The sequence below is a fragment of the Lissotriton helveticus genome, chromosome 2_1 (genome assembly GCF_964261635.1).
Source record: "Lissotriton helveticus chromosome 2_1, aLisHel1.1, whole genome shotgun sequence".
Taxonomy (NCBI): Eukaryota; Metazoa; Chordata; class Amphibia; order Caudata; family Salamandridae; genus Lissotriton; species Lissotriton helveticus.
Genome location: NC_136059.1, coordinates 1,846,297,197 through 1,846,441,375, shown reverse-complemented (window position 1 = coordinate 1,846,441,375; position 144,179 = coordinate 1,846,297,197).

Here is a 144,179-nt window from a genome sequence, read left to right as displayed (position 1 = left end):
GATCACAGTTGTTCCCTAGAAATACACTATACACGGGAGCTGAGTTTAGCAAGTTTTCGGTAGGGTGTGTATGTGTTGATGATGTTGTCGACGTTTCGACCCCCAAGTTAAGGGCGGGTGGGTCCTCAGTTTGGGGTCTTCCTCAGGACAATTAAAAACAGTGACATTGAGCACATGAGCAGGCGTTCGAGTGGTGTCCCTTCTGAGTTAGGACTCGCGCCTGTAGAGTTGTTTGGGTTCGCCAGTCTTTGAAGAGCATTAGTCTCTTACAGGCGTCATAGATGACGAAACTGGGACAGTATATCCGTGGGTGTGGCGTGCGTCCTACATCCACCGGGCGATAGAATTCAAAGTGTAGATAAGTTACACCATCTGTGTTACTGCTGACGGATCGTTCACAGTGACGATCCGTCAGCAGTAACACAGATGGTGTAACTTATCTACACTTTGAATTCTATCGCCCGGTGGATGTAGGACGCACGCCACACCCACGGATATACTGTCCCAGTTTCGTCATCTATGACGCCTGTAAGAGACTAATGCTCTTCAAAGACTGGCGAACCCAAACAACTCTACAGGCGCGAGTCCTAACTCAGAAGGGACACCACTCGAACGCCTGCTCATGTGCTCAATGTCACTGTTTTTAATTGTCCTGAGGAAGACCCCAAACTGAGGACCCACCCGCCCTTAACTTGGGGGTCGAAACGTCGACAACATCATCAACACATACACACCCTACCGAAAACTTGCTAAACTCAGCTCCCGTGTATAGTGTATTTCTAGGGAACAACTGTGATCTGTAACATGACTGGAAATGCTCTGTGAATAAGACAGAATTGTTTATAGGACACAATTCCTTTTCTTTGTCCCTTATTCTTTTCCAAACACACCCTACCCTCCTTTAAATTTCCTTTCTTCTCTGACAATCACCGAGCACTAATTGAAGAATTGTACGTAATTTACCATGTATTGTATGAATATGAAATATAATATATGTGAAACTGTAGGAAACCATTGCGAATAGTTGAAGTAAATGCAATCTAAATGATACTTACTTTGCGGGTGTATCTTTATGTTTAAGTAATGGAATGTTTAATTGTTGTGTAATCGACCACCCTTTTTATAACATTGTACTGACCCAGGTCGATGAGGTAAGGGTTTACCCCATTATTACCTACCACATAATGTATCAACAACACATTCAGAGGTGCAGAACACAGGGTGCGCAAAACATACTACACATTGTACATTTCCTAACACCCAAAAGCAATAGGACATAGATCATAACAGCATCTAAACCTCAGTTAGCGCATAAATCACCTTTAGCGCAGAACTCACAAAGTCCAGGTTGCGCCACTGCGCCAAGACCTAAACGTAGCAGCTGCCCACTACTTGCTGGGCAGCTGAGGGACAGGACAGGGGGGGCCTAAACGCTGCAGCTGGCACTAAGTGCTGCGCAGCTGGGGAAAGGCCAGGGATGAAGGAGTGCGTCTCACTCCTAAGTCCATAGAACACATGTCCCTAGGAAGGAAAACCTAAACGGTGCAGCTGCCCACTAATTGCTGGGCAGCTGGAAACAGAACTGCGACAGGGGCCCTCACTGGCCCCTCAGGACAAGGACTGTGCCCAACTGAGCCCTCTGGCTCTAAAAACAAATATGCAAAAGGTGGAGCCTCTCAGGGCTCTAAAACATCAAGGGGCGCAGGGAGCCTCTCTCAGGCTTTAAACACGGGGATGGCCCCAGAGCCTCTCGGGGCCCAAAACACAACTGCAGCGCTTGGTGGAGTCCCCCTCCTGGGGCTCTAACATCAAGGCTGCCCCTGGGGTCGCTGGAGCGGCCCTCTGCCATCTGGGGCCGCTCAGTGGGGGAAAGAGAAACTGCCCCCGGAGCCTTTCATTAGGCTCAAGAGCAGGTAAGGCCCCCACGAGCCTTTCACTTAGAGGGGAGGGGCGGGCAATGGGCCCCGAAGCCCCCCCTCCCTTCACGGGCACTCACCGGTCTCGCGGCGGCTGGGGGGAAGGAGAGCTCCCGCTCCTCGGGGCTCTCCTGTGCTGCGGGCTGGACTGCTTGGCCGGGGCTCCCTCCATTACATGGGAGCCCCGCAACACCGGCGCTGCACTTGGCTGGCTGTCCCGGGCTCTCCTCACCGCAAGGGAGCCCCGGGCGGCCATCGCTCCGCCTCAATCCTCTTCCGGTCGGCGGCAGCCAATCCCAGCGCGGCGGCGGGCGGGACTTCCTCCGGCAAACCGGAAGTCCCGCCTACAGTCAGGCGCGATGCCGCCTGACTTCCTGGTTTTGCCCGCGGCTGCGGCGGTGATTTCTCGGGGCCATAGCGAGGGGTGGGCACCCTCGAAATACACCGTAAATAGCGAGGTGGCACCCGCTAGGGCTCTGATATGCGGGGTGGCACCCGTGAATGCATATCATGAAAATCGGGCAAAAGTCAAAATAAAGCGCTCCGAGCGCTAGGGAACAACACAGCGCTTTCAAGCGCTATAAGGCAAATAAAGCGCTCGCCCAGCGCTAGGCACACAGAATAAAGCTCTCATGCACCAGGGGTCAAAGGAGAGCGCTCCCAAGCGCTAGGAAGGAAAATATAGCGCTCCCAGCGCTATGAAGGCACAAAAAGCCACAAAGTCCTTCAGGAGGTGGTCATCAGAAGTCCAGGGGCTGGGCAGGGCTCAGGGAGGCAAGCCATCCCTGAGCCCAAGCAGCAGCACGCCCCTGGCAAGATTCTAGTTGGGAACAAGAACATTTTCATGGGGTCACAGCCCCTCTTTTATACACCTTTTCCCTTTGTCTTTAGGTGCAGGGTGGGGGCAGAACCAGTCGCAGCTGGTTCTTGAGCACTCTTGATGGCCCAACCACCCATTCTATTCACTGGCAGGGCTTGGGTCATCAGTCACACCACAGGGGGGCAGAGCCAGCATTGTGTGGGGAAAACCCAGCCCATCCAGGACACAGGTACACTCCTCCCACACATCACTCATGCTAATCTCACACTCACCACCGGGCAGACCCATCCAGACTTCCTGGAGCCTGGCATGCCAGCCAGCTCCAGCCAATCACGCTCCAGCACCCTCACAGCACACATATCTCAATGTCCAGAAGTAGCACTTCCCTTCTAGACACATACATGCCGCATACACCATCTCGCAGCATTCACTCCCCCGAGTTCACACATACCAAACTTGACCATGCACACCTCACGCATCAGGAACTACCAGGGACACAGACATTCCCCATGCATTCCTATGGGAGGGCAGGCCAATCTCACACACGCACTCAGGGAGAGCACGCACTTTACACTGCGCCACAGTGCTAAAGTGCGCAAAGACCAGAAATCACTACCCTTCAAGGCAAAAAAAGTTCAGGGGTGAACCTGCCACAAGGCCCAAGTCCAACACTCAGCCTGTCTCCTGGCATTCCCCGGCCCTGTCACTCTCAAAACCAGACATAGGAATACACAACCTAGCAGAGGCAGGTTTGAATGGTTAGGCAAGCACATACCTACTTTCTAAAAGTGGTATTTGCAAACATAGAATATTAAAACAAACTTTACTAAAAGAAGTATTTTATTATTCTGAGTTCAGGCATACTAAACTTGAATTTCTACCACGTTCTCTGAGACAGTTTGGATTATAAAATGTAACAACTCTAACAGCCCATTCTGGCCTACGGAGAACAGGTAGCCTTGCAATAGTTAAAAACGAAAATGGCTGTAATTCACTATTAGGACATGCCACACACATCAGGGCTTGTCCTACCTTATACTAACAATGCACCCTGCCCTTGGGCCTACCAAAGGGTGACTTATATGAAGAAAAGGGAAGGATTAGGGACCGGCAAGTGGGTGCACTTGCCCAGTCAGCATGACAGTACCAGACTGCACGCAGGCTCTGCAATGGCAGACCTTAGACACATTTTCCAAGGCTGCTTCCGCTTCTGTGGGTGGCACAACCAGTGCTGTAGGCCCACCAGCAGCATTTGGATTACACGCCCTGGCACTCTCAGTGTACTAGACTAGGGTCTGACAAGTAAACCAAGAAGTCAAACATGGAACCACTGATTAGTACATCAATATACAATAGGGAGCACCTGCACGGTTGCACTGGATAGCAGTGGCACAGTGCCCAAAGCATACAACACCAGCAGAAATGCATGAGTCAACAGCAAAAATGGAAGGGAGACCCACGCCAATGGTGCCAGGTCTAACAGACATGGACATCTCACGAGATTTTTGGTGGCTTACACATCTGTAATGGCCAACTCTCCTCTTTTGCATGCTTGTGATTTGTGTGTTATGTCACTGCTACATGGGCAGGATCCAACCCCAGTCTACAAAAGGAGATCAGAGGGAGTCCAGAAGTCCAGATGGTATTGAAATGGGCCTGTGACAAAGAGTCTCTGCACTTTTACGTCTGGACAACCACAAATGCCAATTTGGAGGTCACACACTCATATAGTGTCAGGGCTATTAGGTTTGCTATGTTGTGAGTCTAACCTTTTGATATTCCCTCACAAAAGCTGACAAGCCAGTGCTGCATATTGGCTTCGGAAACTGATCAGGTAGTGCTGTGCACTGATGAACAGTAGTGACTCCTTGTTACAGCTACTTGTACATGAAAAATTGGCATACAAGACACTGGGACTAAGACAGGTGTCTGGGGACCCACTTGGCAAAATTGGAAACAAATAAGAGTGAGGCAAGGATCTCAAAGTCTGTCTTGCTCCATGGCACATGATGGTCTGACTCAATCAGAACCAAAACTCACTGAATGCAATGCAAGTACCAGCATCCAATAGCCTTTGGCCTCTCATACACACAGTGGACAGTGCCTGTACCATTCCTCATCTAATGCACACATCAGTGATTCCTTTTGTTCACTGTTAGTGGTGCTGACAGTGCAAATTTCTTTACAAAGGCACGTGGGTGGCTCAATTCCCCAGTTGTCATAATAAAACTACAACTCCTAGAATGCACTCTGCCCTGTACAGTCAATGTGCTACAGTGAGACTTTTGCTTCAATATGACTGCTGTATAGACACAGAATAGGTGAATGGCATGGGACACATGATGGTACAGCTCTGTCTTCATTCACATCATACTTCCAGACACAAATTACATATAATGCAGTTACCAGGTCTCTGCGGCTCATGCTCCTCCAGCTGAGCATGGAAGGTCAGCTAAGCTGCATGCAGGACCTTCGTGTACAGTGGTGAGAGGTGGGGTTGATGCACATGGTGTTGGGAAGACTGGCCCGGCAGTTCCACGCCCTTGTGCCCGGCCCAGCATTTTAGGTCCTCCCAGCACTTGTGGCATGCCCTCGCCTTCCTGGTGTAAATGCTAACTGCACTGCAGCACTCACCAATGTTGGCCCAGAGTGTGGCCCGCGCTGCATTACTCAGCTTGTCCTCTGGTTCCCCAAATAGCTGAGGATATTTGGTCAGCACCCCCTCAGCTAAAATGTCTAATTCCCTTTCAGTGAAAAGGGCTGCTTTCTCCTCATAACCCTCAGCTATTTTGATTGAGATTACGGCCGGAAAACGTAATTTCCGGTTGTGGAGCATCGTGTCCGCATGTGAGGCGCATGCTCCGCATCTGGAAATTACGTTTTCAGGGCTGCAATCTCTGAAATTGAACCGAACCCCATTATTTAATTTAAAAAATAATATACAGGAAGTGGGAGACAGGAAATACATCACAGGAAGTAGTTGACATCCATTTTGTGTTCATTCTGATTCAGCCACAATCACAGATTGAATCCACTGCCATCCTGTTGTTCTGTAGCGGAGAAACCTGAAATGACAGTGTAAGAGAAAATCATAGACATGAAACAAAAGGGAGAACTGACCATTTAATGAGATTTGGGCGGAGACAATGGGGGGTGGCTGACACAAAATCAAACCCCAGTTTAGTGTTCTCTTCCTTTGCATTATGGTACATGTAGTTCATATTTAGTGCGCAAAACAAGAGTTGGGAACATTGGGGGGAAACAGTGCTGTGTATCCCAGACACATAGCACCCGATTCACCCATAACATCATCACTCACGTTGTGGGCCCATCATTTGTGGAGGAGTCAAATCTGCTGGGGGCAAATACTCTGACAATGCAATAGTTAGGCCCTTTTGTGATTCAAAAACCCATCCTCATAAGGTCCGGGAAGGTCTCTCAGAATATGTACATCTTTTCCTCTGAGTCAATAGATTTTTTAGGAACATCCACTACACTCATTGCTGACATGGGCACATGACCCGATGCACTGTCAATCTTTTGACTACTGTCAACAGCTGTGGTTTACATGCAGTAAGTGTGACTTGCAAAGTAGTCTCAGGATGGAATTTTTGGACAGAGTCATAATTATCCAACTTTTAACATTGACAACAGAATGCAAACCACATTTTGTCCTTTACACAACAGGTTGCTCATGTGAAAAACTTGGCAACCAGCTGATCACAGACTAGCATACCCTGGCCTCTGTTATATGCAATGGCCAGGTTTCCTGGATTCAGAGCTATCTGAGGTACAAGAGGTATGTGTAAGCCATGTGTTAAAGCTATACTGTGGAAAACACAACAGGTTAACATGATCTTGCACATGACTTCAGGGGCGTACATCAGCACACCCACTGTATGGTCAAGACATTGGAATCATGACATCAACAGACCAAAAGTGTGCTCCATGATTGCTTGATTTCATATGTGTGCTCTATTGTACCTACGCTGAGGTACAGTGGTTGGATGTCTGTAAGGTGTGAGGAGTTGTGGGGAGAGTGCATCACCAGAATTGCCTGAGGAGGGAAGAAAGGGCAGTTGGTTACAATTTCCTCTTTAATTTACACAGAACATGATCTATACTTTGGTACACGCAGTGTCTGTTGAGACAGTGTATATTGCTGGATGATTCGTATTGTACAATGTAAGGTGGCATTCATGCATTTCATTTACACAAATCCCTCAATTTTAGTGCTTGGTACCTACCAAGTAACTGCATGTTGCCAAATTCTCCCGCAGCCATCCGCCAGCAAGAGGTGACATGCTGCATATAAAGCTGTCATGGTTACTGCCTGGAAACACTGCATGCACATCAATGAGTCTTCCACTGGCATTCCAGACAGCCTGCACATTGATAGAATGCCATCGGTGTCTGTTGAAGAAGATGTGTGCAATGCGGCGAGGTGGCTGAAGGGCCACATGGGTACAATCAATTGCACCCAGCACATGTGGGAAGCGAGAATTGAGATAGAAATATCTAGCTGCCCTTTGTCTCATATCCAGTGTATGGGGCATTTGTATGTGGTGGTAGGCTCTTGCATTGATGCAGCTCAGTACCTGATGCAAGCACTGAGACTGGCTTGCCTGAGAGATGCCCACAAGGTCACTGGAGACCCTTTGGAATGACCCAGTTGCAAAGAAATAGAGAGCAAAAAGTATCTTGAGATATGCAGGAATCACATTGGAGCTGCAGGTCACAGAGTCAAAATCCTGCTCCCACTCAGTAAAGTAAAGTAAAGTAAAGTCCACATTTGTAAAGCGCACAATCACCCGTAAGGGTCTCTAGGCGCTGGGGGCCGTCGGGAAGATTAAGCGAGCTATTGCCCAGAGTCACATGGTGCTGGGCTAACCTGCCGCCGGAGCCGGGGATTGAACCGTGGTCCCCAGATTCCAGCGTTAGTCGCCCTGGCCGAGGCGCCACACCTCTCCCATACCATCTCTCATACCATCTCCAAGATGACTTCTGGAGGGAAACAGTATCTGACCCTGACATCTTGGCTGGACATCCCAAATAGGTTGATCCTTTGCCTGAAGATCCTCTCTACTCTCCTCCTCCCCCTCCTCAAGTCTTCTTGCTGCATGGCAAGGGGCAGAGCAACCAACACATTTAGTGACATGTTGAAAGAGTGTGTGCGTGTGTCGACTCTGATTTCATATATGCTGCAGGGCAGAGATTGGCTGTTGGGATGCAGTGTCAGCTGATGCATGGGGGGATGGTAGGCAGCCACTTGAACAGGTGTTTAGCATTGAGGAAAATTTTCAACCCGCCAAAATGTGGGTATCCCGGCCCGGATGTGGAGATTCCAAGCCAGGAGCAGAAATTCCAGCCCGAATGCAGGATTTCTGCTCCTTGTGCGGAAATTCCGCTCCGGGTGTGGAACTTCCAACCGAAGTGCAGGCGTAAAGTTAGGAGTATTAAGTGATTTCCGTGAATACCAAAAATCGTGGGTGCCTTTTGTGAATACCAAAAGTCGTACGTTTAGGATTTTGTCTCAGATTAGTTCTGTGACTCGACCCCACAGTCTTATTGAGATTAGCACTATACAAAGCAGTGTAAGAGTACATTAAATATATAAATACATCAATTGCCTTGAAATTATTACAGATTTCATAACACTTTAATAGAAGAGAATAACTAATTGATCAGTCCATAAAACAAATTATTGCACATTTCAGACTAAGTGCTAGACTTGAGACTTTTAGACTTCTTTATTTCCTCCCCCACAACTAACCTTCACCGTCTGTTTTGCCTGTAGCATGATCTTTGCATAAATCTGTATACATATTTTATCTGAAACCAAGTTTTCCTCCAGTAACCTTTTGTTAACTGCTATCTGTGTTTATGAAATCAGCACAGATGGGAATGTACAATATGTACTATGTGATGCTCTCCATTACCATTCAATCGATGGTACACATTATATATAAAACTAGCTTACCCATCGCGCGTTGCTGCGATCTCCGAAGAAAGGAAATTCAAGGAAACTCGTTATGATAACATTCAATTTACATTGCGTCATTTTTATTGAAACTTATTCATTTTAATATGGAAAACATTTCAAAGCGTCGTTTTAATTCTATTTATTTATTCGAGTACTTGTGGATACACAATTTTTTGTTTTTCGGTCTGGTGCATACATCAGTATTCTAAAGATTATGAGGGCCCTGGGGGGGGGCTGATATTTTTAAAAAAATGTATTCCAGAAACCTTCCCGGGAGTGTACTCAACAACTTCCCAAACTTTCCTGGCGATCGGATGAGTGGTGTTTTAATTCTATTTATTTATTTGAGTGCTTGTGGATACACGATTTTTTGTTTTTCTGTCTTGTGCGTACATCAGTATTCGAAAGATTTTGAGGGCCCTGGGGGGGGGCTGATATTTAAAAAAAATTTATGCCAGAAACCTTCGCGGGAGTGTACTCAACAACTTCCCAAAGTTTGATGGCGATCGGATGAATGGTTTAGTAATGCATAAAGGACAAACAGACAGACAGACAGGCATACTTTCGTTTCTATATATATAGATAAACATTATATGAAAAACACGTAGATCAATTTAGTTAACAAAAATGATAATTCAATTGAATGCTTTGTGACAAATACAAAAGTTGTTACGTAAGAAGGTAGCTCAAGAATTGGTTTGAGTGTTCTTTGTTCATTTGGAACTGATGTGCCACTTCTACATATGGATTAATACAATTGACAGGGGAACCCTACTCACTGGGAGCCTCGGTAAAGTATTCAAACAAAAAACAATGGCTCCTGTGGGTAAATACTTCAACAAATTACAGTAATATGAATGCACAATGGCAATGTGAGTGATATACAAGAAGATGAAAGGCAAGTAGAGGGTATATGCACTAGAACAATATATTAAATACCAGCAACAGTAAATACACATGTAAACAATTCACACATTTACATACATTTGTACAATTTCAAAACAGTGTAATCGTGTCCCAAGTGAATACATTTTAACAAAAAACTAAACATATTCCAACCAATAATAATGAAAAAAGTGACATGAGATTCCTAACATGGATTCGTTTTTTGCAAAGGAAAAGAAGCGACCTGTATATTAATTTTCAAATAAATGCAAAAAGTTGCCCAATAGTGGCAACTTATTTTCAAGAACGGTCCGCTTCTTTTAAAAGTTGTCGACGACGTTTCGACCTTATGAGGATAAAAGGTCTCTTCAGGACTGAGTGAATGTGGGGCACCTGCTATATTCTACTGCGGATAGGGTTTGGTGAATGTGACACCGTGTAGAAAGTGAATAAAAGCAACTTACAGAGATCCCAGCCGGGACCCCTGTAATGACTGGCTGTGGCGTAAATGTAGCACACAGTCTCGCTGTCGTTTCTTCAACTAAGACTTGGGTTCAGAATAACCTCAAAGCACTCGATGGTGCTGCTGGTGAGGTGATTTTCTTTAATAACGATGTGGCCAACTCGTCTCGAGGCTCAGAAAATGCTGGCTCTTGAACTAGCCGTGTGACTTCGGACAGTCCCGAGGATACAACCGGCGTCCGCACAATGGCAGAGCTAGCCGAACGACTGTGTGATGCGCGTCCCTTGGGACACGATTACACTGTTTTGAAATTGTACAAATGTATGTAAATGTGTGAATTGTTTACATGTGTATTTACTGTTGCTGGTATTTCATATATTCTTCCAGTGCATATAGCACCTACTTGCCTTTCATCTTCTTGTATATCACTCACATTGCCATTGTGCATTCATATTACTGTAATTTGTTAAAGTACTTCTACATATGGAAGCAGAAAAAACATGTTTCCTTATTAATTGTGCTGAGGTAGCCAAAAGCGGTCTATTTTCATAGCTATTTGCTAATTTAAAAATTAAGCAAACAGATAAAGCAGAAACTACAGAATTACTGTGACAGGAGTGTAATTTTTAATGATTCCAACAATGTACATTAGTTCCAAAGATGATTCAATATGCCTGACTTGGGTCTCTCTTCAGTCAAAAAGAGAAATAGCACGGTTTATATGTGCACCTAACGAAATATTCGGCCACAATCAGTGTTCTGAAATCACTCATAAAATGAGAAGCATAGAAAGCTTCAGTAGCAGAGAGCAAAATGCTTTCTTTCAGAAACAAAGAGTTCAGTAAATAATACAATGGAAATTAACAACTTTTGTTACCTACTGTGGCTATGTCTGAATTTAAAATTGCAAAGTCTACAATGGCTCTTGGTGAGAGCTATCATAAAAATAACAAAATAACAAACACAATAATAATAACAACAAAATTAGCACCTGAAATATATAGGAGTAAAAGAGCCAGTTCCACTTTAAAATAAAATAAAAGGATAACCAAACAAAACTTGTTTTTGGTGGACCCAAATGTTAACAATGTAGGCTAACCAGAATGCCTTATCCCAATTGGGAAGCTCTGCTTGGGTATACATGGCTGAGTTGAAAAAAATAGCCAAATCTCTGTGACTGGAACACTGTGTTCCACAATCATGTTTTTTTGTTGATAAGGTCTTCAAAAGTCTTTACATGTAGCAAATCCTTGTCTAGAAGGATTGAGCCCCATTAAGCATCGACCTTTCGGAGATAAGTGAAACAGTGCATTTGAATTTCATTCTCTACAGGCACAATAAAGTTCCTGTATAAAAATGAATTCCTGTTAACGCTTTCGGTTTCTCACCCTAGATAAATTCATATATCCTCATTACGAGTTGCAAAGAATTCATGCGGGAATGCTTGGCCTAGAATCAGCTATTCAAATGGCAAATCATCTCCTGAATCTGGGCATTAGGAGTAGGAGGTATGAGATGGTGAATAATATGCACACACTGAAAAAACAGGTCCTTTACCACATGTGTATTGCCAAATGTGGATCCATTTCCATTGGTTGTTAGAAATGGGGTCTCTAGTTGGCAACGGTTTGCACCTTTGTCCGAGTAGGGACCCTTCTTTCTTTTCAGGCTAAGAGAGTTATGCCTTTGGGCAACCCCTGCTCACCACCTTGGTAGCTTGGCACGAACAGGCAGGCTTATCTTAGAGGCAGTGTGTAAAGCATGTGTGCACACGTACAGTAATACAGTGAAAACACTACAAATGGACAGCACACCAGTTTAGAAAAATAAGTAATCTTTATCTAAACCAAACAAGACCAAAACAACAAAAATCCACAATACATAGATCAAGATATTCTCAAAAATAGGTTCTTCACACAAATAAAGTTTGTAGCAACAAATAACTCCCCCGGAGCTATAGCGACGTTGTGACAGATACAAATCCCAGAGTACGGCGCCAACAGAGAGGTGTGCGTCATGGGGCCCGAAGTCACATGGACTCCCCAGAACAGTACCTTGGCAAATGATGAAAACAAAGCTGGTGCATGGCATCTGGGAGGTGATGCTTCAATGGCGCCTGTTCCTAATGAACACAGGGGTTCCTTACTGCGATGCAGGGCAGGTGAGGGGTCGGTTCCTTATTGTTGCTGGGGGAGGTGATGTCGACGTGGTGTCAAGGCATCAGTTCCTTACGGCCATGCAGGGTCGATGGATTCGGGAGGTCACCTCCGACAGGTATCGGCTCAGAGATAAAGAAGCACTGGCATCAGTTAAGTCGGGGCTGCGGTGTGAGTCAAGTTAGTACATCACGAGCGGTGCCCACAGCTCCAGTGCAGGCAGTGGCCTCACTGACAGCTTTGGAGTCGATACGGTGCAGCGTGGCCAGGCGTTGGAGCTTCAGTGCAAGTCGGGGCAGTACGTCATGCACTTAACGAGTGGTCCCCATGGCTTTGGTACAGGTCATGGCGTCGCTCGATGGCATCGGTGTTCCTATTTTAGTGGCATCTTAAACTTCAGTTCCAGGTGTAGAAGGACAGAGAGTATGAAGTCATTCTGTCCTTGAGACTACAGAACAAGATGCAAGCTCTACACCAAGCCATTGGAGATCTTCTTTGTGAGAACTGGGGTCTCTAGTTGTCTGAGGTAGGTACCTTAGTCCAAATAGGGACCCTTGCTTCTAGTCAGGAAAAGGGGGGACACACTCTTAGATTACCCCTGCTCACCCTCCTGTAGCTTGGCACGAGCAGCCAGGCTTATCTTCAAGGCAATGCGTAAAGTATTTTCAACCACACTCCGAGTAACACAGTGATACACCACAAATGGACACTACACTGATTTAGTAAAATAGCGGTATCTTGATCAAGAAAAAATACGATAAGACCAAACTATAAAAATATCCAGCATATGCGTATTCATAATATTTCACTGGGCCGGTTATTAGGCCAACAATCACTTGTAGGTTCTTGCAGTATTAATGAGCAGTTCACGATGATATAATGCAGTCCTCATGCAATGCAATGCAGTTCGTAATGCAGTTCGTAATGTAGAAATAAGACAATCCTTAATGCAAGTGCTAATGCAGTTCATAAAGCAAGTAATAATGCAGCCCGTAATGCAATTACTAATGCGGATCGTAAAAGCAAGTAATAATGCAGTTCATAGTGCAAGTACTAATGCGGATCGGAAAAGCAAGTAATAATGCAGTTCGTAGTGCATGTACTAATGCGAATCGTAAAAACAATTCGGCAACAATCACGGTGCTCGTGAAGATCTACATGCCACTCCTGTCTGACTCGCAGTCAGCGACTGCCAAAATATGCTCGCAACACTGTTACGAAGGAATCAAAGGCCAGCTCCACAATCCGACCCCGGTACTGCCACTCCTCGGTGAGTACAGGCTGCGATACTGACTTGAGCGGAGGATCGCGCTGCAAAGATGGGAAAGGCCGAGAGTGGTCTCTCATAGCATGCACTCTGCCCCAGGCGGTGACACAGGCACGCTCGCTGAGCGTTACTTCGGGGGTGCAGTCTCTCTCTCCCCTCCTCGCGGCTTGGTCATCACGCTATGTGGCTTCAGGTTGGCGGTGGCCTCTCCTCGCAGTGAGAGTCCGGCTACCAGGAGACGGCCTCGCAGCTGATCGGCTTCCGGTGCGACTCTGTTGATCTTGAGCAAAGGTCCTTGAACCCACAATGGTGAAGGTTCACAGGTCTCTCCTTGTCAAAAGCAGGCTTGGGCCGGCGGCTGTGATTTCTCACGGCTCCCCCTTGGGACAATGGTCCAGACATCTGGCCACGCTGTCAATCGAAGCAGAGTACAAGACTGCTCCGGGAAACACAGTCATGGGCCAATTCTCACGACGGTCCCAGGTTGCAAAAAGCACACGCACACAGCGTCGCTGAGACACACTTCCACATTTTTATGTTCCTCAGTTTTCACAAAAGGGCGCCAGGTCCTCTCGGGCCCTTGGAGACAAGTTATCTCAGGACACAGCACACAGCAAAGTCCTTTCAAGCGGGGGGACACAGCACACAGCAAAGACCCTTGTCCTCTCCTTAGTCAAATAAGCAAACTACAGGCTAGCCCCAGAACACACAGCAAAGGAAGTCCTTCTCTTCAGTCTCTTCAGCTATTCTTCCTTCACAGAGGTTCCTCTTGATCACAAAGTTCAGTCTTGAGTTATAGGGTTTCAGCTCCCACATTTATACCTCTAAATTCCTATGAAGTCTTTGAGTTCAGGGGGCTCTGAACCCGGTCCAAACCAGACCTAGATCTATTCCTGCCAGTGCGCACCCTCTTCCTTTTATGGTGAGGGTCTGGGCCCCAGACGCTCCGCTGGAGGTGGAGCCATCCTTTCGTGGCAGCAACACAGCCCACTTCACATCCAGGGGGCTACTTCTCCCCACAAACCCAATGGCAGGACACTCCCCAGACCCTGTCACATCCAAATCCAGGCAGTCAATCCACAACCAGGCAGAGACACACAGAATTGTTAGAACAAACAAAAACACCCACTTCTAAAAGCATGGGTTCTAATCACACAGTCAAAAACCACCTTCTTTTTGTGAACCACCTTCACAAAAAGATGTGTTATTAAATTGTGAGTTCAGGCACACTAAACTTCACCTCTCCATCTTAAGCCTATGGGAAGGTATGCTGGAAACATGTGACACAGCATTCCCGATTCTGTCCTATGGGCAAGATTGCCTTGCAAACAGTGAAAAACGAATTTGGCAGTATTTCACTGTCAGGACATGGTACACACCTCAGTACATGTCCTACCTTTCACATACACTGCACCCTGTCCAGGGGTACCTTGGGCCTTCTATAGGGGTGCCTGATGTGCATAAAAAGAAAAGGGTAAGGTGGCAAGTGGGTGCACTTGTCAGGACAACAAGGCAGTTAAAAACTGCACACAGGCACTGCAGTGGCAGTCCTGAGATCTCTTCTTAGGGCTACTTGTGTGGGTGGCACAATTAGTGCTGCAGGCCCACTAGTCGCATTTGCATTACCAACCCCGGCCCACATTGTGCACTTTACTAGGGACTTTACTAGTAAGACAACCATATCAATTATGGACAACCAATTACCATAACACTTTACACAGAGAGCATATGCATTTTAGCACTGATCAGCAGTAGTTAGGTTTCCAGAATCCTAAAACCAACAAAAACAGGTCAGAAACAATGCAGGAGGAACAAGGCAAAAAGTTCAGAGATGACCCTTCAAAAAGGGCCAAGTCCAACATTCTTCTTGAAAGATGCACAGCACAAAGGAAAGTTATTTTCCTCTCCTTGGCATAAACTGCCACTACAGGCCAACCACAGACAGCACACAGCAAAGGGGTACTACTTCTTCTTCAGCTTTCCCAGCTTTTCTCCTTGGCAGAGCTTCATCTTAAGTCCGGGACACTCCTTGGCTGACTTTGGATCCGGCGTTGCTGCTCCTACCAGGCTCTCCCACCCACGCCTCGCGGTACCCGCTCCGCGGGTCCCGCTTCGTTGCCCACCTGCCTGACGTTCCTGTTGCTCCTGTATTTCAGCTGCTCCTGTGGGGTGTGCGAGGCAGCAGGGCTGCGAGCGCGACCCGGGACTCGCTTTCCCAGGAGTCAAGGTGTCTCTGGCCGAGTCACCTGGCCCCGCTCTCCCTGACCGCCCCGCCCCAGCTGCAGCAGGTGAAAAGAGGCAAGGAACTTTTCTTCGTGGGACACTCCTTGGCTGACTTTGGATCCGGCGTTGCTGCTCCTACCAGGCTCTCCCACCCACGCCTCGCGGTACCCGCTCCGCGGGTCCCGCTTCGTTGCCCACCTGCCTGACGTTCCTGTTGCTCCTGTATTTCAGCTGCTCCTGTGGGGTGTGCGAGGCAGCAGGGCTGCGAGCGCGACCCGGGACTCGCTTTCCCAGGAGTCCCGGTGTCTCTGGCCGAGTCACCTGGCCCCGCTCTCCCTGATCGCCCCACCCCACCCCGCCCTATTGGTCCCAGGATTATAAATTTGGTAAGCCTTACGCTGCGCGGGAGCGCGCGGGAGCGCCCGGGGCTAAGCCCGGGAAAAGGGCGGGCCCTCTGTGGCCCTCCGTGGCCTGCAGTGCCTGGCCTGGGAATACCTCTATTCTCCCCTGCATCCTAGCTTCGTTTTTTGATTGCCCATTGACTCTATGCTTGAAGCCATCCGGACAATTTTTGTTGGGTATTTTATCTTCTGTGCAATTTTATTCACTCGTTTTGTGCTTATTGTCAATTTGGGGTCATTTGTTAGTAGTATTTTATTATCTTCTGCTGCTATTTGTCCTGCCAGATATGTCCACCCGTAAAACTCGGAGCCAGAGAGCTGGCAATGACAAAACTAAAAAAGTAATTGGCACCCTAGATAATTTCATCTCTCGGACAAACTCCCTGATAGACCAGGGTATTTCCCTAATGGAAAGGAGGGTGTCGCTGGATCTTGCTCAAGCGAAAAGGTCTTCGTTGGGCAACATAGCACTGATACATTCCCCGCCCCAAGGTCTAATTAACCTTGTTCCTCCTGCTGGGATGCCTATTAATGATTCCACTCCTGCCATCTGCTCATCATCAATACCCATCAATGCCCATGCTATGAGCACATTACCCTCTAACATCCCCCACCCACCCGTGATAGTTAATCATGGCGACACTGACCCTTCTCAGGCGGGCGGGTTAGACATTATTATGTCAGCTCCAAATGTCTCGAACTCAACAAACCCTCCAACTGATAACCCCGCCATAACTTCACAAGGGAGAATGGGCTCTAACTTTGGGGGGGATAATCTGGGTGTGGCGATGGCTGATGATGGGATCTCCCAGGCCCCCATTGATCATCCTGAGTCTGACCCTTTAGATTCTACTCCTCATTTATTATCTTTAGGGGTTCCGGACGATATAACACACGATAGCAGCCTGGCCAGCATTTTGGATATCAGCGGAAGCAATGACTCATCAATTAATTCAGGGGATGGGCTTGATTCTCTAATGGACTCTATGTCTACCTTGTTAAAATCATTGCTCTCGCCTCTGGAGACTAGGCTCTCTAACATAGAAAATCAACTTGCCACTATTCTTGCGTTGCAAGACCCTAGGTTGATTACCCCCGGCCCCTGTACTTCGGTGGTTTTACCGCCTGTTACTAATATTGGGACCGTCAACACAAACCCACCCATGGGGAGTATACCGGCTCCCACGATCAGCTCATCCACCACTTCCCAGCCGGCCACTAACATAGTGAATAACATCAAACCCTCCACCTCCACATGCCCGAGTGCAGCGAATAGAAATGTACCGAAAGCAGCGATTAGAAAGGCACCTAATAACCCAGCTTCTATTATTCCCCAGACACAGCCCAGAAAAACCACTACGCGACGTAACATCAATCTACCACCTGATGCATGTCCGTATGTGGTTGTTCTGACGGGGATCCCCGAGCTGCCTATGTCCACCTCCGAACCCTTCTGGGCGATTAAAAATAAAATATGCCACTGGCTCGACAAAAATTACCCTCCACCACCTGGCCTAAACAAAAACATACTTATGGTTGAACGAGCCCCTTGGGTAGGTGGGAAGAAGAAAAGTATAAAGGGCGATTGTGTCGTTATCACGTTTGAGGACCCACGACTGGTAGAATTTATCTGTTCCTCTCCTCCATGTGATAACAAGTCGGTGGTATCAGCCAAACCCCTGTCTTTTTTCTATGCACAAGAGGGCCACAAGGATGTTAGATGGAGTTGGTTAAGGCCGGCTAAGAAAGGTCTGGGGAGAGGTAGCAATGGGAACGCTTCATCCACCTATCAGAACCCCCAACAGTGGGGAATGGCTGCAGAAGAAGGATGGAACCTAGTTCATAGGAGGAGGGGGCATCAATGGAAGGGTGATTCCCAGTATAATGGAAAAGGATGGGGCCCACAGCTCAACTATCCCTTATTCCCTTGTTACAATCGTTTTAGTGGGCTGGAAGAGGTGGACTGACCATCACCTCAGTGTATTGAAGATCCCAATGGTAGTGGGGTACTTACTCCCGTAGATAGTGGTTCTATCGTTGTTACTAGGGAGGAAATACCTGATCAGGATAGCATTATTCCAGACCCCCTGACAAAGGATATTACTCCCGCAGATAGTGGTTCTACCGTTGTTACTAGGGAGGAAACACCCGATCAGGATAGCATTATTCCAGATCCCCTGACAGGGGACATTGATATTCAGGCCCACCAGGAAACACCCTCGCTGTCCCCTTCCCTTGTTAAAATCCTGTCCTGGAACATAGCGGGCTTAAAGAAAAACCTGCCCGATCCGGAATGGAACAAATTCTTAGAAGATTTCCATATCTGCATGTTCCAGGAAACCTGGTGTGTAGAGCCAGAACATAAGCATGGCTATTCTACATTCTTTGTTCCTGCAACACAGCTTGGGAGGGGGCGCCCATCGGGTGGATTACTCATTTGGATCAGGATAGATTTGAATTGTGAGGTCACTGTTAACTATATCCCCTCCAACGACATTCTTCACATAACTGTTAAAAGGCAGTCCGCCAGAAATGTTTTCGAACTTTTCTGTATTTATGCCAGGGGGCTCCCAGGGGGCCAATCTTCACCAATACTAGAGCTGCTAGACAATAGGCTTTCAGCCCTCCCCTCTAAATCCTCAGTACTAGTGGGAGGTGATTTTAATTGTACATTTGAGCCTCTTGATGAGGACGAATTTTTGGGCTCTCATAATAAACCAGGGAACCAGCTCATCCCATCCTTATCTCTGGCCCCAATTATGAAGTGGTCGGCTAGAGTTATTCAGTTAAATGCCCTGGTGTCTGCCCATGACCTATGGGCCCTAAACGGCCGTACCACATCTGACCGCATGGGCGCTATGACCTTCAATCGAATAGGCTGCCCGTCACGGATTGACTACATCCTTTTGGATGTATGGTCATGGGTCAAACTCGTTGATATGGAGGTCAGCCAAAGGATCGATAGTGACCACAATCCCCTCTGCATGGGTATGTTCTGGGGAGATAATATTGGTGAAGATGTCCCAAATGAGCTGATTACCAAAGAACTAGTCCCTTCTAACTGTAATCGCAGGATTAAATGGAATGTGGTTAGGTGTAACGAAGGGACACTCGAGAATATCAGGGTTTTAGTTTTGGCTGCTTCATCTGCCCTGGCATCTGTGAACAAAACCTCCCCCCAGTCTCAGGGGTCTGTGTCGGCAGCTAAGTATAAAGACCTAATAGGGGAGATCAGTATGTTTTTCTCCAAAAAAAACAAGGGATGCCCATCGACTAAACTTTTGCAAAAAAAAGGGGAATCCCTGGTATACTGTCGCCTGTAGAGGAAAAAGAAAAGCCATCTCCCTGGCTATAAAAAACAAGGATGCACCAGCAGCCAGATCAGCTAGAAACGATTATCGCACCAGTATTGCGAAAGCCAAAAAAGATTGGGAAGAGGAACACTGGCAGGCTTTAAAGGAAGCGGCTCATGGGAAAAACGCCACTGTTTTTTGGAAATTGATAAACGCCCTTGATAGACGAGGTGCTGAGCCCATTCCAAACCATATAACTGAGTCCCAATGGCACTCCCACTTCTCTAAAATATATGGCGTAAGCTCCACGGAAGTTGCGTTAGCACCTCCAATAATAGATACTGGTTGTTTGGCCCATCTAAACGGTGGCTTTACAGATGTTTTGTTTACGCCCCGCGAGGTACAGGAGGCCATCCTCAAAATAACACCGGGTAAGGCACCTGGCCCGGACGGAATTCCGGGTGATTTATTGCTGCATAATCCATTGGTTTGGGCTGATTTTATTGTAAAAATTATGAACCTTATTCAGTTGGGCCACCAAGTACCTGACTCATGGAAAGGTGCCGAAGTTGTCACCATTTTCAAAAAGGGCGAGAGAGAGGACCCTGCCAACTACAGACCAATTAGTTTAATTGATGTTACCCAAAAAGTAGTTGGTAGGGTCATTGTAAATAGGATCGAGGGCTGGCTCATGGAAGAAAACATCTTGTCCCACTTTCAGGCTGGATTCAGAAGCAATGTAGGAGCAATTGACCAAGTTTTTAGATTTTGTGCAGTTTTTTGGAAAACAGTGTCAATAGCCAGAGGGAGTCTCTACCTGGCGTTTATAGACTTAAAAACTGCTTTTGATGTAATACCCCGTGTTAAACTGTGGAATGTCCTATTGGATATGGGTTTCCCATCCTATTTGTTAAATTTTATTATCAAACTCCATAAGGGTACCTATGCTAGGATACGTTGGGGGACGCAGGGGCAACTCACTAAGAGTATACCTGTCAACAGAGAGGTGCGGCAGGGGTGCGTGATGGCTCCTACTTTGTTCTCCCTTTTTATAAACGGGGTGGTGAAACATCTGCAAGAGACACCGGCAGATGCCCCCATTATAGCTGGGGAGAAAACGCCATCACTCCTCTTTGCTGATGACACCCTCCTGTTATCAAAAACTCCCACAGGTCTCCAAACCCTTCTTGACCAGTTTAGTGTTTTTTGTCAGGAACGGGGACTTACAATAAACACAACTAAAACTAAATTAATGGTTATGACCGCCAAGAGAAAATATAGGAATATCCATTTGACTTTGAATGGATCTCCCCTCGAGGTGGTCGAAGAGTTTGATTACCTTGGTGTTAGGATTAACAACAACTTGAAATGGGAACCCCATATATGTAAAATGATTTTAAATCTTAAAAGAGTTTCCGGCACTATTTTAAAAAAACAACGTCTCTCTGTAAGCAGGCCAGTTGCCCCTGCCTTGTCAGTTTACAAGGGTAAAGCAATTGCCTCAGCTGTTTATGGCTCGGAATTATGGGGCACTGAGAATAGCAATGACCATGTCCTAACGGAGAACAAGTTTATGAGGGACTTGGTATCACTTCCAACCTCCACTCCACTCAAACCTTTGTTTTTAGATCTGGGTAGAAGATCAATCCGGGACATCCTTCAGCTTCGTCCCCTCTTATACTGGGTCCGTTTGAGGAGGACCCCCGAATTGGCTAACTATGCCTTAGTGTTAGATGAAATGTTAAAACTAAACACTTCAGGCAAAATCAAGTGGCTAAATGTCTTAAAACATCTTGCAGTCAGTGTGGGTTTAAGTGACGCATGGGTCTCCCAATCCCCTCCACCAAAACAAGTGGTGAAAAAATTATACTGGGACTGGATAGAGACCAGGGCGCTACAGAACCCAAATTGGGGACATTTGACTGAGATCTTTTTGACCCATAAGTGCACTTTAAAACTGGAATTGTTCCTGGATTTTATTCAGATTCCTCGGGAAAGGACTCTATATCTTAAATTTAGATATGGAACATTGCCCCTCAAAATGTTCACGTCTAGGTGGAATAAAAGGAGGGAAGAGGATATAAAGTGTCCAGGCTGTACAAATCCCGAAGAATCATTGGGCCACTTCTTTTTTGCCTGTAAGGCATACATCCTACCTAGGAACAAATGGTTAAAACCAGCACTAAAGAACCTTGGTGTTAGGGATCACAAATCAGCTTTGCGTATCCTTACCTCCAACACCTCTTCTATGGTTATTATCTGTGGGGTTGCAAAGTTTTTATCATGTGCCTGGATTATTAGGACAACGCTTTTAAAAAATGTCCATCAAGTCAATTTTTCTACATAACTTTTATATGTATTTTTGTAAATGATGAACTGTTTTTATAATTATGTGTGTATTATATGTGTGTACTTTTTATGATACATGTGTCGAATAAAAGTATAATGACTTGACTTGACTTAAGTCCAGATGTAATTTAAAGTTCTGGGGTCTAGGCCTCAATATTTATACTCAATTTATATTTGTTCTCTTATGGCAGAGAGGCTCTATGCTCAGTCCAAACCAGTTCTGTCCTCTCTGGCCCAGCTTTCTGGCAGAAGGTGGAGACAGCATTGTGTAAGACAGACCAGGCCTATCCATGTGCAAGGAATTCTCCTCCCCTACTCTAAATACAGCCCAGGTCTATTCAGCCCAGCCCTGACTCAGCCAGAAAAGGCTGGACACACCTCAGGCCCCTCAGTGGCTATCTAGAGTGAATACACATCCCCTGTTACTTTAAAGCCGGTCAATCCACAAACCAATAGTGGCACACAGGATGGCTAAGTAAGAAAACACCCACTTTCAAAAAGTTGTATTTTCAAACACACAATATAAAAATCATCTTTACTAAAAGATGCATTTTTATATTCTGAGTTTGGGCATACTAAACTCTATTTTGCAACCTTATCCCAGTGGGAAGCCATACTTATAAGCTGTTATAAATAAACTCCCATTCCATCCTATGGGACAGTTAGCCTTTCCATAGTGAAAAACAAAATACACTGTATTTCACTATCAGGACATGTCACACACACCAGTACATGTCATACCTTTCGCATACGCTGCACCCTGCCCACAGGGGTACCTTGGGCCTACCTTAGGGGTGAGTCACATGTAATGAAAGGGAAGGTAAGACCTGGCAAATGGGTGCATTTGCCAGTTTGACATGGGCATAGCGACTGCGCACAGACACTGCACGGGTCAGGTCTGAGACCCCTTTTGAAAGGCAGCTTGTGTGGATGGCACAATCAGTGCTGCAGGCCCACTAGCAGCATTTGACTTACAAGCCCTGGGCACACACAGCGCACTGTACTAGGAACTTAGAAGTAAGTCAAACTAGCCAATCAGGGAAACACCAACCCATATGCACAATTTACACAGAGAGCATATTCACTTTACCACTGATCAGCAGTAGTAAAGTGCCCGGAGTCATAAAACCAACAGAAACAGGGTCAACAACAGAAGGCCCAAAAGCAAAAAGTCTGGGGATAAACCCACTGAAAAAGCCAAATCTAACAGTTGTTTCCAGTTGTTCTCCGAAGGGACAAAGTATCAGCAGAACTGGATGTGTTTTTACTGGGTACAACAATGCATGTGGATAACCTGGCCTGGTATTTCCACAACTATTAAATTCAGACGTTGGGTCATCTGACTTTACACACAATCAGATCGGGTAGGATGCCCCTGGGATGCCCCTCCGATTGATTAAGAGACTCATGTCTTCTCAGCCCAGTGAGGGTAGGGTGGTGTGTCCTGGTCCACCAGAGATCTAGAAGTCTAAAAAAGTCCTCAGTTTTGTTTTCAGGAGTGGTAGCAGAAGTTAGGTTAGACAACCAAGGGTTCCATTATCGTATGAGTAAGATCTGGGGGCAAAGACTCACTCCAGAAGAGGTCATCAGCAGGGCCTAGGTCAGATGCAGGACAGGTCTCAAGCTATTCGCTCAGGGTCTGGAGTAAACTTTCCAGTAGATTTGCTCCACCTCTTCCCAAATTCAGAAAATAGCTAACAGCACATTCCATCCAGGAACATATTGTCTGCAATTGATACAAAGCAGGTCTAGTTACTTGCCACTGGGGTTGTTCATGTACAGAAGGCCCATTCCAACAATATACACAATTGAGAAGTCTCCTTCTACCCCACTACATACTGTTGTCTGTTCCTTCACTGCTAGGTTTGCACTATATTGTGCCTGTACATAAATATATGCATACCTACAAAAAAAACACAGACAATCCAACTCGCTAGATGTCATTGAAGCGCTTGTTCTGTCTCAACTGAGGGAATAGCCCTGTGCACCAGCATTCTAGATGCCACAATTTCCCTCGTTTCCACACTCGTGCTCCCCAAATAAAGCTGTCCACCACACAGTAGTACAATTCACCAAAGAGCAATGCAAGTTTGATTACTTCAGCCCAACACTAACCCTACTAAACATGTCTCCCCTACAAATGATAATTATCTTCTTTTCAAGCTTTATGAAATACTAAGGACCTGAATTAGATGTTGGCAGAACCGTGATGGAGTTGCCTTTTTTGGCGGTCTTCTAGCCCAGCTACCTGGTGGTCCGACCGCTCTATTGAAATGCTGGTTGTTAGACTGTTGTGGTCCCGCCGAGTCCGCCATGGATGTTCAGCTGCGTCAACGGCACAGTAATCTAAAGTGGCTGCAGAGGGTGGCCCACCATGTTAACTGCCATGACAATCACTATGAGCCTCCCTGCCAACGTGACTGTGGTGGTAAAGCCACCACAACTTAGTTGGCGGTTTGAGACAGATATAAGGCACAAACTCACCTTTACTCATGTTTGCTCTCCTTCACAACCAAGAGCCCGATCTACCAGTTAGTGCCCCATATCCTGTTGATTGAGGACAAATAAAATCAACACCGTCGTGGACAAAATCAGCAGTTAGCAACAACTTTCCCTGTTAACTTTATAATTGCCACAGAAATGATGTGCTGTAATCTTGTTTCAGAAAATCATACTGACAAGCAGTAGCATACCAAAGTGCAATCCATATGTCGGAAATTTTGATAGTGAAGAAACACGTAAATCAGCACATTGGATATAAATATTTGGTGCAAGCTGCCTTCAAGTAAATTTACACTTGCACAAAAAACTATAACACACCAAAATATTTAAAACATACATGCAGATGTGTTTAAAACAAAGTAAGAAAACTGTAACACCAAAATCATATGCAACACACATTAGGAAAAGTGCAATGCAACATGATGTACAAAGTTGGGACCTTTACCTTATTCATTAGCACTAAATCAATGTCAGTTTCAATTTGGAATTATCAAACATATACATCCATTAAACATTACCCTTTGACTACTGCAAGTCCTGTACCTTATCCAAATGCAGTAGTCACAATACTTGATAAGATGTATTACATATGTGCTCAGACTGAGCAGGAATCAAGGTCAAACAAGCACACCTACAGTAACACATTTTGAAAAACAAATGTTTAACATCAATTAGTTGGTACAAGAGGCCCTTACTAAGAAGAAAGCCTGCACCTACATCAAATGGCAATCACATATTATGTTAACCAGTGCATGCACTTAAGCAACCACACACTAACCAATCTATCAAAAGGACATGCCACTGGGGTAAAGAAAAACAAGTTCTTCCCATTTTATTTAGAAACATTGTTTGGAATCAAACAATTGTGAATTAACATTATTGACACAACAAACTTGGTGAAAATAAAACAACATTTTTAATAGCAAAAATAAGATGATTTTCTCAAAAAATATTTGGCAACCTGCCACTTCAAAGTAAATAATGTGTCGTTTGCACTCCTCTGCACTGGCACACCAACTTACCTCCTGAGGGACTGCCATGGGAAGCTCTTCAGGAAGAGGCATCTATGTTGCAGAGGGAGCACCTCCAGAACTTATATGAGAGGGGGTTGTGTGGGTTTGGTAGGGGGGTTTTGGCTTGGGAGGGGAGGGGGGGTTGGATTTTGGCAATTGAGGTTTTTGCCTTTTTTTTATTCAAACCCTTTGGCTTGGGAGGAGAAGGGGGTTTGGGTTTTGGTAGGGGAGCTATTTGTCTTTTTTATTTCAACGTTTGAGTTTGGGAGGGGAAGGGGTGGATTTGCTTTTCTGAAGGGAGTGTTTCTGTTTTTCAGGGACAGTCTCGGGTGGTGGGGGGCATTCTTTTTGATTTGGAAGGGGAGTTTGGGACATGGAGGGCTCTAGGGCAAAGGTAAGCAGGACATCCTCTTAGAGATACTGGGTGGGATGTTCTAGAGGGGTTGAGGTTTGGAAGGTAGAGGTAATGGATATGTCTGTTGTGTGTTTCTTGAGGGTGCAGGTGCCTGTGGGTCTTGTGTATGTGCTGAGTGTTTTGTAGTCAGTCATTTGCTAGGTGTGTGTTGTGAGGGTTAGTGTTGGATTCTTATTTTGTGGAGGTGAAGGGTGGTAGTGTGCTGCATATAAAGAGGATGGTGCATGTGTGAGTGGTGTTTGTTGCAGTGGCTGGCAGTGTGCTGGTGGTGGGTGTGAGTGATGTGTCTGTGGTGGTGTGTGCACTGTCAGCGGGTTTGTCACTGGAGGAGGTGTTGAGTTTGTCTGGTGGTGTGTGTGCTGTCAGTGGGTGTGTTAGTGGAGGTGGTGGTGAGTGTATCTGTAGAGTGGGTGTGGTGGGTGCATGTTTACCAGTGTGCCTCTCTTTCTTTTTGTTTTTCCTATGTATTTGTGTTCTGATTGGGTAGGTTGAATTGTCTGCATGCAAATGTTAGTGTGCTTTGGACAGGGCTGGGCACAAGGAATGAGGATGAGGCAGGGATGGGAGGTGGGGCAAGATGTTGGGCCTGTTGCAAGGCTGCAGTCTGGGAGGAGGTCAGACCCTGAAACGACTACTGTAGGGCAGACAAACCACTGGGAGTGACTTCCAGGAAAGCTGACATGTGCTGCATCTTGGAGCTAAGCCCCTGGATGGCATTTAGCAGACAGTCTGCTCTACAGCGGTTGTGCGTTGGAGGCCTCCTCCTCACTGAACACAGCCAACGCAACAGAGGTGGGGGTGAGGTGCCTGTGGAGAACGCACACTTTGTGCAGGGGTGGCCAGATGGGGAGCAGTGTGGAGGGTGGAGAGGGGACTAGGGTGGCGGACAAGGATGCAGGTGCAACACTTCCTGGTGGGTCCACCACCAGTAGGGACTGTTTACTGGCAGAGGCCTCCAAATAAGATGTACTAGAGATGGAGACCTCCACAGTACTCCTCTCATCCTCCGTGAGATTGGGTCCTAGCTACCTCTGGTGTTGCCAACATCAGATCAGCGTTAGCTAGCTGATTTCCTGCCTTGTTTGCCACGTTCTCCTTTGCCTTCTGCTGAAGGTACTGCAAATACATATTCAATATATCTTTGTATCTGTGTAAATGGAACTTATCATGAACATAGATCAGAATACATTTAACAAGATTTCAAATTGCACCTGCTTCTGGCTCTCCAATTTTGTTTAGACGCTATCATCATCACACCCATGTAGGCAACATTTCCTGAAACTATTTGGTCACAGGTCATAGTCATAGCTCCTATATCATAGATCCTCTTGTCTCTCACCTATCCATTACAATTCTACAGGAATCGTTTAACACCTCTGAATGTTTGGCCTTCGTTGCATTGAATAATGTATTGAGTTCAGCATAAGGATATCAACCCAAAATACTTTTGAAAAGATAATTTACAAGCCCCAAAATTCTGCATCTTTTGATTTCACAAAAAGGGTATGCATGAATCAATGTGTGTCAACAAATACTGCAATGTTGTACTAAAATTTGTACGCACTGAAAGTCTTTTGCTTTGTGGTGGCCTTTCAATATGCTAACCCTTACTCCAAGTAGATGTCAAATGTCTAAATGACTATACGCATTCTACACTGAAACAGCTAATCAATGTTTGACACATTATGTCAATGCATATATGCTGTAGAAGACATATTTGCAAAACTCTGTCGGCTGGATTGTCCTTTAACCTTCATCACAAGTAAATACTTGGCTTTCAAACTCTGCTAATACACTCCAGTACATAATATAAACATTTGCACATTTGACTCATGAATTGCTCTATTCATGAATAGAAAGACACACTAGTGTAAAAACTGTTGTCACAAAACTATGATGGCTTCCACTTTAGGTGGAAAGAGGTACAACAGCACAGTCAATAGTGCAGACACTGATGCATATATCATGATCACTTCTAAGAGACAAAGGTACCTCACAATATGTAGTATGTTACACCTTGATAGATGTCTGCTTTTGACTGGTGAGTCCTAACTTGGGCCTGATTCTGTGTTTCCAAGATGGCAAATCACTATATACATGTGATGGAACATTTCATTACCAAAATACCTTGTAAGTAGTCCCTTTGACTCCATCAGAGATTTATCTTCTGGACACAAGAAAGGACAACTATCAATGGCTTTGTTTATCTGTTATAGTGTCATCAATATGCGCACATTGCAGTCTGTGTTGTTCTTATATGTGTAAGCCTCTCACAGATTTCTGTGAGAAACCAGATTGGTTTACATCCACACTTGTGAAGGGGTAAGACATCTTGCAAGTCCATCACTTGTGATAAGAATGAATATGTATTTATGATTCACTGCACCTTTTGGATTTGTATAGAACCTAAAATCTACCCATTTAGTTTGATGGTATTACAAAATCTGGCTTACTTGCTCACTCTTGTGTGGTTATGAAACCAGCTTACCAATGTGACATCTTGAACATCCACTGTATCATGAATGCATTGTATGCTAAGTCACCTGTATTAGGGATGAGCCTAGTTCATGCACAATTGGAAAGGATCATCACACCTGACACATGAAGACCTAGTGGCCTTGTAAGTACAACTGTCCCTCTTACATCCAACCAAACACTCATGAGTAACTGCTGTTTAGGCAGGCATGTGTCTGCTGATACCATTCCATTGGTGATGAATCCAAAGCAGGTGGCCTCCTTTTCCACAAATCCATGTACTAAGCTTTTCATCATTCACCGTGTGCCAAACTTACACCTTCAAAAACTGTTCCGCTTTGGACACATGTCAACCTTTATGTAGATGTCAAAAATAGTTGCTGTAACTAAAAATAGTTAACATGTTCAACTCACACTACAACTTACCCTATGGCTGCTGCTGTTGGGCTCTCAACTGCCCATCAACAGCCGATTAAGCCACCGCAAGAATGCAGGCCATTAGGGGGTTAGTGCGCGGTGCATGTGCTTCCCACATTGGGAGGACTCACAGAGTAGAATTTCAGCTGACTTTCCGGTCCAGCGTCATAGGTCCTCCCACCTCTTAAAGCACTAAATGCTCATGTCCAGTTTCTGATAGGCGTTGACTTGTATGGATTAAGAAAAGAAGATAAAAAAATGGGTTTTTGATTTTTTGTTTGTCTAAAGAGATGTCACACAATTTCTCTACACTATCCCAAGTACGATTCACAAGTTAACATACCACATGAGCATATTCACATGCTGGCCACAACAAATATCTAAATGCACACTTTTAAAGTGACCTTTTGACTACCATCAAATCTTGTCTCTTCCTACTCCCACAAATCCAGCACAGTGACATCATGTAGACCAGAGTCACCTACATTTTCACTGGTGTGAGCTACTTCAGATCACTGTAAAACAATGGGGGATATCTACAAGGAAATGGAGCAGTGCGGTGCTGCAGCAAATGTTTCAGCACCACGCTGCATCATTTCATATATGCAGGGATGCACCATATTTGCAACATTACGTTGTCTTTTCCCTTGTGCTGGAACTAAAAATAGATGCCAAGCGCCAACACAGAGAACCTTGTGCCATAGCGCAAGGGTGACTGCATTGTAGGAAATGATTGTTTATGTGCAGGAAGGTGTCCCTTCCTGCACATTAACAATCAATAATGGCAATTTACTACATCTATGTGTGCAGCATGCTGCAGCACACATGGAAGAAGCAAATCTCCATTATTTAAGGATTGTTTCTGTGCACATAAACAATCATTAAAGGTGTTCCTCCCTTTCTATTTGTGCTGCAGAATGCATCACACATAGAAAAAGCAAAAACAAGGAGAAATAAAAGTATTTCTCCTCATTGCACCAATCTAACGCCTGCTTTTACATGGTGTTTGTTTTTGGTGCCACCTCAGATTTACCGATCTTTGGAACACTTACAGCATCACCAATTGCATGCCCCTTTCATTTAGAAAATTGTGAAAGGGTACCAAATTTACAAAGCGACATTAAGCCATGCAAAGTGGCTTCTTAAATGTGTACTCCTAAATTGCAGGTCAGCCAGAAAACACGCTACTGATATCTTCGACCTCATCCAACACAAGGACATAGACATTATCATCCTCACTGAAACTTGGCTAAATCCCCATGTGACTGGTCAGACCACCACTGCATACTTTTCTATATCCACAAGGAGGTACTGTTGAGGAAAGCTCAACCAACGAAATCAAATATATGGAAAAGGGACCTCAGATCAATAAACTCTGTTGAACTAGCTGCCCATTGTACATCTGCCCTCTCCTCCCAAACTGACCTAACTGAGGTGCAGCTACTCACTGACTCCTACATTTCAACCATATCCAACATCATGGATGACATTGCTCCAATCCAACATAAAAATGCTTCAACAAAAATTTCCAAACCTTGGTATAATGAAAACTTGAACGCGGAAAGTCGCAACCTTAGGGCAGTTGAACGTTCCTGGAGAGCAAATCCCTCCTCAGACCAACTTAAACTCCTAAAGGAGACTAGGAACCTCTACTACAAACAAATCAAGAGTGCCAAGGCTAACTACTTCAGATACCAATTAGATCAAGCGGCAAACTGTCCCAAGAAACTTTTCAAATTAGTCAAACAGTAATCAGTCGTAGGTCCAAACCTCTCTGAACCTTTAGGCAGCCCACCCTCTCGCAACAAATTTGCTTCCTTCTTCATTTAAAAATCAAAGCTCATCTCCGCTGTCCTCGCCTCTAAGAAGGCCTTACTGCTCTCATCCAGGGCAGCATCACCCTTTGACCTCCTAGTAAAGCTCAACTCTACCCCCCAGAATGCCAAGAACAATGCGTCTTGGGGCTCCTTTACCCTATTTAGTGAGCAAGACATCAAAAAGATCCTCCTGAATATTAACCCATGCAACCACTTCAGTGACCCGCTACCCCGGCCATCTTCAAGGAAATCAAGAATGCACTCATCCGCACCTGGTCAAGAATTGTAAATGCTTCTCTATCTCAAGGCACGATCCCCGACTGCCTAAAAGCAGCTCAGGTATCTCCTATACTAAAAAAACCTAACACTGACAAGACAGATCTCAATAATTTCCGACCTATCTCCAACATCCCGCCCTAGCGAAACTCCTTGAAAAATGCGTTCAATCCCAACTTTGTGCCCACATCGAGAACTACCAACTCCTAGACCAGCATCAATCCGGTTTTCGGAAGGGGAATAGCACCGAATCGGTTCTCACCCATGTTATGGATGACATTTTAAAAATGCTCGATCAAAATGAATCCTGCCTCCTGATCCTCCTTGACCTTTTTTCCGCTTTTGACACGTTAAATCATGAGAACCTCCTATCCATTCTGCAGAACAGGATGGGTTTTTGTGATCAGGTGCTACAATGGTTCTCGTCCTTCCTCCACCACAGATCTCAAAGAGTCAAGGCTAACCACTCTCTCTCCCAGCCATCCTCAGTTCTCATGAGGGTCCCCCAAGGATCTGCCTTATCTCCTATCCTCTTCAACCTTTTCCTAGAACTGTTAGCTAACTCACTAAACTCCACGGGTATTCTTTTCCACATGTATGCTGATGACACGCAACTCTATTTGAAAATTGCATCCCCGGAAAACATCATCTCCCTCAACACTACCCTAATGTCTACTCAAAACTGGTTAACTGAGAACCATCTCCTGCTTAACTCCTCAATTCCTGCTCATCTCCCCTCCGAATCACATCTCCAAGCTGGACCTCTGGCTGAGTCATATTACTGTTTTCAACTGCACTCCTCTCATCGTAGAATCAGCCTAATCCCTAGGAGTCACCATGGACAAGCACCTTAATATGAAAAATCATATCAGCACTATTTGTAATGGTGTAAACCACTTGATGAGGATACTCGGAAATATCAAACCTTTCCTTCCACTCAGGGATTTCAAGCAGGTGGTCCAAGGGATTGTCCTACCGAGGCTAGATTACGGAAGCGCTACCCTCTGTGGCCTTCCCAAATACACCCAGGCGCCACTAAGGGCATCTCTGAATGCTGCTGCTAGACTTTTTACAGGCTCCAAACGCAATGAGCACATATCGCTAGTCCTAAAGTCACTAAATTGGCTCCCCTAGGAAGCACGAATTCAGTTAAAGATTGCCGTTATGACGCACAAAGCCATCCACTTCAATACTCCCAGGTACCTGGTGCAAAAGCTCGAACTATCCTGTGGTGTAAGAGCCTCCAGAAGTGCCACTACTTTTCTCCTGAAACCACTCAGCCTGAGCAAAAAGAGAACTTGTCACAGAGCCTTCGCTGGTGCTGCCCCAAAGATATGGAACTCTCTACCACCGGAAGTACACTGAATCTCTGTCACAACAGTGTTCAAATTGGAAGTCAAAAGATTTCTTATGAATAAATTCCTTCCATAAGTGGGCTAGGCTCCCCTCCCCGATGATTTTGTTCCTACTCCCATTGTACCATCATTTTCTACTAGGTTTCTTTATGACATATTATGCCCCTCCTTCGCTACCCTTGTACAATGGTTTAATATGACCTCCTTGTGGCATTGGTCGTGTAATCTGTGATCATGTTTGTTTTATCTCTACCTGTTGATTTACTTGCATTATTGTCCTTCCTTCCCTTCCTAATGTAAAGCGCTCTAATATCCTATGGGATCTAGTTTGCGCTATATAAAACTTTATAAATAAATAAATAAAAATAGTACAGGGCATTGCAACACCGGAACATCATAAAAAGTGACGTTCCCGTGGTGCAATCCCCTTGTAAATATGCCCCATTGTGAGCTACTCACAGGCAAGTCACTTGCACTAGGAAAGGTCTGCCATGAGTTTCAGTGAGAGTGTGCTCTTTGGGGATGTATGAACATGTGTACCTATGGTTGGGAAAGCATTGTATGGATAACACAGTCTGTGTGGTAAAGTCTTGTGGGTTCAGTACACACTTTTTCCAATATGTGGTACAGTTACATGGATGACACAAACATACATTTGTATGTCTATTTGTTTTGGGGGGAACGTGAAGGTGCAGAAAATGTTTCATGTTAAGAAATGTTTGCCTTAATTTCCTCTGCACCATAACATGTCCCCCAATCAATTGGACCTGCCATTGTTTGTTTCTCTCAATCATATAACAGTACCACATAAAGGAAAAAGTATGTCCTGTGCCACAAGATTCTACCACACAGACTCACTGTCTGACTGCAGCCCACTCCCTTCCAATAGCCAGTTTTCACTGTGGCATCAGTACTAATACAAGACAAACCCTTTTTTAGATATGACATGTTTGAAAGTGCAGAAAAATATACCATAATAGGAAGTGTTTGGCAGAACATTTCTCTGCACTTAAAACATATCACATCTAACAAAGGGCAGTGGCTTGCTTTAGTACATATGGTACAGTGAATACTAGCCACTGGGAGTAAGGGGCCTGCAGATTGGAAAGAAAACACTTCTGAATGAGAGTTAACCAGAAATGAAGTGCTTCCTATAGAAGTGAGGTAACTCTTCATTTCAAATGTCCTCCATATCTTAGCATACAGGGGCTTTTTATTTGTACACACCACCAATACCTTTGTGCTTCAGTGCTTTGCGTTTGTGACTTAACACCCGCCTGGGCCATGATTCTGACTGAGCACTTGGCATTGTCTGCCCCTGATTTCTGCAATATGCTGATCATGATGTTACATGAATGCAGCCTCACTTAACCTTCATATGGAAAACTGACCTTGTGCCCATCAAATGACTTACATCAAGGCTGTGTGCCGCTCTTGAGGGGTTTGAGAGACACTGGTAGCTCCTAAACTGCTGTTCTGAGACCCCTGATCTAGGCTGAGGGCCTTGTGGCAGTATACACATAGCAAACATCAATTTAATTTGGCAGCTATAGAAAACATTTGCGTGTACAGTTGTAATTACATTAGAATGTATTTTCAGATGTACATGATGTAACATTAATGCATTTTACATGTATTTAAAAGCATACATCAATATATCTCTACATGTACAGCCACACATTTACCTTGGTCTTTGAACACACAACACATACTACTTAATGGGGCCTTTTGATTATTATGGGAAAGGGCTTACACATCCCTATGGGTCAGATGTCTCAACATTGTATTCTGCGAGTCCTTAATAGCAAATTTTACGGATTTGCTATTGTGGACTCGCAAAATGCAATGTATGTAGGTTTTGCAAATATAATTGTGATGGCTGCATTAACCCCTTGGCAGTGGCGCGAATTCCGCTGCGGCGCTGGGGGTGTGGGAGGTGAGCGTGGCGCTGCTATGCTCATGACGGAACCACGCCGTCATGAGCCATGGGTGTCGTGTGCTCATTACGGGTTGGTTCCGTCACAGCCCCGCCCGCACATTAATTCGCCAGCACAGACTGGCTGCCGCGTGGGCAGAGCGGCCGCAGCATGACAGAACCACGCCGTCATGTTCACACGCCGCCCGTGGCTCATGGGGGCATGGTTCCGTCATAAGTAGGCAAGCGGTTAGCAGCCAATTGCAAATTGTAATTAGCTATTGAGGATTGCCTTCCCATTCATTCCTATGGGCCTAGAGGACCATAGAAATTAATAGGATTGCTATTGTTAGTACCAAATAGGTACTCTCAGGGGGCGTGGCTTGCAAGGCTGCGAAATGGCTGCTTACTGAGCGAGCTCCGCCGGCCACGCTGATAATCCTTACAAAATCCTGCTTGTACCTACACCCAGAGTGACACATGCATCGAGGATGAAAGCGGAGGCATGGGCGCATACAATGTGCTAATTTTCGGCACACTTGAAATTGGTGACACCAAGATATAGGCGATATAGGAGAGAGCGGGACGGAGTTGCCGCGGACTACCGGAGACGCGATACTGAAACCGGGCATTGGGCTGCAATTGAGTTGGGGGCTGCGCAGGTCGCACATGGAGACAGATGCAGCAACCTGGCGGGCATGCAACGGAATATTCACGGAGTGTGCTACTGATCCCCACCCATGAGGTTGGTGCCGCTGGCTCAGAAAAGTGAAGGTATTCGAGCAAATATCTCACGCTCAACCCACGTTCACGGACGAGGGAGATAACTAGTAAGACCAGTTCTCCCGTAGACCTGTATGTGATGCTGCCCTGCTCCCTGAAGTCCTGAGAGCGAGAAGTATTATAAGGGGCGCCATATCTCCACCCTATATACCTCGGACTTGACTAAACTGCGACTCCAGTTGCCTTTGTGCCCCTAAGCGAACGTTATGTTATGCGCCAGAGGAGAGTAGCGCTAACGTACATTCCAAGCCTCGTGGCCAATACTAATTACTGCGTGGCAGCTGCTTGAGGCACGGATATGATTGGACTAGTGAGGCAGACGGCTCGCTGATCCCGTGGACCCGAGACCAAGGCGCTACATGCAGCTTTCCCAGATATTGTGCGCACTGGCGAGATGCCATTTGCTGAACTCTACCACACAAAGCCGCCATATTGTCTTCGGTGGAGGCGACGGCATGCCGGCGTGAAGGTGCCGCCCTTGTCATCGAACTGGCCTTGCACGCTGAGGGCATATGGGCACCGTAATGAGTATGCGCGCAAGTGCATGCAGCGTGTAAGGGGCTAATTAGATCCTGTGATGGTGCCTTTGACATGGATAGTGCTCTAATGCTGTTGTTAGAAGACTGACTAACACTAATATCGCAGGGGCGGCTGATGTGCGCTGGGACTTCTATTCTGGGGTGGAGTCCGGTAATGCTTTAATCCTCTGCCTGCCTGCGCCGATACCTGCGATAATCTCTACTAGCAAAGAAGGGCGCTGTTAACTCACGACCTAACTTGTCCATTGAACACTGTGAGGGCCCGAACTGTGTGCACAGGTACACACTGTGAGTGCAACATGGGCAGATCGGACGCCAGGCAGTCCAAAATCCCATTCCCGGCCGCAAAAGGGGGAAAGTACCTGAACAGGATCAAGGTGCATCAGGGAATGGTGAAGAGATAGAGGACCAAGGTGAGGACTTAAAATCCCTCATGCTGGAAATGAGATCCAGCCTGAAAAGTATCGACGCCAAATTGGACACCCTGACGTCGCAATTGGATTTGGTCAAATCTCAAGTCACGACACACGAAACAAGGCTGGACTGGCTTGAAAACAGGCAAACCAAATTCCACGAATTCAGACAGGAGACGAAAAAACAACTTTTGCATATGGACAAACTCTTCACGGTCATAAGGGCAAAGACTGATGACCTTGAAGCACGCTCTAGAAGAAACAACCTACGCCGCGTTGGAATTCCAGAAACTACAGCTATATCAAAGATGGAGACATATGTAGCTGATCTGCTACATGAACTGTTCGACCCTAAGTTATCACAGGTATTTGCGGTAGAAAGAGCACATCGAGCGTTAGGTCCTAAACCTCCAGTTGGTGGTACGCCCAGGCCTATACTTGCTAAACTTCTTAACTACCAGGATAGAGACACCATCCTTCGGCTATCCAGAGAGAGAGGCCCTATTACCCACAAAGGGAACAAAATTTCATTCTACCCTGATTTCACTCCTGCGGTGCAGGCTGCGCGTCGGGAGTTTCTTCCGGCAAAGCGTCTGCTACTACAAGCACAAATTCCGTACTCTTTATTGTATCCGGCTAAACTTAAAGTATCGCATGATGGCATGTCACATTTTTTTGTGGATGCAAAATCAGCACTCAAATTTGCTAAACATGTGTGCGGGCCAACTGCGAAGAGAAGAGAAGCCAGAGATGACCCTCTGGAACACCGGCTGAGCGACAGTGACTGATTGATATCCCGGAACACGTGAGAACTTGATGTGTTGCTTTAAATGTTTAAAATGTCGCTCTCTCACTCATTGAGTTGATGATAACTCTGTTTACAGGATACCGGAAGCTGAACTTGGCTCTGAGATTGCGGGGTTATTCCTCTCCTTTTCTTACATTGTGCTGTTTTTTCCTCTGCGATCTATGCCTTCCGCCAGTATATATGATTGTTCTCTTAGCGATTTATGCCTTTAGGCCACTATTTATGGTGCAATGTGTAACCTCTGGGAAGGGTTTACCAATAGTCAGCTTGGCCACCTTGTGTAAACAGAGGAGTATGCCCCTGTTACCTCGCCCACACGGGAAATTTCCCACCATTGGTTGGTTTTCACACTATGCGTGTTTCTAAGGGGATCCAGACACGACCTGATTGGGGGGTTGTTGTGGGTGGGGGGTGGGTGCAGTTGGGTGTTTAGTTGAATGTCAGTATGATAACACTATTTTTATAATGGTCATGCATTACAATGCCACGGGGGATGCACTGGAGTTGGACTAAAATCCTGACATGGAACATCCGTGGTCTAAATGGTGGCAGGAAAGCGAAGCTGATGCATGCATATCTACAGAGACATGAAATAGATGTTTGCTTTATACAAGAAACACACATTAACTCTATACCTTCAGTGAAACTCAAAAATGCTAGATGGGGACATACCTACTCTGCCATATATTCCAATTATGCACGAGGGGTGGCTATACTGATACGGAAGGGGTTGGACTGGAGGGAACGCACCACGTACATTGATCCAGACGGTAGATATGTGGTTGCAAATGGAGTGCTATGTGGCAAATGTGTGATTCTTGCAGCTGTGTATGGCCCAAATATAGATGACCCTGAATTTTTTAGACAGGTCTGGGCTCGAATTGCGGGGATGGACTGTGCTACCATAATCTGGGGGGGTGACTTTAATGTCGTTCTGGATGACTTCATGGACAGACAGGGGGCGCCTAGACCGCTACATCCGCACGCTAGCCAGGCCTTACATAACATCTTACTGGAGGGGGCCTTGACGGACATTTGGAGAGTCAGACACCCCAACGAGCAGGTGGGCACATGCATCTCAGGTCACCATGCCGCATGGTCGAGAATAGATTTCTTGCTGGTCTCCCTGGATGTGGCCATCTGGACTGCCCGTGTGGGTGGTTTGGCCCGCTCCTTGTCAGATCATGCGCCCTGCCTCTTAGAATTGAACATCCCTGATGCCCCAACCCGCGCATTCAGCTGGCGTCTGCCACCGCAGGCACTCCTTGATGAAGCCTTCAAGGAAGAAATCAGACAGGACATAAAGGATTACTTTGGCACTAATTCATGATCGGTGTCAACTGAATCAGTTCTTTGGGACGCCTTTAAGGTGGTCATAAGAGGTCAATGTATTGCGAGGCAAGCCGGTGTCCTTAAAGCAATCAGAGGTACCATCAGCACAATTAAGGGTCAAATACATGACATAGAGAAGCAATTCTGTGAGAAACCCATGCCAGAAACAGCTGCAAAGTTGAAGGCAAAGTTACTAGACTATACAGAAGAAACGCAGCGAGAATTAAAATTTCTAGGCAAACATGCTGAGGCCCGGCGTTATGGAGAGGGAGATAGACCAAGCTGTACACTGGCAAGAATGCTGAACACAACTGGCAGAACTGAATACATACACACAATTCGAGACACCACAGGAAACACAAGGGTAGGGCAAACTGACATTCTGCACGAATTCAAACAATTTTATGCTGACTTGTATACCACTAAACACACTACTACCCCGGAACACCTTGAGGCCTTTCTAGACTCCATTACGCTGGTCTGGTTCAACGATGCACATCGTAAGTATATGGACCTTCCAGTGACAGTTGCAGACATAGCGAAGGTAATCAAGGGGATGCCATTAAATAAGGCACCGGGCCCAGACGGTCTCACCACAGCATTTTATAAAACCTACGTGGAGGAATTGGCACCTAGGTTACATGAGGTCTTTGCGGAATCATTAGAGAGAAGCTTTGATTATAACATTGTTAAAACCAGACAAAGATAGCCAATTTCTAGATTCTTACAGGCCTCTTTCTCTCATCAATGTTGACGTCAAAATATTTGCGAAAATTATAGCGGACCGTTTGCAGCCTTTGCTTCCAATGGTGGCCCTACCTGACCAATCGGGGTTTATACCTGGTCGTTCCACATCCCATAATCTGCAAACCATATTCTCAGTATTGCATTACCTACACCCCACTGTCCATGCTGATGTGGTGTTCCTAGATGCCACAAAAGCCTTTGACTCCCTTGAGTGGCCCTATCTATTTCGCATATTTCAGCGTATGGGCTTCAGCACGTTGTTCCTTATTCAGATTTGCCTTCTATACACCAAACTAACTGTAGTGTGTTTTATCTAGGTACCTGAATCAATATTCCTATTCTTTGCCCTTGTCCGGTTATAAATCAATAATATCCCTGCAACGGCATAGAAACCCTTTTTCATAATTCGGTCATAGCGCATGCTGTCACATTAAGCAAGCCTATTCCTCCAGCCCCCTTGAAAGCACACCGAGTTCTTAAACAAATCCAAGCCTCCAGCAACCTGGGAAATCCCCGCTGCTATTGTTTTGATTTTGTCCGAGAACTCCTGTAAAGCACTGTAAGAACGACCAGTTCTTAGTGACATCTTTATTGACGTCTTATGTCCATCCTTACGTCAACCCCGGCACCTTTCAGGTATAAATATACCGACGCTGCCTTAAGCAAACACACAGTGGTAATCCTGGAGCAGAGCAGCTACTACTTCCGAAGAGCCCAGCTGATGCGAGAGCCCACGGACGCTGCCACTCCCTTTTGACACGCTGAGAAAGACGCTGTCTTTTCTCTTGCCGAGAAATCCAGCCTCCGGCGTTTCCAGCTTACCCTTGCGGGTGACTGGGATACCGAGTCCTGAGAGAGCGATACCAGCCCTCCTGCCTTCTAATACCCAGGTACTGAACTGACTAAACCCTTACAGAGAATTCTTGAGTCAGATTCTTGGCAAAACAAACTTAACTTAAACTGCTACTTACTTACTCCCTCCCATGTATTAGGCTTAGGTCAGGTACACCGGGGTAGGCATAGTTAGAAGCACCAGTTGAGTACGATTAGTCAATGTATATATGTATGTATCTATTTTATCCATTTTAAAGTATCATATGGCTAAGAAACCATATCCATGCTTTTACAGTATTATTTCATAATCCTGCTTTTACTGTATGCACTTTACTTAACTATAAGTATTGCAATTGTAGCAATTCATTTCTCTTGTATGAGAAAAAAAGAGACTGCTCAATAAATAACACCTTTTATTGAAAACGCCCGTCTCTCTTTTTCTCTGCAATCTGGTGAAACTAAGTACGCACCTTTGACTGAGTGAAATAGCTGTCTTTTGTTTTCACACGACTCTAGAGATATACTCTTAATCAGGGAGAGCAAAGTTGTCATGTTTTATGGTTGTCAGAAACTAAATCCCTTCTTGTCTATCCAGGGAGGTTAAACTCCTCCTCGCTTATTCGAGAAAGTTTCTAGTGAACTCTGAGCTAGCTGGCAAAAACTTAAGTCTAATATAGTCATAAAGACCTAGATAACCTCAGTCCTACGTCTACACTACTGAATATATTATTCCAATTCGCAGAGCCTATTGGGACTATAGGAACTACACTACATGGTGCCCAACGTTTGGTAAGGCGATAAATCTAACGCAAGATGTTAGAGTAACTCAGTCGTGCTTTTTCACATAGACCCTTTCTCCCGTAAATACTCCAAAGACGTCTGGAGTGGGTCAAAGGTTAAAATCCGCCTGAACTTAGTAGAAAGAGATTTCTATGTATAGTTTTTGGTTTATTCAACGTTGAAGGATACAGTGTTCCAAAATGTTGTGCACCTAATCTTTGTTTCCTTGAAAACCTGATCTGCAACAAAAAACCTTCTTGTCAGTAAAATGTTAGACAATGAAGAAGAAAGGGAGGCAGCTAGAAAAGCAGCCCAACTCCTAGCGGAAGACACAAGTCTCCTACAGCAAGACCCGGATGCAATACTCATCCCGGTCAGTATAAGAAAAACTATAACTCTTAAACTAATAGAAAATGGACTAACATCGAGAGGTGGTACAGTCATATTCGTAATTGAGGCACATGAATATCGGCAGACAGAGGTATTCTATTCATGGATAAACTTTTCAGCAGCAAACGCTGTCACACATGAATTCCACTATTACAAAATAGAGGAACCACCGGATATCTACACTCCTTTTCGAGGAGGTGGAAATCCCATTAAAATACCAAGAGCACCTGCTCTGGTTTAAAGGCGCCCTAAAACATAACAATCACATCACCAGGCTCGGTCCACTAGGTAGACCAGGAGCAACGTGGCCGGTTCTAGCCAGCTACACACCACATCCCGACATTGAAAAAATGTCAATACCAGAACTTTTGGTACAGTTAAAACAACTGATTAAAATGCATAGACAATTAGTCCAATATGTAATGCGGACTTCAACAGTCCAACCAGCTATTAACATTCCACAGCTGACCCCTCATCAGGGGAACACAAACAAAATTACACCACAGAACATACAGTCATGTCTGGGTAAAGTACCCGCAAAACGGGAACAAATTCCATTCTGGTTAGCACAAAAAATCACTCAAATAGAGGCAGTATTTCCGGATACTACCCCTACTGAGAAACACAGAATTCTGACTATCTGTCTTCCAATGGGGATCGCACCACATGTGGAAGACTGTGACACTTGGGGCACAGTCTTTGCTTCCATTTACACAAAAACACATGGTGTTCCGTCCATGGCGGTAATACCCGATGTGCTAAGACAGATTCAAAATGAATACGGTCCGGAATCTGCTTTAACTCTGGGTATGAAATTACTGAAAGACTTCAAGCAGGTCTCAGCTTTATTATTATCTAACATAAAAGGAGAAGCAGCATCTGAGGCGATCCGCCAGAAATTGAAAGAAACAGATATAGCAGAACAACCATTTGAACTTGCCAGAATCATAGAAAAATCCTATGAAGAACTAGGAAGAGATAGTTTGGGTGGGAAACCAGTAAAACCCCAACTAACTGAAAATCCTGAAAAATTATTTATTAAAAATAATTTAAACACTCCAAAAAAGAGCTGGGATGGAAATAAACAATCCACTCCCAAAGAAAAAAGATTCCTGTCCAGAGGAAAGTCTCCTCGGCGGAGAGAAAGATCTCCGGACCAAGGACACAGGTCTCCCCAGAGGGAGCCCTCTGAGAAAAGATACAACCTTAGAAATAGGAATAATTTGAAGAAACCTGATAGATATCAAGATATTGATACACGTCCCTCTCGATCTTTTCAGACTTCCTCGCAGAAATCGGAAAGAAGAGGACGGTCAGAACACAGGGAAGAGCACGTCAAGTCCAAAGACAAAGAACCTGCGCATCAAAGTAAAAAACTACAATTTCCAAAAAAGAAGGTAGCCAGCATTAAAATAGTCAAACATGCCGAGGATCCTGAGGACACAGCTGAAAAACGGAGAGTGGGCTCAGACAATGCTAGACAGCGCAGCAGAAGTGAGCATAGCTCGCAAGATCCTAATGAATCATCTGGAGACAGTGGACACGAATGAATACATTCAGGTGGAAACTGCAGATACCAGAGTTAGCAAACCTCATAAACAATACGAAATAACATTACGTATAGAGGGAGATAAGACTAGGAAAATAAGGGGTCTATTTTGGGATAACCTCTCCAAAGGCTATGACATCCTTTTAGGTGAAAAAGACTGGCCACCGGAGTTTGTCAGGGAGTGCCCTCATGGCGAAGAAATGATTATGCCTGCCTTCTCAAATCACATTCCAATACATAAAAAATATACACTTGCAAGAAAGTGGGCAGTAGCCCAAGCTCCTGCATTATATAAAAACCATGTTGGATGGGATGAGGACTCTCCTCCTCACAAAATCCAGTTAAAAAGTCAACCACCTGCACAGAGGCAGTACCCAATTAAGCAAGAAGCTAAAAAAACAGGTCAGGGAGATCTTAGATCAACTTGAATACCAAGGGGTGATTGAAACATGCACCTCACAAATGAATAACCCTTTGTTTCCTGTCTCCAAGCCAGACGATTCATATCGTCTAGTTTTGGACTACAGACACCTTAACTCATGTTGCAAAACGTTTGCAGTACAAAACTCACATAGTGCAGCACTAATGAATAACATCGTGCGCAAAAAATACAAAACAACATTAGACATCTCTAATGGATTCTTTTGTCAAAATATACCACCTGAAAGCAGGTATTTGACCGATTTCTCAATAATGGGCTCGCAGAAAAAATTCTGTCGACTTGCAGAGGGGTTCAAGAACAGCCCAGGATTATTCTCAGCAAGAGTAACAGAGTTACTAAAAAATGTATGATGATGAGGCATTATCTTATGTCGATGACATCTATTTAACAGATGATGACTTGGATACTCACTTGAAAAGACTGAACACCATAATACTTGGGTTCGCAGCAGAGGGTTACAAATTCAACTTTAAAAAGTCACGAATTGCCCATCTAACTGTCCTGTTTTTAGGATATGAATTATCAAGTGAAGGCAAAAGCCTGGCAGACAATTTCTTAGAGAAATGTGCTGTAATCCAAGCACCAAGAACGCTGAAAAACTTACAATCAATTCTAGGTTTCCTGAATTTTGGAAGAACCTACATTCTAAATTATGCAGAGAGGGTTAAACCTCTCTATGAACTAATAAAACCAGATTTTAAAACAATCAATTGGACTCAAAAACACACAGAAATTTTGAGATCATTGCAAACAGACATGTAAGCTAAAATAAAATTGCAAACACGCGATAACACACGCAACCTTTGTGATCCGGGTCATCCCAGGAAGATGCGGATTCACGTACCTAACCTCTAATGAGGGAGAAAAGGTACCAATAGCATACAAATCACATTTGTACACAGAAGCTGAAAAAACATTCAGTATTAAGGAAAACATTGTTCATGCGGTTCAAACAGCTGTAGCAAAAGAAAGAGACCAAGCCGAAGGCAGACGGATTACTGTTAGAACAGCAGAATCAGCCTTTGAGGCATTAACAAGCCCATGTAATTTACCTACTGTGGCATTAAATCCAAAATGGATACAATGGGAAAATTCTCTTGCTACAGACAAAGTGAAATACTATTTTGACCCGGAAATGAAAAAATTAAAAAATCTAGAATATGAAAGAGAATATCCTCTGCCTATCGACATTCTGCCCATACAACAGTACGCCTGTGTAATATATACAGACGGACATGCACAACCCTCAGTTTGGGGAAAACAAGCCTATAACGCCACATGCGAGATTGTTAAATACGTGTGGCGCGGAGGTAAATTGAGACCTCTGGTAACAAAATCACACTCTGTAGAAAATAATTCAGATAAACAAACTGAAGTAATAGCGTTAAAAATGGCGCTAGATAATGCCGATCGCGAATTCCCGACACTAATAGTGTGCGATTCATATTACTGCGTCAAATCATACAATAACGACTTGCAGAAATGGGTTCAAAACGGTTACAAAGATGACACAGGTGCCACAATAAAGCAAAAATCGCTTTGGGAACAAGTAGTTCTTTTACAGAAAGAACTACCAAAGACTCACGTGATACATTCATTGAGTCATGAACGTGATGGCGTTCACGTTTCAGGGAATTCATTGGCTAAGACAGCCACAGCGGAAGCAACTAAACCGGCTTCCGTAGCTATAAAAAAGCGTTCAGGAAAATACATAGACGGGGAAACAATGCTGGCAGTAAAAACGTCATCAAAAGGCGACTGTTCAGCGCTACCTGTCAACTATCCACTCAATTATACATACGTAATCGATGCAAACTCCGTTCCTTTTGCTCAAATCCCTGGAGTGGGGGATAGAGTGATTCCAAACACGAACAGGAGAAACTTATTAGTGGCAGACGCACATATGGGTGGGGGTCTAAGACACCTTAAGATTAAGGAGTCTCTGAAAGAATTACAATCAATATACTGGTGGCCGGGAATGAGCCTGCAAAACTACAAATTAGCATTTTACTGTCAAAACTGCAACAGAGACCGCAGTGGCGAAATGCCCGGAGTACTACCAATGCCCTTCTTTTAGAGATCACGAGAACATCAATACAAAATACCCAGAAAAAATGCGTCCTATTAATATTATTTAAGACTAGATTCACTTAAAATGTAGACCCCAGCTCTCGGCTGACGTCTGAACTGTTATAAAAGATTTGCGAGTCTATAGCGGCATAGACGCAATTGGCATGCTACATTCTGACCAGGGTCCTGCTTTTAGCTCTCAAGCAGACAAGGAGGATGTGACCAGCATGGGCATTGCATTGCGGGAATCTTATCACTTCCTTCCTGAGGGAAATGGGATGGTGGAAAGAAAAAACCGAGACATAAATCAATCTATAACAGCAAAGGTATTAGGTTTGGGTGTTGGGTGGGTCAAACATTTAACAAGTGTCCAATGTAGTCCTAACAATCTGCCAAGAAATTCTCTAAAAGGTTTGAGTCCGTACGATCTATTGTTCGGGACTAGAATGCATATCCAGGACCTCGATAGTCAAACTTCAGTGGTAGAAAGAAAATGCTTTGATATCAAAGATCGTTTGGCTATTTTACAGGACTTAAATGAAACAAGAAAAGACCTGAGAAACATAAAGTTGAAACAACAGCCAACAGCCACGGAAGAGAAACCACCTGTCCCAGCAAGGCCTGTCTGGATTCCAAAGATTGGGGATCTGGTCAGAGAGAAAATCGCGGTGAAGAAGGAATTTGGGCCTTCTTACAGAAAAGCAGTACCTGTTTTAGCTGTCAACGGAACAAGATCAGTTGTACTACCGCCCCTTGCTGGTAAAAAGGAGAACCGAGTTGTATCCATCGACCTGGTTAAACCACAATCATATGGCCAATAATAAGTAGTAGGCCAAGTGGACTCCCAAGAAGTAGCAGAACACCAAAGTTTGCTACAAATCAAGAGGTTCAAACTGAGAGACTAATCACATTTGATAAACCTACAGTGAATCAACAAGGACTATGCAACAAAGCCATGGAACTTATGCCTCTTGAAACCCAAATTACAACAATTCGTCAAGAAACACCTGTCTACAACGAGGTAGCCACAGACTATGCTAATAAAACAAGGAAAAATCCAGAAGCAATTCCAATAATTGACAGAACTGCGTCAGGCTACTTCATCAACTTCGATGACTTTTCTGAGGATCCGAGCGAACCTGAGGAACAGCCAACGACAACAACAACTTTTAAAGACAAGACTAAAGAACTCTTTCATCAACTAAAAGAAACCCATCTGATTTCTCCATGAATTGAATTTTGGGGGGTGCTAGGTGTACTTTTCCTCCTGCTTTGGCTCATCATGGTGCTATGCTTGGGACACTTCATTGAGGGAAAATATGTTAAAATGGACACAGCAAGCCAGAACATCAACCTGGTCCTAAAGCCACACAAGTCTTCACACATCGAGAAAAGAGAACTTTCTTCAGTAAACTTCACAGCCAATCCATTACCCGGTGGGGTAGCATGGGACAAAACAGAGTACGATATATATGGCCCGGTCGAGCTCTTGAAGTATCCTCATCAATTTAAGGTTTCATTAAGTGACTTTGTAAAACCGAGTACATTCTCTGATGATTGGGACTTTGAAAGTATTAATGATATGATGTCAGACTTAGTTATGTCAGCAAAATTTACAGAACATGATTATTTACAGGGTTCATCAAATTATGATCAGATGTACTGCTACAACCACTATGGTAACCATTATTTGCATAAATCTGCTCAGCCTAGAAATGTTTTAAATTATAATCAATGGGAACATTGTGCAACTCCACCAAAAGGTAGTTCAAAAACATTTTATGAGAAATTCCCATACCTCTCAGGGTTTAACACAAGTGACGCAGAAACATTTTATTTCAAACTGTTAAATAAGACAGGAATAAAAACCATGCTGACAAATACAAAATTAATCTATTCAGAATCATTTTTTGAAAAAATGAGTACATTTGGTTTTGATTTCTGGAATAATAACATTGAAACAAAAACGACTTGGGGTACTAAAGATTGGCAAGTACAAGGTCTAGAATCATTATTCAGAGCCTGCATGATCCCAGAACAAATTATATTTTTGAATGACACAATTCAACAAACAACCTGTCTTGGCCTAGCCAAAATAAAAGACTTAAACAAACCGTCTATTCCAAAACCATCACCTGATAGTAATAGCACTACAGATGTTGAGATAGACGTAGCTCATATTTTTAACCAAAACAGAACACATCCTGATTGGAAGAAATGGTTGATCTGGCCCACAGACACAAATAACTGTCAAGATAGATTCCTGAACAAAATACAGGAGTTCAAATTGACCAGGCCAGACCCTAGATACTCCCAGCGACAACGTCCAGGGTCACTTGCTGTGAGCAAGTATTGTATCCCAACGACACTCCAGACAGGGAGGGAAAAATTTGGCCCAGTCTGAAAATCTCTTCTATTCGAATTGATACTTTAAGCAGAATGAAGTCTGTTCTTCTACAGACGCCAGTGCACTTGACGTCATCAAAAGAAACGTATGATCTCCAAGTTGCAAGGACAACGGCAGAGATTCATAACCTTTTATCAACAAATTGCCCCCTACACTTCGCAGAAATGCTAAATGAAATCTTAAACATTTCTGATACCAATGGTATCGCGAGTGTATTTAAGACAATTTTTTCGGGACTGTTGACACCTTTCAAAGCAGTCCCGGGAATCTTTCCTAATTTTTTCCATTCACTCTTTGGCGGCCTTCCACTCCTGTTGGGACTCGTAGCAGGCATTTTACTTTTGACTCTCCTGCTTCGTTATGGCAAGCCATGTCACAGACAAGACTCCAGCAACAATGGAAGAAACGATCCTAGCTATACGCTATCGGGACCGCATAACTAAAGTCCTTGGATTAGCCCGGCTAAGAGATCTGAATATGACCAGGTTTCTTTCATTCAGACCCATCTGGCAAAACTGCATCTTACCTGTGTTAAGATGTATGCTGTGCGGAGAAGAATGCGTGTTAGACGTCTGTCTTACACTACAATCAGAAGTACCATTGGATACAGATACTTTGCTCAGTCCAGTAAAGACTCATGCATCGTGTTGTCCCCAGCGGTTACCAATCCTGATGACGGCATTCGCTGAGACTTCACCACTGCGATTGAAGGGTAGTGAAGTGCAAGATGAGAGCAGCATCAACCAGGTACGACCCTCTGTGAGCACTGCTGATCCTGTCATCGATGATAGCAATCATGCTCACGATTGCACAGTTGCGGCATTTTCCAACTTGGTCGAACTTTCACCTGAAGCGGTAAACTGCTTTTTTGAAAGTCTGTCTGAAATGATGTTCTCCCCCGAACAGAAAGAATAAACTCTTAAGCAAATGAGCACTCAGCGATCCCTGAACTCTGAATTTGACCTTCAGCGTTGAAAAACAAAAGCTTCTGAAAATATTTGGACCTGTTTTGACTTCTTCCCTTGAAAACAAAACTATTTTTCCCCGATTCCAAAATATTTAAGTTTTTTTTTGGCACTCATCATCTGCTTAAAGTAGAACTATTCTTAGAGAACAGAGCTTCTATTTTTAGGAACTCTAGAGACAATATATTAACTCAGCCTCTAGCATATTTACAAAAAACTGTATTTATATGTGATGGAATGGTCTCGCCTTTTTCTTTTCTGTATTAAGAGCCATTTCATGTGTAATTTTCGCAAATCATTCATGCTAAAATATATGTGCATCCTTTTTAATGAATGATTACACTGCTTGAAAGCATACAGTACCTATACTCATTTTCGTGTATTTCGCATATACCATTTCAGATGCAAAATAATGTATTTTGGGGTGGATCGGTATACACATGCACCGTTAGATATGTTTACTATTGCTTAGTTTAGTAATTATGGACATGAATTCGTGGAGTGGGTGTAGTGTGTTTTATCTAGGTACCTGAATCAATATTCCTATTCTTTGCCCTTGTCCAGTTATAAATCAATAATATCCCTGCAACGGCATAGAAACCCTTTTTCATAATTCGGTCATAGCGCATGCTGTCACATTAAGCAAGCCTATTCCTCCAGCCCCCTAGAAAGCACACCGAGTTCTTAAACAAATCCAAGCCTCCAGCAATCTGGGAAATCCCCGCTGCTATTGTTTTGATTTCGTCCGAGAACTCCTGTAAAGCACTGTAAGAACGACCAGTTCTTAGTGACATCTTTATTGACGTCTTATGTCCATCCTTACGTCAACCCCGGCACCTTTCAGGTATAAATATACCCACGCTGCCTTAAGCAAACACACGGTGGTAATCCTGGAGCAGAGCAGCTACTACTTCCGAAGAGCCCAGCTGATGCGAGAGCCCACGGACGCTGCCACTCCCTTTTGACGCGCTGAGAAAGACGCTGTCTTTTCTCTTGCCGAGAAATCCAGCCTCCGGCGTTTCAAGTTCAAGTTCAAGTTCAGAAATTTGTATAGAGCACTACTCACCCAGAGGGTCTTACGGCGGTTGGGGAGGTGGGTGCATTTACTTATCGAATATCCAAGTTTTTAGTTGCTTTCTGAAGGAGAGGTGGTTCTGAGTAAGGCGGAGGTGGGCGGGGAGAGAATTCCAGGTCTTGGCCGCTAAGTAGGAGAAGGATCTTCCTCCCATGGTGGATCTGTGGATGCGTGGAATTGCGGCGAGGGCTTGAGTGGAAGATCGAAGTTGGCGGGTGGGGGTTTAGAAGGACAGCCTCGTGTTGAGGCATTCGGGTCCTAGGTCATAGAGGGCTTTGTGTGCGTGGGTGAGGAGACGGAACGTTATTCTCTTGTTGACGGGGAGCCAGTGGAGATCTTTCAGGTGTCCGGAGATGTGGGCTTGACGAGGGATGTCTAGTATGAGTCTGGCTGATGCGTTTTGGATACGTTGGAGTTTTTTCTGTAGTTTGGCTGTGGTTCCGGCGTAGAGGGTGTTTCCGTAATCCAGTCGGCTGGTGACCAGGGCCTGGGTGACTGTCTTTCTTGTTTCAGTGGGGATCCAGCGGAAGACTTTTTTGAGCATGCGTAGAATGTTGAAGCAGGATGATGAGACGGGATTGACTTGTTTGGTCATCGAGAGGGAGGAGTCCAGGATGAAGCCCAGGTTGCGTGCGTGGTTCATTGGTGTGGGTGCGGTTCCCAGGGCTGGTGGCCACCAAGAGTCATCCCAGGCTGAGGGGGATGGGCCTAAGATGAGGACTTCCGTTTTGTCCGAGTTCAGTTTTAAACGGCTGTTCTTCATCCACACGGCTACTTCTTTCATCCCTTCGTGTAGGTTGGTTTTGGCGGTGTTTGGGTCTTTGGTGAGGGAGAGGATCAGCTGGGTGTCGTCTGCGTAGGAGATGATGTTGAGGTTGTGTTGGCGTGCGATGGATGCGAGGGGACTCATGTATACGTTGAAGAGGGTGGGACTGAGTGATGATCCTTGTGGTACGCCGCAGATGACTTCGGTGGCCTCCGATTTGAAGGGGGGGAGACGGACTCTCTGTGTTCTTCCGGCAAGGAACGATATGATCCATTCCAGTGCTTTTCCTTGTATTCCGACGTTGCTGAGTCGTTGTATAAGGGTGTTATGACAGACTGTGGCGAAGGCTGCGGAGGGGTCAAGTAGGATGAGGGCGACTGTTTCTCCATTGTCCAGTTGTGTTCGGATGTCGTCTGTTGCTGGGATGAGGGCGGTTTCGGTGCTGTGTTTGGCTCGGAAGCCGGACTGTGAAGGGTCGAGGGATTTGTTGGATTCGAGGAAGGCGGCTAGTTGACTATTGACGGCTTTCTCAATGACTTTAGCGGGGAATGGGAGGAGCGAGATGGGGCGGTAGTTCTTAAGTTCTGTGGGGTCTGCTGTGGGTTTCTTCAGAAGGGCGCTGAGTTCGGCATGTTTCCAGAATTCCGGGAAGTTAGCGGAGTTGAAGGAGCAATTGATGACATCGCGGAGATAGGGTGCGATGATGGAGCCTGCTTTGTTGAAAATGTGGTGGGGACATGGGTCGGTTGGCGATCCTGAGTGGATGGAGTTCATCAGGCGGATGGTGTCTTCGGTGGTGATTGGGTTCCAGGCGCGAAGGTTGTTAGAGGGTGGTGTTGGATCGGAGATGGGTGGAGTGGGCAGGTCTTCGGTCTGGTTTTCAAAGCTGTTGTGTATTTCGGCGATTTTGTTGTGGAAGAATGAGGATAGAGAGTCGCATAGGTCTTGGGAGGGAGAGATGTCGTTGGTGCTGGCGGTGGGGTTAGTGAATTCTTTGACGATGTTGAATAGCTCCTTGCTGTTTTGGGCATTGTTGTTAAGTCGTTCCTTGAAGGCTGATTTCTTGGTGGATCGGATAAGTTGGTGGTGATTGCGGGTGGCGTTCTTGAAGGTGGCTAGGTTGTCAGTGGTTGGGTTTTTCTCCAGGTTTTCTTGAGGGTACGACATAACCTCTTGGATTTCTTAAGATCATCGTTGAACCAGGGGGCTTTTTTGCTACTTTGCTTGGTAAGATGGTTTTTCACCCTTGCGGGTGACTGGGATACCGAGTCCTGAGAGAGAGATACCAGCCCTCCTGCCTTCTAATACCCAGGTACTGAACTGACTAAACCCTTACAGAGAATTCTTGAGTCAGATTCTTGGCAAAACAAACTTAACTTAAACTGCTACTTACTTACTCCCTCCCATGTATTAGGCTTAGGTCAGGTACACCGGGGTAGGCGTAGTTAGAAGCACCAGTTGAGTACGATTAGTCAATGTATATATGTATGTATCTATTTTATCCATTTTAAAGTATCATATGGCTAAGAAACCATATCCATGCTTTTACAGTATTATTTCATAATCCTGCTTTTACTGTATGCACTTTACTTAACTATAAGTATTTCAATTGTAGCAATTCATTTCTCTTGTATGAGGAAAGAGACTGCTCAATAAATAACACCTTTTATTGAAAACGCCCGTCTCTCTTTTTCTCTGCAATCTGGTGAAACTAAGTACGCACCCTTGACTGAGTGAAATAGCTGTCTTTTGTTTTCACACGACTCTAGAGATATACTCTTAATCAGGGAGAGCAAAGTTGTCATGTTTTATGGTTGTCAGAAACTAAATCCCTTCTTGTCTATCCAGGGAGGTTAAACTCCTCCTCGCTTATTCGAGAAAGTTTCTAGTGAACTCTGAGCTAGCTGGCAAAAACTTAAGTCTAATATAGTCAGTAAAGACCTAGATAACCTCAGTCCTACGTCTACACTACTGAATATATTATTCCAATGCGCAGAGCCTATTGTGACAATAGGAACTACACTACATAACGGCGCGCGTTAGAGTTAAGGGTATAATATCAGACCCCTTTGAGTTCTCCCGTGGTACTCGGCAGTGTTGCCCCCTATCTCCCCTGTTGTTTGCTATAGCAATGGAGCCACTCACAGCCCGCATAAGACAGCACCACACTTGTAGAGGTATTGGCTTTAGCTCACGCAGTTTACTGATATCTCTTTACGCAGATGATGTCACCCTCTACGTCCTAAACCCGGCTGAGAACCTGAACCCTTTATTACGAGAATTTGTAAAATTTGAAGGCTTGTCTGGTATATCCATTAACTGGACCAAATCGGTAATTTTTCCCCTAACAGACAATACATCGGAAGTACACTCGGAGTTCCCACTGCGATGGGAGGCCGACGAAGTAAAGTACTTGGGAGTATGGATTAGCCGCAATCTCCAAAACATCTGGTCCTTAAATTTTGAACGGGCAGTAGATTGGCTGGAGAGTAGAGTGGCCATCTGGTCAAAACTACCTCTCTCTATCGCTGGTAAAATTGCTCTGGCGAAGATGATCATCCTGCCCAAATTTTTATACTTATTTACGAACATCCCGATCCCACTCATGAAACACTTCTTCACATGCCTGAGATCCCATCTTTTATCTTTGTTGTGGGCTGGAACTCAGGCCAGAGTCTCGTGGGGCTTGTTGACCCTACCGCTGAGTCATGGAGGGTTGGTGGCTCCCGACATGCATCAGTATGCCCTATGTGCGCAGGCTCAATTTTTGCATTTCTGGCCGTACCCGACACCCTATCAGCCACATGTGGCAGTGGAGCTGGACTTGGTAACACCACTGCCCTTGAATGTGGCGCTCTATCATTAAACTCCGAGACCCACTAAAGACGTCGACTCGGCCGACACATTGCGATGGGTATGGCAAGAACTACAACGACGAGCGCTACAACGACGAGCGCAACTCCCATTGCTATATGCTCCGGCCATTCCACTGAAACAGAACCCGATGATGCCCTGTTTGGCAGTGAGTGGAGGTGAAATATCCCTGGCCAACACACCATTGCATACATTTGCTGATATATACCCTGAGGGGAAAGTTAGAGATCCACAGTATGGAGAGGAGGGCTCGCTCACAACGTTTCGGGACCTGTTTACATACCATAAGTTAAATTCTTCCTGCCAAGCACTTTGGGAGGGTTTTCCAGATGAACCCCCAGTACTGCTGGCACTCCAAGACATATTAACTCGAGCTTCCCCCAAAAAATTAGTCACCCGATTGTACACCACCATGCAGGACCAAGCTCCGATAATACATTCCACATCCATGCAACTCTGGAATGCAGATCTAGAGCCGCCATTGACTGACATACAATGGTCCTTTTGCTGTAGACAACTGCTAGAACTCACACCAAATTACAAGATACGCCTGATACATTTTAAATTCCTTCACAGATTCTATCGTACACCTATAGGCTTACGGCGTATGGGGCCAAGAGACGATGCTAACTGTTGGAGATGTGGCCGAGAGGACGCTGGATTCCTCCATGTGGCCTGAGACTGCCCATTTCTAACTACATATTGGACTGACATTTTTGATGCTATCAACCAGATAGTTGGTAGATCGGATGTTCGGACACCTCACATTGGTCTTCTGGGCTTGATCACTGACACGGTCCCCAAAAATCGAAAGCTGCATGCGCTGCTCCTATTGTATGCAAGACGACAAGTGGCTCTTAGATGGGGATGATAGGTTCCACCGACATTTGCAGCCTGGCTCTCTGACGTCACGTACGGGCACACACAACTAGGCACCTACTGGGAGTTGATGCCTGCAGCTTCTAGGCCCCGCGATATATGGGAACCATTTCTTAGCTGGGCACAGAACAGAGCGACATCCTCACCCTCTACACCACAGATGACTGAGATAGTCGATCCAATTAGTCAGAACACTGAATATGGTTCAGATTAGGAAAACTTGTGAACATTACACCGACTGTCTGTAGATGACTGAGATCTGTAAACTATGCACATGTCATAGATTTACTACCATGCCACTTAACCTGCCATGTTTAGCTACCTTGTCTGCACTGTTTCTCCTTATATGTATTTATTATGATGCGCTGTCTTGACCCTCCAATGTGTTCTCACAAGTTAAATTACATAAGCTACAAACGTAAACGTGACTGATACAAATGCTTAATTAGAAGATTGTTGGGAAGTATTGACAGTTACCTGTTGTTGTTTTTCTTTTTGATCCTGATACCTAATTAATATTCTTATGTATATCTCAGTACTATACAGTTTGAATATACCCTGGAAATGTACCATTTTCGATGAAATGTATGTATTGTGTTTCTCTGAAAATGAATAAACAAATATAAAAAAAAAAAATAAGTACTCTCAAATTGCGCATGCAATTTCAAAAGGTGCAAAAGGGGCCAAAAGGCCAACGTGAAGCACCCCCAAAAAAGGTAAGTATGCACATGTGGTGCACATACATGCCCTAAGGGCATGTGTGTGCACCACATGGCACTTAGAAAAGTACAAATATGTGCATTTTTCTAGGAATTTGCAAATTACCACCAACTTAAAGTTGGTGGTAATATGCAATTCCTAAATGCAAATTTGTAATTTGCGATTGAAACATGAATTGCAGTTAGAGAATCTCAAATTGCGATTCCCTAACTGCATTTGCAATTTAGGTAATCACAAAAAATTGAAATCACCCATATTGCGAATGGCAAGACTTTGATACATTGCAAAACACATTTTTGCGTTTGCAAACCCGCCGATTCTGCAAATTGGCCCATTTGCGAACGCAAAAAGCATTGATACATCTGGCTCTAAGATCCTTGTCCAATATAAGGATAACATAATTCAGTATACTTCAGTCAGGAACTCGAAGGGACATTGCTGCCTGTGTGAAAAAGTTAGACAGATTCACATACACATTTCAAACTGGTACCTGTTCCTCTGGTGGGTCATAGAGTTGGACATAAGCGGAAAGGTCCACAAATTCATGCCATCATAGCCCCAGAGGTCAGAAATAGCAGCAAAAGTAGAGGAGATCTTGAGGGCTGTAGTATTAGGAGGCAAGTAAATTTTCTCCAAACCACTGCGTACATGTACGTGACAGATGTGATGCAAGTGGCGATGGACAAAGCCATTGATTGCATTCGCAAGCGTTAGCCTAAGGCTGTGTCCTTCGTGGAGCATTACACTCACTAGGCACTAAAGTTCTGCCAGACGTGCACCTACAAATGTCCTGATGGCGAGGTCAGGCAGCAGTCATTTTAAGTCTTCAGATAATGCTTTGCTGACAAGTGCACCACCACCACTGAAAAAGGCGACTACTTTCTTTCCATATTAAAAAAATCAAAGGACAGCCATGTTTGTTTGAAAACAACATCTATGTGCAGTGCATTAGTGTTGTGACATGCAAGAGTAGTGCAGTGTTAACACCTCAGTTGAAACTATTTTATGCAAAAAAAATTGTTAAAAAAAGGATGTGTAAATAATACATTATTAATGTATTATTTTCAAAATTATATTTTAATAACATTTGAAATACACAATAGGACATTCAGATGTTAAAAAGTGACAGACATTTTTTACATTAACAATATATGTAGTGAAAGCATATATATGTTGTACACACCATGACATTTGTGTGATTTAGCATAAATGTATATGCGGAAAATGTTTTGAAAATGTCATTACTTCGTTCAGTTGAAGACATTTGACCCGCGGGAGAGTTAGGAGATGACAGCCTCAAGTATAACTCCCATTTACAGACCTGGCACTCATGGAGGAAAGGGATATTATAAAAAAGTACAGATGGAATAGGCAAAATATACTGGGCCTCATTTATGAAAAGTGACGCATCGCTGCGTGAAAACAGCGATGTGTCACTTTTCACTGCGCTCTCCCTGCGACATGATTGATGCGTCATATTTATAATATGACGCATCATGTCGCAAGGAGTTACAGATACATCAGTATTTCTGACGTATCTGTAGGCGCAAAAGTGACGCATTGCTGGAGTGTGTCACAAAAGTGACGCAACTCCAGCAATGCTTCCTTTCACATGGGGAAAGCCCCATGTGAAAGGGCTTGCGTCAGTCTTACGCCTGCTGTGAGGCAGGCGCAAGATTTTGACGCCACAGCATCCTAAAAGTGATGCAGTAAAATCTCATAGATTTCACTGCATCACTATTACGAGCCTTTTTGCGGGTGAACGCCCTCTCTGAATACATTATACCTGACGCAGGTATAATGTAGCGCAGAGGTTTACAAAGTGACGCATCTGCTTAGATGCGTCACTTTGTAAATAGTGCGCATCAGGAGGCATGTTTTACGCCGCCGATGCTTCACAAAAAGTGACGCATCGGAAGCGCAAAACTGACGCAAGGCCTCATAAATGAGGCCCACTGGATTTATGTCATCATCTTGAGCCTGATTTTCTGCCACGCAAGAGAAATAGCGTAGCTATAACACCAATTTTCAAAGTTATGGCAGAACAATGTTTTGTGGCCACAAGATCACTCCAATATACTGTGGCAGTATGTGGTGGGATGTCCCAACCAACTCTCATTGGTGTGCCACATGAAGTTCTTGCATCAATGATGAGACACATCAACAGGCCAATTGAGTGGGCTGTTGAGCTCCTGAATAGCAGATTTTGCTGTCTGGACAAGGGCGGTGGTGCCCTCCTCTACTCACCCGAGAAGGTGTGCCAAATCACTATGGCCTGCTACATGTTGCATAAAATAGCCTTGTGGCATAATATCCCATATATCGCAGAGGATGGAGAGCATGCAGAGGCACCGGGTGAGGATGTTGAAATGGAAAACGAAGATGATAGTGGTGAAGAGGAAGACGTGTACATATGTCAAGATGTTTGTGGCAATTTCTTCACCTGAGTGTAAGGATATATCTACATTTGATGACATTAAGCTTAAACCAACTTTTTATCTCATGAGGACAACAGTCCATGCTGGACATTGTTTCAGCGAGGGCATGTTTATAAAGTCCAGGCCCAAGATGTTTGTGTTGACGCATTGACTACTGGGTTCATTTCAAACATTCCTCTTTGATTGTTCTTAGAAAATGTGACCTCAAAAGTACTCATTTGTAATGTGTCTAAAGTGTTATGTAATAAAAAATAACATTTTTATTTGTTTTAGGATCCAACATGTCATCTGCTTTTGGACTTTTAAATGTTGGGACATTTGCAGTTATATATTGCTGTTACAAAGCACAAAGGGAACATGGGTTGATCCTGTGGAAGACACCCAAAGACCTTGGGTGTACATATCTTGTACTGAGACAACTTGCACAGTGTTTAAATGAACGTTTTGAAGATTACATTTGTTGCAAAGTCATCCTGTGCCCTGGGCACCCCCCAACTTTTTGCTGACTGGAACTGGTAGTAACTGACTCTGGGCTCTGTTTAACCAGGCCCAGGGCCAGTGCCAAGCCAAAAGGAACACATTAGAACACAGTTAAGACACCCAACATACACTGGGGTACACTATAGTATGATGGGGTACCCCTGTAGTTGGCATGACCTACCACCTAAGCCCCTAGTATGTAATAGGGCAGGGGATTGAAACTACCTAGAAGTCTCCAGTATCCTGGGGCATGGCAGTTTAGGGGCCAGCAGATTCTCCGCACCAGCATGTGTGCAGTGCTGAAGCCTGAGGTCAGTTTAAAAGCTGCACTGGTGGCCAGGACAGCTTTTAAACCTTATATTGTGCCAAAACTCGGCTTTGGGGGTAGGGGCCCTTAGAAATGAAAAACCTACCATGTTTTAGCATATTAGGGACCCCCAGGGTCACCCCTAGGTATCCCAGGGGTGGGGGGTCAGTTATCTATAAGGAGCGCCCTTATAAAATGAGTTTTTAGAAGCCTGGGTAAAGTGAAATTTTATATTTCACTCCCCACATTGTCTTAAAGAGGTGCTTAAATTCGACTTTGATGCTGGAAGAATTGGGTAAGGGTGATCTGCAATATTTCTGCAGATTCAGAACCCCTGAAGTCTCCCCTAGTTGCACAGGGGGTGGGGGTCCGGTAGAAATTTGGGAAATACATATAAAATATGGTTTTATAAGCCCTGGTGCTACAAAAGTGGCGCAAGTCATTTTCTCCATTGCAACCACATGGCCCATAGGTTAACATGGTAGGCAGTGATTGATTAATAAATATTGATAGGAGAGGACTAGCCGGACCATTCAAAGACTTCCCAGAATGGTCGTAGTAAATCCAACAATATTATATTGTTGAATTTCTCCTAAAGTGTACATACAATAAGTTATGAGACTTTCTTGTTTGTAAGTCCAAATTCAGCCTTTCAGTGGTCTGCCCTGATTGGTCAGATTTAAGTGGATTAGCCAGGCTGCTGGGAGGGCAGTGAGCTGTTCTATAGGAATTCCAGGCCAGGAGGTGGCATCGTAAACTACGCTCTTCAAAGGCAAGAGGGGAGGCCTTGGTTTTAGTCCACAATGACAGTAGTGACCCAGAGTCAGGACTAGGTTTAAGAAAGGAATTTGGAGATGTTCCTGTGATAGTCCATGGAAATGAGATATCCCAGGGGGTGTGTTTAGCCAGCTCTTACCTCCTTGCTGGAAAATCAGCCATTATGGATTTGGAAGGATGATGCATTCTGGGACAAACTAATGCCACACTCCACAGGATGTGGTCATAACTAGGAGGAGTTGCCCTGCTCTCATTGGTCAGCAGTGACCTGGTGCTTGACCCAGAGAATTTTGAATAAGTATCTGAGAGGGGCAGAGCCCTCCAGATCTGCTGCTTGAAACTGAATGAAGCAAGAAGAGCCCTGCTGCGAAGTTTGCTGTGCAAAGATTTCTAAGGCCTGACCTCTGAAGACTGCACTAAGTAAAACTGCAGCCCTGTGGATTACCTTGCTGCCAAAGGACTAAGAGTTGACTCCCTGCTAGGTACAAGTTAACAGAGCACACCTGGACAGCCCCACAAAGAATTCCAAGCTTGGAGTACAGTGGATTTGTAAGGGTTTTGTTCAAGTGGATTGCGGCATTGAAGTTTCACACTTTCAAGGACCCTCTTGGAGATTCCAGAACCTTGGATTGCGTGTTGCATACTTTGGGACCTGCAAGCAGAACGCCAGGAAGGTGTTCTAACAGGACCCCGCTTGCTGAAGAAGGCGGCCCACTACAGTGGTGAGAATTCTTCAGAAAAATTTATAAAGGTGTGTCCCTGACAGAGAAAACAAAAAGACTTAAAGGGCGCTGTTGGTTTCTAAGCACTAGAAAGTGACTAATCGTTACAAATTCATATATCAGGTTCCCTACAGTGGATTATTTTCGTTTTGGTGTCATTTAAAATATAAAAATATTACCTATTTTTATAAATTGGTGTTAGATTTTTATTTTGTGTTGTGTCTTAATTATTTACTGAAATGGTGTTTTTAAATGCTTTACATACCTGTCTTTGAAGTTAAGCCTGTCTGCTCGCAGCCACGTTACCAAGGGTTGAGCAAAGGAATCATTTTCTAAGACCTATGCTGAGTCCTATCATGTGTTAGTGGCCTTATTGTCAGTGGCAGACCTACATTTGCCCTTATCAATAACCCACTTTCCAACAACATTGCACTTTTTTGTTGACTGGTGGCACCAAGCCAATATGTTCTGCTTGATTTGTTCTAAGGACATGTGGTAGTCAACTACAAGCATGGCCACCCCCCTTCACATTTGCAAAATGCTCTTTTTGTGTTAAGTGTTTCAATATGTTGATGGGCTTCATCATTGTAGAAATAACTTCTTGTAGCACAACAGTGTGTTGGACTGATCCTGTTGACAGAAAATTGAGTACTGCCAGGATTTAAGACTCTTGGTGTTATTGTTGTGCTAATCCTATTGTGAGGCAGATGATCTGGCTCCAGCTGATGGCATAATCCGAATACTATTTTGTCTATGGAATCAGATTTTTTTATTCTATTCCTTCTTTCATGGTGACAAGGTGTGGTACTATAAGAATTTAAAAATGGCACTGAGTATTTGTGTTAGGGATGGTTTCTGTGGCTGCGGCTGATGGAGTTGGGGCTGATGGAATTGACCCAAAGAAAGGTGAAGATGGTGCAGGAAAAGCCATGCACAGATGGGTATTAATGTCCTGGAGAACTCCAGTCAGGGAGCCCACATTGGAGCTCAGATTCTGCATCTCAGCATTGTGCTCCCTCTACAAATGTGTAATCTCCTGCACCCCTGAAAGGACCTGGCCCATCATTTCTTGGGATTGCTGTAATAATTCCAAGAGCTGGGTTTTGTTTGCCAGGGTGATACCTACCCCAGTGCCTCACTATGCTGGCCCACAGAGCCACTCCCACTATCCCTAACCCCACTAGCATGTTGCTTTGGCACAGTGTGCCCTATCCAATTGGTTCCTGCCTGGACTGAAGGTGATCGTAATGGTGGTGCTGTCTCACCACCAGGCAGGACTGGGGGGCGCACAAGATGGTGCACCTTGCGCTTTATCCACAGGAAGTGGAGGGATCAGTTGGCTGTGGTGTTGTTACTATTGAGGTTTGTAAGACCTGGAATCATTGGTGTGGGTTTCCCCTGTATTTTTGCCTTTGCCTCCTGTGTTTTTGCTGTGTGTTAGACTTCGTTTTTCTGTTCTAGATGCTTTGGGCACTTTGCCACTGCTGTTCAGTGCCAAAGTGCAAATGCTCCCTTTGTAAATTATTGTTATTGATTGGAGATTCCATGATTGGTGTACTTGTCAGTCCCTAGTGCAGTGCACTGTGTGTGCCCAGGGCCTGTAAATCAAATGCTGCTAGTGGGTTGCTATATAACAAAATAAGTGCCAGTACTGGTGATGTAGACTACTTTTTTTGTCTGAGTTAATGAAATTGAAATTAATATTTATTCAAAATACCACATTTTTCACTGCATTTTTTTATGCTTTTTTTCATTTTTCACATTATTGCAACATTAAAAACACATATAATGTACAAATTCAAAAACATACAATGCACTCTCACACATTCCACTGTCCGGATTTTTTCACCTTCACTCACGCCCACTCTACACATTCACCATGCACAACAACCAGTATATTTACAATGATTTGGTTTTTTCAGCAATTCTTTTTACAATGCCATAGAACATTATATTTCACCACTTTATATTTTTTCAGTTATTTTAAAGGCTGATGTTAATACACTCTTAAAGGCTCTTAAAGGCTCTTAAAGGCTGATGTTACTACATTTGTACTCTACAGAGTTTGGGAAGAGAACATTTTGGAAAAGGACCTTAGAACTACCTTCATCAACTTCCTCTAAGCAGACGATTACAACTATGTTCCAGTACTATTAAGTGCAAAGAAGGTAAAAAAGAATGAGAAAAAAGACAGATATTTCATTCACATGCGATGGGCTGAAAAGTACCTAACAGATCCTCTGTACAAGAAACTGACAGAAAGCTGCAAATTTGTGATGTGCTAACTCCCCTTCCCTAGGTGTGGAACTACTTACAAATGCTTACTCTTAAGGCGAAACAAGTAAACAAGCATTGGCATAGCCAATAGGTCTCGCTTTTGGGACCTTATAAGTAGTTATGCAACATAATATCCTTGTTGCAACAACATAAACTGTCGCATGGCTAAACACTTACATGGTCCCAAAAGCGAGACCTATTGGCTATTTGCAATGCAATAGGTCTCGCATTTACGCAAGTTTAAGCTATTGGCATTGTAAATGACAATGCCTTTTCTTTTTTTTTAAAACGAAAACATAACTAAAAGGCATTGTCATTTACAATGCCATTAGCTTACACTTAAGTAAATGCGAGACCTATAGCATTGCAAATGCTTGTTATTTATGATGTGTATCACCTATTGGGATGCAATGATGGAAAATGCAAAATACAAATAGGATGGCATAATGTTGTTGTGCTGAGTGTTGTTGTGTTGGTGTTTATTTGTGTTTTTGGTGTTTGAAGTTGTGGTGGTGCTGAGTGGTGTTGTGGTGGCGATGAGTGTATATGTGTTGCTGCTAAGTAAAATTTTGGTGTTGTTGAGTGATGCTGGGGTAGTGCACATTGATGATGTGTTGATGTTGCGTGGTGCATGTGATACTTATTATAGTTTTGTTGTTGTTGTGGTGAGTGTTGTTTTTGTGGTGCTAAGTGATGCTGGCCTTGCTTTTGTTGTTGATGTAGTGGTGGTGAGTTGTGCTGTGGTGGTGTTGTGTGATGATGTGTTGATGCTGAGTGGTGCTGTTGTGATGCATATTGATATTGGTGTTGCGCTGAGTGGTGTTGTGGTGGTGCAGATTGATGCTGTTGTTAGGCAGAGTGATGCATGTGTTGCGCTGAGTAATGCAGGCGTTGTGCGACTGAATGTTGGAGATGTGTTGACTGATGCAGAGTATGTTGTGAGTGATGCAGTGGCTGCGCTGAGTGATGCAGGTATTGTAGATAGTGATGCAGTTGTTCTTTAGAGTTATGTAGTAGTTGCATTAGTGTTGAGTGATGCATTGTTTTTGCTGAGTTGTGTTAGTGATGCGCAGAGTGGTGCAGAGTAGTGCTGAGTGAAGCTGTGAGTTGAGCTGAGTGATGTACTTATGTTTGCTGACTTATGCATTATTTTTGTAGAGTGTTGCAAGTGTTGCGTGTAGCGATGCAAGTGTTGTGCGTAGTTTTGCTGCGTTGCGGTGAGTGTTTTAGGTGTTTTCCGATGAGTGTTGCAGGTGTTGTGATGAATGATGTTGTCTTTCTGCTTAGTGCAGCATGTGTTGTGCTGTTTGATGCTGTGGTGTTGTAGAGTTATGTTGTGGTGGAGCGTTTCTGATGTATAGTGATGCTGCAGGGTTGTTGAGTGGTATTGTGGTGGTGTTGAGTTGTGTTGTGGTGTTTGTCATTGATGCTTTTGTGGTGACGTATAAAAGTATAGTAGTGTTGTTATTTGTAGTGTGTGATGTGTATTTGTATCAGAATTGATGGTGTGTAAATCTTTTATCATAGTATGCAATAAATGTAATGTTTATGTTTATTATTTTTTTTTGTGTGTTTTTGTTCTTTTATTTTGTGTGTGGCGCGTGTGTTAGTGTTGTGTTGTGTTCCGTAATACATTGGTTATTTATTTATTTTTTTTAATGGCGGACGCAATGCGTACCCTTGACGCTACTTACGTTTAGTAGGTCAGCAGTCTAGTTTTTTTTTTGTCTTTCTACTTCCGTGTTCTATATTTGATTAACATTTTTTTCAGCCAATCGTAGTGCTACGTTTTTGACGTAGTGTTGCGATTGGCGTGCGTCACCGGGGAATTTCCCAGAATATCGAGAATCGTGGTGTGCGGAAGGCGTGTTCTTGTTCCTGTGCTGTTTCTGCGTTGTTTGACAGGTAAGAGTTTATTTGAATGTTTATTTTAAAAGTTTATTGAATGTACTATTGATAGTGTGTATAAATTAAGTAATGTATATTACTGTTTTTCGATAATTTCTTTACTTTTGTGTTCGCGACTCTATTTGTAATAGCGTATTTACTTAATGTAAACGAAATGAAATGTTTGTAAAGTTGATATATTATGTATATGTTTCTGACAACTGATATTTTATTAATATATTGTTTGTATTCGAAGTATTACGTACCTTATTTTTATTTACCCGTCGAATGGGTATGTATTTTGAGTCTATGTATTTTTAGGATGTGAAATGTTGTAATTTTTTTTTATTTTGTGTATAACATAAATTTATGTTCTTGCATTGTATGTAATCCATATTGTGACATGTATTTATTGCGCGTATGTAAATATTGTATTATGGTGATGGTATAATCTGAAAAAGTAAATATTTTATTGGATGCACAGTGTTTATATGAACATCTCGAAATGTTTATTGAATGTTTTTTAATCTTATTTTCGTGTGAATTGAAATATGCGAATACTGTTAGGCAACATATTTTGAAAGTGCACATGTGGATGTTCCTTTGAGTTTGCAGTTCTGTTTTAGTTGTATGTTTATTTTTTTCCCATTTATCCTGCTATGTTCTTGTGTTGTTTTTTTAGGTAAGATTAAAAATGTTGGCGACTGTTACTTAAAGGTGATATTAATGAACGTATTAATCTATATTTTGTTGATTTTTTGCTAGTGTAGTTTTCATGTACGTTGTGAGTAAAAGATTATTTGGTGATGTAGCACATTTGATGTTGTGTGAGTGTTTATCCTGTGTTAATTATTTGTTAATATGATATGTGTGTTGTTAATGTTTTTAAACTGTTTATTTTATTTTTATTTCGTATTAAAAAATGGCGTACGCTATGTATCCCCTTTACGTCCGTTACGTAATTGAATTTAGCGTTTTAGTCTTTTTTTTGTTTTTATGTAATGTTTAGTGTGACGTAATTTCTAGCCAATCGCATCGCTACTTTTGGTGACGTAGCGTTGCGTTTGACGTGCGTCAACGGGGAACTTTCCAGATTGGTGTGAATGTTATTCCCGGAAAGGCGTGTTCTTCTTCTGTTCTTGTTCCTGCGTCGTTTGACCGGTAAGCTGAAAAATATTTAGTTACTACATGAATCTGAATGTATTATTTATTGTGTTTGTATTGTTATTAAATGTTTTTGGATGTATTATTGAATTTTTGCTATTGTGCCTTGTTTATTGGTTACCCTATCTACTTAGTATATATTATTTAACAGTTATTTACATATTGTGACATGTATTTATTGCGCGTATGTAAATATTGTATTATGGTGATGGTATAATCAGAAAATGAAAATATTTTATTGGATGCACAGTGTTTATATGAACATGTCGAAATGTTTATTGAATGTTTTTTATTCTTATTTTCGTGTGAAATGAAATATGCGAATACTGTTAGGCAACAAATATTTTGAAAGTGAACATGTGGATGTTCCTTTGAGTTTGCAGTTCTCTTTTAGTTGTATGTTTACTTTATTCCAATTTATCCTGCTATGTTCTTGTGTTGTTTGTTTAGCTAAGATTTAAAATTTTGCCGAGTGTTACTTAAAGGTGATATTAATGAACGTATTAATCTATATTTTGGTGATTTTTTGCTAGTGTCGTTTTCATGTACTTTGTGAGTAAAATATTATTTGGTGATGTAGCATATTTGATGTTGTGTGAGTGTGAGTGTTTATCCAGTGTTAAATATTTGTTTTTATGATATATGTATTGTTAATGTTTTTAAACTGTTATTGTTTTTTATTTATTTCGTATTTGAAAATGGCGGACGCTCTGTATTCCCTTTACGTCCGTTACGTAATTGAATTTTGCGTTCTAGTTTTTTATTTGTTTTTATGTAATGTTTAGTGTGACGTAATTTCTAGCCAATCGCATCGCTACTTTTGGTGACGTAGCGTTGCGTTTGACATGCGCCAACGGGGAACTTTCCAGATTGGTGTGAATGTTAGTGCGGGAAAGGCGTGTTCTTTTTCCGTTCTTGTTCCTGCGTCGTTTGACCGGTAAGATGCAAAATATTTAGTTACTACATGAATCTGAATGTATTATTGATTGTGTTTCTATTGTTATTAAATGTATTAATTTTTTGGATCTATTATTGACTTTTTGCTATTGTGCTTTGTTTATTGGTTACCATATCTACTTAGTATATAATATTTTACAGTTATTTACATATTGTGACATGTATTTATTGCGCGTATGTAAATATTGTATTATGGTGATGGTATAATCTGAAAATGTAAATATTTTATTGGATCCACAGTGTTTATATGAACATGTCGAAATGTTTATTGAATGTTTTTTTTATTCTTATTTTCGTGTGAAATGAAATATTTGAATCCTGTTAGGCAACATATTTTGAAAGTGCACATGTGGATTTTCCTTTGAGTTTGCAGTTCTGTTTTAGTTGTATGTTTACTTTATTCCCATTTATCCTGCTATGTTCTTGTGTTGTTTGTTTAGCTAAGATAAAAAATTTTGGCGAGTGTTACTTAAAGGTGATATTAATGAACGTATTAATCTATATGTTGGTGATTTTTTGCTAGTGTAGTTTTCATGTACTTTGTGATTAAAAGAATATTTGGTGATGTAGCATATTTGATGTTGTGTGAGCGTTTATCCTGTGTTAATCATTTGTTTTTATGAAATGTGTATTGTTGATGTTTTTAAACTGTTTTTATTTTTTTTATTTCGTATTTAAAAATGGCGGACGCTATGTATTCCCTTTACGTCCGTTACGTAATTTAATTTAGCGTTCTAGTCTTTTATTTATTTTTATGTAATGTTTAGTGTGACGTAATTTCTAGCCAATCGCATCGCTAGTTTTGGTGATGTAGCGTTGCGTTTGACGTGCGTCAACGGGGAACTTTCCAGATTGGTGTGAATGTTAGTGCGGGAAAGGCGTGTTCTTCTTCTGTTCTTGTTCCTGCGTAGTATGACCGGTAAGATGAAAAATATGTAGTTACTACATGAATCTGAATGTATTATTGAATGTGTTTCTATTGTTATTTTATGTAATAATTATTTGGATGTATTATTGATTTTTTGCTATTGTGCCTTGTTTATTGGTTACCCTATCTACTTAGTATATATTATTTTACAGTTATAAACTATAGATGTGCTATTAATTGCAATGTTTTTAATTGTAATATATACCAATCTATTTTTTTGTATGTGTTGTGTATCCGAAATTTTCGACCGTTGTTATCTTAGTTGTATGTACTTTCAGAATATCTCTCGAAATACCATAATTTCTTGAATTGCTATGTTTTTCTTATTTACTTATGCAGTATATCGTTATGTTTCTTCCGTTTATTATGTAATGTTCATATGTATGGGGATTATTTTCCTTCTCGTATGTGCGTGTTCCTGCAACATACCGTTAAATATTTGTTTAAATGCATTTTTATATTGATGTTGAATGTATTGTGTATTACTTTGTGTTTTCCTTTTTATATCTACGTTTAAATAATAATAATAATCATTTATGCATTTATTAATAGTTTGATTTGACGAAAGTGCAAATCCTATTTTTTTATCGGTGAGTATTTAAATGTAATACGTGACCGTTGTGGCACGTTTTTGACGTAAACGTTAGTTACGTATATCTTTTGTGAATTTCTGCAGGTAAGAACAATTTCTGTCTGTTGTTGTACTGATTTTAATGTTTTATTGTAATTAAATTTTTTGTATTGACAGCTCTTGACTTTCTGTGTCCTCTTCGGCTCCCGCTTGTGACATTTGTATACTTAGTGTTGCCTTATAGCTGTAAATGCATTTGATTTAATATTTGCGTGATCTTTCTTATTTATTTATTTTACGAAAGTGCGTTTTTTAATTGAAAAGGGTGAGTACTTGATTTTAATACGTCACGGGTGACGCACGTCTTTCGTGTAAATGTCAGCTATCGATATGTTGTGTGTAGTTCTGGAGGTAAGACCAAATGATGGCTGTTGATATAATTATTTTTCCTTTCTTTTGTATACGTTATTTTTAAATATTTATTATTTATTTACAGCTTTTGACTGTACCATTCCTGTCTGACTCCGTCAAAGTCACTTTCCGATGTCTTCGGTGAAATGCGACCGGTAAGTAAAAAAGATGTTTGTTGTAATTAAGGCAATAATGTTTGTGTTTCCGAAGTACTTATGTGTCTGTTTGTTATATTTGGGTACTGATTGTGATCTTTCTCCACTTTAATGGGCGACTTTCTGCAACATACCGGTAATTTTTTGTTTAAATACCTTTTAATATTGAGTTTGAAAGTATTGTGTATTAAATAGCAGTATATTGTTTTATAACAAATGATGTCACATTTTTATTTTCTTTTGATTTGACGAAAATTCCTAATCTTAATTGTTTTGGGGTAATATTTGAATGTAATACGTAACGGTCGGGTGACGTTTTTTACGTAAACGTCAGTGACGTATATCTTTTGCGAACTTCTGCAGGTAAGAACAACTTTTGTCTGTTGATGTAATGTATGTAATTATTTATTGTCGATCTTTTGAAATATATTGTGACATTTGTCTACTTAGTGTTGCCTTATAGCAGTAATTGCAAGTGATATAATATTAGCGTGATCTTTCATCTTTATTTATTTTACGAAAGTGCGATTTTTAATTGAATACGGGGAGTACTTTATTTTAATACGTCACGGGTGGGGCACGTGTTTCGGGTAAATGTCAGCTATCGATATGTTTTGTGTAATTCTGGAGGTAAGACCAAATGATGGCTGTTGATATAATGTTTTTGGCTTTATTTTGAATACGTTAATTTTATATAATATTTTTTTATTTACAGCTTTTGACTGTACCGTTCCTGTTTGACTCCGTCAAAGTCACTTACCGATGTTTTCGGTGAAATGTGAACGGTAAGCCAAAAATTGTTTTTTTGTAATTAAGTCAAAAATGTTTGTGTTTCCGAAGTACTTATGTGTCTGTTTTTTATGTTTGGGTACTGATTGTGATCTTTCTTCACTTCAATGTGCGACTTTCTGCAACATACCGCTATTTTTTTGTTTAAATACTTTTTAACGTCTATGTTCTCTTTGTGTGTTGTTTGTCTGATCTCTACACTTCACTGAGTGAGCTGCTCCGATCGACAGGTAATTGCCATTTTTGAAATTTTATTTAAAGAGTGCCTGTGAATGTTCACTTAAAAATCTATACATTTCCTTTTGTGTGAATTGAATGTAATTATGAACATTGCAATTATTTCGTTCGCACTTGGTTTGTGTCCGGCTCGTTTCTTCTTAGTGCCCTTTTTCATGCGATCATTGGCTCGTATTTAGGTCGTCTCTTCGCCATGCATTGACTCATGTTTGCTTGTCTCGTCCTGGTATGCAAGTCCTGTAGTCGAGTTTTGACTGAGCTCGCACCCAGTAAATTGTTTATTTCGCACCTGGCTCTTCTTTGGCTCGTTGTTGGCCCGTATCTGGCTTGTGTCGCCGCTATGCATTGCCGTGTTTGTTGTGATGTTTTATTTTTATTGTTAACCTTATTATGTATACACTCTCTATGTTCTCTTTGTGTTTTGTTTGTCTGATCTCTACCCTTCACTGACTGATCTGCTCCGATCGACAGGTAATTGCCATTTTTGAAATATTTTTTAAAGAGTGCCTTTGTGCATTTTCACGTAAAATTCTATACATTTCCTTTTGTGTGAATTGAATGTAATTATGAAGTTTGCAATTATTTCTTTCGCACTTGGCTTGTGTCCGGCTCGTTTCTTCTTAGTGCCCTTTTTCATGCGATCACTGGCTCGTATTTAGGTCGTCTCTTCGCCATGCATTGACTCATGTTTGCGCGTGTCATTCTGGTATGCGGGTCCTGTAGTGTTGTTTCGCCTGAGCTCGCACCCAGTAAATTGTTTATTTCGCACCTGGCTCTTCTTTGGCTCGTTGTTGGCCCGTATCTGGCTTGTGTTGCCGCTATGCATTGCCGTGTTTGTTGTGATGTTTTATTTTTATTGTTAACCTTATTATGTATGCACTGTGTATGTTCTCTTTGTGTGTTGTTTCTCTGATCTCTACACTTCACTGACTGAGCTGCTCCGATCGACAGGTAATTGCCATTTTTGAATTTTTATTTAAAGAGTGCCTTTGTGCATTTTCACTTAAAAATCTATACATTTCCTTTTGTGTGAATTGAAGGTAATTATGAACTTTGCAATTATTTCTTTCGCACTTGACTTGTGTCCGGCTCGTTTCTTCTTAGTGCCCTTTTTCATGCGATCACTGGCTCGTATTTAGGTCGTCTCTTCGCCATGCATTGACTCATGTTTGCACGTGTCGTTCTGGTATGCGGGTCCTGTAGTGTTGTTTTGCCTGAGCTCGCACCCTGTTTGTATTTATCTGGCACCTGGCTTGTGTTTGGCTCGTGTCTGGCCCGTATCTGGCTTGTATCGTGGCTATGCATTGGCTTATTATGTATGCACTGCCTCTGTTCTTTTTGTGTGACGTTTGTCTTATTAGTAGACTTCACTGACTGAGCTGCTACGATCGACCTGTAAATGCAAATTGTTGAAATATAATGAAAGAGTGCTTTTGTGATTTTTTACTGTAAATTGTATACATTCCTTTGTGTGATAATGTAATTATGGACTTGGCTCACACTTTGCTTGTGTCCGTGTCGCCATGCATTGACTCATGTTTGCCTGTGTCGTCCTGGGATGCGGGTCCTGTAGTGTAGTTTCGGCAGGTCTCTCTTTTTTTTTATCTCGCAGCTGGCTCTTTTGTCTTGTTTTGGGCCGTATATGTCTTGTATCGCCGCTTTGCATTGGCCTTTGTTTTTGTGTTTTTGTTTATGCCTAGTGAAAGCGTGCAATGACGGCTGTTGGTGTGTGTGCATGGTGAAAGCGTACATGTTCTGTTTGTGTGACGTTTGTCTGCTGAGTAATGCTGTTGTGGTGATGAGTGGTGCTGGGGTGGTGATAGTGCTGCTGTGTCGTTGTAGAGTGATATTGTGTTGTTGCTGAATGATGCTGTTGTGGTGGTGTGGAGTGATGCTGTTGTGTTGCCGAGTGATGTTCGTGTGGTGCTGAGTAATGCTGTTGTGGTGATGAGTGGTGCTGTGCTGGTGATGAGTGGTGCTGTGTTGGTGTTCACTGATTACCACCACAGCATAACTCAGCAGCACAACAGTAGCACTTCTCACAACAACTGCATCACTGAGCCCCACCAATGCACCACGCAGCGACACAACATTATCACTCAGCACCCCCACAGTACCATTGAGCAACCACACAGCATCACTCTGCACCACCACAGCCGTATTTAGCACAACAACAGTCTCATTTATGCACACTACTGCAGTATTCAGCAGAAAAAAAGCATGCTTTTATACCTGTAATTGTGTGTGTGTTATGTTAAAATATGTGGTGAAAGCGTGCACTTACGGCCGGTGGTGTGTATGCCTTTTGAAAGCGTCCACTAATGGCTGTTGGTGTGTGTGTATGCCTAGTGAAAGCGTGCAATGATGGCTGTTGGTGTGTGTTTTTATGCCTGGTGAAAGAGTGCAATGATGGCTGTTGGTGTGTGTGCCAGGTGTGGCTGTTGGTGTGTGTGCCTGGTGAAAGCGTACATGTTCTGTTTGTGTGACGTTTGTCTGCTGAGTAATGCTGTTGTGGTGATGAGTGGTGCTGGGGTGGTGATAGTGCTGCAGTGTAGTTGTAGAGTGATATTGTGTTGTTGCTGAATGATGCTGTTGTGGTGGTGTGGAGTGATGCTGTTGTGTTGCCGAGTGATGTTCGTGTGGTGCTGAGCAATGCTGTAGTGGTGATGAGTGGTGCTGTGCTGGTGAAGAGTGGTGCTGTGTTGGTGTTCACTGATTACCACCACAGCATAACTCAGCACCACAACAGGAGCACTTCTCACAACAACTGCATCACTGAGCCCCACCAATGCAACACGCAGCAACACAAAATTATCACTCCGCATCCCCCACAGTACCATTGAGCAACAACACAGCATCAGTCTGCACCACCACAGCCGTATTTAGCACAACAGTCTCATTTATCCACACCACTGCAGTACTCCACAGCAAAAAAGCATGCTTTTATACCTGTAATTGTGTGTGTTATGTTACAATATGTGGTGAAAGCGTGCACTTACGGCCGGTGGTGTGTATGCCTGTTGAAAGCGTGCCCTAATGGCTGTTGGTGTGTGTGTATGCCTGGTGAAAGGGTGCACTGATGGCTGTTCGTGTGTTGCTGAGTAATGCTGTTGTGGTGATGAGTGGTGCTGTGCTGGTGATGAGTGGTGCTGTGTTGGTGTTCACTGATTACCACCACAGCATAACTCAGCACCACAACAGTAGCACTTCTCACAACAACTGCATCACTGAGTCCCACCAATGCAACACGCAGCGACACAACATTATCACTCAGCACCCCCACAGTACCATTGAGCAACCACACAGCATCACTCTGCACCACCACAGCCGTATTTAGCACAACAACAGTCTCATTTATGCACACTACTGCAGTACTCAGCAGCAAAAAAGCATGCTTTTATACCTGTAATTGTGTGTGTGTTATGTTAAAATATGTGGTGAAAGCGTGCACTTACAGCCGGTGGTGTGTATGCCTTTTGAAAGCGTGCACTAATGGCTGTTGGTGTGTGTGTATGCCTAGTGAAAGCGTGCAATGATGGCTGTCGGTGTGTGTGCCTGGTGAAAGCGTACATGTTCTGTTTGTGTGACGTTTGTCTGCTGAGTAATGCTGTTGTGGTGATGAGTGGTGCTGGGGTGGTGATAGTGCTGCTGTGTCGTTGTGGAGTGATATTGTGTTGTTGATGAATGATGCTGTTGTGGTGGTGTGGAGTGATGCTGTTGTGTTGCCGAGTTATGTTCGTGTGGTGCTGAGCAATGCTGTAGTGGTGATGAGTGGTGCTGTGCTGGTGATGAGTGGTGCTGTGTTGGTGTTCACTGATTACCACCACAGCATAACTCAGCACCACAACAGGAGCACTTCTCACAACAACTGCATCCCTGAGCCCCACCAATGCAACACGCAGCAACACACAACTATCACTCCGCATCCCCCACAGTACCATTGAGCAACAACACAGCATCAGTCTGCACCACCAAAGCCGTATTTAGCACAACAGTCTCATTTATCCACACCACTGCAGTACTCCACAGCAAAAAAGCTTGCTTTTATACCTGTAATTGTGTGTGTTATGTTAAAATATGTGCTGAAAGTGTGCATTTACGGCCGGTGGTGTGTATGCCTGTTGAAAGCGTGCACTAATGGCTGTTGGTGTGTGTGTATGCCTGGTGAAAGGGTGCACTGATGGCTGTTGGTGTGTGTGCATTGATAGCTGTTGGTGTGTGTACTGTTGATGAGTGGTGCTGTGTTGGTGTTCACTGATTACCACCACAGCATAACTCAGCACCACAACAGTAGCACTTCTCACAACTGCATTACTGAGCCCCACCAATGCAACACGCCGCAAGACAACATAATCACTCTGCACTCCGACAGTACCACTGAGCACCAACACAGCATCACTCTGCATCACCACAGCCGTACTTGGCGCAACACACTCATAATTAAACACAACTGCACTACTGAACAGCAACAAAGCATGCTTTTATACCTGTTATTGTTGGTGCCACATTTAAACATGTAGTGATGTCAGACAACTATTGTATAGTTATTCTTTTGTTCGTGTGCTTTGTGAAATGTAGCTGCAACTCTAAAAAATATACCCACCCCCAACGAAAATGACCATGCAAGTGGATATGTTCAAATTAGTATATTTATTTTTTTAAAACACAAAACAATATTTATTTATTGAACTTTGTAAAAAAAATGTTTTTATGATTGTTCATTCTAAACTTAAATCTTCCTCAGACTTTTCTTTAACAATTTTAGTAATTTTGCGATTACAAAATATAACTTCACATATTTGAGGCAAATAGTGAATTAGGGCTTCACCAATGTCATCCACCTCTTCGTCCAACATAAACCACTGTATAAGTGTTTGATTTTGTACGTTCATTGATTGGTAAATTTCGGTGTTGGTTATTTTGGTTGTTATAGTGCTCCAATCTCCGTTTGTGCTTTCCACTCCATATATTTCAACATCAATAGTTTCTTGTGGTGGCGTTGTTACCTGTTGTAGTAAAGAAATACATAGTTAAATTTTTTTTCACCGAAATGTTACAGTGTGTGTTAGAGAGAGTGTTGTAGAGAGAGGCTGTTGTAGAGAGAGAGTGTTGTAGAGAGAGAGTGTTGTAGAGAGAGAGTGTTGTAGAGAGAGAGAGTGTTGTAGAGAGAGAGTGTTGTAGAGAGAGAGTGTTGTAGAGAGAGAGTGTTGTAGAGAGAGAGTGTTGTAGAGACAGTGTTGTACAGAGAGAGTGTTGTAGAGACAGTGTTGTACAGAGAGAGTGTTGTAGAGAGAGGCTGTTGTAGAGAGAGGGTGTTGTAGAGAGAGGGTGTTGTAGAGAGAGGGTGTTGTAGAGAGAGGGTGTTGTAGAGAGAGCGTGTTGTAGAGAGAGCGTGTTGTAGAGAGCGTGTTGTAGAGAGAGCGTGTTGTAGAGAGAGTGTGTTGTAAAGTCCACATTTGTAAAGCGCACAATCACCCGTAAGGGTCTCTAGGCGCAGGGGGGCTGTCGGGAAGATTAAGCGAGCTATTGCCCAGAGTCGCATGGTGCTGGGCTAACCTGCCGCCGGAGCCGGGGATCGAACCGTGGCCCCCAGATTCCAGCGTCAGTCACCCTGGCCGCTGCGCCACACCTCTCCCAGGGCGTGTTGTAGAGAGAGCGTGTTGTAGAGAGAGCGTGTTGTAGAGAGAGGCTGTTGTAGAGAGAGGCTGTTGTAGAGAGAGGCTGTTGTAGAGAGAGGCTGTTGTAGAGAGAGGCTGTTGTAGAGAGAGAGTGTTGTAGAGAGATAATGTGTGGGAGAGAGTTAGTGTCTTGAATAGTTAAAGAGTGTATACTTGAAAGGGAGAGAGTGTGTGTGTGTGGAAGTGATAGAGTAAGGGGTGCGTGAGAGAGCGTGTGTTCCTTACTTTCAATTTGCTGTGCCTTGTCGTGTTCAATATTTTCTGTCCATTAAATTCATGTACTGTGACATGAGTTAACATCACATATTCTCCAATGTTTATTGAGAATAGAGTAGCTTCTCTCCATAATGTGACTTTGATGTCATCAGTGGAGTCTTTTAAGGTAATACTTTTTATGTCTGTATTTTGTCCATTGATGAGCACCTGTTTACTTTCCTCTTCCTAAAAAAAAATATTATTGTTTAAAATTCAAAAGCACAGAAGTCAGACTTAATAATTGGTCAAGCATTGAAGACATAGTGATTAAGGGCTATTGCTATTTTCAAATTAACGGCGTTGTTCCCAATCATGTTAAAAAAAGAAGAACTTTGATGTCTGAGTACAGCGCTCATCTTTAATCACCTAACAAATTAACATTTATAAATGCTGAGTATTTTTTGCACACCTATTTACACGCATTGTTAATTCTTAATATTTGGCTGCTCTACAGATCATTTATGATTGATAGAAAGCCTCTGAAACATAACAGCATATCTAATGTGTTACAGAGACTATACACACAACTGCACCCACCCAAAAATAAATAACATCTAAGCACCAAATAGTGTACACACACACACACACACACACACACAGACACAAGCACACTGACAAAGCCAAAATAAATATTGGCAATGGCACTGACAATACCACACACACTAACTGACAACAGAAGCAGCGAGACACACAGTACAAAAGACCTCTACTTACTTCTGAAATGGTCCCACACACTGTCATAAGACTTCTCACAGTTGCACGCTTTATTTCTTTAATTGGCGAAGCGGATGGTGCAGGAGGCTGCAAAATGTTTTCAGCTTCTTGAATTAGGGATTGAGTTAGAGACATTGCCGGAAATTTTGTAACTTTGCTTTGCTTTGTTATCAGAATTGTTTTGTTTTTAATTATAAAATTGCGTATTAGTAGCCCACAGTTGTATTGTGTCTGCTGATATAAACTTTCTTGGTAACACGTTGCTTTAATTGTACCAGTTTTATCTGCTAGAGCCAAATGAAATAGAACTTTATTTTCTTGTTTGGCGTTCTTGTAATTTGTTTTACTTAAGCACTTGATCACATTAACTCTGATGGGTTTTTCATAAGGTTTGTTGTCATTGGAGGTAATGTTATTGATTTCTTCAATAGTCAACATCTGAAATAGAAATATATGTTACAAACAATGTTAAATAGAAATCCAGAGTGCTTTATGATCACTGTAATAGCATTCTAAAGTACCATAATTTCGAAGTATGTAATTGGTATATATATGATCTAAGATAGATTGGTAGTCTGTTGTGTAAGTGTCTATAAGTTGTGTACATTGCAATTTTGTCTCAAAGAACCCAATTAGTTTGTGAGTTTCTGAATTGCTTTGAGAGACATCCACATTGAAATCTCCCATAATGATGAATTTGTGTTCTGGGTAAAAATTAGTGATAATGGTAATAAATTCCAAAAGATCAGTAATAATTTTCTGTGGTGGTTTGTAGACTATAATAATAAGGTAATCTGTGGAATTAATCTGTAATGTAAAATGTAAAATGTCTATCCCTTGGTGTGTTTCATAAATAGGTAATATACAAAGATCTTTCTTGTAGTGCAGTATCATCCCCCGGTTAGTGTTGTATGTATTAAATTTATCAAATATAATATGATCATATTGTTCTACCTTAAAATCATTTCCAGTTGACTTCCTTGTCGTGTTGATTTCAGTTAAGCAAATAATGTCTGCTTGCATCATGTTACTATCGGCTATCATTGATGTGAAATGCTTCTGAAGTGATCGTATATTGTGTGTTATAATATTGAAATGTGCGGTGTATGTATCTAATTGTGGGATAGTTATTTCAAGTTGCATTTCGGTCCTTAATCTTTCCATTTCCTCATGAACTTTTGGGTGTATTATAATTTTAGTTTCATCAAAATTTCGAACGTATATGTTCTGTATACATTTAGCTCTAATTTCTAATTTAAAATATTTATAAAGCGCAGCGTGCACCGTACGGTTTCTTGGCGCTAATAGAGAGTTGGACAACTGAGGCAAAGTAAAACCTGTCGTGGACAAGAAGGGAATTTACACGGGAAAGGCCTGACCTTATGCTCTGCTTATGGCAACATAATGTAAATGATGAATTTTGGAGTTATTAAAGTGTATATAAAGTGGTTCTATAGTGTCCCCTTGTGTGCGATGTATAGTACGTGCTGATGCTTGTCGTAAAGGAAATTGTTTGCGTAGAACAGTGATAAATTTCCTAGTGTATTGGAAATGTCTAGCTATAGCATGTATTGGTGTCCATGACTTTTCTATTTGGGCATGATATAAATGCTTATATTCTTGCCTTGCTTTTTGCCCCACAATAATATTGTCAAATGATACCCAAACTATAAATGGTGTCTTGTTAATAATTTCAACAAATTGTACTATACCAGTAGCACCATTAGTTAAACCATCATTTACATCCACATTGCAAGTTAAATCATAACGGAGCTGTAAAGCAATGTGTAATGTATGTGCAAGTCCCATAGTTTTCGTTGGATCCTTAGGCAATTGGTTAAGTATAGTTTTTTTTACATTTTCTGATACATCTGAACTCATAGTATCGTTAGCTACTGTAATATACACTGGATATTCCTTGCTATGTTTATCCAAAACAAGTCTGGTAATTCCATTTACTTCAACATTAGTAGACATAATATATGGGATTGTTTCTAAGAGACTCTCATCAGGTTGCATTTCTCTTTGCTTAATTAGTAGAATATCTTCTTTAGTATGCTTTCCTTCTCTTAATCTGTTTAGTAGTTCTGCAAATTGGAGATCTTCTTTTTGACGCATAATCTTAGTTAATTCAAAGAGTTTAAAATGTTCTTTCCATAAGTTCATACTTAAAGGACCATACAAATTATTAGAGTCCTGAAAAATGTATCTGTCACAAACAGGTTTCAATTGGTAAAAGTCACCAATCGCTATAATAGAAATTCCTCCAAATGGTTCATTTGAACATTTTATTTCTTGTAGTCTGTTTTGTATAAAATTGAACATATTTTGACCCACCATAGAAATTTCATCTATAATAAGAACTTTAACATGCATCATTTGCATTTGCAGAGAAGTTCTATTTTCATGACTTAGTGGTTTATAATTTAAACTTTGTGAGACAGGTATTTTAAAAGTACTATGCAATGTTTGTCCATGAATAATATGTGCTGCTTTGCCTGTTGGAGCAGTAAGTAGGACATGTATATTATCTGGATTTTCACCTGCCTTTGTATTATAGTAGCGTAGTAATGTTTGATGTAGTGCAGTTATTAGAAAGCTTTTACCAACACCAGCCCCTCCAGTGCAAAAAGTATAGCATGGAGTACTTTTAGTTTTTAACAAATACAAGTGATGGTAAACAAAATGTAGTTGTTGACTAGTTAAGTTGTGCATTATATTTAGGTATTTATCATCAGGTAGAATGGAGTTAGTTAAGCTTTGTTCTTCAGTTATTGTTCTAATTCCTAAATCTAATGACAAATCATATAGATGATGATTTTCTTTATTGTTCCCTTCATCACATACATTGACTGTTGGTATTAATAGAGTTGATAGAGGAGGGGATATAAGATTTTCATTACACTCTTCATTCGTAATGTTCCTAACATCCCCGTGATTATGGTTATAGATTTTAACTTGTGAATCAACAACATTTCTAACTTGTAGATATCTTTTATAGTAAGTGTCATTGTTTACGATAATTTTATGTTCTTCTCTCCATGGATAGTGCAACATTAATAGTTCTCTATAATATTCTTCAGGCTCCTTGTCTTTGTTAAATCTGCAATAGCGTATAATTTTTCTCTGTTTCCGCTTACTTAAACCATACTTGCTATTTATATTCGGCATTCCTACATCCTCTTCAGTACATTCTATTTCTATTTCTTCCTCATCTGAACTGAAAAAGTTTCTTTCAGCAAGTAAATCTTCAGAATCATTTATTTCTCTGGTATACTTTTTTTGGATGGCAGAGTTAAAATTTTAAGCATAATCAGCTAAAGTACACATTTCTAATTTTTTGGGCCTCTTGCAGTACTTCGCAATAATATTTTCACATTGAATGTCAGTTGAATTTTCTGGCAACGAATTAATAGTTTCCATATCGCGCATTAAATAAGTTCTTTTTTCTGGACGGCTAGTATTAATAAAAACAAATGCCCGTGAACTTTTGCGTAATGGGATCTGAAGAATGAGATATGCTGCTTCTTGAGCACTAATTTCTGTGCAGTTGAGGAATTTGTTCCCTATGTGTTTAAGTTGGTCTTTGACATTACTATTGTTTTTCACTTCTTTAGCAGCTTGTGCAATAAGTTTGCTAATTCCTCTTTGCGAATTACTGATATATGAAATAATATAGACCGCACAAGCATAAGCATCTAGTATAAACTGCAAGTCTATGTTTGCTCGCCAAGCTTTCAAAACTGTACTATTGTAGTTATTAATAAAGCATTCATCTGGTGTTCTTTTAAAAAAAATTGTTGGCTTTTCTAAACTTGTTTGTATAGAAGTTATATATTCTTCATTATCCATCTTAATAACACCTAAAAAATCATCAAAAGAAAGTGTGCAAAAAGTTGCAGTATTCATTGCTTCATGGATACGTTTAAGATTATCTTCCCATTGCCTATCTGTCCCTTCAAGTGTCAATGGCTCTAATATGAGAGTATTTGACATAGGATATTTGGGGTATTGATATTTACATGTTCTTTTATCTTTTCTACGGCAATTTTTAGTGTGGCCATGCCTTTGTAAATTTATTAAAGGATGTAAAACAGTGTCATCTGACTTATTACATTGAATATATCGCTCAATAAAAACATTGACATCCTCCAATGGTGACACACCATAGACGGGCGCATTTTTTACCCATAGTAATGCATGTATATGTGGAGAACCTCTCTGTTGGAATTCGACTCTGTAAAAGTAGTCAAATATTTCACCAATTGGATTTGTCCCGTTCATCAAAACACAATTAAACAATTTCCTCACTTGATAGTCAAACTGTCTAGCACATGTAATAGGATCTTCTTGTATTAATCGACATTTTGTTTCCCGAGACATGTTATTGAATTCCTCTTCTGTGCATTCATTTAAGTTTTTAACTCTCAATAATATATTTATTAAATGGTGCCATTTTGTTTCAGCAGCAGATAAAGTTAAAAAAAATGTTGGGATTCCAAGTTGTCTTATCATCGCAAAAAGATCTCGTTTACAACTTTCCCAATATGGAGGTGAACTGCGTATAGTTTTCAAAACTTTATAACCTTCATTAAACTGGAACAAATTTTCTATATTATATTTAATGTCTTTAGCAGTAATATTTTTACCATCTGTATATTTTTTCCGTATAGAAATATGAATTTTTCCTTGAATTTGCTTAATATGTAATTTTTTAAGTTTAAAGAAAACATTAGTCATACTTTTTGCTACTCTTCTATCCTGACTTCTTAATTCCCATTGACAAATTGTACTATAATGTACCGGTATATGTCTTTCCTTATTGTTTGGCCTTCGTTCCCCACAATAAATTGTAGGAAAAGCCAAAAATTCAGAATCTTTATCCTCATATAAACCTCTTGGTGTATTATATTCAGCTGGAGCTAAACTTAATACATTTACCCTATTACTGGTAATTGTTTCATTATTTAACATAGTATCTAAATTCCCTGCTTCCATGTTGTCAGATGTATCTGAAGAATAGCTTGTCTCAGAATTATCAGTTACATTGTAGATTTCTGGAGGTATATACTCCCATTCGGGGTTAATTGTCACACCATATTCATTAAACATGACACTATTGGTTGCTAGCCATGTAGCTGCCTTTTTAACTGTGTTTGGTCGAATATTTTCATAATGCGTATGCGATTTATACATTAATTTTCTTTTTAATTTTACTGGGATGGTCATTGCATCATTCATTTGCCTTGGTAAAATGGTAACAGTTGTCATTACATCTGCAGGTACATTAACTACAGCACCTGATAATGATATTTGAAATCCACGAGGTAAACTACGAATTTGTAAAAAAGGTATCCGAGGAGAAACTAATCTTTCTTCTAAATCGTATAATTCTAATTCAATTGGTACATTTGGAAATGCTATGCCATTTAGAACGGAACATGGTGGTATTTTATCTTTTCTGATGTAAGCATAGCAAGTCATACAAATTAAATTTGTTTTCTTGCTACTAATGTCACACCTTTTAAAAATTTTAGTTTCACAAACCGTGCGAGTATTTTTAATTGTTTGTTTATGCCACAACTGGTTGCAAATAGTACAAACATACTCTGGCCCATGCAATATTTCATGATGGAATTTATTAATAATTAAATGGATTTGTTTATTTGCTTTGCGTTTTTGTACCAGCGTTAACCTTACAGTTGGTCTGTTTTTTTCAACGCCTTTATTTCCAATGGATCCTAGTGCAACATTAGTATTTTTCTTTTTTTTCACACTAGGTTCTGAAGGGCTAAAGTTATCTAAGTTGATTTGATAGTTTTTATTTGTCCCCATATTAGAAGTACTTGTTCCTGGCAAATGACTTTCCTTACTAGTATTGCTATTAGTCCCCTTACTTTGCGTCTGTAAAGCGTCTGAAGAAACAAAAGTTTCTTTATTTGCTTTGCGTTTTTGTACCATCGGTAAACTTTCAGTTGATTTTTTTCCTACAACACCTTCATTGCCAACATTGTCAAGGGTTCCTAGTGCAGCAGTAGTATTTTTCATTTTTTTCACACTATGTTCTGAAAGGCTAAAGTTGTCTGAGTTTATTTGAGACTGTTTATTTGTCCCCAAAATGGAAATACTTGTCCCTGCCAAAAGATTTTTCTTACTAGTATTGCTATTAGTCCCCTTACTTTGAAGACCTAAAGCGTACGAAGAAACAGAACTCCCTTCTAAAATAGAATTGACAGTCACTTGAGTAGTATGTACAAAGATTTTAGTAACTGGAGTTAAATGACTATTTTTCATGTGCACTGTAAGTGCTCTTTGGAATGTTTTTTTCAAAATTCTTTTTATATCTATTGGTGTTAATTCAAATGGTATGCAACCCTGAGAGGGATTTCCAATTTTTTTTGCTAGATTTACAACATATTCCAAAAGTCCTTCAAAAGAATTTATTTCTAACGTTATACATGTTCCATTTGAATCAGGCATGCCTTCATTGTCCCTGCTATGTGAATCAAATACATAGTATTTTTGCATATGTCTAAAAATTTAAATAACATATACACTCATACAAAGTAGTACCACACAGTACTTTGAAATCCCTAAATGTAATGCCGTGCTAATATCTGGATAGTTTTTATCAAAAGATTTAAGGACATTACCATAGTAAGGGTTGCGTAGCGTAAGTGAATAAAACATATTATTGTGCTCTATATATTTAGGCAAATCATCGGGATGCATAAGTGTTTCTTTGTTAATAGAATGCATTTGTAGATATAAAGCATCTCCAAGGTCCATTATATAATTTAGATCGTTGGACTTCCATGTATTAACTGGTTTGCATACATTGTGCAAAATAGCAAAAGTACTATTTGGTAAGCATTGCTTGCCATTTGATTTACTATTAAATCTTGTATTACCTTGAAGGTAACTGGCTTTTAAGCATATATGCATGTTATTTTTCTCCCTATACTTTATTACTCTAAAGTCTATTCACTTCAGTAAGGCAAATAAATAACTATTGATTTTTTTTATAAACAATAATATTAGTTACCTTGATTTGTGGGTGATTGAACCTCACTAGATTTATCTGAAATGAGAGTAACGTTAATTGTTAGAATATGCATTAAATTAAATAACACTTTAAATCCTAAAAAAAACAGGGAATGCAATAGTAGTTTCGAAATGTTGGATACTTATGTCTCAGAGTGTGACAGAGGTCATGATAATATATTGTGTGTGTGTGTGTCTGTTTGTGGTTTTACGATCAACTTTGTATTGAGAAAGTGTGTGATGTGTAGAGTGTATGCTTGTTGCCCTGCATAATAAGTAGAGTGCGTGAAGTAGAGAGAGAATTAATGAAGTGAGAAATATCGAAATCATTTTGTCTAAAATGAGAGTGAGAGAGAAGCCTGAGAAGTAGGAAGAGAAAGATTGTAAGCATGAAAGTGAGAGAGCCTGTTAAAGTAAGTTGGCTCTTTTTTTTAATGGATTTTTCTACAGGCATCATTCAAAAAAAATTGTGAGGGAGGATAGTGAGCGGGGAAGTGGGTGATATTTTGCATGCGAGAGAGATGATCAATGTGAAAGTCAATCTGCCAACTATTGTTTTAGTATGAAATTGTCAGTATGATCATGCCCCCCCCAAATTAAACTGTGACAGCATTTAACGTTGGTAGTAGGAAGGGAGGCATAGCATTATGCATGCTAAATGTGCAAAGTGGTGTGAACTGTATGTTTAAAAAAAATGAGGGAAGAGCGTAGTCGAAAATATAGGCTGGCCATGCAATCTACCAATGTGCTTAAAATACCTGTTTGCCATGTTTGTTGTGTAAGTTTGCAGAAACAAAAGTAAGCATTTCAAAATATCAATAGTCCAGCATGTAATAGATTGCGTAAAAGAACGTGTTGCTTTCCAAGAGAGTCTGTGGGCTGTTTGTTGTGCGTGTTGCAGTACGGAACTAAAAGTAGAGGGTGGGGTGGGCGAACGTGTCAATGAATGAGAGACAAGCTATGGTGTGCGTGTTTCCGTGCGAGAGACTGTGAGTGTGGATGGGGGGTGGGGGCGTGTGAGAGAGAGTCTGTGGGCTGCTTGTGTGTGTGCGTATTTCCGCGAGTGACAGGCCGAAAGGTGCAGATGAATGAATGAGGCAGAAGGTAAGGCAGGGAGGGTATGCTTGCAAGCTGCACGTCTAAATGTTGTCAACGTATGCATGTTCACGTGCGTGAATGGAAAAGAGATTGAGTCTGTGGCCTGTTTGTGCATGTTGTGCCTGTTGGCGGGCGTGAAACGCGTTATTTACATGTTGCAAAGTGGTGTCAACTCGATGTTAAAAAGGATGGAAGAGCGTATTAGGAAAGATGAGCTGGCCATGCATGATACAAATGGTCTTAAAATGTCCGGTAATATTAGCCGTAAATTTAAAAGACAAATCGTTAGTAAGATGTGGCGAAGGGGTGTGAGCTGCCTGTCCAAAATGAGCGAGCAGCGGATTAGGAAAGAAAGTCTGTGACGATTAGGTGTTGAGATCTAGTGTACGTGTTCTGTGAAGTGTAGCACACAGACAGCGAGAAGGAGGCTATAGTACCCAACTAAAAATTCATTTCCTCCAAAAGCGTTTCCGTAATACAGTTAATTCGATGAAAACATTAACATCCCCATGTACTTACCGCAATTAATAATTTTGTTCCAGATCACAACTGTGACAGAATGAATTGAAAACAGTCTCTGTTGTATCTGTAAAAGAAAAAGTTTAATTTATTAGCATGTATTACCTCCGTTTTTGATGCTAAGTAGAATACTAGCGATAGAGTTTGGTTGAGGTCAAGACAACTATATTTGCTTATCATTATTGTGTCTCTGTCAATGGAGTTATAGGAAGCATAAAAATGAGGGGAAGAGCGAATAAGAAAGTAATGATAAAAAAAAAGAGTGACAGAAACAATGCCTAAAATAAATGGGAAGAGAGTGCAGTTAAAGTGCCCGAAAAAATGTGTTGAAGTGGTGAAATCTTTGTGCCTTACGAGGGAGCAGCGGAATAGTCTCAAAATACTGTGTGAATAAAAGCTCGGAACGAAGGGTGTGCTAGTTAATAACACGTACAACTGGAGGAAGTCTATAGTATGAAAGCCGGCTGTTATAAATAAATCTGCCCCCAGGCAAAAGTATTATTGATAACTTGCAAAGTGGTGTGAACTGTATGTTTAAAAAAAATGAAGGAAGAGCGTAGTCGAAAAGATAGGCTGCCCATGTAATCTACCAATGTGCTTAAAATACCTGTTTGCCATGTTTGTTGTGTAAGTTTGCAGAAACAAATGTAAGCATTTCAAAATACCAATAGTCCAGCATGTAATATATTGCGTAAAAGAACGTGTTGCTTTCCAAGAGAGTCTGTGGGCTGTTTGTTGTGCGTGTTGCAGTACGGAACTAAAAGTAGAGGGTGGGGTGGGCGAACGTGTCGATGAATGAGAGACAAGCTATGGTGTGCGTGTTTCCGTGCGAGACACTTGGAGTGTGGGGGGGGCGTGTGAGAGAGAGTCTGTGGGCTGCTTGTGTTTGTGCGTATTTCCGCAAGTGAAAGGCAGAAAGGTGCAGATGAATGAATGAGACAGAAGCTAAGGCAGGGAGGGTATGCTTGCAAGCTGCACGTCTAAATGTTGTCAAGGTATGCGTGTTCACGTGCGTGAATGGAAAAGAGATTGAGTCTGTGGCATGTTTGTGCATGTTGTGCGTGTTGGCGGGGTGAAACGCGTTAATTAAATGTTGCAAAGTGGTGTGAACTGTATGTTAATAAAAAGGATGGAAGAGCGTAGTAGGAAAGATGAGCTGGGCATGCATGGCACAAATGGCCTTTAAAAGTCCGGTAATATTAGCCGTAAATGTAGAAGATAAATCGTTAGTAAGATGTGGCGAAGTGTTGTGAGCTGCCTGTCCAAAATGAGTGAGCAGCAATTTAGGAAAGAAAGTGTATGACGATTAGGTGTTTATATCTGTTGTGGTGGTGTGGAGTGATGCTGTTGTGTTGCCGAGTGGTGTTCGTGTGGTGCTGAGTAATGCTGTTGTGGTGATGAGTGGTGCTGTGCTGGTGATGAGTGGTGCTGTGTTGGTGTTCACTGATTACCACCACAGCATAATTCAGCACCACAACAGTAGCACTTCTCACAACAACTGCATCACTGAGCCCCACCAATGCAACACGCAGCGACACAACATTATCACTCAGCACCTCCACAGTACCATTGAGCAACAACACAGCATTACTCTGCACCACCACAGCCGTATTTAGCAGAGTGAAAGGCAGAAACGTGCAGATGAATGAATGAGACAGAAGCTAAGGCAGGGAGGGTATGCTTGCAAGCTGCACGTCTAAATGTTGTCAAGGTATGCGTGTTCACGTGCGTGAATGGAAAAGAGATTGAGTCTGTGGCCTGTTTGTGCATGTTGTGCGTGTTGGCGGGCGTGAAACGCGTTAATTAAATGTTGCAAAGTGGTGTGAACTGTATGTTAATAAAAAGGATGGAAGAGCGTAGTTGGAAAGATGAGCTGGGCATGCATGGTACAAATGGTCTTAAAAACTCCGGTAATATTAGCCGTAAATGTACAAGATACATCGTTAGTAAGATGTGGCAAAGTGGTGTGAGCTGCCTGCCCAAAATGAGTGAGCAGCGATTTAGGAAAGAAAGTGTATGATGATTAGGTGTTGAGATCTAGTGTACGTGTTCTGTGATGTGTAGCACACAGCCAACGAGAAGGAGGCTATAGTACCCAACACAAAAATGCTTCCCTCCAAAAGCGTTTCCGGAATACAGTTAATTCGAAGACAACATTAACATCCCCATGTACTTACCGAAATTAATTATTATTTCCCACGATCACAACTGTGACAGAATGACTTTAAAACAGTCTCTTGTATCTGTAAAAGAAAAAGTGTAATTTATTAGCATGTATTACCTCAGTTTTTGATGCTAAGTCGAGTACGAGCGATAGAGTTTGTTTGAGGTCAAGAAAACTATATGTTTTTACATTATTGTGGATCTGTCAATGGAGTTATAGGAAGCATAAAAATGACGGGAAGAGAGAATAAGAGAGTAATCATGATAAAAAGTGACAGAAACACAGCATAAAATACATGTTAAGAGAGTGCAGTGAAAGGTGCCGAAAAGTGTAGCAGAAAATAAATGTGTTTAGAAAGTGGAGAGATACAGTGGAGAATGTGTAGAGGTAGCAATGTTGAAGATGAGAGGAGAAAGAGATATACAAATGTATAGACGAATAAGTCAGTATAAAATTAAAAGAAAAGGCAAGTCTTGTACGAAAAAAACTCAAATGCACTTACATGATCAAATGGAAGCGTAGTGTCTTTGAATATGTAGTCGGGGACTGTAGTCTTTCAACAGACGAAAAAGGCTATGGCTCCCAATGACCCTTTCGTGATCTTAAATAGGCTGAAGTGTCAAAATTTGCCGGCAAGGTGTTTGGAAGTGCACAAAGGATGAAAGGTAAATACCCTTCCCTTGCCCCCAGGAGATGTCTCCAACGAGAATGTGTCTAACTTCCAAGTGTGAAAATTTGAGTGTGTATGTAGATGTCGTTTCGATAGTGGCGCCACTACCGACTTCCCAGGCTACAAACTATCACGCATCAACGAACAAGCAACAAGCAACAACAGCAACAATGAGCATTTGCAACTTAAATTCCCCAAATTGTAATGTTCCTAAGTAACTTTTGTCCAATAATTAATAAAGCAAATAAGGGTGAAAAAGCTACATACGGCTAAAGGTTATGTAAAAATATAGCACCCTTAGAGTCCTAAATTTGACGTATTAAAAATACAAGTATAATAAAGGAGCACGTGCAACCCTCTAATTTAAAAAGATATTGTTACTTTTGAATCCATCGATCAGTTCTGTGTGATACAAAACGATGTATAGTGTTAGTGTTTCTGCATGTGCTAAGCAAATACTGAAGGATGTTATTCTGTGTAGATGGTTATTTAAAAATGCATTAGTGATATGTTTAGAAGTTGTGTGCCCTGTGTGTTAGCAAAAAGAAGGAGCAGCGTAGTCGGAACGATAGGCTGTGCAGACATGGGCTTATTGTATGTACAAAGCATTGGCAGTTTGGTATCTAAATAGCAGGTCAAATCGTTCAAGAGGTGTGGCAAAGTGGTGTGAGCTGCCTGCGCCAAATGAGTGAGCGGCAGAGTAGGATCACGAGTTTGTGCATACATGTGACTAATGTGTGTAGAAATGTAGTGTCGGTGTATTGTGATCTTTGTCAAAGTTTTGTATTTGTTGCGAACAATGTTTAATGTAGATGCAACATAGTTTTAGAGATGTGGCGAAGTGGTGTGATGTGTGTGTGCCTTAGGAGGGAGCAGCGGAATAGGATAAAGATACTGTGTGCACTGAGAGTGATGGTTGTGTGCGCAGACCGAGGGCTGTGTGTAGTGTAAGTGAGGGCTGTATACAGTGCAAGTGAGGCCTTGGTGCAGTGTGACTGAGTGCTGTGTGCACTGTGAGTGAGGGCTGTGTGCACTGAGAGTGATGGTTGTGTGCGCAGACAGAGGGCTGTGTGTAGTGTTGTATTGTGATGTATGTAAAAGTTATGTATTTGTTGCCAAAAATGTTTAATGTAGATGCAACATAGTTTTAGAGATGTGGCGAAGTGGTGTGATATGTGTGTCCCTTAGGAGGGAGCAGCGGAATAGGGTCAAGATAGTGTGTGCACTTATAGTGATGGCTGTGTGCGCAGAGTGACGGCTGTGTGTAGTGCAAGTGATGGATGTATGCAGTACAAGTGAGGCCTTGGTGCAGTGTGACTGAGTGCTGTGTGCACTGTGAGTTAGGGCAGTGTGCACTGAGTTTGTGGATTATGCACTGTGTGTGTACAGTCAGATGAGTGAGGACTGTGTGCACTGAGAGTGATGGTTGTGTGCGCAGACAGAGGGCTGTGTGTAGTGTTGTATTGTGATGTATGTCAAAGTTTTGTATTTGTTGCAAACAATGTTTAATGTAGATGCAACATAGTTTTAGAGATGTGGCGAAGTGGTGTGATATGTGTGTCCCTTAGGAGGGAGCAGCGGAATAGGGTCAAGATATACTGTGTGCACTGATAGTGATGGTTGTGTGCGCACAGTGAGGGCTGTGTGTAGTGTAAGTGAGGGATGTATGCAGTACAAGTGAGGCCTTGGTGCAGTGTGACTGAGTGCTGTGTGCACTGTGAGTTAGGGCAGTGTGCACTGAGTTTGTGCATTATGCACTGTGTGTGTACAGTCAGATACTGAGGGATGGTGTTCTGTGTAGATTGTTAGTAAATGCATAAACAAATAGCAGAGTGAGGGCTGTGTGCACTGAGTGAGGGCTGTGTGCACTGAGAGTGATGGTTGTGTACGCAGACCGAGGGCTGTGTGTAGTGTAAGTGAGGGCTGTATGCAATGCAAGTGAGGCCTTGGTGCAGTGTGACTGAGTGCTGTGTGCACTGTGAGTTAGGGCAGTGTGCACTGAGTGTGTGCATTATGCACTGTGTGTGTTGAATGGCGTAATATTTGCACGATTATAGTTGCCAAAAATATGTCGAAAAAAACTGTGCATTCGTGTTTAAGCACCACTCACAACACTATTATCCAAATTCAAAAGTGAATCGCGTAATACTAGAAAATTTTTGTAGGGTCATACTGAATGTGGTATTGTAATCTTGTAACGTAAAATGTCTATGCATTATCTAATTTGTGTAGTGTGTGAATGGCTTAAGCAGCCAGTTACGGATGTTGCTATGCGTGTTTGGTGTGTAAGTTTGCACTTTCAAACTGGCCAAAAATAAATAAAAAAATAAAATACCATTTTACGTGCATGTAATATAATGTGTAAAAGAACGTGGTGCTTGACACATAGTTTCTAAAGTTGCTTCCCTTGTTTTATGGTTTTCAGGGAGAAGGCGACTTTCGGTCTCTTTTGTTTACATTTGCATTTCCCCGCGGATGGTCGACAACAGATTAGAATCTTTACGACTGTGATGAAAGCAATTCAGTCTCCTGGGGTTGTTAGGCCCCAGACGTTTTGCTCTCGGCCCCTCCCCACCTTACAGAGGAGAAAAAGAAGACCGCCATGTCGTGCATGATTGTGAAAGAGTCTAGAAAATATTCGTTGTTTTTTGGTGCGTATTTCCGCGAGTGAAAGGCAGAAAGGTCCAGATGAATAAATGATAGAAAATCTAAGGCAGGGGGCAGAGTAGGATCACGAGTTTGTGCATGCATGTGACTAATGTGTGTAGAAATGTAGTGTCGGTGTATTGTGATGTTGGTCAAAGTTTTGTATTTGTTGCAAACCATGCTTAATGTAGATGCAACATAGTTTTAGAGATGTGGCGAAGTGGTGTGATGTGTGTGTGCCTTAGGAGGGAGCAGCGGAATAGGATGAAGATACTGTGTGCACTGAGAGTGATGGTTGTGTGCCCAGACCGAGGGCTGTGTGTAGTGTAAGTGAGGGCTGTATACAGTGCAAGTGAGGCCTTGGTGCAGTGTGACTGAGTGCTGTGTGAACTGTGAGTGAGGGCTGTGTGCACTGAGAGTGATGGTTGTGTGCGCAGACAGAGGGCTGTGTGTAGTGTTGTATTGTGATGTATGTGAAAGTTTTGTATTTGTTGCAAACAATGTTTAATGTAGATGCAACACAGTTTTAGAGATGTGGCGAAGTGGTGTGATATGTGTGTCCCTTAGGAGGGAGCAGCGGAATAGGGTCAAGATAATGTGTGCACTGATAGTGATGGTTGTGTGCGCAGAGTGAGTGCTGTGTGTAGTGTAAGTGAGGGATGTATGCAGTACAAGTGAGGCCTTGGTGCAGTGTGACTGAGTGCTGTGTGCACTGTGAGTTAGGTCATATCTGCCTCCTAGGATTCCAATAATCACATGGAGTCTGCTTGATATGTAGCCAATGCACCAAAAAGGATTGGATGTGGCCCAACAATAACACATACCTTAGGGAGGCAGAAGGCACACTAAAATGTTCTGGCTCAAGAATTTCTATCACATAAAAGTCTACCATTCTGATGCGTGTTGCGATGCGTGAATGGAACAGAAAGATGTTTTGGTGTACGTGTTTCAGCAAGTGAAAGATAGGGTGTTAATGTTGTAAAAAAAATGCACGCCTCAATGTAGTGAAGCTACTGGGCTGTTTGTGCATCTTCGTGTGCGTAAAAAAAAGTGCACGCCTCAATGTTGTGAAGCTACTGGGCTGTTTGTGCGTATTCAGGTGCGTGTTGCGATGCGTGAATGGAACAGAGAGATGTTTTGGTGTACGTGTTTCAGCAAGTGAAACACAGGGTGTTAGAGTTTAAATAAAAATGCACGCCTCAATGTTGTGAAGCTACTGGGCTGTTTGGGCGTATTCGGGTGCGTGTTGCGATACGTGAATGGAATAGAGAGATGTTTTGGACGCCTCAATGTTGTGAAGCTACTGGGCTGTTTGGGCGTATTCGGGTGCGTGTTGCAATGCGTGAATGGAACAGAGAGATGTTTTGGACGCCTCAATGTTGTGATGCTACTGGGCTGTTTGTGCGTATTCGGGTGCGTGTTGCGATGCGTGAATGGAATAGAGAGATGTTCTGGACGCCTCAATGTTGTGAAGCTACTGGGCTGTTTGGGCGTATTCGGGTGCGTGTTGCGATGCGTGAATGGAACAGAGAGATGTTTTGGTGTACGTGTTTCAGCAAGTGAAAGACAGGGTGTTACGGTTTAAAACAAGTGCATGACGCAATGTTGTGAAGCTACTGGGCTGTTTGTGCGTATTGGTGTGCATGTTGCGATGATTGAATGGAACAGAGAGATGTTTTGGTGTACGTGTTTCAGCAAGTGAAAGACAGGGTGTTACGGTTTAAATAAAAATGCACGCCTCAATGTTGTGAAGCTACTGGGCTGTTTGTGCGTATTTGGGTGCGTGTTGCGATGCGTGAATGGAACAGAGAGATGTTTTGGTGTACGTGTTTCAGCAAGTGAAAGACAGGGTGTTACGGTTTTAAAAAAGTGCACGACTCAATGTTGTGAAGCTACTGGGCTGTTTGTGCGTATTCGTGTGCGTGTTGCGATGATTGAATGGAACAGAGAGATGTTTTGGTGTACGTGTTTCAGCAAGTGAAAGACAGGGTGTTACGGTTTAAATAAAAATGCACGCCTCAATGTTGTGAAGCTACTGGGCTGTTTGTGCGTATTCGGGTGCGTGTTGCGATGCGTGGATGGAACAGAGAGATGTTTTGGTGTACGTGTTTCAGCAAGTGAAAGACAGGGTGTTACGGTTTAAATAAAAATGCACGCCTCAATGTTGTGAAGCTACTGGGCTGTTTGTGCATATTTGGGTGCGTGTTGCGATGCGTGAATGGAACAGAGAGATGTTTTGGTGTACGTGTTTCAGCAAGTGAAAGACAGGGTGTTACGGTTTAAAAAAGTGCACGACTCAATGTTGTGAAGCTACTGGGCTGTTTGTGCGTATTCGTGTGCGTGTTGCGATGATTGAATGGAACAGAGAGATGTTTTGGTGTACGTGTTTCAGCAAGTGAAAGACAGGGTGTTACGGTTTAAAAAAGTGCATGACTCGATGTTGTGAAGCTACTGGGCTGTTTGTGCGTATTCGTGTGCGTGTTGCGATGATTGAATGGAACAGAGAGATGTTTTGGTGTACGTGTTTCAGCAAGTGAAAGACAGGGTGTTACGGTTTTAAAAAAGTGCACGACTCGATGTTGTGAAGCTACTGGGCTGTTTGTGCGTATTCGTGTGCGTGTTGCGATGATTGAATGGAACAGAGAGATGTTTTGGTGTACGTGTTTCAGCAAGTGAAAGACAGGGTGTTACGGTTTTAAAAAGTGCACGACTCGATGTTGTGAAGCTACTGGGCTGTTTGTGCGTATTCGTGTGCGTGTTGCGATGATTGAATGGAACAGAGAGATGTTTTGGTGTACGTGTTTCAGCAAGTGAAAGACAGGGTGTTACGGTTTAAAAAAGTGCACGACTCGATGTTGTGAAGCTACGATGAAAGAAGCAAGAGGCACGCGCAGGGCAGAGAGATGGTGGGTGGAGGAAGCAGCTTCAATGAGGCGTGGACAAAGTGAAGAGCCAATGAAAAAAAGGAAAGGCACGGGGAAAAAAAGTTTATGGCACTAAAGCGCGTGCCTGTGCCCACGTGAACTCAAAGAAAACGCCACGGGAAAAGCGGTAGTTTGAAGAGTATTTTGAGCACTTGAATTCTCCCCATTTCCCATTCCTGCGGAATGGTAAAGGCGAGACCTAAAAATGATGGGGTGATGCAACTATCCTGGAATGAAACACTAGATGCCACTGCAAAATATAACTATTTCCACATTCAATTAGACAATAAAAAAGAAAGAAGATTGATTTGTCCTGGAAAACTGAGGGATAGATGTATCAAGGCTCACAAACTCATGCAACGTTATCACAGCGCCACAAAGTTATTGATAGGGTTTTACTTTCAGGTGCAAACCTTTTTTGGGAATGTGCCATTTTATAGTGCAAATAGCACTTAGCCCTGCTTTGTGCTACATTATATCTAGAAGGCGTTTCATGAGTGCAACTTGGTGCTCCAGTGTAACCACCAGTGGTTTTGCTGAAAATCTATATCTACTAAAATTGTTAGACTGGGTTTTGCATAAAAAAATAAGGCCTTCTTGTGTCAGGCGCAAAGTTGGAGAAATCTATTTCTTTCTTCTCACATTTAACTCATTGCATGTGTTCTGCACTGTGCAGTACAAAGCCAAATGTGTGAAATGTGTTCAATCTTGTCCAGGCATAGGATTTTATACTGGAAGGGTAGGATACCCTACCAGTACAAAACCTATGTAACACCTCGCATGCATACCTTTACACTATGGTATGGTGGTGTGTGCATGACACCAGCCGACCTGTTTGCGCTCCAGCACAGGGCAAGTGAGATGCACCAGGCCAGGTTTAGCAAATATAACTCTTCACTGCTCTCTCCCCCCTGCCCAATACAGCTCAGCAACTTTACATTATATGGACATTTTACCACAATGATGTATTTTAATTGATGAGGCACCATGGACAGGTGCTGTTTCGTGGTCTGACTTTGTATTATGTAAATTGCTACGCAGAATGCAAGTGACCTTACACTTGTTTTTGTAGTAAATATGCAAATGTGTTCTCACTTCGCTCTATCTGTTACTTCCAGTCATTCGTGGGCTAACCACGTTTCTTGCGCCACGTGCCTAATACCACACAAGTAGTTGTTCGTGGCAAAGCCTCTCTCACCTTCCTCCATTTTCACTCCTGTATGATAACTGTAAAAGTGGCATATAAGGTGAGTCAGCCATTGCAGCGACCTTCACATAATGTCACACAGTGAGAATTGTGCTGCTTAAGAGCTGAAGTGCCGAAGCACGTTGCCATGTCATCGACTGTAAACAGAAGTAATGTATTCCAGGCTGCTATATTCTAATTTGCATATAAAGTACTGAAGGCATTAGCTTTGTGAATAATTGGTACAACGTAGTCCTCACCCACGTTCGCAAGAAGTTAATTTGTGACATAGTAACTTCCGTCAATCACGGTAAATAGCTCACAACTGATGTGTAATGGGCAGGACTCTTTAAAAAGGGATTTCCAGCATTCTCCTGTATGGATTTAAGCTAAACCATCTGCAACCCACATCAGTATACATTACAGATTTTACAGCTCCTTTATGCCCTGCAGTAATACAAATGTGGCTGCTTTTGACAAACCGCCCATTACAATTACAGGCCATGAAAATATTTAGAGTAATTACGCAAGGCTGGCCACCAGTACGACTAAAAGGTAGATTTGTAGAAATTAATTTCCAGGATATGTAATGAAAAAATGAAAATGGCAATTATTCTCTTTGTATCTGACACTTCTGAAAAGCCCATTTGGCTCAGGAAACATTCTACATAATTTCCATGAATATGAAAGTACAGCAGTGCCTAACCTGCAGGTGAGGCAGCAGGGACAAATGGAAGGCAGCTTTCAGGGGCACCATTAGTTTCTCACTGGTGAATGGTTGCTTTTGCCTTCCCGCAGTCATCAACCTCAGGAGAGGGGATACAAGTGCCTGCAGTGTCAGGGCAGCAGTAGAGAATTTGATAGCAAATGACCAAACGGTCTGATAGGTCAATTCCTGAGTATGGGAGTGCAACATATCAAAAACTTAAGTTTCGTATTTGTGGCAGAATACGCTGAAATAAATGTCCCTGACCTAAGATGAAAATCCTCCTCAATGTTTTAGAGGAACTAGGAGAGTGGATTTCTGCATCCTCACAAGTACTGTCAGTACTACAATTCTGAACCCGGGCACATGTGATTATAAAAGGGTGTGCATAGAGATAGGGGCCCTATTCAAAAAGATGAACTTACACTTTTGTATATGTTTACTCTTTTTCGCTAGTCACAAACAAATGATTAATTAGTAAGTTTGCAACTGCAGAGAGTCCGCAGTCAGACCAGAAAACGCTGTACATAAAAAGATAAGCTTTAAGTATAGCTCTGAGAGATGTAACACAAAATCTAACTCTTCACCAAACTTGTCATTTAAAATACACACTGCTGTACTTAATCTGTTTGTTTTTCGCGTTTTTCTCGTGCTTGTACTCCCTGTGCACTCCCCGCCCCGCTCCCCGCTTCCCGCCGCCGTTCTCGCGGCCACGTCCTCTTCCTTTCTGTGCCCTCCCCGCTCCCGCCTCCCAGCTGCCCCTCCCTCGCTCCGCCCCCCCACTACGCCATTTATGGCGGAGTCCACGCGTACGCGCAGCGTGCACGCGCAGCGGGCGCGCCGATTGCGCGCCGAAGGTGCGCCAAAGGTAAGTCCGTCTGCGCCCGTCCGCGCCTGGACCGCGCCCAGGGCCCGGACCCCTGGCCACTACCGACCTCATCGCACTCAACGCGGGCAGACTCCCGGGCTGCTGCCGAGCCACCCCGAGACGCACCCACGGACCCTTCTGCTGCAACTCATGCAAGTTCACCTGCATCCGGACCTGCACCACTCCAGCAGTGCCCAAGACCTCGACAAGCAACAGCAGCAGCCACCTGAAGTGCATCCTGCTCAACACCCGCTCAGTCCACAGACACGCCGCCGAGCTCTGGAACCTGCTCGATACCACAGCCCCTGACGTCGCCTTCCTCACGGAAACCTGGATGAACGCCTCCTCAGCGCCCGACATCGCCATCGCCATCCCGGACGGCTACAAGATCATCCGGAGGGACCGCGTCAACCAGACAGGAGGAGGCATCGCCATCATCCACAGGAACACCATCCGCATCACGACCAACACCGACGACACCCTCGCACCCGCCGAGCACCTGCACTTCCAGATCCACATCAACCCCAAGACCACCCTCAGAGGCACGCTCATCTACAGACCCCCGGGACCACGCACACAATTCAGCGAAGACATCGCCGACTTTGTCAGCCCGGATGCCCTCCCCTCCGTTGACTACATCCTCCTCGGGGACCTCAACTTCCACCTGGAGAACAACATCGACCGCAACACCACCACCCTGCTGGACAACCTCGCCAACCTCGGACTCAAGCAACTGGTGACCACCCCCACCCACTACGCCGGACACACACTCGACCCCGTCTTCTCCTCCAGGAAGGACATCGCCTTCAGCCACGCCACCGGACTCCACTGGACAGACCACAGCTGCGTCCACTTCAGCTTCAAAAGGACCACGATCCACCACCAACAGCAACAGGCTGCACGCAGAAGCTGGAACAAGATCACAGCCGACCAGCTCGCAACCTCCCTGAGCAAGAACCCACCCACCAGCGCTACGAACCCCAGCCAAGCGGCCACCAACCTCACGAAGTGGATCAGCGACTGCGCAGACGACCTCGCCCCCATGAGGACCCCGCCTAGCAGACCCGGCAGCAAGAAAGCCCCATGGTTCACCGACGAACTCAAGAACACGAAGAAGAACTGCAGAGCCCTTGAGAAAGCCTGGCGCAGAGACCCAACACCGGACAACATGACTGCCCTCAAGCTCGCCACCCGAAAACACCACCAACTGATCCACACCACCAAGAAAACTGCATTCAAGAAACGACTGGACAACAACGCACACAACAGCAAGGAACTCTTCAACATCGTTAAAGAGCTCTCCAACCCCAACGCCGGAAACAACGACATCACCCCTTCGCAAGACCTCTGCAACTCCCTCGCCTCCTACTTCCACAACAAGATCGCGGACATACACAACAGCTTCAGCACTCAACCGACGCACGACACGACCGAACCACCGCCCCCCACCACCACCCTCCGCGCCTGGACCCCGATCAGCACCGAAGACACCGTCTGCACCATGAACTCCATCCACTCCGGATCTCCGACCGACCCTTGCCCTCACCACGTCTTCAACAAGGCCGACGCTGTCATCGCACCCCACCTGCGGGACATAATCAACACCTCCTTCAACACCGCTACCTTCCCGGAGAACTGCAAGCACGCCGAACTCAGCGCCCTACTAAAGAAGCCATCAGCCGACCCCACCGACCTCAAGAACTACCGACCCATCTCTCTGCTCCCGTTCCCCACTAAAGTCATCGAGAAGACCGTCAACAAGCAGCTGGCCGCCTTCCTCGAGACGAACGGATCCCTCAACCTCTCGCAGTCTGGCTTCCGGGCCAACCACAGCACCGAGACTGCCCTGATCGCAGCCACCGATTACATCCGAGCTCTGCTCGACAACGGAGAAACAGCGGCCCTCATCCTCTTAGACCTCTCCACGGCCTTCGACACTGTCTGCCACCGTACCCTAGTACAACGCCTCAGCAACTTTGGAATCCAGGAGAAGGCACTGGAGTGGACCATCTCCTTCCTCTCCGGAAGGACACAGAGAGTCCGCCTCCCCCCGTTCAGATCAGAAGCCACCGAAGTCATCTGCGGCGTTCCTCAAGGCTCCTCACTCAGCCCAACCCTCTTCAACGTCTACATGAGTCCTCTCGCAGCCATCGCACGCCAGAACAACATCAACATAATCTCCTACGCCGACGACACCCAGCTGATCCTCTCCCTCACCAACGACCCCGCCACCGCCAGAGCCAACCTACACGAAGGGATGAAAGAGGTAGCCGAATGGATGAAGAACAGCGGCCTGAAACTGAACTCGGACAAGACGGAAGTCCTCATCCTGGGATCCGCACCCTCCGCCTGGGACGACTCCTGGTGGCCCCCCGCACTAGGCAGCGCACCCAAACCAACGGACCACGCACGCAACCTGGGCTTCATCCTGGACTCCTCCCTATCCATGACCAGACAAGTCAACGCCGTCTCCTCGTCGTGCTTCAACATCCTACGCATGCTACGCAAGATCTTCCGGTGGATCCCCACCGAGACCAGGAAGACGGTCACCCAGGCCCTCGTCACCAGCCGACTGGACTACGGCAACTCCCTCTACGCCAGAACCACCGCCAAACTCCAGAAGAGACTCCAGCGGATCCAGAACGCCTCAGCATGACTCATCCTGGACATCCCCCGTCGCAACCACATCTCCAGACATCTGAGAGACCTGCACTGGCTCCCAGTCAACAAGAGAATCACCTTCCGTCTCCTCACCCACCCACGCACACAAAGCCCTGCACAACCAAGGCCCAGGATACCACAACAGCCGCCTCAACTTCTACGCTCCCAAATGCCAGCTTCGATCGACCGGCCACGCCCTCGCCGCCGTCCCCCGCATCCGAAGAGCCACCACAGGGGGAAGGTCCTTCTCCTACCTCGCCGCCAAGACCTGGAACTCCCTCCCGACCCACCTCCGCCTGACCCAGGACCACCTCGCCTTCAGGAAGCAGCTCAAGACCTGGGTGTTCGAGCAGTAGCGGACCCCCCCCCTCCCCAAGCACCTTGAGACCCTCCGGGTGAGTAGCGCGCTTTACAAATGCTTTGATTGATTGATTGATTGATTGACACATGAATTTAAGAATCCTTAAACATGATCTATTTGTCCAGTTCCAGATAAGAAACACAACAACAAAGGCAATAATTCTAGAAGAATGACTCACAAAGGTGCATTACACTGATGCAGCCATTGACTTTCAAACCAAACCACAAGTATGTAACCATATTCAGCAATAGCTGCATAATGAGAAATAAATTAGCCTTATAGCCCACAACCGAGGGCTATACCAGTTGTTTAAGGTCCTGATCCCAAGTTAAAGGCCCGAGATTCAGGCGAGGGCAGATAACAAATCTAAGCTCCTTTAACAACCGGTATAGTCAGAGGCAGAAATGCTATACGTTTGTTAGAATATTCCACCCACTGATGGTAGAGAGCTTTAATAAGAGAGAACCATAAATACCAACATTGGATTGTAGTTATTCTGACAATTATAAGCCCTGAGACACACCATTGTCCTAAATGGCGTTTCCAACATTCCAGTGTTCGAATTCATTTTAAACATGCCAAAGTAAGGGTCATCTATCATTAACTGCCCAAGGCAGAAATGAATCTCACTGGGCCCAAGTTACCAATGAACCATACTGGTTCCAGATAGTAAAGAGCCTCTGTAATAAGCCTAAATTGTTCCCAGAAATGAACACATGCAGAACAAATCTCAATAGCTCTCAGTTGAATGATACTCAAGGGACCCAGGAACTGATACATATCAATTACCCGTTTCAGACAGTAGATTTAATGGCTCCAGGTAATGTTGAAATTCAATGGCCACGGGCCATTACAACGTAAAATGGTACGAAGTCAGAAATTAACATTAAAGAATAAGACAGTTTTGAGTCTAACTGGTACCAGGCAGTATTGCTTATCAGTGGCCCTAAGTGCTTATGATCATGAATGGCCCAATGCAGTAATGGCCATCAGAGGCCATAAATATTAATGGCCCAATTTGCTAATAAACACCAAAGACCACAGGCTTCAATGGCACTAGGCAGTAGTGAACACTAATGGCCTCAGTAGTACTGTTCATGTCACACAAAGGGGGAAGTTCTGCACATAAAATGTTAGGATTGCTCTTTATCTTTATATGTACAGAGTTCTCTGTGGAACCTGCGGAGTCTCCACAGTCATAATCTTACTATTAATGTGTAGTTTGTGAATACCCAAAAAACATAAACTTACACAAAAGTGATAGGTTTACCTTTATGAAATAGGACCTTAGAGAAGAAGTTCAGAGTCAGGTAGAACATTTTAAAACTTATTAATAAATTGAGCCTCTCCTTATTGTAATTATCTGCTAGCTCTCGAATCACTGTAGCAAGTGCCCCGAAGAAGGGAATTAATTACCAAAGAACTGAGAAACATGTGTTGGCCGTATAGAATTTGTATCAATATGCAATCGTCTTGAGTTAGCTTCCTCTTTTTCCTAGAACTTTAATTTTGGAAATTGAGGAGGGCAACTTAAAACTTTCCTCAAAATTTTCGAACAAAGGACATATGTGAAAAGAAAACTAACATTTTTTGTCGTGTACTATTACAGGTGTAAGAGGGTGTGGTCCACCCCTAGGGACAAGCTACCATTTTTTTCAGTCTTTGGGTAAGGTCTCCATTCTGGCATAACAAACATTTTCGGAATAAAAGTAATTCTGAATGGAATCAAAGCAAAATAGAGGCCTGGACATTTTTATCTATTGTAATGGTTTGCTTTCTCTTTCACCTGAAGGCAAATATTTGACTTCAAATTAATAGCCCACAAAACAAGTTCATGATCAGATACTGATATCTGGAATGGCTACAATTAGCGACTGACCAACAAATATAACCCCAGCCACCAGCATGCCTTATCTGTCATATGTCTGAAAAATCAAAAGTATGCTATGGTTACCGCCGTTTTTTGTAGAAGTGATTTCCCACATGAGCAGCATTAAAAACTGCTTTTGGTAAGCAGATGACTACAATACTATCTGCTTTCTGGTTATGTGCATGGTGAGTGTCTCTTGTTTGGCTCACATGGGATATTTTCGACAAAGAAGTGCAGACTCATTTAAAGCAAGAAACCATATGACACTCAAATATACCACAAAGATGGAAAGGGGGAATCATTGAGATATGAAGTTCACATGCAATCTCCGCTTCTTCTCATTCACTTATTTTTCCCTACATGAATGGTCAGGGCCAGGACGCACAATTGTAACGTACAAAGATGTTTGTGAGATGTTAAGTCAGGAATATGGAGCAAGGAAACACATTTTTGACACCTATCTCTTGACAATAGGCTGGCGATGGGAAAAAGTATTAACCGGGTCATAGGAGATAATGGTAACAGTTGAGCAGATTTAAAAGATCCTGACAAGTGGAAGCCAAAATGTCAATGGTGTCAATAGCATTTGTTTAACAAGGTAAGCATTCATTCACTAGCAAAATGTAGAGGTTGCAATAACTACAGTAATAACACAAACCCAGTTTATGACACCGAAAACGAACACGTTCTTACATTTAACAGGGTTGAAAAAGCTGAATTATTCAGGTGTCAGTTCTGAATTTATTCCTTGTTTAAAAAAATACATGGCTGACAATGTGACCCTTTGCTTAATCTATGTTTTCAAGGGTGCTCCAAAAACGTGTGCTTTTTATGCGCCTAGATTGCTGGTGTTTCTAACCTCTCAGGAGTGAGAGATGCTAAACACACCCATACCTAATTTGACTTTTCAATGATGGTAACTGTTTGACTAAATTAGTTGACATATTTTTCTTTTATGTAAGTTTGCCGTAAGCGTGTTCAAAACATGAAGCCAACATAAAAATCTAATACACCATGTGGGTTGCTGCAAGACATTTACCACCAATATGTCAGCGCATACACTGAGCAGCAGATAGGGAGTTATAGGCTAGTGTGGGTTTGCAATATAATCCCATTTTGTGGGATTAGATAAAAAAATCTGACAAGAGGTAAGTCAGCGCTCAAAATGATTTACCAGATTCCACCTCTTCAGGAAGGGACGTGACTCCATTTCTTAGCATCCACCTCTTCAGAAAGTGCCATCACTGGTTACCCAATAAAACCAGAAGCTAGGTAAGAGAGCTTTGTACTCTAGTATTCACCTTTACTGGAAGTTACATAATTGGAATGAAGATGCGAACAAAAACATAACACTCTTCAACACAAGTAAAACACTACAACCATCAAGCACTGCATCAACCTTCTGCTAACCCTCCTATCCCACATTCTACATACAAGTGCAAACCCCTCAAGCAATTCCGCAGCGAAAAAATACAAATTTTGCAGAGTTTTTTATATAGCGCGAACTAGACCCGAACCGAATCAGGTATCAGAGCGCTTTACATAGCACCAGTTACGTTACATGAGGACGGACACACATTCATTTTTTAGGCACGGGAGATTAAGTGATTTGCCCAGAATCACAGGAGGTTTTGGCAAATGATCCAACAGTACATTGATAACATCAAGCCTGCTTCTCCTTTTAGATCAACTCTTTCTCATAGCATCCCATAATGGTCATCCTTCAAAGCTCTATGTTTTACACATTTAACCAGAACTTTCAACTCCTTCAAAGCTTACACAGCACTGAATAGCCTACAAAGCGTATCTGAATATCTACTTACTCTACCATACCAGTATGCTTTCAATAGAACCAATCCAAACCTCAATCACATGAATTGCCTTTTTGACTCTACTGTGAGAATCTGTTTCAAGTATCTCAGCATATCGGAGGATCATAATTGCATGTTAAGTGGGACCTAAAGCTTAATGATTCATAAAGTTGTAGGTCCCACTTCACATGCAATTACTTTCTGAGATTTTTTTTATGTTCAGCTCTATAGGGAAGAATTTTGCTGGTTTTGGTAAAATCTACGGCATTTGTTTACTTTGGATGGACATCTCTTTTAACAACTTGGCTTCCAGATCTCCAGTGGTGTTTTTAAATAATTATTCCAGGGGATTGATTCCTTCAAAATGGACTGTAACAGATAATACTCATGGAATTCAGATCTGTCTCTTTTAATTTAGCACAGTACGATAGAAATCTTGCCATGTGTTTCAGATCTTGCCTTATTTAAAGTACATTTTAGGTGTATTTACAATAGTACGGTGGAATCTGGAAGGTGGAAAGGCCTGAATAATAGTTGGACAGGGCCTTATTAAGACAGGTGCTGAGTTTGCCTCTAAATGCAATCATTCTGCAGGTACGAGTTGGCATTTAATTACTTCAATGTGCCTTGAATAGGGCAGATATGTCATGACACATCTGCCTTATTCAAGGCACCTGGAAGTAAATAGCCCGGTCATCTTATTCATTATTCTTTTAAAAGAATGATGTAAGGCTTGGGCCAAACAATTTAGTGCTTTCAAGTGGGCTTGATGTGTCCTCTTTTATCACTCCAGATTCCTAAATATTTGTATGATGGTTCTCGCACTACTTTTTGTAAGAATTAGCATCCCATCCCTTTTTGGTTATTTTATGGTCAAAGAATATATCTTTGATATAGTGATGTTTATTTTAGGTTGTTGATATCACAATAAGACTCAAGTACATACAGTGACGTTTGTAAGCCAATAGCCATCTGGTGTCATCAGCATTATGAATAGCTTGCATCTGCCGGCTGTGGGGAAAAGGCTTTTGCGTAGTCGAGTGCTTGTTTTTTACATCAGCTAGCTAAAGCTTCAAAAGTAGAGGTACTAAGACGCAATCTTGCTTTTGAACTGGACTGGTGATTATTTTCTCAGATCTCACCCATTTCGTTGTTACTTTAATTTTGACCTTGGGCGCTGTGGAGAGGCTCGTTATAGCTGGGGAGGGATACCTCATTTGGGCAATTTGGCCCACCAAAGTGCCTTTAGCCACATTGTTGAAGGAGATGGCATGACAATGACGGCAGCATATAGGGCTGAGTATAGTAAGATGTCCTCAATGCTAGTGCCTTTGTGAAACCCTGTTTGAAATACTGCTATCAAATGGTTCCCTGATGTCCACTGTTCCAGCTCTTTGTGTAATATTTTGACACATTACTTCACCTTGATGTTGAGGAGGATGATTAAGCTAAAGCTCTCTGGAGCACTGAAGGATACCTTTTTATGCATCTGCACACACAGGAAGCCCCTCCAGGATAGTGTTGAAATCCAACCATTTCTTGAAAAGTGATAGTGACATTGAGTCCAAATTGACCTGGGCTAGCTTAAATATGAAGGCCATAATGTGGTTTCTGTCTGGGAGTCCGCTGATATCGGTGGAATTAATGGTATTCCCACAACTATCAATGTTAGGGTCATCTCTGCCATTTTTCCACTAGGACTGGAACACTCCAGTGTATTTGTTGCTCTCACACTTGGTTTGTTTTCTGTTCTGTCCATAAAAAAGTTTTTAATGCCGCCAGACCAGTTAGCTGTAGACATGTTTTTGGAGGTCATTTGGGGTTTCTTAGAAAAGAGATAATGATCAAGTTCTAGTACATCTTAGAGTCTATTGAGATCACATCTTAATGTAGCTTGATCGTTTGCTTCTCCTCTTTTCATTTGTCTTTTCCCAAATTTTCTTTTTCTATCGAGTTCTTAATTCCTTTAATTCCTCCTTTACTGGTCTCACTTCTTTGCTGAGTTTCTGGGATCTAATGGCCTTACTTAGAAGAGTTTTCATATGCCTGATATGATTCCCAGTGCATGAGTATTTGTGATGTTCTCTGTGCATTGGCAGGTTGGCTCATCCTTCGATAGAATAGTGTGGCCAAGAACTGTGCCCAAAGATGCATGGAAGATTGCCTCATTTTCCCTCAATCATATGATCCTCCAAATATTTATTCACCAAAATGGCGCACAATCTGTTTGTGAGGCTTGCCATCCAATTCCAGTTCTTTCAATGGACTCCGTCTCGGCCTGATTACGCAGTTCTTCAAGCGGTCCCATTGTGCCAACATGCAGATGAAGGATACTTTTGAGCGTGCAATTATCACTGTTCAAACTTAGAATTAATCTGAATTCATTGATTTGATGGAATTGTGCAACAGACACCTATATATAGTCCAGTCTCACCAGCCTTTGATAGAATATATGTGTATAAACCACTGGCTGGTCTGCTGATACTCTACCATTAAGCAGGTGCAGGCCCATATTTTTTAAAACATTAGGTAAGGCTTTGCCATTCTTTTTTTTCATTGTGATTTCTTTGGTGGTATTTTCCAGTACGGATATTGTTGCCAAACTGAGTCTTCTTCATCTGTTTGGATAGATTTAAAGACCCTTGTTATCAACCATTTTGCATCTGTGTAATTCCTCATTAGGTTACAAATTTTGGGGTTTAGTGATTTGGAGGTATTTTCATGGTCTATGGAAATAATAGGCCCAGTGCCTGTGCTATGTGTTAAAGATTTGTGGTACTTGGTTATGATTGCATTGGCAGACCCCTGGAAGTCCCTAGTAGATAATAGACCCAGGGGATTCAAACTGTCTATAAGTCCTTGTTATATAATAGGGCATTGAGGTTTAGAGGCCCAGTAGATTTCTTGCCTACCATTTGTGCACTGCTGAGTGCCTGCTGTCATTTAAAAGGCAGTCTTGCTTTGCAGACAATCTTTAAATGTAAATTCAATGCAAATTAGACTTTGGATCGAATGCAAATCTGACCCTAAGATCTCCCCTACGTGTCCCAGGGGTGAGGCGCCATGTAACTATAAGCATGGACCTTATGAAATATTTTTTATGTGCCCACATGAGGGAAAAACTGCCCATTTAATTTATCCACGTTGTAGGTACTTAGCGCCATGGACTAACACTGCAAAATTCTATTTAAGTATAACTATTGCTAGGAAAGGCGTACAATGCTATTCAATGATTTAAACAATTGGTGCAGATGAATTCTACTGTTGAATCTGTCATAACTAGTACAGAAAATACTTTATAAGACTTTTTTTTCTGTGAACTAAAATCCAGCCTTCTTGCAGCCCCCAGGGTAAGTCAGCCCTAACAGGCTTAACCAGGCTGCTATGATTTGGTGATAAGTAGCCTGGCCGGAACAGAGGTTATCTGATGGTAGGAGTTATGCCTCTGTAAAAACCAGGCCAGGCAAGGAGAAGGGTAATAACACCTTGACTTCAAAGACAGGAGGAGAGTAAAGGAATGCCAGGCCTCCCTTCCCCCACTTCCTGTACCCTCAGCCAGATGGCAGGCTAAGGACAAAAACCTGCAGAGGTCAGGAGGGGTTCTCTCCCAGCTTGTTTGCTGCTTGACTGCATGTTTGCACATTTGTTTCTGCTTTGTCCGCATACCCGCATTTTAAAACAACTTGAAATCATTCTGCTTTTAATCTATTTTACCTTTGCTGCTGGACTGCTTTGCTTTGCTGCAGCGGACCCCACCGAACTCAAGAACTACCGCCCCATCTCGCTCCTCCCGTTTCCAGCCAAAGTCATCGAGAAGACCGTCAACAAACAGCTGGCCGCCTTCCTGGAGACGAATGGATCCCTCGACCCCTCACAGTCTGGCTTCCGAGCCAACCACAGCACCGAGACCGCCCTGATCGCTGCCACCGATGACATCCGAGCCCTGATGGACAACGGAGAAACAGCGGCCCTCATCCTCCTAGACCTCTCCGCGGCATTCGACACTGTCTGCCACCGCACCCTAGTGCAGCGCCTCAGCAACGTCGGAATTCAGGAGAAGGCACTGGAATGGATCGTCTCCTTCCTCAACGGAAGAACACAGAGAGTCCGCCTACCACCGTACAAGTCAGAGGCCACCGAAGTCATCTGCGGCGTCCCTCAAGGATCCTCGCTGAGCCCCACCCTCTTCAACGTCTACATGAGCCCCCTCGCGCCCATCGCACGCCAACACAACCTGAACATCATCTCCTACGCCGATGACACCCAGCTGATCCTTTCTCTGACCAACGACCCCGTCGCTTCCAGAGCCAACCTTCACGAAGGGATGAAAGATGTAGCCGAATGGATGACGACCAGCCGCCTGAAACTGAACTCAGACAAGACGGAAGTCCTCATCCTGGGCTCCTCGCCCTCCGCCTGGGACGACTCCTGGTGGCCCCCCGCCCTGGGCACCGCACCCACACCGACAGACCACGCACGCAACCTGGGCTTCATCCTGGACTCCTCCCTCTCCATGACCAGACAAGTCAACGCCGTCTCCTCGTCATGCTTCAACATCCTGCGCATGCTTCGAAAGATCTTCCGGTGGATCCCCACCGAGACCAGGAAGACGGTCACCCAGGCCCTCGTCACCAGCCGACTGGACTACGGCAACGCCCTCTACGCCGGAACCACCGCCAAGCTCCAGAAGAGACTCCAGCGGATCCAGAACGCCTCAGCCAGACTCATCCTCGACATCCCCCGACGCAGCCACATCTCCGGACATTTGAGAGACCTGCACTGGCTCCCCGTCAACAAGAGAATCACCTTCCGTCTCCTCACCCACGCACACAAAGCCCTACACGACCAAGGCCCGAGCTACCTCAACAACCGCATCAACTTCTACGCTCCCAAACGCCACCTCCGATCGGCCAGTCACGCCCTCGCCGCCGTCCCCCGCATCCGAAGATCGACAACAGGAGGAAGGGCCTTCTCCCACCTGGCTGCCAAGACCTGGAACTCCCTCCCGACCGACCTGCGCCTGACCCAAGACCACCTCTCCTTCAGGAAGAAGCTCAAGACCTGGCTGTTCGAGCAGTAGCAGCACCCCCCCCCCCCCAAGCGCCTTGAGACCCTCCGGGTAAGTAGTGCGCTATATAAATGTCCATGATTGATTGATTGATTGATTGATTGATTGACTGCTTTGTTGCACATTTAGCTCCTGCTTCTGTTCGCATACCCACATTTTAGAACGTTGAATCTTTTAATCCATTTTGCACTTTCTCACATTGACTCTGCTTATTGGGGCGAGGGGGCTAAGTTCACTACCTGGAAATCCTGCCCTGCTGCAGAAAGACGCCATTTTGTTAGTCGACGTTCTAGCTCTCCGGCACTCAGGCTTATTTGAATGCGTTCTGAACGGACGCGGAGTGCCTGAGGTGTTCGCTCCGAGCTTGTTTGCTGCTTGACTGCGTGTTTGCACATTTGTTTCTGCTTTGTTCGCATACCCACATTTCAAAACAACTTGAAATCATTCTGTTTTTAATCTATTTTACCTTTGCTGCTGGACTTCTTTTTGCACATTTAGCTCCTGCCCTCTGTTCGCATACCCGCATTTTAAAACGTTGAATCTTTTAATCCATTTTGCACTTTTTCACATCGATGCTGCTTATTGGGGCGAGGGGGCTAAGTTCACTACCTGGAAGTCCCGTGGTGCCGCCGAGAGATGCCATTCTGTTAGTCAGCGTTCCAGCTCTCCGGCACTTGGGCTTATTTGAATGCGTTCTGAACGGACGCACAGCACCTGAGGGGTTCTCTCCGAGCTTGTTTGCTGCTTGACCGCATGTTTGCACATTTGTTTCTGCTTTGTCCGCATACCCACATTTCAAAACAACTTGAAATCAATCTGCTTTTAATCTATTTTACCTTTGCTGCTGGACTGCTTTTTGCACATTTAGCTCCTGCCCTCTGTTCGCATACCCGCATTTTAAAACGTTGAAGCTTTTAATCCATTTTGCACTTTTTCACATTGACGCTGCTTATTGGGGCGAGGAGGCTAAGTTCACTTCCTGGAAGTCCTGTAGTGCTGCCGAGAGACATAGCACCACAGGACTAGTTAGTAGGCGTGCTGAAGGCGCGCCTAAGGCAAAACCATCTGTGCCTGTCAGCTTCCCGGAAGCAGCTAGCACAAGCCATGCTGCCCGAAAGCCCTTGGGAGTTGAGCTGAGAAGATGCTATTCTGGAGCTATGTTAAGAGAGCTGGATGCTGAGGTCTGTTGCCACCCTCACAACTGGGATGTGGCGATGACTTCATTAGCCGCCTGCCCAGTATGTGGTTTCAAATTGGGGTGGGGCTTGTTCTCTTGGTTAATGAGGGTTGCCTACCCGAAAAGCGGGCTAAGGACTCCCATATTCTGGCAGCTATGATCAACGCCTGCTCTCTTAGGAAACATCATGCGGATGTTTTTGATCTTTTGGAGGACAACTCATTAGACATGTTGTTCCTAATGGAGACTTGGCTTGATCCTACTTCTGACCCCATTGTCTCCTTTGCCATTCCAGTGGGTTATAAGATCTCTAGAGCCGACCGTCTGGGGGGGGAGGCGGCGGTGTGGCCATTATATATAAAAACACATGGGAACTTGGTCTGGGGGACACTACTTCATGGGCAGTCTGTGAGGTGCTTGATTTTAGCATCCACTTTTTAGCCCACTTTATCTTGGGAACCTCCCTGATCTATAGGCCCCCTGGACCTGCGGGTCAATTGGGCGGTAAGGTTTTCCCACTATATGGTACTGGGTGATTTTAATATCCATTTAGATCGAGCTGATACCCAGGAGGTGATTGACCTGCTGGATATACTACAACTGGCTCAACTCAACCAGCATGTCCGACTTCCTACTCATCAGGCCGGCCATATACTTGTATATGTGTTCCAATTTCCCCATCTCCATAAGGGATCCTTGCCCGGTGTCCTGGTCTGATCATTTTATATCCTATTTCTCTTGGATAGCATCTAACGCAGAGATACAGATGCGCTCCTACCAGAAGCCAGCTTTTGGGAAAATTGATTCTCTGGAATTCAGACAGGCTCTCGAATTTTCTAGGCCCGCCCTGTCAGGTGAACTGGAGGAGTGTATGTCAGGGTTTACTGGTTTGGTGTCTAGGACGGCTGACTCTGTGGCTTCTCTTCGGCCCGCCAGACCTGCCAGAGATGCGCCCTCTAAACCTAGTTTTAACCTGACTCTTAAAGCTGCTTAGCACGATTGCAAGATTTTGGAACGAGCTTGGCACAGGAGTGGTTACTGCCTCATAGCCAAGAGGAAGCTTAGAGCAATGCAAAAAACGTACTACGATGATATTGCCGTGGCGAAAGGGCAATTTTTCACAGCTCCCATTGACTCTGCCTGGAACAACATAAAATAAATCTTTGCCATAGTGCAGAGTTTTACGTCGCCGCTGGCCCAAGCAAGCCTGATTCCATCTTCTCTCGCCTGGGGTAACACGCTCTCATGCTGCTTCACAGATAAAGTTCAGGCCATCCAAGCTATATTTCCTTCTGGTAATGGTTGCCGTAAGGGGCCTCTGGAGGTGCAACTTGCTGCTTCCACCTGCTCTCTGTCAACATTTAGAGCAGTCGACCCCCTGAAATAAGTCCGGCTCTCCTTTGGACTCTTGCCCAGCCAGGCTTTTGGTAGCGGTGGCAGAGAGTGTACAGAGAGTGTACATATAGAGGTGAACTTTATCATCAACCTGTTTCTACAGACAGCGGCTGTTCCTCAGGGGTGGAAGCAGACGAAGATCTTGCCGCTTCTTAAAAAACCTTCTCTGGATCCCTGTAACCCAGGAAATTATCGGCCCATCTCCCGCCTTCCGGCTATTGCCAAGGTCTGTGAGAAGATGGTCAATAAACAACTTACAGAATATGTGGAGACTGAGGCACTTCTGCATCCAGCTCAATCAGGGTTTCGAGCCTCTCACAGCACTGAGATTGTTTTAGTAGAGGTGGCGGAGGCCATCCGAGAGTGCCTCGACACCGGCGGGAGGGCGGCATTAATTTTGCTGGACCTTTCGGCGGCATTCGACACGGTCCCAAATGCTCTTCTTTTGGCCCGACTAGCAGAGATTGGTGTGTCGGGAGCTGTTTGGGGTTGGCTTAGGTCTTTCCTGGAGGAGCGGGTTGAGCAGATTTGGCTCCCTCCTTTCTCCTCACCACTCAGCTGGTTACTACTGGAGTCCCGCAGAGCACTTCCCTTAGCCCTCTCCTCTTTAACATTACATTACGCCACTGATACATCTGGTAGAGGAGCTTGGGGCTAAGGTGATGGCCTATGCGGACAATACCCAGTTGTTGTTTACCTGGGACAAAGCATCAAATTCCGTCTCAGCGGTGCAACAGTGCCAAGTTCCCATTTTTAAATGGCTGGCGGATGCACAGCTTAAGTGTAATGAACAAAAATCTGAGATTCTGCTCTTTGGTAAGTTCCCCGCTAAAAATCTGGGTGTGTGGTTCGATGAGAGTCTTTCCTTCTCAACACACATTAAGAAACTGGTCGGCTGCTGCTTCGGCCTTCTTAAGACTCTTAGGGACTTTTTTCCACTCCTCCCGCAGGTGGCAAGAGAAACTGTCACATGTGCTCTGATCTTGTCTCGATTAGATTATGCCAATGCCCTCTATGTGGGGTCCCTGGCTACCTGCTTAAAAAACTGCAGGTGGAATCGCAATTTTGTGATTCCTTAAATGCTATGTATGTAGCATTTTTGAATTGGGAATTTTGGTTAAGAAATCGCAAAGTACCACCAACTTGTAGTTGATGGTAATTTGCGAATTCTTTAAAAAATTCACAATTTGGCATTTTTGAAGGTGGCATGTGACGCACACACATGCCCATAGGACATGTATGTGCGCTATATGCACACACATGTACATGTCAGGGGTGCAGCAGGGTGTCCTTGAGACACCCCTGCACCCTTGAAATTATTCTCAATTTGCGATTAGCAAATTGCGAATCGCAAATTGAGATTAATTTCACAATCATTCCTTTGGGCCTCCTGGCCCATAGGAATGAATGGGAAATTATTCCTCAAATGCGAATTCACAAAATGCGAATTCGCAAATAAGGAAGATTAAGAAATTGCTAAAAAATAGCGATTTCTTACATACATCCCATCCCATTTTGCGATTTCTAAATGGCGATTCCTTAAAAATCGCTATTTAGAAAATCGCAAAGGGGTATGTTGATACATCTTCCCACAGATTTCTTATGTGGTCTGTGTTTGTGATACTCTACATTTGTAATCAGTTAACACTTATCTAAACGCTCTCATTTACTAAGAATTCGTTTTTGTGGTACCACAAAACTATATATTAGTTTGTCACTAAAGAGATAGCTTGTTGAACTAATAATACCCCACAGCCAAACAGTTTTTTAAAGTAATTCAAAAGACAAGCACAAGCAGTGCTCTGCAGTAAGAAAGCCTCTAACAGGTCTATGGTTTAGGAATTGGCATTTAATGAACTCAGTATATTATTAGAACAAATGAAACATTACAGAAATAGAAAAGTGCTTTTATTACGATGAAACAAACTCCAGGCAGTAAGCATTGTTAAAGAAAAAAGCAATGAAATATGAACATTATTGAGCTATAGAGAGAGATTATCTTCTGTAGAATCAATGCCTTTAGAAGCAGCATTTAATCTGAAGTTATTAATAAAAACAAGACCATAAGAGCTTGATGCTTGCAACACTTGTTTTTTTGCCCTATATTTTTAGCTCGCACTTCCATTCAAAATAGATGGGAGGACACATTTTGCAGAAAATATAGCCCTAAATGATGGATTTCTACTCTGCATAATACTTGTAATTTTATGCAATTTCTATGAAATTTCATGTTATTACACAAAATGAAAATTACACAAATGTCATGTACCTCTAGGCAGAAGTATCTATTTTGACTAACAACCCCTGTTTCTTACAATATTTATACTACCATCAGACCCTGATAGATTGAGTATCGATGTTGCATCTATTCTTCTCATATCCCCTTCAATTTCCCTTTGCTAGCTTGACTAGTGGGCTCAGAAGGACTGCACAGATCAGTAGTGGAATTGCACCATGGCAATCAAATGTATCTTCGATTATATTGACATGTTCTTGAAGCTGGAAGAGGTCTGTCGAAAACAAGGTCTCATAATATCGACACAATACTCAGAATAGGATGGAGAGATTTGCAGAAGAACCCAGGGGCATATTACCAAGGGCCATTATTGCCGCTTTAGCGGGACTTTTTCCCGCTAATGCGGCGAAAATGTTATCGCCTATTACCTATTACCAAGCTGTCGCTAACACCAATTAGCGACAGCTTGTAGGCGATAACGGGCATTTTGGGGCCCGCTTTGCATATCACCGATAATTATCGCTGATGACATGCAAAGTGGGCGTGCCAAAATGTCAGTGACTAAAAACAGTCGCTGCAATCGCTATCGCCTATGATCAACACAGGCGTAGTTTTGGAAATATTTGCGCTAAACGCGAATATCTCCAAAAGCTAACGCCTGCCCTGACAAGTTCTTAGCCATGTTATCCAATGAGAGGTGGATAATATGGCTAAGAGCATTGTCACGGTAATGCCTGAATATCGCTGTATTGACAGCGATATTCATGCATTTCGCCTGTTTTTTATCGCTCCTGAGATAAACCTCGCTAATAGCAAGGTTTCTCAGCGATAAAAACAGGTGAAGGGCGGCGATAGCAATATTCCCGCTAAGCCAACTTAGCAATAATTATCGCTAGTTGTTGGTAATATGCCCCCCAATGTCATGTGAAACCTCGTACAAACTAAGGATAATTGGAATATTGGTGATATTGCTACAAATAGGATATGTATTTAGTTCGAAAATTACTCATTTCGTGTGGCTTATTTTGGGGTATTTGTCCTCATGGTGACATTTGTACTGAAAGAGTGGCTGGGTTTTGCCAAATTTTGCCAAATGTTCAGTTGTATTAATGAACCAAAATGAGTGTGATCAATTGAAAATTGGTAACATCCGGAAAGGCACTCAAGACTGGTGAAATCCTCCAACGTTGTACAAAAAGTAAACAATGTTGCTTTTCATGTATTTATTTTCAATTTGTTGAAATATGTTCACTTTAATCCATTGTCAATAAAGTTTTCAGTTCAACAAAGATTAAATCCAACTCCACAATCATATCTAATTACATCCGGCTCCGATGCATTTCGGGCAACGGCCCTTCGTCGGGGAGCATCTAAGGTAAAAGCGATATATGTTGTAACCAAAATGAAATAAACATGGTGAAAAGATACCGTAGCCCAGTGATACCGAGGGTAAAGTGAAATTCAATGGTTAATTGGGGTGAAGATCCGATAGATCAAACTAAGATTAGAGGAAGAGACTTTGTTCAAAATACGTCCGGGTACTAGTATATAATGGTGATAAATGGAATGTTAAAGTGAAAATCAAACGAAAAAAGTTGCAAAATAAACATAGTGCTCAAAAAGGCGAGTGAACGGAAAAATCGAGCTAGTGCATGCTAGCACTGTATATAAACATGACGGCACGTATAGTTGCAGTACAAAGGGATTAAAGTACTTACAAAGTAGATCTCAGGAGACCGATCTTATATACGGTCAACAAAGTTCAGCGGTTCAGTATGAATTAAACCGGCCGAGATAACGCGGGCTTCATAGCAGAAGTCTGTGAGTTAGTAGATCACGTGATACTTAAAAACGTTGGTAAAGAAAGAGGACTAAGCGTGAAAAAACATTAAATATGTGTGAAACATACAGTTTCTGAATAGGCCCCCATGTTAGTATCCTTAGTAGGATTTGTGGAGCAGTTCAACTGCAGCAAATGGCATTTATTATGGATGATTAGTGACCTCAACTGAGGCCCCTGCATAAACCAGCAAAAAAAGAGCATGGATTAGGAGCAGAGGCAACACAACAACTTTCTAGAATATAGAATATCACTTTGTCTTTTAAAAGTAAAACCACCATATAAATAGCCCCAACTTTACCAATAATATAAATATGTCATATTTGTTTGTGAATTAAATTCGATATTTCACAGGTGATGTATTTTGTTTATTGTACTGAGGTTGAAATCATAACAATTGCTTAATCTGGGATCTTCAGCTTCCAGTAGTGATTCAGTGAGGGCCTCAGAAGTCAAAATGTGAAATACTGCTGATCTAGAGGTTTGTCACCAGCAACAACAAAAACAAGCATTTGCAATGCAATAGGTCTCGCATTAGGAAAGTGTGAGCTATTGGTATTGTAAATGACAATTTTTTTTAATGTGTTTTCTTTGAAAATATATAAATTAATAGCATTGTTATTCACAAAGCCAATAGCTTACACTTTCCTAATGCGAGCCCTATTGGCTATGGCAATGCTTGTTGGTAGCAAGCAAGGACAGTGCTGTTGTGGTGCTGAGTGATGATGTGGTTGGGCTGAGTGATGTGGTGGTGTATTAGAATGTTGTGGTGGTGCCCCTGAGTGATGTGGTGGTGCCCCTGAGTGATGTGGTGGTGTCCCAGAGTGATGTGGTGGTGTCCCAGAGTGATGTTGTGGTGTCCCCGAGTGATGTGGTGGTGTCCCAGAGTGATGTGGTGGTGTTCCAGAGTGATATGATGGTGTCCCAGAGTGATGTGGTGTTGTCCCAGAGTGATGTGGTGGTGTCCCCGAGTGATGTGGTGGTGTCCCAGAGTGATGTGGTGGTGTCCCTGAGTGATGTGGTGGTGCCCCTGAGTGATGTGGTGGTGTCCCTGAGTGATGTGGATGTGGTGGTGTCCCTGAGTGATGTGGATGTGGTGTGGTCCCGGAGTGATGTGTTGGTGTCCCCGAGTGATGTGGTGGTGTCCCCGAGTGATGTGGTGGTGTCCCCGAGTGATGTGGTGGTGTCCCTAAATGATGTGGTGGTGTTCCCGAGTGATGTGGTGGTGTCCCCGAGTGATGTGGTGGTGTCCCCAAGTGATGTGGTGGTGTACCCAAGTGATGTGGTGGTGTCCCTGAGTGATTTGGTGGTGTCCCTGAGTGATGTGGTGGTGTCCCTGAGTGGTGCCCCTGAGTGATGTGGTGGTGTCCCTGAGTGATGTGGTGGTGTCCCTGAGTGGTGCCCCCGAGTGATGTGGTGGTGTCCCCGAGTGATGTGGTGGTGTCCCCGAGTGATGTAGTGGTGTCCCTGAGTGATGTGGTGGTGTCCCTGAGTGATGTGGTGGTGTCCCTGAGTGATGCCCCTGAGTGATGTGGTGTGTCCCTGAGTGATGTGGAGTGTCCCTGAGTGATGTGGTGTGTCCCTGAGTGATGTCCTGTGTCCCTGAGTGATGTGGTGGTGTCCCTGAGTGATGTGGTGGTGTTCCTGAGAGATTTGGTGTGTGAGGGTGAGGGTGTGTGGGGGTGTGAGGGGGTGAGGGTGAGTGAGGGTGATGTGGTGGTGACCCCGAGTGATGTGGTGGTGTCCCCGAGTGATGTGGTGGTGTTCCTGAGTGATGTGGTGGTGTTCCTGAGTGATGTGGTGGTGTTCCTGAGTGATGTGGTGGTGTCCCTGAGTGATGTGGTGGTGTCCCCGAGTGATGTGGTGGTGTCCCCGAGTGATGTGGTGGTGTCCCCGAGTGATGTGGTGGTGTCCCTGAGTGATGTGGTGGAGTCCCTGAGTGGTGCCACCGAGTGATGTGGTGGTGTCCCTGAGTGATGTGGTGGTGTCCCTGAGTGGTGCCCCCGAGTGATGTGGTGGTGTCCCCGAGTGATGTGGTGGTGTTCCCGAGTAATGTGGTGGTGTCCCCGAGTGATGTGGTGGTGTCCCTGAGTGATGTGGTGGTGTCCCTGAGTGATGCCCCTGAGTGATGTGGTGGTGTCCCTGAGTGATGTGGTGGTGTTCCTGAGTGATGTGGTGTGTGAGGGTGAGGGTGTGTGGGGGTGTGAGGGGGTGAGGGTGAGTGAGGGTGAGAGGGTGAGGGGTGTGAGGTTGTGATGGTGTGTGAGGGTGGGTGAGGGTGTGAGGGTGAGTGAGGGTGTGTGAGGGGGTGTGAGGGTGATGGGGTGATGGTATGTGAGGGTGAGTGAGGGTGTGTTGGGGGTGAGGGGGTGAGTGAGGGTGAGAGATTGAGGGGGTGAGTGAGTGCGGGTGGGTGAGGGGGTGAGGGTGAGAGGGTTGTGAGGGGGGAGTGAGGGTGTGTGAGGGTGGGTGAGTGTGTGAGGGTGTGTGAGGGTATGTAAGGGTGAGAGGGTGTGTGAGGGTGAGGAGGTGTGAGGGTCCAAAGTAAATGGTGGCAGGCCAGACATCATAAGACAGAGAGAAGAGACTGAGGGGAGATGGAGGGGTGAGGGGGGAGTGAGGAGAGATGGGAGTGAAGAGAGAAGGGATTGAGGAGAGAGGGGGAAGAGAGGGAGGGTAGAGCGGGATTGGAGAGTGAGGAGAGGGGAGAGTGAGGAGAGGGTAGATGGAGGCGAGAGGAGATGGAGGGGAGAGAGGGAAGATCGAGGAGATAGGGGAGAGTGAGAATAGAGGGGTTGGAGAGAGGGAGGGGGAGTGAGGAGAGATGGGGGAGGGGAGAGTGAGGAGAGAGGGGGAGGGGAGAGTGAGGAGAGAGGGGAGAGTAAGGAGAGAGTGAAGAGGGGAGGGGAGAGAGGAAGTAAAGACAACACAGACAACCAGATGGGCGGGAGTAAAGACAACATGGAAAATGCGAGGGGTAGAGGGGTACAGGGGTAAAAACACAGACAACAGGAGGGTGCGGGAAGAAATTGAACGGGGACAACGGGAGGTGGGGGTCTGGAAAGGCAACACAAACTACCAAGGGGAGAGGGCCGGAGCAAAGTGAACAAGGATAACGGGAAGGAGCAAAGAAAACGGGGACAGATAGCGCAACTGGAAAGTTACAATGAAAGCTGAGGCATGATGCAATTTAGCTGTGACCTGGAAGCATGTTAACGGTCCAGCCAGGTGGCTCTTGTGTCACACTTTGTATGGGACCCTTGCCAGCTGTTGAGGGGTGCATTCCTGCTCAGGCCGAGACCTAAAAATCCCCTTGAGGGTGAGAACAGAAATGGAGACCCCGACCCGCTTAAAGCACTAGGTGCAGGTAGTAAAAAGTGCAAGCAGCAGCTCTAAAATAAAAGAGCGGAAGTGAAAGCACAGCGAGGCCAAAAAAGGGAGGGGCAGGGCTGCTTCATGGATCAGGGAGGAGATGGGGGGGGGCTATTCTTTCACTGAGCACAACTGTGCCTTGGCTGAGGTTTAAATGACGCTACTCAGGAGTAAACACAAACAAGAAATGCCAGTAACAGACGGAAAAACAGTGATGTAACTGTAAGCATCAGTGCGTTCAAAAGCAGAAAGATAAAAGCGCAGTTACAAATGGTCATAGACGTATCTTCAAATACACATGCATACCTACACAATATTTTGTTCTGTCCAAAAAACAACATAAACATGATATTGCAGAGGTGCTACTTTTATCAGACGCACTTGTATCACACAAAAATAGCACTACGAGGTAACTTCGAGCGCTGTGAGGTAACTGCAAGATGACAATCGTAGCTTTAGAAAGTGAGGGGGATGTACAGGCGCCCAGAGTGGGGTCGGGGAGAGGAGGCGGGGGAGAGCTCTTTGAAATGTGAAGCTCTCAGCGAGGGGGGAGGAGAAGTGAGAGGATCCCTCGCGGCCGTGAAAGAAGTGTGAACAAGCAACAAATGGCTTTCATGTGGTGATGCGAGGCAGGCGGATAGAAGCGCGTTCACAAGACCACATGCACTTCTGGAAATCCACATTTTTCAGAGCTTAGTTTAGCTCTTAGTTTAGCCCCAATAGTCTCATCCTGTCCATTCCTTGCGGAATGGGATAGGCGAGACCTAACAAGGTGAATGATGGAATGCTTCAATTAACCCCTTTGCTGCTAGGCCTTCCCCCCCCCCCTGCTAAGTCTTTTTTTTACTCTTAGGGGTAGTTCGTGTTTAGGCCCGTGTAACGTTCATAAGGTATCCATGCCACATTTGCGTCCTTTTCTTCCAACGTCATGGGGATTTTAAAGGTACCCAGGTTTTATTGATTCCCATGGAGGGGAATTGGAAATTAGCCAAAATACAGCAAAATGTTTTTTTTTGTTGGAAAAAACTGACAAAAAGTGTTGCAGATGAAACTGTCTGGTGTTTTGCTGCAAATGGTATCAACAAAGGGTTTGTGGTCCTGGAATCACCATCTTCCCAGCTTTCAGGGACTGACAGACTTTTGTGGTGGAATGTTCTGGAATCTGAGTGGATTAACAAAATTCTTCCCACCTCACATTCCCCAAAGTCTTCAGAGAAAAATGATACCTCACTTGTGTGGGTGTCCAAAGCAGAATTGGTAAAAAAATGTATTTTCTTTTAAACGTAGCTCTTGGAATTCGCTGTGCTATACCCTTAGTGCCCATGTTTTTGACTCTTCCGAGTTACAGGCCCTTGGCCAACCCACACAAGTGAGGTATCAATTTACTCAAGAGATTGAGGGGAACACTGTGGGGTAGGACATTTTTGACGACATGGTGACCCCACATAAAACTATGTGAAAAATATATTTTTTACAGCTAAATTGGAGGTTTACAGGGGATTCTGGGTAGGGAAACATTGGGGGGCGGGGGTCCAGGCACGCCATACTTCGCTAGACTCCCCCAGGTGTCTAGTTTTCAGAAATGTGTGGGTTTGGTAATTTCCTAAGATGGCCGCCGAGCCCGGGGCAAAAAAACCCAGGTGACCACCCTTGCAAATTCACGTTGTTTTGTGTCTCCTCAATACGTTTTGGGCTCTTGCCTGTTGTGGGTACTTGGGCTTCCCATTCAAGTGAGGTACCATTTTTATTGGAAGACCCGGGGGAAATGCTGGATGGTAGGAAAATTGTGGTTTTTCTGATACCAGAGTATTATGACACAGTAATTCAAGACAAATGCGTGACGATAGTCATATTTTGAGATTTGCTATTGGGATCCATGAGAGGCACACCACCCAGCACTCCCCATTTTTTGTGGTTTACAGAAATATCTAAAGTTGGTAAATTTTCCCTAGAGACAGACTACAACTTAGCACATAAAGACAGACGAGACAAATATGTCTGGCTATCCATCCGTTTCACAACTTCACACATATACTTGTTGGATTTGGAAGGATTGAAAGGTGCTGAAACTGCAAACAAGAACAAAAAAGCTTTGCACTAGAATAAAAAGGAGAAATGTAAACATTAAATTAACATATGCAAATAATAAACCAGTCCACACACAATCTACCAGCCAAGCTGCGGGGGTAGGTGGGCCTAAAAGCACAAGGCTGTTCTGCCCCCAAGGGGGTCAGAAACAGCCAAAATATTCCATCTCATAAAGGAGAGCGACCCTTGCCCAAGGGGCCGATCCCCACAAACATTTCTATAAAACAATAAATCCCTGGTGGTCAAGTGGGCCATCTAAAATATTTTGGGCCGAACTGCCCTCCAAGGGGCGCAGAAATGGCCACACAAAATGCCCCTCAAAGAGGGTGCAACCCTTGCGCAAGGGTCCTCTCCCCACAAACATTTATATATAAAAAAAAATCCTGGTGGACTAGTGGGCCAACTAAAATATTTTGGGTCCCATCTGCCCCCTCCAGGGGTTCAGAAACGCCACACAAAATGCCCATCAAAGGTGAGCGACCCTTGCCCAAGGGGCCTTTCCTCACAAACATTTATATATAATAAAAATCCCTGGTGGCCGCATGTATTAGTAATATAATTGTTTTTTTTTTAAATCCCTGATGACCTAGTGGGCATTCCTGCTGCATGATCATGCAATCATGCAGCCGGAATGCTCAAAGAGACATCGGAGGAAAGGAACACCCTTTCCTTTCCCCCGATGCCTCTTGCATAACAAAATCCCCCCTCCCAAAAGAGAAACTCACCTTCTCTGTCCTGGACGGGGTGGAAGCAAATGGCTTCCCCAGCGTTCATTTTCAGTCTGAGGGGGCGGGGGATGGCGGGCAGCTGAAGGGCTTCCACTGTCCTCCCCAGTGGGGGCAGTATGAAGGGCAGCCCACGGAGGGGGCACCAGCGCTTTCCCCGTGGGTGGGTGCTAGGATGGCAGGAGTCATCCTGAGCACCCGTCCACTGTGTCTCAGGATGGCTCCCGGCCGCCCTGAGCACGGAAAGGGTTAATCTCAGCCACTTGCAATTGGTAGAGGCTGCATCCCAGTCCATTGCTTGAGTCCTGTTGCAGAGTGAGCAGGAACTCACATCTGGGCATACTGGTTACACGTAGGGCCTCAAATGCAATAACAACAGGGTGATAGATGAAATGCCTTAATGAATCTCAGTTCCTGTCAATCACTATGATGCACCCCAGTCAATTTTTTTTGCCCACCATAGATTTCTAGACAAAAGCCTGCCTTATGTAAATCAGAATCCTCACAGGAGCAGTCTGTCCTGAACTGCCAGTCGAGGTCTCTACCAGAAGATACCACAAAACTGAACCTCAGCCCTTATTAATCATGGAAACCCATCTCTATTATCAATGTATTCCACGTATATCACTTTCCTCTGGATGGAGAGAGCCGTTCTGAGTGATCACGGTTGAACAGGGCAAAACAAAGGCCATAAGCATTTAACACAAAAATGAAGGCAAGTCCAAGTCCCCTGCTTTCAATTTTTCTTTTTTTTTCACTCTTTGGCTTTCTGCAAACTTCTTTAGCAGTTTATGCATAGACAAGGTACAACAATATAATTACTTTAGTCTAGCTCAAGCAAAATATAAGATATTACACCTCTTTTTTCTCTTTCAAAATGTATTTTGGTCATTAACCATAAAAGTTTCATAAAAATAAATTTTTCCATATAAAGCAATAGGAAAAAAATAGAAAAAGGTTCAGATAAGCAATTAATACATTATTTAAAAAGAGAAAAATGTGTTAAAACTTTAGACTTACTTTTTCCCATGCAATTGCAACTGCTAATAAATACCTGCTCAAGCTAAAAACAACATAAGGTAGCGTTTAGTACCTCAAAACTCTCAGAGCTTCCTGGTGCTTTCTATATCCCAACTCCAGACAAAGAGGGCAAATCCACTTCTTCCTAATCTTGTCAGAATGTGCTAAAGAACAAAACGTGTGCAATACTCCCTACATTTGCTAAAGGGCATAAAGTGCAGAGGGTTTCAGTGTTTAGCCCATTATCCATATTCCATTTTACTGTATAGGCTTTAATTGGAAGGATACCATAATGAAAAGTCAAATGTACTGCTCTTGCCAGGGGAGGGTAAACTATATCCAACAACTCTTCGAACCCCGGACAAGGTTTAGCTTCCAAAAATTGTGTGGTTAATCTGCCTAATATTGTGTTACTATGCAGTATTTTCAGCTAGTACTCCCAATATATCTGCTTCAATTGTTTCTTTTTTACACCGCTCAGACCTGGAAACCCATGAGAGATAATTGATTTCAGTTTTCAGAATTGATTGCTTTAGCTAACACTACATTCACAATATAAGTATAAACAAGAGCCTTCTGTATACACGTGATTTGCAGTTGCAAAGTCTGTGCTACAAAAAGTCAAAGAGTTTACAAAATTACTTCTTGCAATGCAAAAAAACCCTTTCATGAGTCAGAAAACTATTTTCAACTGGTAAAATGGGGTTTGTAACCATTTCCAAACTGCAAAAAGCAGGGGGCGTGAGTGACACCCACTCCTATATGCAAGTAAAAATTAGAAATAGCAATAGTTTGGCTCTCCTCAGGGTAGCATCTACTTTGAGATCGATGGAGTAGAAATGGGGTGAGCAGACCACTGTATGTTTCACCAATGTCTTCCCATTTTGTAACCGTTTCGAAAAGCAGCACTTCTCCCTTCAAGAGATATATAATGTAAATCATTGGGTTATTAGTTGTGCAGGATGTGAGACCTGCACAAGTAAAAATACCACAATTTCCCCTTACTGGGAACCAAGCACCCAATTGAAATGGTTGTAAAGCATGGCTCCCATGGTAGTAAAGCAGAGCAGTCTACGGCCTACTCAGGGGAGTTGGTGGGACTGCTCCATATCTTCTTTTTTGTTGCTTTTCTTTTTTGTTAGTGAAGTCCGGTCCCACTCAGGCACCCCAATGTGCGATTTCCATGGTGCAGCATAGGGAACCCGTCCCTGCCTGCCCATACCGGCTCCCCATCCAGCCAGTAACCTTCTCTGTCCCGGCAGCTTGATTCTCCCCTCTTTACTCCATGCAGGGAGAATGCCTCTTGTGTGGTGGTTGCCCTGCTCCCCCAGACATAGGTACAGGGAGCAGGGGTGATCGCAACTCTGTCAGGGGGAGCTCTCCTTTGTTTCTGTCATCTGGTGGCCAGTGACGCTTCCAAGGTCCCTTTCTCCTGTGTTGGTGGAGGTGTGAGGGCTCTCCCATGTATCATCATTGGCAGGGGCCTGAAGATGGGGTCCCATGCCCTACTTTTGTAGGACTGGCCCGGGAGATAAGATCCCCAGGCCACAAATAGCTCTGGGGAGTTGGCCCCAATGCATGTCCCCTCCTGGGTGTATTGCTAATTAATGAACCTAGCATCCATCCCCGGACACTGGTCCATTTCGAGGGTATCTAAAGGATTTGCATTGGAGCTCCACGTGTTCAACTTTCACAGCTGGGGTCAAATGTCAAATCCCTTCCCTGCAATATCTTGGGGCCTGTTGGGCTGCTTTGCGCAATCTTGGGCTCATGTTGGACCTGGTGGCCAACCCTACCCTCCTGGAGCCATCCCCACAGGTCCCCTAGCATCTAAGGTGGCACACTGTGCAGGGAGCTGGTTCCACCAGCTACCTGTGCCAGTCTTTCTCCTTTTCATTTTCCTCTGGTGCTCCTCACCTCTTGCTTGTGCCCAGAATTGCAGATCTTCCCCAACTGGTCCTTAGGGAGTGTAAGGGATCCAGCTTCCATCATTCAGGAGTGAATCACTGAACTTGGGGTCAACTCTAGTTCATTAGGGCATCAGGGGGCTTGTCCTTTCAGCTGTCCATGGTGTTGCTGCCATTCAGTTCCAGTGTCCAATTCCAACTACAAACCTCTCTCCCTTGTGCAAAAGTGTTTAAATGGGGTGGAAAGGTCTAGAAGCCAGGCACCCCTGGCCAATCATAAGGTGGCAAATCTCACAATCAACCCTGCCCAAACCTCCTGCACAGCATGGTGGGACAATTCAGGATGGAGCCATCAAGAAGTCACTGTTCACATCAGCTTTGGGGGCCTCAGTTGCACCACTAGCTGACATCTCTGCCAGGGTGTTTCCCACTAATACTTCAAAGGGGAGCCCCCTCTTGAGTTGTCTCCAGAGGTCTGGGCTGCCTCCTTTGTTTGGAGGGTCTAGGTTGTCCAAACCCTGGTACAGTGTGACGGCTAATTAATAGACGCAGATTTTCTTCCCCATCGGTTACTACTCAGAAGTTGAGTTTAGCACTGCTAATTGCTACTTTTGTGTGGGAAGATCTTTGACCCCTCCTCTGCTGAGGAGCAGAGTAAATAATGTGGTCCAGCAGGGTGACCAGGCCTAGACTCTGAAATATGAAAATCTGGACGACCTGTAAAGGGTACATTTGGGATCTTGGAACCTGCGTATTCAAACTGGATACATATGTTTCACACCAGTTTCATACCTTTTGGGGATTTTAAGACCTAAGGCAAGCAAAGCTGCTCTCTGAGACAGATTTCCTCTTATGTGTATAATACAGTGTCATAGCAGACAAAACAGTAAACCATACTAACTTTACCTATGAATGGTCATTAATAATGTAAGACCTATGCCAGGTGAACATCTAGCCTTGCAGAGTCACCTCTGCAGCATGCTACCCGTGCGCAGTTACCAGGATACGCTCAAAGGTAGTTGCACACACGCAGACCACACATGTGTGCACACATGTTTATGTGTCACTAGCTAAATGCCCCTTATCCGAGCTGAGTCACAGTGGCCTTTTTTTTAAAGGCTGACACTGGAGGTTAACACATGCAGTGCATTCACCATGTGATTTCCATAGGCGAGACACAAGTAGTGAGACTCACCCACAGTAAAATGTTCAAAACGGGGAAATCAAAAAAACAAAAAATCAGAGCGTACGAAATGGGCAGAAGCCATTTGATAGCACAGGATGTTTAAAAAAAAGTTCACTTTCAGGGAATGCAAATGCAAGGGTGAATGTCGATTATTCATCACGGGCCCGAATCACTGCATAGCCAGCCTTTCTAGAGAATAAAGAAAATCAGCCTATCTGATTAAGATACCAATCCACACAGTGTGAAAGCAAGAGGCTAAGGAAAGTTAATGTAGGAGGATATTAAAATATCTTGCTGAAAAGGTAACTGGATCTTCTAGTAATAACATTGCCTTACTTTTCAGTAGTCACTAAGGCCATGAATCACAACAATGAAATGTTGATTTTACAATAGTAGGTTTACTCCTTTGTTTACCTACTCATAAGCAGCTGTGCATATGCATGTATTTAGCATCTAAGCACGAGTAAATACGTTGAAAAGGTGCATTCCTGCCCCTTGTTATAATGAGTCACTTCAAATCGACAAATCCCGATGTAAAAAACTTGAACGGGTATGGAGAAGGGATTATTCCCCCTCCGCTTGCCTCATTTATAAAACTGACCTGAAGCAATACCACAAAGCCTGCCCCCAGACTAGGGCTAGCTACGTGAATAAAATGATTTCTGAGGCGGCCAACAAATCTAAAATATTGTTCAGCGTGGTCAAATTTTTTTTTTTTTTTCAAATTTTATTTTGTATTTGATTAATTAAAATCTTACAAAGCGGCTAAAACTTTTACACATATAAAATACTAAAACAGTCCATATATTCAAATAATTTTCACCAGTCTAATATATAAAATTCATTCCTTTAAAATTATTTTTTTTAAATTAATCCGGTAGGTTCATCTTGACACCGCTCATAGTTTAATAATCAGACACTTGCTGATAACTTTTTTTGAGCCATTTGAAGGAATTTCACAAAAGCTGAATTAATTGGTAAGTCTTCTGGATTTAAGCTTGCCATTAAAGCCTGCCTACAAGTCCTTACACCACGTTCATTAAATAGTTTCTTAAGTATACTTTTTCTTTCCACATCCAGATTCGGGCAAAGGCACAATAAATGTAAGATGGCTTCTTCTCCTGATTTACATAGCCTACACAGATAATTATCTTGTGATCTTTTCCATGGTGCCATATGGCATAGTCCTGGAAAATTGCCAAACCTTGCATTCATAAAAATGTGTTTGTTCTTTTTCGACCAAGAAGTTTCCAGGTAGGTTTGAATCTTTTTTTTCTTAAAACCATTCACGATTGACCACGCATGCTGTCTTTTAACGAAGTTGTCCTTGTCCTTTATCAAGGAGAGATAATCAGTAAGTTTGTTTATAGTTTTTTTAAAACTCTCCTGTTGAACCGTGGTGTTCCAAATAGGTAATATACCAAACTCATCAATTGCTAGATTTAAATAGGTGCTGGCAGTTAGGTTCCTGTTATTTCTTATTTCTTGCCACAGTAGACGAGACATTTCATTGTCCTGATCGTTTTTAATTCTGTTCCAAACTTTCAATGTGTGCCCTTTTCTTGCTTAAGATTGGTCGTTTAGCCTGAATTCCAGTCTTACTTGGGCTTGTGCGGCATTCTTTGGTAGAGAAAATAAAGTCCTATAGGTTTTAGCAACCGAGGTGTTGATGATCTCTGCGTCTTTCCCGTTGAGCACCTCGCTGCCATATGTTAGAGTAGGCAGTAATTTTGCTGCAATTGTTTTTAATAAAGGACAAGTCACCAATGGATTTCTGGATTGATCTAAACGCACCTACAAGGGAGTTCGCTTTCCTTGTAATATCTAGTTTGTGAGTCAAGAACTTGCCATTATCGCTGAAAGTTACTCCCAAGTATTTGTAGTCAGCTACTTGTTCGAGTTTTTTCCCTTGCAGGATCCATTTGTGTACATGTTTTAATCGTACGGTTTTTGTAATTGCCATCACTTTGGTCTTGGCATCGTTTATATGCATTCCATTTTCCTTGGAGTACTTAGTAATGCCATCAATTAGACGTTGCATCCCTACCTTTGTATGACTCAGGAGTATAACATCGTCCGCATATAGTAAGCTGGATATCTGAGTTTGAGCTAACCTTGGCGGGTGGGCGTTAATGGCTTTTAGATCGGTGGTAAGATCAGCTAAGAATAAGTTAAAAAGTAGGGGAGCCAAAACACAACCCTGTTTAAGCCCACTCGATGTTGGAATTCTTTTGGTTAATGTTGATCCATTGCCCGTCCTGACCCTAACCCAAGTTTCAGAGTGCAGGAGCTTAATCATCTTTAACAGTTTTTTAGGTATTCCTTGTTTTGCAAGTTTGTCCCATAGGAATTCTCTGTCGACGCTATCAAAGGCAGATTTAAAATCTACAAAACACAAATATAATGGTAGTTTAGCAAGTATTGTTTTTTCTATTAGTGTTGCTAAAACTAAAAGGTTTGTTGTTGTGCCAAGGCCTTTGACGAAGCCTGTTTGGTTTGTGGGTAATACCTGATTCTCTTTTACCCAGTCAGTTAGATTCATCAGGAGAATTCCAGCAAACAGCTTAGCATCTGTGTCCTGTAAAGTGATTAAGCGATAGTTTTCTGGCTGTTGCCAGTTGCATTTCTTGAATATGGGTGTTATAAGGGATCCTTTCCATGATTTTGGAATCTGTTCTCTCTGGACCACTTCGTTAAAAACGTCTGTAAGATAAACTGACCAGAAGTCGAGCGCTTCTTTGAAAAGTGCAAACGGAATGCCGTTCGGACCAGGGGCACCGTCTTTTCGCTTTTTTATCAAACTTGCCACTTGACTGATTGTAATAAAAATCTCACTATCTCCGTCTTTATCGACCTTTGTTGGACTGGCGTCGACATTGAGTTGTATCAGACTTGGTTGGTTTGGATTTAGATGTGTTTTGAGAAACGTCACCCATTGTTCCTCAGATAAACTGGTTCCAATTCCAAGTTTGTTTGGTCTAGCTAGGCCATTGATTATTCTCCAGAACTCCCTTGAATTTGCCAATGTACTTGCATGGAATATTTTTGTCCATAGCTGTTGTCTGGCTTTACACTTTTCATTCCATATCAATTTCTTTAAACTTCGATTTGTATTCCTCAATGAAGCAGCTATATTTTTGTTAAGCGGAGACTTCGTTAGTTGTCTCCGCAGCCTGTTTCATGAACATCTGAGTTTCCTTACAGCATAAGGGAGAAAGATGTGATTTTTACTGCCTTCCGCTTTTGCGCTATGTGCCCCTTTCCTTCTTTGTACACCTATTGTTTTGGTGCTATCAGCGACTACTTTATGGGTAAAATTTTCCCATCCTTCTATGGGATTTATACATGCTTTTCTGTCCATAGATTCTGTCACTAGTTTTTTTGCCCAAGCCATGATCTCATCCGCATTTTCGGGTTTCCATATAAGTTTCGTGTAATTAATGGTACAGATTTCGCCTGGGATAGTTTGGAAGATCTCTGATTTTGGACACAGTATATTTATCTCGATAATTTGCTGACTGTGATCGCTGTCCTTAACTTTATTCAAGGTATAAGATATCACCTTGTTAAAAACAGATAAGGACGTCAACGTATAGTCAATTCGTGAGGTACCATTTTTTGAATAAAATGAACAAGCCGGAGGAGAGTCTGTTGGAAATCTGCCATTCAAAATTCTAAGACCCAGAGCTTCCATGTCCTTCACCAAGTTTATCCCTATTTTATCTTGTTTAGTTGCAGTTTTAGGTTCCGTTATTAGGTCAGGGATCGCCCATTGTTGATTTTGGGATTGGACAAAGTCACTCCGTACCAAGGGCATTAACAGATTTATATTGAAGTCTCCTGTTACAATATAATCGGCCAATGGTGCTTCCAAAATTTGCTCCAGTAATAGGTTATTTAGGGCAGTAGTCAGCACTTTCTTAACGGTCCTTTTTGGTGGTATGTAGACATTTACTAGAGTGAGAGTTTTGTAAGGCATATTTTTACCGGTTTTATAATGAATTTTTAGTGCAAGAAGAATTGGGTTGTTCGTATGAATTAGCTCGTGTTTCGCATCTAGGTCGTTTGATACGAAAATTGCTAAGCCTCCACAGGGACGTCCAAATTTCTGATATTTAACAGCTGGTTCAAAGTATCCCTTATGATGTTTTAACATGAATGGGTCTATTGCCCATGTTTCCTGCAGTAAAATTATATGAGTTTGAGTTGAAAATCCATGAATTTTAGCTTCCTTCCACTGTCCCGAGATCCCATTAATGTTCCATGAGCATATCTTCAATTTTGGAAATACCCTAAGCTTTTCTTGCAGTGGTTTTTGCGATAGGCTTTGTCAATGGTCCTTCGTGTCGTGGAGGGATGCGGTAATCCAATGTTCATTTGCCTCTTTTCTGTCCACTTTCAGTAGAGGAATAGAGCGGGCTTTGGCTTCATGGTTTATTTTACCCAGAGGATTTTTTAATATGGAGAAAACGGTGTTACATTCAACAGACCGGGATTTTTTTGTGTTGTTTCCAGTATGTAGAAGGGGTGTAGGATAGACCTTTGGCGGAAGTTGGCTTATTAATATACCCCAATCACGAAAACATCTATGCTCTTTCATTATAGAGTCCACTATAGGGCCTGTAGGTACTGTTATCAGTGTTAGTGGCAGTGTGCCTTCCGGATTTGACTGAAAGCCTACTGTTTCAATGTCTTCTGTTGATATACTTTCAAGATTTGGTAAATTTTTCATTAACCGGAGGATGTTTCCTCTATTTAGAATGTCGTGGGATCCTCTTGATTCATATACTGGCTTAAGAACAATTTATGTGGTAATTTTTTGATTTTGGGTTGGCTCAGTTATTATATCCCTCGAACTTCTGTTTTCTATGCAAGTAATCTGCCTACTCTGACCTCTTTTTACGATGACTAAATTATCTCGCATTTTTTCATAATTCAAATTGTCAGTTGTTTCTTCTCTTTTGGAGCAATTTGTCGTTACTCCGATGTTCCCCGTTTCTTTCCGTTCCGGGAGATCATCTTGTTTTTTACAAGTTCTGAGTAGACTAGATGGTTTTTTTTCGTACTGGTCGTTCAGAATTTGGTTGAGTGGACGCATATGACTTTGTGCCTCGTTCTCATTAGACAGTATGGTTCCGAGCTCTCGTGTAGGCCTTACACTATTTTCCTTAGTCATACTCTGGGTTTGGTCGATTTGAATTCCGGAAAGAGTAAGATCATTGATTATACAGCCGTTTACATTAATTTTGTTTGTTGTTTGCACTTCCTCTAGTGTTTTTTGTTTGAGTTCACGAGAACCCGAGGTTTGGTCGGAAGTTTCAGTTATACTAGTGGTGTTATTTTCAGTCAGTATATGTTTTAAACTGAGGGCAAATGGTTTAGAGAAGATATCAAAATATTTGTTCTCTCCTTCGACGTTTTTTGCCACTTTGGTTCGTGGCATCCCATTGGCTCCTCCGTTTGATGATTTTTCCTTTTCACTTTTTTGATTTGAAATATTTGTGGTTCTGCAGTAATTGGGTTCAGGAGTTCTTGCTCTTCCTTTGTAAGATTTAACTATATCTATTTCAGTATGTGCAAAGGTTTCCTTGTTTACCTTATTTCTTGCTTTCCTTAGTTGCTTTTTTTGTCTTTTTGTTAGTTCGAAAGTCCCTGATTCCTTGTCTATTTCGTTCTGTTTACTGGGCGAGTCTCCGGATTTATTGTTTACTTTGTTTTCACTTGAGTCATGAATTGTGTTCGCTTGATTAATCAGAGTTGGCTTTTTGTTATATTCGATAGACAATTTTGTCGGTTGGTCCTGTTTACTTTCAGAGAATGAGTTTATACTAATTTGATTTCCGTCCTTCTTACTATTTTCCGGTATCTTTTTGTGGATAGCTTTTTTGGCATCCTCCAATATTGTGTTTACAAGTTCCGGTATAAGTACTAGTTTATTTATTATAGGAGCACAAGTACATTCTATGCAAGTTGGCGCTTTTTCCTTTTGTACTTTTATTATTAAATTGTTTAAATCAGCTAGTTTGTTCTCAATTCCTGCCACTGCATTGGCCAAAAGACCCAAAATGTCTATTTGGATGTCCATTTTGTTTGACTGAGTAGCTAGAGCTTCCAGAGTTAGTACTGAAGTCTGATAATGTATGTCCCATATTGTTCCAGCTTCCATTTTTCGTGTTTGTTTTGAGTTGTGTTCAAAGTTTAGTTCATTGATATTTGAGCTACTCTTGTTATCTACATCATTTGTTTTGGTATCAAGGGTACCTTTATGTGTAGTTGACAATGCGTGATTTGGCGATAAAACACTCCCTTTGGTAGGAGCGTTTTCCTTTATGATTGGCGGTCTATTTGGAGATGTTGATAGTTTTTCGGTTGAAGATCCATTTCTTAAGGTAATACCATTTGCAAACGATTGTTGGTTCTTGCTACCTATTTCAGTATTTGTATTTTCTAAGGTCTGTAGGTAAATAGTATTTTCCTGATCAATTGGTTCTAGAAAGTCATGATTTTGCACTATGAGTCGTCCATTTGCCTCGGTATGTCTGTTTCCTAGAATATGGACACACTTTATTCCTTCTCGGGCGCATCGGCACCCTGGTGTAGGTGTTAGTAGCAATTCTTTGGGTGTATACGCGTGATTATTTTTTATGATCACATTGGCCTCGAGCGGTATCAGGGCGGATTCATTGTGAGCTGCCAATGTGATGTTAGAGAAATTGGTGGCCTCTATGGGCTCTGCACATTCCACTGATCTTCTTTTCATATCTTGCACAAAAATGTTATGCGATAGATCTTCTAATCATAGGTCTGTATGTTGATCTGGTACCTCTGAGTTATCGTTAAACTTAGCAACTGTATTAAGTCCCGCTTCAATGTTTGGGTTCAAAACCTCTTTCATTCCGTTCATTTGGTTTGAGGGGGGACTGTAAAGATTTATAATCTTGCTCCGATTGCAAAGTCATGGTCATAAGTGCAGTAGTTGGATCTTTCAAGAAGTCAAATTTCTGTGGGATTTTTGTTGATCTTTCAAACATCCTTGCTATAGGTGAAATTAGCGATTGAGTGGGCCTCTTTATTTGTGCTTTAACACGGGCCTTTTTTTGTGAGTTAGATGCTTGGTTTCTTCGGGTTCGTTTCTTAGGGGAACCCACAGTTCTCTCTTTGCCAGAGCGCATTTTCAAGCGTCACTTTTCTTGATTAGATTGTTTGGTGCTATAGATAATAGCGTGCTCCTTTGCTGCTTTGCTGCTGGTGTTAGTTGTACTTACAATACACACTCGCGTAGTAGGTAAAGATTTAAGGGAAGGCGAAGCCAAAACTATTACAACAACCACCAGATTGGATTTGTTCCAGAAAAAGTGGACAGGGGACAGAAAGCAGGAGGGTGGGAACGTCAGATTAAGGCAGCTTAAAGCTCACCGCGACAGCCGCGACAGCGCGCACTCCCCGCTTCAGTCTAGAGAAGCGCCCTGCCACCACCTGGTTCGGCCAAGTCCCGGCGCCAATACTCCAGTCCAATCATCCAATTTTTTTATCCAATTTTATCCAATTTTAATCAATAAGTGTCCGAATGACTTCTGAGGAGATGAAGGTATGCTGTATGCTGTATAGTTGTTAGTAGTGTTTTTTTTATAAGCTGATGTTTTACTTCAGGAAGGCTGTTTAATGGCTCGTTATCAAATCTGAGCTCTCGAGTCACAGCTGTCAGCTCTCAGCGTTATAAAAGTAAAGTCAGGACTTAATGTGAGGTCGGGGTCGGGTTACCTCGACATGGCATGGCAGCACTCGTGGTGCCCGCGATACTTACGGCTCTTGCAGCACTTGCAGCACTCACGGCACCCCCGGCAGCTCGTTGCAGCTCCAGATCGCCCGTTGCGCTCTTGATGGCTATTCTACTCCTCCGTGGTGTTTGCAGCGCCAGCGCCGGCGCCGGCTCCTGCCCGAGGCACTCGCGGCCCCCGCCTTCACTTTCGCCTTGCCTCTGCCTTGCCTCTGCCTCCGCCTTCACTCGCCGGCGCCTACAGCCGCGGCAATCACGGCAATCACGGCAAGCACTTTCACTGCTTTCACCGCTCAGGGGAACGAGGACCGGGTGTTAAGTCCAAGATCGAATTCCCGCTATTCCTCTGCTATTCCTCTGCTGTGCCTCTGCTGACACGGCCGCCGCCCCCTCTCGATCAGCTCGTGGTCAAGGTACTTGCTGGCTCCAGAACTACGGCCACACTTCCTCCCCTATTTAACGATAAATGCGACGAGCTCGCACAGTACTTCATCTCTAAGATCGAGAATATTCATCAGGACATTTCTGCGCAAGGAGTTAGCAGCATCAGTGACATTTCTGTTAACCTGCCCCCTGAAGCTATGGAGGCGACTTTCCATACTCAGACATCAGCTTCACTCTTGTCCTGGCCTGATCTTCTTCCTTCTACTCTCTTAGAGATCTTGGGCAAGGTTAGGTCAGGTTCGTCGCTGGACCCTGTACCCGTCTCCATCTTACGATCATTGGAGCCCCCCCAGCTTTCTACCATCTGCACTTTGCTTAATCACTCCTTGAATACTGCAACTGTCCCCAGCTGCTGGAAGCACGCTATGGTCACCCCACTCTTGAAGAAGCCCACTGTGGACCCCAGTGTTTCTTCCAACTATCGTCCCATTTCCTTACTGCCTATTTTTTCCAAAGTCTTGGAGAGACATATCCACGTACACTTGTCTCAGTACGTGGCGCTTAATAACTTCTTACATCCTTCCCAGTCTGGCTTTCGCCCGGGACTCTCTACAGAGACCACTCTTTTAGGTGTGACAAAAAATCTACGCCTACACTTGGATCGAGGGGAAACTGCTGCACTGATATTGCTCGATCTCAGTGCAGCATTCGACACCATATCCCACAGCATTCTTATTAGATCCCTTTCACACATTGGTATTGGTGGCAAAGCCTTAGATTGGCTCTCGTCCTTCCTGAAGGACCTGACCTTTCAAATCTTTTCCCATCTTTCCACTTCCAAAGTTTACTTGTCCCCACACGGTGTACCCCAGGGTTCTATCCTGAGTCCCCTTTTGTTTAATCTTTATGTCACCCCTCTGGCTTACATTGCTCCAAGGTCCGGGCTTAATTTATTCACCTATGCTGACGATTCACAAATTGTTTTTTCTCTATCCCAAGCTGACCCCACTTTGCCATCCCCTTTGGAAATTAGACTCAGTGACATAGCCAACTGGATGAACAGCAATTTGCTTAAATTAAATGGTGGGAAGACGGAGGTTCTGGTTTTGGTCAACAAACCTGATCTCTGGAGCCCGAGTCACTGGCCTTCAGCTATGGGTGCACTTCCGGTTCCGTCTGCTCATGTGCGTAGCCTTGGAGTGATTATAGATAGGGGGCTATCTATGGAGGACCAAGCCAACAAAGTGGCAGCCACCTGCTTCACCATCTTGCGGTGGCTTAGAAAATTCTTCTGGATGCTTCCTTCGAATACTCAGAAATCCTTGGTTGACGCCTTGGTGACCTCCAGATTGGACTATGGTAACGTGCTCTATATGGGGTCCACCAAGGCGGTCACACGCCGTCTCCAATTAGTCCAGAATGCCGCTGCTCGGCTCCTTTGCGGTTGTCGTAAATCAGACCACATTACGGAGTGCCTGAGGGAACTCCATTGGCGCCGCATAGAAAGCCGTGTAAAGTTCAAGGCGCTATGCTACATGCACAAGATCAAAATGGGTGTAGCTCCCCTTTATCTTCAGTCGCTAGTTAAGCCTAATTCTCCTTCCCGCTCGCTCCGTTCCTCTTCTCAATATTTATTCTGTGTTCCCAAGTTTAGACTGTCCAGAATGGGGGGTAGTGCTTTTGCTAACCTGGGACCCAGACTCTGGAACTCCCTCCCTCTGGCTGTTCGCACGGAGGTCAACCATGCTTGCTTTCAAAGAGCTGTGAAAACTTGGCTCTTTAATCAATAGATCTCACTTTGTTGGGTATCAGGTTACTTTTGTAAATCAAGCGCCGGGAAACCCGAACGGGTAGCTGTCGCGCTTTACAAACTCAATAAATAAATAAATAAATTCATGATTAAAACATGTTTTTTCCTCAAATATTTTCTTGCCTTTTGCAGAACCCCCTTGCAAAGTACCAACTTCCAGTTTTGGGATGTTTAATTTAAAATTAGAATAGTCACCACACTTGAAATGGTTCCAAAATATTGCTGTAATACAGAACTTCATTGGTGTTTAACAGTGATGTCTTTTTCCCTTGGCTTTGAAATTCAATATCGAAATGCATTTACATTAAGAACGCAAGAATGTACTATTTACCACTCGTTCTTTTCCATGCTGAGTTTTCTGCTCACTGTTTCCTGCCTTTTACTATGATGTTTATAAGCATTGTGATCTTTGTTTTGGAAATATCTGCTAAGTGGTTGCCATTTGAGGTTATGACTGTCAGAGTGTTGTAGATGTTGTTGTTGTTACTGTTGTTGTGGGGACCGTTACAGTTGGTTTTATTATAATTTAGATGTTTATGTTTCAATTTGTTGGTCTCGTGTGCAACTCAAAAAGCAAAAAAACGAATAAAACAAACCAAAGGCAGATACACAACTACTGAATTCACCAATAAAATATGACACATTAAATGTGTTAGTTCTCTTTCAGACAAGATGTTTCTGGCAAGACAGTACAGCAAACTGTTGTACATTACTTCAAACTGCAGTTTAATTTGCTATGACACTAAATTACTGTCATTTTTAAGTTGAAGGGAGTCATTAAAATTAATGCAGTAATGGTGCATCCTTGTTTAATTCGAACAATTTTTATATAGCTCATATAATTCATCTTCGTTATTAACCTCATGAATGTTTTCCAATATGGTATAGTTGACTGAATAGACCTTTTGATTTGCATTTTAGGATGTATTCCACTGCACATCTGTTAGCAGTGTGAGTTTTCACTTCCTCCTGCCGTTGCCACTGTGATTCCAGTTAATAAAAATCACAATTTTTAATAACAAATAAAATTATACTTTTACTCTTTTCCTAAAACAACAAGGCACCTTCCTTAACCCATAGTTAGTTTGCCAAAAGAAGTTAACATATTGAATATGATACCTTTATTTGTATATTATCATCATGTTTGTTTATTTACTGAGACTGTGCTGAAAATCAAAGCTTGAAATGTTATTTTTTATTCTTAGCATTGAGCTTCATTTATATTACTAGAGCATAATTTTTTGTGATCGATGTATGCACTGTTATAACCCCAATCTACAAAACATTTGGGAAGTGCATACACTGCAGATGGAAGGGACAGGGTCATATTTAACACACTAACTCCAGTCTAAAACAGGGAGAAACATGCATAAATTGAGTGTGCAGATTTAATACCCTAACTACAATCTAACAAAACATCTAACAAACATTGGGCAACAATCATACATCGCAAGGATCTGATTTACAATTCTTAAATGCAATCCAACAATCATTGGGCTAGTGCACACATTGGAGGTATTGTGAGGTATTCTAACTCCAATTTAACAAACATTATGAAAGGGCATACATTGAGGGGTCAAACTTACTGTTCTAACTCCCTTCTAAAAATCTATCTAACAAACAGTGGGTAAAGTACATACATAGGAGGGTATATCAGGGTTACTTATCAAACTCCAATACAACAGGATTTGTAAACAGTGCATACCTTAAGAGAAGTGGACATATTTTCTATTCTAACTATCCTCTAACACTAATGGAGAAATTGCATAAATTGAGGAGCAAGTTGACATTGATTCTAATTGTAGTCTAACCAACAGTGGGTACTATGGAGTTTCCAAATAAAGCATGCTCAAATAAAGTAAATATTTCATACATGTAAATGGAAAGAATAGAAATCCTGAACATATTTGCACTATAACTCCAGTCTAACAAACGTTGGTGAATGTTAATGCATGGGGGGTGAGGGGGGAGAGTGCACATTTCCTTTAGTAACTTTAGTCTAAAACAGTCCATGCATTGAAAGAATCAGATTTATTACTCTACCTGTTGTCTAATAAACAAGGTGAAATGTGAGTTTATAGAGGACGAGTGGAGGGGTTTAAGAACACATACATAGAATAAATAAACGTTAAAAAGATTTCATACATGCAAATATAACATTTGAAAATCTTAAATATATTAGAATTTTTAAGTTAGGCTAAATCTCAAACATAATGAATATATTGGAACTGCACTATTTTTTCTAAATAAATAAAAATGCAAACAAACGATCCCTAAACTGACTTCGACACAACACACAAGCACAAACAAATAGTAATTCAATCTGCTATGATGAAAATATTTTTATTTAATTTTAATTCAACTATTTCTAGATAGAAATACCATCCACTTATTCTCAAAACATACTCCAGATGCACAAAAATGTAATATAATAAAAGAAGTAAACAGTACATGTTTGAAATATGAAGCAAGCAACAATAGTTTGCATAAACTTTACAAATATCAAAGGCTACCCACTTTCCAGGTCACAGCACTCTCCATAAAAACTACATAAAATATTATTCCCCAAAAGTTATTCACAAATGTTTTGAAAAATTAAAAATAGTTAATCAAGTAATTAGAATATTGAATGTATTTTTCATTTATTATCATTCTAATTATGTCATTTACTTTAAAACTATCCAATCAATTGCCTGGCTAACCCCACACCCTTAAATTAAAATTTAGTAATTAAACTAACCCTTTATTAAGCAAGTAAACAAATACCTATTACAAATATTTAATTAACATGCATTTTTAAGTAGTAATAAAAATACAGTACTGTGAGAAAGTGGATTATCAGTTGAGGTGGATGGTAGTCCAACACAAGTAATACTGTCACTATTCCTGTCAGGTCCAATTAAGTTTTCATTAATTTAAACCTGAGCTCAACCCATAGTAGCTATAGCTCAGAGAAGACAGGTGTAACCTAACAAACGCGTAAAGTATTTTGAAATACCAAAACAGACAAAAATTCAAGAACACAACACAATAAAAATCACTTTCCAATTTACAAAAATAGGAAGTATTTCAAAGAACAAAAATGACACGAAAAATTCAATAAGGGGAACCAGCGATATGATTTTTTAAACTTCTAAAAAGAAAAAAGTGCCACAATTCGCCAAACATGGGCAACTGGTCAATCTAGACCTGATCAAAGTCAAAAGATAAGGTGGAAAAGTTTACCTTCTTACTTAGATTCTTTTATAGAGAAGAAATGGTTGACAGCGAGTTGTCAGAGGGATATGCTGCCACCTGCACCTGAAGGAGCGCTCGATGATTGAGAGACACTGAAGAGTGGGGTCCCGATTTGGTTGCTGATGGAGGAGGGAAAGCTCAGAGTGGGCAAGGTGCGAAGTCTGTACCCAGGAAGGACTCAACTTAGATCGAATGCTCCTGATTGCTGGTTCCAGTGACGCCTTCTACGTTCTGACTTAAAAACTTTTCTGGAAGTCGAATTGCCTTCTGCCATGTGAGCCAGTAAGTTGAGGCTGACTGGCAGTTCGACATCGACGGCTGTATCTTTGATGGCAACTTTGGTCTCTATTGGCTCTCCAAGTGGAAATTTGGCAAAAAGATTCTATGTCCCAATTTTTGCAGTTTAGGGACCGGGGAAGTACCATGGGTCCAGGACCTGGGGGACACCAATTGGGAGTTAGGTCTCACTCCAATGGAAGACACAAGCAGGGTCCCCACACCACCCCAAGACCCTTGTCTCACCTCTGGGAGCTTGCTATATGGATCCTAGGTGAAAGTTGGAAACTTATAAAAACATTTGGTTAAGGGGTTTTAGGCAAGTTATAGTTTACGAAAGCCTACTTATAGTTGACTTATTACTATTTAAAAGGAGGGCACAGGCCTGTTCTAAATAGGTTATTTTGGCAGGTCAAAGTTTTAGTTTAAACCTGCATATCCAGGCGACTGGTGGTAGGCCTGCAGTCAAGTTTTGATTTGTCACTTTAGTGGCTGCAAAATATGTGCTTCAGTCCACTAGTGACATTTAACTTACGTGCCCTTGGTACATTTTGTATCATATACTAAAGATCTAAAGATACGTTAACTGTGCCAATTAGAAATATATCCTATTTTAGTGTTGAGACCATGCACTGGGGCCTGGTTAGCAGATTCCCAGTGTTCATAGTAAAAGAAACAGCAGCATCATATGAAAGAAAAATGGGGTTGATCATGCCAGAAAGAGACATTTTCCAACTATTACCCACCCAAGCATTCGATGAACTCCACAATCTGAAATGAAAATGTAATAAACAATTAAAAAAGAAGAAACATCTAAACAATGAGTTAGAAATAAAATATATCAAAATAATCAATTATATTTAATTATGTATATTTAACAAAACATAACTGACCCAATCACCAATAATCAAAGAAATATAATACAATTATTCTACAGAAAATTATATATTAAAATGCAATACTATTTTTAAACATGAAATGCTTACCTCATATATTGTTCTCCATATTTTTCGCTTTCATAACATTTTTATCACGTTATTATATACTTAGGGGAACACTTTTTGCACCAAAGTTCAGCAGTGCCTCATACCTCTATCCAGGACCCCAGCCTAGCTGCTTACTCTCTAAATTGATTGCATGTACTATAGGTACACTCCAGTTTGGGTACAAGGGTACCCTTGTGAGTCCCTAGTATATGGTACACTAGGTATTACGGGCATAGGTACCCCAGAGGCCCACCAGAGGGCGCAGCATGTATTTTGCCACCCCTGGGAAGCCTTCCAAAATGACACCACAGTACTTCTACTGCAGCCTTGGTAAGGTGGTGCATGCACCCCTTACTAAAATATAGGTTACCTATATGTATCCTTTAATCACTGCACATAGAAACCTATCAGTCACCCCTATGGCAGGCCTTATCAATCCTGAAGGCAGGGTGTTTGGTTTCATGTGAGAGGGTACCCATGCATGAGCAGGACCCCTCTGCACCTTTCAGAATCTATTCTCCTAGGCTGTTCTGTGATCCAGCCAGACCATATACTCTTAAGTGCATTATAACCTTGCGGTAAATGCTAACTTTGGAATGGCTACATGGAAACAAACATATCGCATTTGGCGTCAACCATTTTGGAATCCTACCCCCCTGCCAGTCCTGGTGGTGAGTGTAGAATTCCACTCTTCTAGAGGGAGAGACATGTACAAACTGGTCTACCCGGTAATAGTTTAAAAGAGCCCTGGCATCACAAATTGGATGCTGCAGCCACAGACACGAGTCTGGCCTCCGCTGCTGACCGAAACTCCTGCAGGGGAGGCCTAGATAATAGGTTTCCTGTCACTGGGAGGTGTAACCACCTCTCAGACAGGCTTTTGTGTACTGGGCTAGGTGTGTGAACTCTGAGAGTGCTTTCAAATGTGCACTTGGGGCACATTTGGTGTCCCTGTGCATAGTCCAATTCAAACTGGTTCCAGTGACACTCAGCCCCTGCTCTGGCATGAAACTGGACAAAGGAAATGGGTGTAGCCACCCCTCTTTCCAAACCCTCCCATAGGTGGGTCCCCGGAGTATGTCCAACCCCTTTCTTCAGTATACGTAAGGTACCCCTGGCAACAGGACCTTAGATTACACCTGGACGAAACTTTGAATCTGATTCCTGGAACTTTGGCACTCTACTAAAGACCAGAGGATGGAAGAATATCCCTTGGGGTCAAGGAGGACTCCTCTGCTCAAGCAGGTACCAACAAAGCATCTTGCTGGTCTGCATTTCCAAAGCTCCTGCCGGACTCCGAAGTAGTTGCAACACAGGAAGATTTCCAGACTTCTCAAAGGCCGACCCGGGTCTCCAGCAAAGCTGAGACCCGCAGCCCTCACGAGTGACGTGGATCCAGAATTCCTGGACACCGTGAACATTTGCTAGTGCATTGACTTTTCGACGTCTCCTGAAGTTGTGCTTTGGATTACTTGTAGCCCAAGCCCAGAGCACCATCTGCATTGAAGACTGTGGGTCCCTGTGAAGGCAACTCGGATTTTCCTTGGCCTTCCCTTGTTGCTCCAGATGTGCACTGACTCCTTACCACGTGGTGAGACCCTCAGACCTTGCTGCTCTGCACCCGAACCATTTCTCTGATTCCTGCATGGGTTGCTGTTACCAAGGCTTGTTGGGTCCAATCCAGGCCCGACACCGCAGCACTCAACATCATTCATGGGACAGCTCAAATCCAGATCCTGGTTGTCGTTGACGCCTCCTGGTCCTCGTGACTGAAGAGTCAAGCTTCACCTTCTTTACCTGAAATCACCCAACATCGGTGGGCATTCGACTACCGTGCCCCTGGTCACTGGCAAGTGACCCAGACTCTGTCCCCTCTGCTTTCAGGTTCTTCTCATCTTCGATCCAGGCTTGGATCAGACCGGACACTTTCCACTTTGACAGCAGCAGCACTTTGCAGCAGATCGCCATTGGAAACGACAACCATTTCCGACACCAAAAGACACCTATGCACCCGGTTTCCCTGAGTGAGGTAACTCGAGTACTCCAGTGGTAACATGGGTGTTGGTCCTAGAAACCCTTAAGTCTAAAGGGGTTTGCTCAAACTCCTCCTCTAAGGGTCCTTTATCTTTAAATTTCCGAACGCGACTTTCACCATAGAAGCTAACGGCGTCTCGTGGCTGCGTTCTCACACTGCACACATCCTCTTTGGGTCCCCTGTGTCACTACCTTGGGTGGGTCCTTGTGGCCCCAGCTATTATACAGGCTCTAGGCCTTGTGTCTATGCAAGTTGTGGTTATCATACCACTTTCTTAATATATGGTTTGGTACGCCCCTAGGACTCAAAGTATATTGTGCTAATTTACTGTGTGTGATATGACGTTTACCGTATGTACTTTTGCCTCTAGCCTTATAAAGAGACTAGTGGAATGTGTTTAGAATAAATACATATATTTTATATATGTACCTGGTGTGGTTCTCCTTTCATTTGGGCATTTAAAAGATTATAGACTGCTTTACGTTCCTCCAAGACTTAGCCTGAAGGCTGCTCTCCACAGCTACCACTAGGATAGCTTTCTATAAAGGTGGGCTTTAACTTACCATCAATAAGGGGTCATTTGGACTGGTGCAAGGTGCCCACTAAAATAGTGGACAGCATATGCCTGGCCAACTTCTCACAGAAGGGTCCTTGTTGCCCTTTGGGATTAGGCATTTCATGGCTTCTTGAAAAGTGCCATCAGATGAACCATTTGTAATAAAAGAGTTAGATAAGAGTAAAAGATTTTGAAGAAAAAGCAAAGTGCTCATAAAACTCTACAGTAAATCCATAAGGTCCAGGTGCCTTCCCTGGTCGCAAGACCAATATAGCATGAGTGATTTCAGCTAAGGTAATATCAAGTTCCAAAGAATCAAATTCAATAAGTTGGGAGGGGGGAGAATTAATAGATTGAAAATAAGAGGATAAATCTGTTTGAGTTAGTTGTGTCTCTGGAGTATATAGATTTTTTGTACAAGGAGACAAATTCATTTAAGATATCATCATCTTTAGATAGACAAGACCCGGTCGTACTTTGCAAATATTCTATTCTAGTTCTTTCTTTCTTTATTTTTATGTAGTTGCCCAATATTTTCCCCATTTTATTTTGGCCACCATAGTAGCGAGCGCTACTTTTTTAAATATAAGAAGACGCAGTCTCTGTAGAAAGCCTGTTAAAAGTAAGCTTCGCATCAATGAGAAGATTCAGAGTTGGAACTGTAATAAACATATTCTAATTGCTTAATTTTATGAAGTCATTGAGTACATTGCACCTAAAAAGATTTTTTCTTTTGTGAGACGAAATTCATTATAAATTCTTTGGCGGCTGCCTTAAAGGAATCTCAAATCATAACAGGAGAGGAGTCTGGAGTTGAATTAATAGAAAACAACTCAGAGGCAAAATATTTGAATTGGCTAGAGAAATTAGGGTCCACAGTAATGAATTATTAACATGCCACCTACCAGTATGTGGGGTAAAAAGTATTAGATCAAAGTCAGCAAAAACTGGGGTGTGATCTGAAATTAAAATAGATCCTATCTCAGAATGAAGGGGATGTTGAGCTAAGGGTTTACTAGGAAAGAGATAATCAATACAGGACTGTGTTTGATGTGGAGGTGAAAAGTAAGTGTATTCTCTGAGATCTGTGTGACAAAGTCTCCAGATATCGACAAGAGATCTACGGTGTATGTGGAAGTAAACTGTGAGTGCATTTTAGTATTTACAAATTTGACTGGCGAATGTCTAACCAATAAGGGGTCATAAATTTGATTGCAATCACTGCCAAAAACAATATAATCATCATCATATGAAATTAATTTATCACAGATCTGTGTTCAGAAAACCTTATCAATGGTAACAGGGCCATATACATTAAAAATAAGTAAAGTAATTTATCAATAAGAAATTTACCAATAACCCAACGACCATCAGAATCAGATTCTTGGTGAACAACAGATACATTGAGTTTCTTATGACAAAGAAAATAAACTCAATTTTCTTTCCTAGAGCCGGAGAATAAAACAACTTTCCCATCCAGCATTTCTTCAGTTTAGAAGCTTTAGCCTTGGATAGATGGGATTATTGAAGTAGTGCAATGTCAGTTTTTAAATGTGCTAAGTGGGTTAGTACCAGTTGTCTTTTAAGGTGATTATTTAATCCCTCGACATTCCACGTAGTAACTCGGAATGTGAGCAAAAAGCATTACCATGAACATTCTCTAAGCGAACAGTGAAAAAATCAATCTTTGAGTTAAAATAAAGTGGAAAAGAAAGAGTATGAAGAGAAGAAAATTAATGGAACAGGAGAGAAAGGAAAAAGGAAGAAGCAGAAAGAATATTAGAAAGAAAAAAGAGACATAGAGCAATGATACAACGAGCCTGAGATAGGGGTATAAAAAATAGAAAACAAGGAGACAGTACAAGTCGTAAAATAGAACAAAAATACAATGTATGTCATACAAATGATGGCTGTAGAACTTGTCAATAATACAAGATGAGGTGAGGGATGGAAACACCAGAAGATGACGACGACATCACCGGAACTCCACTGAACCCCAGAAGGACCAGGGATAGGACAACAACCTATAGGAGGAACCACAGGTGAAGCAAATGACGGGCGAGAACAATATCTGTATAAGAAGTAAAGAAAGCAATATTTATAAGAAAAAACATTTGAGGAAATATAAAGGAGAGAAAAACAGGTATGACATCCTAAAGTAATAAGCGGTACAAAAATACAAGCAAAACAACCGACAAGGAATTACATAAACAAGAAACAGTCAGACAAGACGAAGCTAAATAACAAGTCTAGTAGATTTTGAACGACTGGATCATCAAATGTGGAAGTTTTTTTTTATAACTGACCTTTAAAATGCAGGGATGGATCCGTCCAAATCTGGCATTTATAGGGCGCAGTTGTGGTTGAAGATCATGAAATTTCTTGCAGCGATCAGCTGTAACTTTAGCCACTTCCTGGGAGAAAAAGAGGCAATGCCCCTCCACAAAAACTCGTTTTTTAGATTTGACTACAGACAGGACTTGCAAGAGGTCAGTATACTGTAAGAAAAACATGATGAATCCACAAGGTTTTGCAGAAATTTTAGGACCTAGTCTGTGAGCCCTTTAAATTTTAAGAGATGACTTGTAGGATAACTCCAAGAGCTTAGACAAGAATGTTGAAAAGAAAACAGTTGGGTTGGATCCTTCAATATTTTCTGGAAGACCATAAATTCGAAGATTGTTTCTATGATTTTGGTTTTCTAAATCCTCCGAGATATTTCAGACTTCAGAGTTGAAATAGGAGAACAAGAGACCTGAAGAGAGCCCGTTCTTTGTTCTACAACAAGCACACTTGATTCCAACGAAGACCATTTATCGTCCAGAAGTTGCAACGTTTTTTTGGTATCCTCAATGAAAGGTTTCAAGGTGCAAATTTCCTCAAGGATTATATCCATGGATGGTGAAGATGTATTCACTGGAGAAGGAGAATCTTTTTTCCGACGTTTGGTAGAAATCGCATGTAGTTTACTTGAAAGATGTGCTTTTAGAATGGTGCCTGTCTGATGGTAAGGTTTCTGAAGAGAAATGTCCTCCATGTTGTTGAGAGCAGAATCAGAGTCTGATTGTGCAGTAGGTTTAGAGGACTGATTCAGCATATGGTTTCTCAGTTTACCCATAGAAGAAATAATAAGGGGATTTTAATAAACAATGTTAGCTTTAGAATATTTTGAGAAACAGAACAGCAGAGTCAAGTGTCTTATAACAAAAGGAGAAATTCAGATCCAAATGGAAATCACGGAGTCTGTCCCCTTAGTACCTAAGCTCCTTAGATATACCTGTTTCGCATGGACAAACAGAAGATTAAAATTCAGAAAAAGACCTCAAAACATTTTGAAAAACAGAGTCTTCACTGACATGCAATCGATGAAAGCTGAAGATAATCATAGTATTAAGGCAGCCTTTGACAAATAAGTCCCACTATTTCTCTTTAAAATAGAGGAAGCACCAAGGTAGGTAATGAGCAAAAGGAAATGTGTGTGACCAACTTAAAAGAAAAATCAACAAACGCTGCCA